At 35.2% G+C, this 139,662-nt stretch overlaps 12 protein-coding genes, 1 non-coding gene and 5 pseudogenes across 17 annotated transcripts; 15 read left to right on the top strand and 3 right to left on the bottom strand.

Annotated features, from left to right (window-relative positions):
• The first annotated feature begins 2,177 nt into the window (after positions 1-2,177).
• On the top strand, positions 2,178-3,740 carry LOC150028169 (uncharacterized). Its single transcript, XM_090301078.1, has one exon. The coding sequence runs from the start codon at positions 2,555-2,557 to the stop codon at positions 3,458-3,460; it is 906 nt and encodes a 301-aa protein (XP_090157204.1). The 5' UTR covers positions 2,178-2,554; the 3' UTR covers positions 3,461-3,740.
• A 1,446-nt stretch (positions 3,741-5,186) lies between these two features.
• Positions 5,187-6,432, top strand: LOC137838101 (uncharacterized). The gene has a single exon (XR_016520525.1). It is a non-coding gene; the product is annotated as an uncharacterized LOC137838101 (transcript).
• A 1,427-nt stretch (positions 6,433-7,859) lies between these two features.
• LOC150028168 (uncharacterized) lies at positions 7,860-8,326 on the top strand. The gene is made up of 2 exons (XM_090301074.1): positions 7,860-7,957; positions 8,005-8,326. Exons 1-2 carry the CDS (start codon positions 7,860-7,862, stop codon positions 8,324-8,326), a joined length of 420 nt encoding a protein of 139 aa, XP_090157200.1.
• Positions 8,327-35,576: 27,250 nt separating this feature from the next.
• On the top strand, positions 35,577-36,963 carry LOC150028167 (uncharacterized; annotated as a pseudogene).
• Positions 36,964-45,866: 8,903 nt separating this feature from the next.
• LOC150028166 (uncharacterized) lies at positions 45,867-47,131 on the bottom strand. Its single transcript, XM_090301907.1, has one exon. It carries the CDS (start codon positions 46,991-46,993, stop codon positions 46,061-46,063), a length of 933 nt encoding a protein of 310 aa, XP_090158033.1. The 5' UTR covers positions 46,994-47,131; the 3' UTR covers positions 45,867-46,060.
• Positions 47,132-48,178: 1,047 nt separating this feature from the next.
• Positions 48,179-50,348, bottom strand: LOC150028165 (uncharacterized). The gene has a single exon (XM_090301660.1). It carries the CDS (start codon positions 49,316-49,318, stop codon positions 48,410-48,412), a length of 909 nt encoding a protein of 302 aa, XP_090157786.1. The 5' UTR covers positions 49,319-50,348; the 3' UTR covers positions 48,179-48,409.
• A 9,733-nt stretch (positions 50,349-60,081) lies between these two features.
• LOC137838102 (uncharacterized) lies at positions 60,082-61,849 on the top strand. The gene is made up of 2 exons (XM_090301659.1): positions 60,082-60,229; positions 60,594-61,849. Exons 1-2 carry the CDS (start codon positions 60,215-60,217, stop codon positions 61,530-61,532), a joined length of 954 nt encoding a protein of 317 aa, XP_090157785.1. The 5' UTR covers positions 60,082-60,214; the 3' UTR covers positions 61,533-61,849.
• Positions 61,850-67,324: 5,475 nt separating this feature from the next.
• LOC150028164 (small nucleolar RNA R71) lies at positions 67,325-67,431 on the top strand (annotated as a pseudogene).
• A 15,340-nt stretch (positions 67,432-82,771) lies between these two features.
• On the top strand, positions 82,772-83,844 carry LOC150028163 (uncharacterized). Its single transcript, XM_090301894.1, has one exon. The coding sequence runs from the start codon at positions 82,827-82,829 to the stop codon at positions 83,739-83,741; it is 915 nt and encodes a 304-aa protein (XP_090158020.1). The 5' UTR covers positions 82,772-82,826; the 3' UTR covers positions 83,742-83,844.
• Positions 83,845-86,980: 3,136 nt separating this feature from the next.
• LOC150028162 (uncharacterized) lies at positions 86,981-88,882 on the top strand (annotated as a pseudogene). Its single transcript, XR_016520694.1, has 2 exons — positions 86,981-87,123; positions 87,839-88,882. The product of XR_016520694.1 is annotated as an uncharacterized LOC150028162 (transcript).
• Positions 88,883-89,763: 881 nt separating this feature from the next.
• On the top strand, positions 89,764-95,142 carry LOC150028161 (uncharacterized; annotated as a pseudogene).
• Positions 95,143-95,509: 367 nt separating this feature from the next.
• Positions 95,510-97,277, top strand: LOC150028160 (uncharacterized; annotated as a pseudogene). Its single transcript, XR_016520693.1, has 2 exons — positions 95,510-95,754; positions 96,112-97,277. The product of XR_016520693.1 is annotated as an uncharacterized LOC150028160 (transcript).
• A 1,814-nt stretch (positions 97,278-99,091) lies between these two features.
• LOC150028159 (uncharacterized) lies at positions 99,092-100,184 on the top strand. Its single transcript, XM_090301893.1, has one exon. The coding sequence runs from the start codon at positions 99,198-99,200 to the stop codon at positions 100,107-100,109; it is 912 nt and encodes a 303-aa protein (XP_090158019.1). The 5' UTR covers positions 99,092-99,197; the 3' UTR covers positions 100,110-100,184.
• Positions 100,185-101,524: 1,340 nt separating this feature from the next.
• Positions 101,525-102,914, top strand: LOC150028158 (uncharacterized). Its single transcript, XM_090301892.1, has one exon. It carries the CDS (start codon positions 101,722-101,724, stop codon positions 102,703-102,705), a length of 984 nt encoding a protein of 327 aa, XP_090158018.1. The 5' UTR covers positions 101,525-101,721; the 3' UTR covers positions 102,706-102,914.
• Positions 102,915-104,893: 1,979 nt separating this feature from the next.
• Positions 104,894-107,461, top strand: LOC137838106 (uncharacterized). Its single transcript, XM_068647336.2, has 2 exons — positions 104,894-104,976; positions 106,322-107,461. Exon 2 carries the CDS (start codon positions 106,324-106,326, stop codon positions 107,215-107,217), a length of 894 nt encoding a protein of 297 aa, XP_068503437.2. The 5' UTR covers positions 104,894-104,976; positions 106,322-106,323; the 3' UTR covers positions 107,218-107,461.
• A 2,244-nt stretch (positions 107,462-109,705) lies between these two features.
• On the top strand, positions 109,706-112,567 carry LOC137838105 (uncharacterized). Of its 2 annotated transcripts, none has more exons than XM_068647335.2 (2): positions 109,706-109,846; positions 111,414-112,567. In XM_068647335.2, exons 1-2 carry the CDS (start codon positions 109,750-109,752, stop codon positions 112,304-112,306), a joined length of 990 nt encoding a protein of 329 aa, XP_068503436.2. In that variant the 5' UTR covers positions 109,706-109,749; the 3' UTR covers positions 112,307-112,567. The 2 variants fall into 2 exon arrangements, with proteins under 2 accessions (XP_068503436.2, XP_090158017.1); XM_090301891.1 differs by having other exon boundaries at positions 109,757-109,846; positions 111,394-112,567.
• Positions 112,568-113,680: 1,113 nt separating this feature from the next.
• Positions 113,681-115,507, top strand: LOC137838104 (uncharacterized). The gene is made up of 2 exons (XM_068647334.2): positions 113,681-113,754; positions 114,107-115,507. Exon 2 carries the CDS (start codon positions 114,129-114,131, stop codon positions 115,062-115,064), a length of 936 nt encoding a protein of 311 aa, XP_068503435.1. The 5' UTR covers positions 113,681-113,754; positions 114,107-114,128; the 3' UTR covers positions 115,065-115,507.
• A 4,078-nt stretch (positions 115,508-119,585) lies between these two features.
• PAP2 (phytochrome-associated protein 2) lies at positions 119,586-122,934 on the bottom strand. 2 transcript variants are annotated; one of them, XR_016520692.1, is made up of 6 exons: positions 121,978-122,882; positions 121,077-121,300; positions 120,792-120,848; positions 120,574-120,715; positions 120,344-120,405; positions 119,586-119,921 (listed from the first exon to the last, which is right to left on the bottom strand). XR_016520692.1 is itself a non-coding variant. In XM_068647333.2 (5 exons), the coding sequence occupies exons 1-5, from the start codon at positions 122,433-122,435 to the stop codon at positions 119,884-119,886; spliced, it is 924 nt and encodes a 307-aa protein (XP_068503434.2). In that variant the 5' UTR covers positions 122,436-122,934; the 3' UTR covers positions 119,586-119,883. The 2 variants fall into 2 exon arrangements, 1 of the variants encoding a protein (XP_068503434.2); XM_068647333.2 differs by lacking the exon at positions 120,792-120,848 and having other exon boundaries at positions 121,978-122,934.
• Positions 122,935-139,662: the final 16,728 nt, after the last annotated feature.

Below are 139,662 nucleotides of genomic sequence, written 5' to 3'. Positions count from 1 at the left end.
ATGATTTTCAGAAAAAGGCGTTGACAAGACAATTTTGGAAGAAGAAAATAAACTTTTTGTTTAGCCAGTGGTTGTGTATATTATGCAGAACCCAATTGTAACCTACCACTGCTTGCACTTTCTGTTTCCTTTCTCAATAATAAATTTTGTTCTTGTGTCTATATCTTCTTTTCTTATGTGATTATCTTTTATCTCACATGTGGCTAAACATGACTATATACAAAGTATCCACTATTAATAAAGTTTTGTTTTGCCTCTTAAAAAAAAACAAATAGCATATGTTGCAATTTCAATATCGTTTGTTTGTAAGTTTTTTATTATATGTTTTTAAACAAACACCCCTACACAAGATATAGAAGAATACACACAAGGTGGAAGAATAAAATTTCAAACAAGTTGAAGAATCAAGAACCAAACGGTATAAAGGCAAGTGTAATTAGAATATATGAAGCTCTTACACACACATTAGTATTAATATTAGAGGTTTGGGAGGGAGCATAAAACGTAAATATATTAAAGAGTTAATATGGAAAGAGCAAGTTGGTCTTTTGTATGCATACATGAAACTAAATGTGAAAACATAGATGAAGAGGTATATGTATGCAGTAATGGGGAAGTAATGAAATAAAATGGATAGAAAATGGGACACATCAAAGGGCAGGGGGAATTATAGCTATGGGAGAATTATAACACGATTTATCCATTTTTATTAAAAGAATATTTATTTTAATAAATCTAAAATAAAATTGTACATTTACATAAAAAAAAACTAATCCACTTATAACCCAGTGTTTGCACTTTGCACTTTTTTTTTTCTCAATAATAAATTTTGGTTTTGTGTTTGTGTACTTTTTTTTAAGTGATGATTATCTTTATCTCACAAGTGACTAAACATTTTTTTTTATCAACAAATAGTGGGAGGTTCATGTATGCATAATAGGTTCTGATCTGTTTCTGCATAATTATGCAGCTCAGGCCCCTTTAAAAAGGCTGGATTCTGAAACTTTATGCAGCAAGCGTAGTACTCTTATGGAATCAGAGTTGTTTTAACTTTTTGAAAACCAAATATAGCTCTGTTGTGCTTTCTGTTCCTTCCTTTTGAGCAGTGTGATTGACTATGTTTGGGCAGAACAGATCTTTGTGGTCTGCATCAAAGCCTAGCAAAAGGAAAACGGATGCTGCAGAATTTTCATAAGGGTGATGTAGGCTGGAATCATGGTTTTGGGGTCTTTGTAAAGGCAGAGGTTATGCAGATTTGTGGTTAACTAGGAGGGCGCTGAGAAAGATGCTGGGAATGTTGATAGGTTGTGTAGAAGCGGTTTTATTAAGCCGAAAAGGGTTTTGGGTTACGAAGTTATTAACATGAAAAAGAAGGTTTAAAAGAAGGATGTTCTTGGAATGGGTATACCAAGTGATGAAAGAAACTAAGTTGCAATGTAGATCAGGCATTACAAGCTGGTTTTTTGCAGCAGCAAGCAGAACAAAGGTAAAAGCTTATGTAGAGCAGATTATTGTGCCTTATGTGGGGGAGGGCTTCCTTTGTTAGTTGAATCAAAGATGCATCCCCCAATGAAAATGAAAAGGGAAACATAATATGACATTGCAAACCTCTTTTGGGTGTTTTTGCAGTGTTGTTTAGTTCAATTAGTTTTTTTCATGCATACTTTAACCCTTTCTATGTTACATTTCTTCAGTAATTTAGGTCTGTTATCACAAGTGTGCCAAGCTCTATTTGCAAAGGTTTTTGTTCATTCCTAGTGGTATAAGGTTTTCATTGTAATACCCTTTGAGATAGTTATACCTTGGGTTTTTTTATAAAAGTTGAAATATCATTAGAATACTCTAATTTAAATTTATTAATTTTTTTGGTGCTGATAAAAAAATTTAGGAATTTGTTCTTAAACCAACGTCCCGATGCTTTAAACTGTTAAGAGAAATCAAACAAGCATATGAAACAGATAAAAAGAAACAATAAAGTTAAAGAATCTAACTAAGTAAAAATGAGCAACATAATGAGTGAAGAAGATAAAGATGAAAGTGCGATAGAAACACAGGATAGGGAATAGGATGCTGTGAAATTGAATTATTGTGCGGAAGAACAAAGCTTGCTTTGCATATAATTAAGGTGGAAAGATTCTGTACTATACACACTAAAGAGTTAATAAATATCCCCATTAACATCCCAACCAAGCATAGCAGAGAAAACCTACATCAGTACCCACATTCATTAACTGGGAACTCACTTCCCCATACTCTATCCCATACACTATCCCTACATATTTGCATACTATATCATCTCTTCAAGCAAGCTTCTCATTCTTTGACTGTGTTTAGAACCCTATGTATTCCATTTAATGTCTTTTTAAGAGTTGATTCTTGATCTTTTGTTGTATAAGGAAAGGTAGTATATCCTTTTTCACTTTGTATGACAGTTGGATCACCCTTCACCGATTTAATTTAATTGTTTCTTGCTGATAAAAAAAAAAACTATCATCTCTTCAAGCTCATCATCCCACAGGTATTCTCCATTCCATTCTTAATTTGTTGCCTTTAGATGGGAAACAGTATTCGCAGAGTTGGTCTTCTCAGTACTGTTGGGGTGGGTGGGGATCAACCTTTTTATTATCAACTGGGAAGAAAAGTTTCCATCTACTTGTCAGAAAGAAGAGTTTTGGAAACCTCCAACAAGAAGAGTGAGGAGTGGACCATGTTGTACACTGTAGATGTTTCAACTTGTGAACTCACTTTAACAAAAGAAGATGGTGGCAAGGGTTTACGCATAAAAATCCACAGCGTAATACGAGGCAAAACTGGAGATTTTGTACTATACTGTTTGGATTTGAATGTAACTGAATCAGATGGTCGGGTATATCCAGCCATGACGACCGATGTCATTGAAAAAAATCCACGATCATCAATGACTGAATATAGCAGGCACATTCATGCAGGAGGCAGCGTTACGGTGACATACTTTCATTTAGCCGGGACTGGAGACAGACGGAGTTTTACTGTTTTGGAACATAAGAAGAAGAACGAGAAAGAACAAGCTCATGCAGTGACTCTGGCACACTATTTTGTTTCCAGTGACTATATGAATGATTATTCTAGAAATAAAATAGATGTTGGTCTTTCTGTAGTGGTAAAGATTCGAGCAACCAATGGCAAGTTGGATGTAACGGTGGAGGGGCCTGAGCAACACCCTGCTATTGGATTACGTTACTTGTTTGAGGAAGCCATGAGAACCAAGATTTGGAAGCCTACTTTGTGCCCACACTGTGACAATATCCAGAAGCAACGCAGCATGATGACTTGGCAGTCTGACAGTGATGACAGCGAGAGTGTTCCTATGGCACGGCGTCATGGTGGCAGCCGGAATAATTTAAGAATGGTTGACAATGGTGGAAGGTTCAATGGCAATGGTAATGGTAATTACACTGAAAGTATACATTTGCATTTTTGAAAGTGATGGTGGTAACTGATGTACCAAATTTGGTTATTCTTAGTATGAAGTAACGTAATTGCATATATATATATATATATGTAGTGGCAGTATGGCAATGAATAAGCCACCATCATGTAAAGAAAATAAACCTAGAGGTGTTCTTGTTTTTGTTTTTCGTTTTAATTTTATTTACTTCGTAGTAATTTAAATTTATAGCTGTTTGTGTAATGAAGAACCAAAGATGTAATGTGGCTTTATTTCCTACTACAGTGCTTATGCTTTTATGTTCTCTTTCTCATAATAGATTTTCAGTCCATCATATTAAGTGAAAAGAGCATGTAAGCAAGCAAGTTATATCCCTCATTATGGCCTTGCAGTGTTCTAGACCGAGTATGATTGGAGGCTCTACGAATCTATGGCAGTGGAATGCAGTAACATGTGTTGAGTTATCTTTCAAAGCATATCACTAGAAGAAAATATTTCATGTTTTCTACTCAAAAGTTTAAGTGATTTCAGAATATGGTTCTAAAACTCTATCGTAAGTTATAATGTTCTTAAAGAAAATAATCACACCCCCCAGCAGATATAAAAGCTAGACATGAACAAGTGGAAAAATATCAAATCAAATAAGTGGAAAGAATAACAAATGATTTCAATTGCACTAGAGAGAAAAGTAGTTTGGAAAATATGAAATAGAACCAGATGCTGAGTCATTAAAATAACCTACCCAAGAATAATGCTTCCATTTCAGTCAAAGTTCAAAGATTATTTTTGTTTTTCTTTTATAGATAAAAATAATAAAATATTGTAAACGAATAAGTTTTTTAGGTTGCTGTAATCCCTTTATACAGTGAAAACTATTTACATAAGATATATATGACTTATTTTAAAATTAAGACATTTAGGAAATTGGATTTAAACCTCTATCTCAGAAGCAAACACGCATGCTAAATACCATTATATTAATATTGAAGGTGTTGCGTTCTCAACTTAAAATTGAGTTAAAATGAAAGTATTTTTTATAAGAAAGGAGATATATCTTAATATGGTGCAAGAAGTATCATACTTTCAAGTGCAAATAATATATGGCAAAATTAATGTTATTAAGCCATACAACACTGCATCATATGTAACAATACAAACCAGAAAAAACACCAAAACCAGCATCTGAAAATTCTTTCCTGCATAATTCAGCAGACCTACTGAATGCACAACCTTTCCTCTGCATATTTGCTCATTTTCATCCACCACGACCTCCTTTGGATCTTGTAGTTGTTCGTTCTCTACATAGTAGCATCCCAAGATTGTTCATTCATTGATTCATTGAAAGTAACAAGACCAGTCTCTGAGATGACTTAACGTGATTTGAGCACTAAACGCATACTTGGCCTTAATGGAACTGGACAGCAATACATTATTACTAGTATGAAAAAACAAAGATAGGAGAAGAAACCTCAACTAAAATTACTCATCGACACAAAGATAGTGAATACTAACAATAAAAAAAAGGTAATATGCATGCTAGATGAAATTATGTAGATGAATAAACAAGTGAAATAATAGATAAAAAAGGAGCACCAGAACAAATGAAGAAGACATTAAAAGTGTGATAGAAAAGGATAGAGAATTAGATGCTATGAAAATTAAATAATCTGCTGAAGAATAACGCTTCCTTTGCCGGTAATATGCAAGATTCTATGTCTTTTCATTGTGTTAATAAATCTCCCTTCCTATGAACATCTTGAGCATGCAGAGCTAAGAAAAGCTAGCATGTGGGTGCTGAATTCCTAACCACACAGCACCCTTCAACGTTCCATTCCAAGTCTCTAGGTACTATCACATCTTTACATTGGTGCTTGCTTGTGTGTATATATTGCCATGGGTAACATTCTACGCAGCGGTGGTCTTCTCAGCGATGGTGGGACTGGGTATGATCCTTACCATGTTCAGCTGGGAAAACATGCTGCCATTTCTTTGTCAGAAAAACAGGTTACCATGCAACAAAATGGAGGACTAATGGAGAAGTGGAACATCACATACGAAGTAGGAGTTTCAGTCTGTGCACTAGAACTAACAAGAAATCTCAACAGTTGTGGTGATGTCAACGGTTTGCTCTTACAGCTCTGCAGCGAGACACCCAAACGCAGTGGAGCTCCTTCAGAGTTCAATTTCTATTTAGACGTGAAAAAAGTATATGGAGACGATTTTCAGGTATATCCACGCTGGTTCCCCGTCTGTGGCGTTCATGCAACAACATCGTTCAATCAAAACAAGAAGACTAACAAATCGGGCAGTGTTACGGACATCGACATGTACTTGTATGGTGAGGGACACAAAGGGGGTCTTATTGTTCTCGAAAGGAAGAAAAAGAGTGGCCATCAACTACCTTATGAATTGACTCTGGCGCATTATCATGCTACTGGTTCAGGCATTAATGATTACAGTAAGATTAAACCGGATTTTGGTCTTTCTATGATCGCAAAGATTCGATCAATCGGTAACAAATTTGACCATAATGGTGGATGGTCCTGAGCAACACCCTTCTTCTGCATTACTGTACATGTTCGATGAAGTCAGTAGAAAGGGATACTGGTATCGTAAAATGTGCCCTCACTGCGCTAAATTTGGAGCCCTGTGGCAGTCTGAGAGTGAAGAGACTGATAATACTCCCAAAGGAATATCTAATGGTGGCAGCGGGAAAAATGCAAGAGTTATTTCCAATGGTGGTAAGTTTGGGGGTGATGGTAATGGTAATTTCTATGAGAAAAATACTTTTAATTATATTTATCAGCATCAACAGCCTGACAGCAACTATCTTGGTGGTGGAAGATCATGGGAGCTGTAGTTTCTGCACTCAATAATATACCAGCTTGTATCATTAATAACCTAACATGTACAAGGTGTGTTGAGGTATGTGTTGTGTAACCCACTAGAGTGCTGCTTGCTTGTACTTTTAATAATAAATTAAAAGAGGATCTCTATGCATTTTAGCACTTGTGTACAGATACTCCTAGCTCGTTGAATTATCCACAGCCAAGTACATATTAAAAAATCAAGAAATACTCTCATAAATTTTTTAACATTATTATCATAATTATTGTAAGGTAATACTAAGATTAAATTGGTAAATCGGATTCAATAATAAAAGCTCATGTTGATACTATACTATACATAAGAAAATTTTTGCACTACCATAATGAGATCTTCCCAACCCATCCAAAAAACACTTTATTTTAGTAAAAATAATCTATTAGTTATGGAGAGAATTAAACTTAATCCAACAAAAAAAGTTCAAACAACTGCCTCAATATACACGAGTTTATCAGTTAAATGGAAATTGACACAGACAATACGAACGCTTGTTTCTTGGAGATTTTCATAGCATGCTTTGCAAAATTTGGATATGATTTGGAAGAATCAATGGAAAATAATGGAATTAACAAGTGGAGTAGAACATTGATTTAACTGGTTCCTGGACACAACCAAGGAAAAGATACTAAAGGACATTGAGTTACTTGATATCCAAGACGCAAGGTGTGATCTGTCAATGGGGAAAGTTCAAAAGGATGGACCTCATTAGTCAACTGAGGATGACAAACAAAAAGTTAGATTCCTTGCTCAAGCAAAAGGCAAGAGTTAACTGGTTTAGGCATGAGTTAACTGGTTTAGGCATGGAGATTCAAACTCATAATACTACCACTCTATAATTAGATGGAGAAGACTAAGGAATGCAATCAAAGGAGTCGATGTGGGGGCCAATGGAGTGAAGATCCTGACGTAGTGCGAAGGGAAGTGAAAAATTTGTTTGAGGATAGATTTAAGGCGACGCAAGACCTTGGGGTTAGACTTGGCAATGTTGATTTCAAGTCTTTGTCCTCAGAGGACAGCTTAAGCCTGATATCCACTTTTTCTATGGATGAAGTAAGAAAGTGGTGTGGCAGTGTGATGGATCAAAAAGTCCTGGGCCAGATGGGTTCAATTTTCACTTCATCAAGACTAGTTGGGATTTTCTCAAACATGATGTTGTAACTGCTATGCAGGTGTTCCATGATTTGGGTGCTATACCTACAGGTTGTAATGCTTCATTTATTGCTCTCGTGCCTAAAGTGCGTGACCCATTACAACTTGACCAAAATAGGCCAATCTCTCTTGTGGGAGCTATCTACAAGATTATCGCGAAGGTTCTCTCATGCAGAATCAAGAAGGTTCTACCCTCAGTTATTGATGAAAATCAATCGGCGTTCCTAAAAGATAAAGGGTTGCTTGACAGTGTTCTGGTGGCCAATGAGGTGGTAGAAGAACTTAAAAGGGGTAAGATGAGCGAATTATGCTTCAAAGTTGATTATGAGAAGGCGTATGACTTGGTCAGATGAGATTTCTTATTTGATATTGTGCTAAGTCTGGGATTTTCGAGAAAATGGATTATGTGGATAAGAGGGTTCTTGGAATCTGCTCAGTCTCTGTCTTGGTTAACGGTAGCCCTATGGTGGAATTCAAACCCACGCGTAGATTGAGGTAGGGAGACCCTCTAGCTCCTTTCCTTTTCAATATTGTAGCTGAAGGTTTGGCGGGCTTGTGAGACAAGATCAAAAGAGCAACCTGCTTCAAGGTGTGAAGGTTGGAAGGCATAATGTAGAGGTGTGCATGCTACAATTTGCTGATGATACTCTATTTCTGTGTGAAGATGATTATGGTAATGTTATTGTTATAAAAGCTATCCTGAGGTGTTATGAGTTGGCTTCTGGGTTGAAAATAAAATTCCGCAAATCAAATATGGTAGACATCAATGTTGAAAGGAACTCCTTTGCCTTTTTCGCAATGACTTTTGAACTGCACTCAAATGACGATACCTTTTATGTATTTGGGGATGGAAGTAGGAGGTAATCCTAGAAAGAAACAATTATGGGAGCCCGTTATGAATAAAATTAGTAATAGACTCAGTTCTTGGAAGGGGAGATTTTTGTCTTTGGCAGGAAGAATTTGTCTACTAAAGTTGGTTTTCACTCCAGTGCCACTCTTCTACTTGTCCTTCTCTAAAGCCCCAGAATCGGTATGTAAAAACATCATTAGTATGCAAAGGAAATTTCTCTGGGGTTGGGGGAAGGATACTAAGCCCATTTCATGGGTGAGTTGGGAGAAAGCATGCCAACCTAAGGAAGAGGGAGGATTGAGAATTAAAGATATCAGAATACTCAATGTTGCTCTATTGGCCAAATGGAAATGGAGGTTCTTAATTGAAGATAGGGGGAGGTGGAGAGAGATATTAGTATCTAAATATGGAAAGGAATCAAGGAGTAACCAAATACCTTTGAAACATCAATCTTGATGGTGGAGAGACGTAATCAAAGTAAGTGGTGAGGAAGAAGGAACAGGTTGGGTCCAAGAAGCAGTAGGATGGAAAATGGGAGTTGGGGACAAAGCTAGTTTTTGGGAAGAAAACTGGGCAGGCAAATATAACCTTAAATCTGTGTTTCCACGATTGTAGTCCTTATCTCTAGATAAGGGGAAAAAGGTGGGAGAGGTAGGTGGGTGGTCAGAAGCAGTGCGACATTGGAGGTTAAGATGGAGGCATGATATGTTTGAGTGGGAACACAACCAAGAATAAGATCTACAGAGGCGCCTTCCTAGGATCATCTTGATTAGAGAGGCAAAGGACGTACAGGTATGGGAACATGATGTGTCAAATTCGTTCTTTGTAAAATCAGCTTATGAGTGTCTTGCTAGTCACACCCGGCGACAGAGACTGAATGCTTTAAGCAACTTTGGAAAATTAAAACACAACACAATGTAATGCTTACTGCTTGGAGGGTTCTATTGGACAAAATTCCAAAAAAGAATGTGCTTGTTCAGGAGATGAGTGTTATTAAGTTCATACACTTGTCTATGCGCTAAAATGCGGGAAAATCATCTCAACATCTGTTTGTTGAAAGTCTTATTGCTCAACAAGTCTGGTATCTTTGTTACAGGTGGATTGACATTTTGTTTGTCCAACATCAGCATGTAAAGTGTCACTTTCAGAATTTTCTTATTATAGATGAGTTCTAAACAAAACCTGATTTGGAAAGGCCTATGGGCAACTGTTGTGAGGAGTATCTCGGATCGAAGAACTCCACTGAGTTTGGGACAAAACGCGAATAATTTCAGTTCAAACGGATGAGTATTCACCCACGAAAAAAATCAAACAGTTTCGCACACAAACGAACCTTCCTTTCAGCCCTGGAAGTGATGAATAAAAAATTTATTGCCAATCTTGTCGGACGAATCTGGGGCTCAAATCTCAGCCAAAAATCAACAGACACAGTCACGAACGTCTGGTAAAAATTTCAGACCAAAATACCCAAGGAGTAAGGCGAAGCAAGTCCCAAACCGAGAGTAAACAAAACTGGTTTTCCGAAAACAAAACATTTTGGCTTTTCTTCACCCTATCTTCTTGATGTAATTTTTTTATGGACGTGCCTCCTTACCTGGGTGCAAACAACATATCAAAGTACTTGTGTGGATTTTTTCAGCGCAATACGGACCCATAATAAAATTGCAAAAAGTAGGGCCGAAATTTCACAAGTTTGGTAGAGGATAGCATTGGTTTGCACAAAATTTCTGAAAAATTCTCCCGAAATAGTTTTTTCCTGAAATTTCACGTATAAATCTGCACTGAATTGGGGACAAAACGCGAAAAATTTCAGCTCAAACGGATGAGTATTCACCCACGAAAAAAGGCAAACAGTTTCGCACACAAACGAACCTTCCTTTCAGCCCTGACAGTGATGAATAAAAACTTTATTGCCAATATTGTGGGACGAATCTAGAGCTCAAATGTCAGCCAAAAATCAACAGACACAGTGACGAACGTCTGGTAAAAATTTCAGACCAAAACACACAAGGAGTAAGGCGTAGCAAGTCCCAGACCGAGAGTAAACAAAACTGGTTTTCCGAAAAGAAACGTCCTGGCTTTTCTTCACCCTATCTTCTTTTTGTGATTTTTTTATGGACGTCCCTCCTTACCTGGGTGCAAACAACATATCAAAGTACTTGTGTGGATTTTATCAGTGCAATAAGGACCTTGAATAAAATTGCAGAAAGTAGGGTAAAAATTTTACAAGTTTTGGTAGAGGATAGCCTTGGTTTGCAAAAAATTTCTGAAAAATTCTCCCGAAATAGTTTTTTCCTGAAATACCACGTAAGAATCTCCACTGAATTTGGGACAAAACGCGACAAATTTCAGGTCAAACGGATGAGTATTCAGCCACGAAAAAAATCAAACAGTTTCGCACACAAACGAACCTTCCTTTCAGCCCTGACAGTGATGAAAAAAAAATTTATTGCCAACCTTGTGGGACGAATCTGGGGCAAAAATGTCAGCCAAAAATCAACAGACAAAGTGACGAACGTCTGGTAAAAATTTCAGAGCAAAATACCCAAGGAGTAAGGCGTAGCAAGTCCCAGACCGAGAGTGAACAAAACTGGTTTTCCGAAAACCAAACGTCCTGGCTTTTCTTCCCCTGTATCTTCTTTTTGTGATTTGTTTATGGACGTGCCTCCTTACCTGGGTGCAAACAACATATCGAAGTACTTGTGTGGATTTTTTCAGCGCAATACGGACCCAGAATAAAATTGCAGAAAGGAGGGCCGAAATTTCACAAGTTTTGGTAGTCTTGGTTTGCACAAAATTTCTGAAAAATTCTCCCGAAATAGTTTTTTCCTGAAATTCCACGCAAGAATCTCCACTGAATTTGGGACAAAATGCGACAAATTTCAGGTCAAACGGATGAGTATTCACCCACGAAAAAAATCAAACAGTTTCGCGCACAAACGAACCTTCCTTTCAGCTCTGGCAGTGATGAATAAAAAATTTATTGCCAATCATGTGGGACGAATCTGGGGCTCAAATCTCAGCCAAAAATCAACAGACACAGTGACGAACGTCTGGTAAAAATTTCAGACCAAAATACCCAAGGAGTAAGGCGTAGCAAGTCCCAGACCGAGAGTGAACAAAACTGGTTTTCCGAAAAAAAAATGTCCTGGCTTTTCTTCCCCCGTATCTTCTTTTTGTGATTTGTTTATGGACGTGCCTCCATACCTGGGTGCATACAACATATCAAAGTACTTGTGTGGATTTTTTCAGCGCAATACATACCCTAAATAAAATTGCAGAAAGTAGGGCCGAAATTTCACAAGTTTTGGTAAAGGATAACCTTGGTTTGTACAAAATTTCTGAAAAAATTATGCCGAAATAGTTTTTTCCTGAAATTCCACGTAAGAATCTCCACTGAATTTGGGACAAAACGCGACAACTTTCAGGTCAAACGGATGAGTATTCACTCACGAAAAAAATCAAACAGTTTCGCACACAAACGAACCTTCCTTTCAGCACTGGCAGTGATGAATAAAAAATTTATTGCCAATCATGTGGGACGAATCTGGGGCTCAAATCTCAGCCAAAAATCAACAGACACAGTGACGAACGTCAGGTAAAAATTTCAGACCAAAATACCCAAGGAGTAAGGCGTAGCAAGGCCCAGACCGAGAGTGAACAAAACTAGTTTTCCGAAAACAAAACGTCCTGGCTTTTCTTCCCCCGTATCTTCTTTTTGTGATTTGTTTATGGACGTGCCTCCATACCTGGGTGCATACAACATATCAAAGTACTTGTGTGGATTTTTTCAGCGCAATACGGACCCAGAATAAAATTGCAGAAAGGAGGGCCGAAATTTCACAAGTTTTGGTAGAGGATAGCCTTGGTTTGCACAAAATTTCTGAAAAATTCTCTCGAAATATTTTTTTCCTGAAATTCCACGTAAGAATCTCCACTGAATTTGGGACAAAACGCGACAAATTTCAGGTCAAACGGATGAGTATTTACCCACGAAAAAAATCAAACAGTTTCGCACACAAAGGAACCTTCCTTTCAGCCCTGGCAGTGATGAATAAAAAATTTATTGCCAATATTGTGGGACGAATCTGGGGCTCAAATCTCAGCCAAAAATCAACAGACACAGTGACGAACGTCTGGTAAAAATTTCAGACCAAAATACCCAAGGAGTAAGGCGTAGCAAGTCTCAGACCGAGAATGAACAAAACTGGTTTTCCGAAAACAAAACGTTCAGGCTTTTCTTCCCCGTATCTTCTTTTTGTGATTTGTTTATGGACGTGCCTCCTTACCTGGGTGAAAACAACATATCAAAGTACTTGTGTGGATTTTTTCAGCGCAATACGGACCCAGAATAAAATTGCAGAAAGTAGGGCCGAAATTTGACAAGTTTTGGTAGAGGATAGCCTTGGTTTGCACAAAATTTCTGAAAAATTCTCCCGAAATAGTTTTTTCCTGAAATTCCACGTAAGAATCTCCACTGAATTTGGGACAAAACACGACAAATTTCAGGTCAAACGGATGAGTATTCAGCCACGAAAAAAATCAAACAGTTTCGCACACAAACGAACCTTCCTTTCAGCTCTGACAGTGATGAATAAAAAATTTATTGCCAATCTTGTGGGACGAATCTAGGGCTCAAATCTCAGCCAAAACACAACAGACACAGTGACGAACGTCTGGTAAAAATTTCAGACCAAAATACCCAAGGAGTAAGGCGTAGCAAGTCCCAGACCGAGAGTGAACAAAACTGGTTTTCCGAAAACAAAACGTCCTGCTTTTCTTCCCCCGTATCTTCTTTTTGTGATTTGTTTATGTACATGCCTCTTTACCTGGATGCAAACAACATATCAAAGTACTTGTGTGGATTTTTTCAGCGCAATACGGACCCAGAATAAAATTGCAGAAAGTAGGGCCGAAATTTCACAAGTTTTGGTAGAGGATAGCCTTGGTTTGCAAAAAATTTCTGAAAAATTCTCCCGAAATAGTTTTTTCCTGAAATTCCACGTAAGAATCTCCACTGAATTTGGGACAAAACGCGACAAATTTCAGGTCAAACGGATGAGTATTTACCCACGAAAAAAATCAAACAGTTTCGCACACAAAGGAACCTTCCTTTCAGCCCTGGCAGTGATGAATAAAAAATTTATTGCCAATCTTGTGGGACGAATCTGGGGCTCAAATCTCAGCCAAAAATCAACAGACACAGTGACGAACGTCTGGTAAAAATTTCAGACCAAAATACCCAAGGAGTAAGGCGAAGCAAGTCCCAAACCGAGAGTAAACAAAACTGGTTTTCCGAAAACAAAACATTTTGGCTTTTCTTCACCCTATCTTCTTGATGTAATTTTTTTATGGACGTGCCTCCTTACCTGGGTGCAAACAACATATCAAAGTACTTGTGTGGATTTTTTCAGCGCAATACGGACCCATAATAAAATTGCAAAAAGTAGGGCCGAAATTTCACAAGTTTGGTAGAGGATAGCATTGGTTTGCACAAAATTTCTGAAAAATTCTCCCGAAATAGTTTTTTCCTGAAATTTCACGTATAAATCTGCACTGAATTGGGGACAAAACGCGAAAAATTTCAGCTCAAACGGATGAGTATTCACCCACGAAAAAAAGCAAACAGTTGCGCACACAAGCGAACCTTCCTTTCAGCCCTGGCAGTGATGAATAAAAAATTTATGGCCAATCTTGTGGGACGAATCTGGGGCTCAAATCTCATCCAAAAATCAACAGACACAGTGACGAACGTCTGGGAAAAATTTCAGGCCAAAATACCCAAGGAGTAAGGCGTAGCAAGTCCCAGACCGAGAGTGAACAAAACTGGTTTTCCGAAAACAAAACGTCCTGGCTTTTCTTCCCCCGTATCTTCTTTTTGTGATTTGTTTATGGACGTGCCTCCTTACCTGGGTGCAAACAACATATCAAAGTACTTGTGTGGATTTTTTCAGCGCAATACGGACCCAGAATAAAATTGCAGAAAGTGGGGCCGACATTTCACAAGTTTTGGTAGAGGATAGCCTTGGTTTGCACAAAATTTCTGAAAAATTATCCCGAAATAGTTTTTTCCTGAAATTCCACGTAAGAATCTACACTTAATTTGGGACAAAACGCGAAAAATTTCAGGTCAAACGGATGAGTATTCACCCACGAAAAAAATCAAACAGTTTCGCACACAAACGAACCTTCCTTTCAGCCCTGGCAGTGATGAATAAAAAATTTATTGCCAATCTTGTGGGACGAATCTGGGGCTCAAATCTCAGCCAAATATCAACAGACACAGTGACGAACGTCTGGTAAAAATTTCAGACCAAAATACCCAAGGAGTAAGGCGTAGCAAGTCCCAGACCGAGAGTGAACAAAACTGGTTTTCCGAAAACAAAACGTCCTGGCTTTTCTTCCCCCGTATCTTCTTTTTGTGATTTGTTTATGGACGTGCCTCCTTACCTGGGTGCAAACAACATATCAAAGTACTTGTGTGGATTTTTTTAGCTCAATACGGACCCAGAATAAAATTGCAGAAAGTAGGGCCGAAATTTCACAAGTTTTGGTAGCCTTGGTTTGCACAAAATTTCTGAAAAATTCTCCCGAAATAGTTTTTTCCTGAAATTCCACGTAAGAATCTCCACTGAATTTGGGACAAAACGCGACAAATTTCAGGTCAAACGGATGAATATTCACCCACGAAAAAAATCAACAGTTTCGCACACAAAGGAACCTTCCTTTCATCCCTGGCAGTGATGAATAAAAAATTTATTTTAAATCTTGTGGGACGAATCTGGGGCTCAAATCTAAGCCAAAAATCAACAGACACAGTGACGAACGTCTGGTAAAAATTTCAGACCAAAATACCCAAGGAGTAAGGCGTAGCAAGTCCCAGACCGAGAGTGAACAAAACTGGTTTTCCGAAAACAAAACGTTCTGGCTTTTCTTCCCCCGTATCTTCTTTTTGTGATTTGTTTATGGACGTGCCTCCTTACCTGGGTGCAAACAACATATCAAAGTACTTGCCTGGATTTTTCAGCGCAATACGGACCCAGAATAAAATTGCAAAAAGTAGGGCCGAAATTTCACAAGTTTTGGTAGGCTTGGTTTGCACAAAATTTCTGAAAAATTCTCCCGAAATAGTTTTTTCCTGAAATTCCACGTAAGAATATCCACTGGACTTGGGACAAAACGCGACAAATTTCAGGTCAAACGTATGAGTATTCACCCACGAAAAAAATCGAACAGTTTCGCACACAAACGAACCTTCCTTTCAGCTCTGGCAGTGATGAATAAAAAATTTATTGCCAATCATGTGGGACGAATCTGGGGCTCAAATCTCAGCCAAAAATCAACAGACACAGTGACGAACGTCTGGTAAAAATTTCAGACCAAAATACCCAAGGAGTAAGGCGTAGCAAGTCCCAGACCTGGAGTGAACAAAACTGGTTTTCCGAAAACAAAACGTCCTGGCTTTTCTTCCCCCGTATCTTCTTTTTGTGATTTGTTTATGTACATGCCTCTTTACCTGGATGCAAACAACATATCAAAGTACTTGTGTGGATTTTTTCAGCGCAATACGGACCCAGAATAAAATTGTAGAAAGTAGGGCCGAAATTTCACAAGTTTTGGTAGAGGATAGCCTTGGTTTGCAAAAAATTTCTGAAAAATTCTCCCGAAATAGTTTTTTTCCTGAAATTCCACGTAAGAATCTCCACTGAATTTGGGACAAAACGCGAAAAATTTAAGGTCAAAGGGATGAGTATTCACCTACGAAAAAAATCAAACAGTTTTGCACACAAACGAACTTTCCTTTCAGCTCTGGCAGTGATGAATAAAAAATTTATTGCCAATCTTGTGGGACGAATCTGGGGCTCAAATATCAGCCAACAATCAACCGACACAGTGACGATCTTCTGGTAAAATTTTCAGACAAAAATACCCAAGGAGTAATGATGAGAATCAAATAAAGGAGGCTTTTATTAATGGAGGAAGAGGACATCCACCTTCACATTTGAAGTTCTTCATTCTAGTCTTCTCAAAATTAAAAGAAGACATAAAATAAAAGATGAGGCCCAAGCCCAAAGCCCAAGCCCAAGCCCAAAGCCCAAGCCCAAGCCCAAGAAGGCCAAAGCCCAAAGAGCCCAAGTCCATCCCATGAGGGGCAAGGCCAAGCTTTGAAATACTCTTGTATAGTTTTAGGAGGTGTGCTTATTAAATAAAGGAGTGTGAAAATGTAAAATAAAGTCACATTGTCCATGTGACTTAGGAGAGTGGTGTAGGTGTAGTTTTTAGGAGGTGTCATAATAGAAAAAGGTCACACCTCCCATGTGACTTGTTTTTGGTGGGAATTTCAAATGAGTTTATTTGAAATTTCCCACCTATTTTTCAGCACCTTAGGCTATAAATAGAGGTGCTCTCTTTGTAAAAATTCAGATTGGAATTAATCTAAGAAAACTCTACTCAAATTTTGAGTGAACTTTGGAGAGCTTTGAGCCTTCTTCTCTAGTCTTATCTTGATGGATCATTGGAGTCCTCAAGTGGCGGCATCACTCTCATCTAGGAGCATTCCACACTTCTAGTGGCGAGATCATCCAACATTCTTCCATCTTCATGAGCACTCTCTTCTCCTTCCTTTCTTCTCTTTCTATTGTTTTTTGTTAGCTTGTGTTCTTGAGTTTTGGTTTGGTGTTCTTGCTGTTTTTTATGAGTTTTGGTTCAGCAGCTTTATATTTCAGTCCATTCATCTTGTTCCTTTGCTTTTCTTACTCTTTTGTTCGGTTCAATTTGACTAAAATTGGTTCATCCAAATGAGTTTGGGATTTGGTACTAGTTTTTGGTGAGTTCTTGTCTTAGAACAATGATCCAACTCTAAGAAAAGTGTCTCTATAATGTCCAACTCAAGGTGATTCCTAAGAAGGTCAAGAACCTTTCTCTATATGGCTATTGGAATCACATCATGTGGTATCATGAGTCTTAGGTTCTTCTTGTTTAATTGTTGAGTTGTGTGCACTTTAATTTCAAGAGCTCTTTAATTTCTTGCAATTTAAGTTTCTGTTTTAGAATTTTAATTGAGTATTCTTGCTGTTTTTCTTTTGCACCAAGTGCTTGTGAAAAGGTTTATGGCACTCATAATTCTTATGAGTATGGTTGCTCTTTTGGAATGGCATTATCCTTCCTAGAGTTTACCTTAAGCTTCCTTTCACTTGTTGTTAAAATTTGTGATGTGTCTTTTAATTTTGTAATCATGTCAAGTTTTGTCTTAGTCATGTTATTCCATATTTGTCATTACTTCTAGTAGTACTTTTATTGTTTTGATTGTTTCTTGCTTTGGTGTCATATAATTTTCTGAATTGATATTGATCCTTTGTGCATTTTCTTTTTAGAATTGAGTTCATACTTGTATTATAGACCTATACAAGTTCCAATACATCATTTTCTATTATGTCTTTGCTAGTTCATAATCCTGTTTTTTATTTCTATTAGGATTCCTCTGTTTCTGCAAAAAGTGCTTACTGTTTTTCCTTATTGCAATTGATTTACTTACTGTAAAATTCTGAAATTCTGGATTTGAGATATTCAAAGTGTTAGAAAAGAATAGAAAAAAGAATCATTCAAAAATACGAAGTACACAAAAAATGATAAATAAAATAAAAAAAGTGTACATTTCTGCCGAAAAAAATACGGTAATCTGGCAGCGATTTTGAAAAATTTATTTCTCTCAATTGGCTTACTGTTTTTAATTGATTCCAGTGCCATTATTGATTTAACATCTTGAAGTTTCTGTGGTTTAAATTTCATAATCCAGTTCGCTCTACATCATTCCAGTTAAATCAGTGAATATCAAGCACAGTTTGCCTTTTAAAAAAATTTTCCAGTAGCTAATTTTTTGTTTTCTTCATGTACTCTAGAACTTTTCCTTAAGTATTCTTTTGTGTGCCTACTTTTCTCATTGAGTTCTTTATTTTCTTGATTGTCTTTCATTCTTACTCTTTGAGTTTGTCTCACATATAGTTTTCCTTTTGCAATTACCTTTCTTTGCTTATACCTTTTCTTGTTTGTCTTTATTGTTTCATTGGTTTTGTGGTGGTTGCTTTTGAGATTGGTGTGCTTGCTTTGACATCTTTCATTTGAGGATTCCAAGGCCTCAAGATCAGATTGGTGCAAGGACATTATTTCTTTGAGAGTGACCTCTTTTTTCTGCCTCCATTCACTTCGGCAATTTCATTGCCAAGCTCACTGTTTTTGCTAATTTTGTTTCTTAACTTGTTTGCTGTTTTTGTGTGTTTGCTGTTTTTTATTTGCAAAATGGCTGGCTATTCAAGTGGTGCATCTTACAAACAGCATTCTCCTTCCAAAGCTTCAGTCCTTGGTGAAGAAGAACATAGAAGAAGGAGGCATCACCATCATTCTCATGAAGAGAGCTATAACCGTGACCAAAGATATCACCAAGTGTTCAACATTGCTTGTAAAAAAGTCCCTAGTTTTAATGGTGATAGTGATCCTAATGTGTATTTAGATTGGGAGACTAAGGTTGACCATTATTTTCATGTGTATAGGGTCCAAGATGACGATAAACTTAGGATAGTTTCTTCATCCTTTTTGGGCTATGCCAAAGAATGGTGGCATAAAATTGTAATGGACATTATATATCGCAAGAAACCTCCCGTGGTTTCTTGGAATGCTTTGAAAGAGTGTATGCGCGCGAGGTTTGTTCCTCCTTCTAGGAAGGAACACTTGTTGAAGTTCCAAAGGCTTCCTCAAGGACATAGGATGGTAGATGAATACTTTAAAGATTTTGAAACAACTTTGACTAAAATGAATATGCATGCTAATGAAGAGTCAAAGATTAAATGGTTTGTACGTGGTTTGAGAAGAGATATTAGAGACTTTGTAGAATTAAAAGAATATTCTTCTTTAAAGAGAGTGTTTCACAAAGCCATCAAGGTAGAATCATATCTTTTGAAAAAAACTTTCAAAAATACTCATGATGATGATTTGTACAACTCTTCTAGGAAGGATGCAAACAAAATTTCTACTCCAATTTCTCCTTCCACTTTTTCCAAACAAACCATGTTTCCAAAAAATGTTTCTACTACAAATCCTTCTACTCCTAAGTCACCTACCAAAACTTCAAATATCAAATGTTTTAAATGTTTAGGTTTTGGGCACATCGCTCTTCATTGTCCACAAAAGCAAATCTTAAAGATAAACAAGGTAAAACAAGACCTAACTCACCCACTTCCCACAAGTAAAAATGAAAAAGACAAAGAAGGCCAAGTTGACATGGGTCTTCTCCTTTAACCTCCAAGGTGTTTTTCTTCCTTATCTTTTTCATTACCCAAGGTTCCTATTTCAACACCATCTTGGTTAAAAAATGTTAGGGATGATTTTTTCATACCTCCTCTTTTTCCAAAACATCACATCATTCCCAAACAAATTTTTCCAACTTGGTTGATTTATAGAACCTCCTTTTCTGAAATCCCATTGTTTACAAATGCTAAGTCATGTTTACATTTTTCTTCCACTTTTAATTGTAAAACTAAACTGACTTTGTTATATGCAGGGATTCAGAATTCGTGGACGAATTCTCTCCAACTCGAGGAGTATGATGAGAATCAAATAAAGGAGGCTTTTATTAATGGAGGAAGAGGACATCCACCTTCACATTTGAAGTTCTTCCTTCTAGTCTTCTCAAAATTAAAAGAAGACATAAAATAAAAGATGAGGCCCAAGCCCAAAGCCCAAGCCCAAGCCCAAGAAGGCCAAAGCCCAAAGAGCCCAAGTCCATCCCATGAGGGGCAAGGCCAAGCTTTGAAATACTCTTGTATAGTTTTAGGAGGTGTGGTTATTAAATAAAGCAGTGTGAAAATGTAAAATAAAATCACATTGTCCATGTAACTTAGGAGAGTGGTGTAGGTGTAGTTTTTAGGAGGTGTCATAGTAGAAAAAGGTCACACCTCCCATGTGACTTGTTTTTTGTGGGAATTTCAAATGAGTTTATTTGAAATTTCCCACCTATTTTTCAGCACCTTAGGCTATAAATAGAGGTGCCCTCTTTGTAAAAATTCAGATTGGAATTAATATAAGAAAACTCTACTCAAATTTTGAGTGAACTTTGGAGAGCTTTGAGCCTTCTTCTCTAGTCTTATCTTGATGGATCATTGGAGTCCTCAAGTGGCGGCATCACTCTCATCTAGGAGCATTCCACACTTCTAGTGGCGAGATCATCCAACATTCTTCCATCTTCATGAGCACTCTCTTCTCCTTCCTTTCTTCTCTTTCTATTGTTTTTTGTTAGCTTGTGTTCTTGAGTTTTGGTTTGGTGTTCTTGCTGTTTTTTATGAGTTTTGGTTCAGCAGTTTTATATTTCAGTCCATTCATCTTGTTCCTTTGCTTTTCTTACTCTTTTGTTCGGTTCAATTTGACTAAAATTGGTTCATCCAAATGAGTTTGGGATTTGGTACTAGTTTTTGGTGAGTTCTTGTCTTAGAACAATGATCCAACTCTAAGAAAAGTGCCTCTATAATGTCCAACTCAAGGTGATTCCTAAGAAGGTCAAGAACCTTTCTCTATATGGCTATTGGAATCACATCAAGTAAGGCGTAGTATGTCCCAGACCGAGAGTGAACAAAACTGGTTTTCTGAAAACAAAACGTCCTGGCTTTTCTTCCCCCGTATCTTCTTTTTGTGATTAGTTTATGGACGTGCCTCCTTACCTGGGTGCAAACAACATATCAAAGTACTTGTGTGAATTTTTTCAGCGCAATACGGACCCAGAATAAAATTGCAGAAAGTAGGGCCGAAATTTCACAGGTTTTGGTAGAGGATAGCCTTAGTTTGCACAAAATTTCTGAAAAATTCTCCCGAAATAGTTTTTTCCTGAAATTCCACGTAAGAATCTCCACTGAATTTGGGACAAACCGCGACAAATTTAAGGTCAATCGGATGAGTATTCAACCACGAAAAAAATCAAACAGTTTCGCACACAAACGAACCTTCCTTTCAGCCCTGGCAGTTATGAATAAAAAATTTATTCCAATCTTGTGGGACGAATCTGGGGCTCAAATCTCAGCCAAAAATCAACAGACACAGTGACGAACGTCTGGTAAAAATTTCAGACCAAAATACCCACGGAGTAAACCGTAGCAAGTCCCAGACCGAGAGTGAAGAAAACTGGTTTTCCGAGAACAAAACGTCCTGGCTTTTCTTTCCCCGTACTTCTTTTTGTGATTTGTTTATGGACGTGCCTCCTTACCTGCGTGCAAACAACATATCAAAGTACTTGTGTGGATTTTTTCAGCGCAATACGGACCCAGAATAAAATTGCAGAAAGTAGGGCCGAAATTTCACAGGTTTTGGTAGAGGATAGCCTTGGTTTGCACAAAATTTCAGAAAAATTCAACCGAAATAGTTTTTTCCTTAAATTCCACGTAAGAATGTCCACTGAATTTGGGACAAAACGCGACAAATTTCAGGTCAAACGGATGAGTATTCACCCACGAAAAAAATCAAACAGTTTCGCACACAAACGAACCTTCCTTTCAGCCCTGGCAGTGATGAATAAAAAATTTATTGCCAATCTTGTGGGACGAATCTGGGGCTCAAATCTCAGCCAAAAATCAACAGACACAGTGACGAAAGTCTGGTAAAAATTTCAGACCAAAATACCAACGGAGTAAAGCGTAGCAAGTCCTAGACCGAGAGTGAAGAAAACTGGTTTTCCGAGAACAAAACGTCCTGGCTTTTCTTTCCCCGTACTTCTTTTTGTGATTTTTTTATGGACGTGCCTCCTTACCTGGGTGCAAACAACATATCAAAGTACTTGTGTGAATTTTTCAGCGCAATACGGACCCAGAATAAAATTGCAGAAAGTAGAGCCGAAATTTCACAAGTTTTGGTAGAGGATAGCCTTGGTTTGCACAAAATTTCTGAAAAATTCTCCCGAAATAGTTTTTTCCTGAAATTCCACGTATGAATCTCCACTAAATTTGGGACTAACCGCGACAAATTTAAGGTCAAACGGATGAGTATTCACACACGAAAAAAATCAAACAGTTTCGCACACAAACGAAGCTTCCTTTCAGCCCTGGCAGTTATGAATAAAAAATTTATTCCAATCTTGTGGGACGAATCAGGGGCTCAAATCTCAGCCAAATATCAACAGACACAGTGACGAACGTTTGGTAAAAATTTCAGACCAAAATACCCACGGAGTAAAGCGTAGCAAGTCCCAGACCGAGAGTGAAGAAAACTGGTTTTCCGAGAACAAAACGTCCTGGCTTTTCTTTCCCCGTACTTCTTTTTGTGATTTGTTTATGGACGTGCCTCCTTACCTGCGTGCAAACAACATATCAAAGTACTTGTGTGGATTTTTTCAGCGCAATACAGACCCAGAATAAAATTGCAGAAAGTAGGGCCGAAATTTCACAGGTTTTGGTAGAGGATAGCCTTGGTTTGCACAAAATTTCTGAAAAATTCAACCGAAATAGTTTTTTCCTGAAATTCCACGTATGAATGTCCACTGAATTTGGGACAAAACGCGACAAATTTCAGGTCAAATGGATGAGTATTCACCCACGAAAAAAAATCAAACAGTTTCGCACACAAACGAACCTTCCTTTCAGCCCTGGCAGTGATGAATAAAAAATTTATTGCCAATCTTTAGGGACGAATCTGGGGCTCAAATCTCAGCCAAAAATCAACAGACACAGTGACGAACGTCTGGTAAAAATTTCAGACCAAAATACCCAAGGAGTAAGGCGTAGCAAGTCCCAGACCGAGAGTGAACAAAACTGGTTTTCCGAGAACAAAACGTCCTGGCTTTTCTTCCCCCGTACTTCTTTTTTTGATTTGTTTATGGACGTGCCTCCTTACCTGGGTGCAAACAACATATCAAAGTACTTGTGTGGATTTTTTCAGCGCAATACGGACCCAGAATAAAATTGCAGAAAGTAGAGCCGAAATTTCACAGGTTTGGTAGAGGATAGCCTTGGTTTGCCCAAAATTTCTGAAAAATTATCCCGAAATAGTTTTTTCCTGAAATTCCACGTAAGAATGTCCACTGAATTTGGGACAAAACGCGACAAATTTCAGGTCAAACGGATGAGTATTCACCCACGAAAAAAATCAAACAGTTTCGCACACAAACGAACCTTCCTTTCAGCCCTGACAGTGATGAATAAAAAATTTATTGTCAATCTTTTGGGACGAATCTGGGGCTCAAATCTCAGCCAAAAATCAACAGACACAGTGACGAACGTCTGTTAAAAATTTCAGACCAAAATACCGAAGGAGTAAGGCGTAGCAAGTCCCAGACCGAGAGTGAACAAAACTGGTTTTCCGGGAACAAAACGTCCTGGCTTTTCTTCCCCCGTACTTCTTTTTTTGATTTGTTTATGGACGTGCCTCCTTACCTGGGTGCAAACAACATATCAAAGTACTTGTGTGGATTTTTTCAGCGCAATACGGACCCAGAATAAAATTGCAGAAAGTAAGGCCGAAATTTCACAGGTTTTGGTAGAGGATAGCCTTGCTTTGCCCAAAATTTCTGAAAAATTCTCCCGAAATAGTTTTTTCCTGAAATTCCACGTAAGAATGTCCACTGAATTTGGGACAAAACGCGACAAATTTCAGGTCAAACGGATGAGTATTCACCCACGAAAAAAATCAAACAGTTTCGCACACAAACGAACCTTCCTTTCAGCCCGGGCAGTGATGAATAAAAAATTTATTGCCAATCTTGTGGGACGAATCTGGGGCTCAAATCTCATCCAAAAATCAACAGACACAGTGCCGAACGTCTGTTAAAAATTTCAGACCAGAATACCCACGAAGAAAGGCGTAGCAATTCCCAGACCGAGAGTGAACAAAACTGGTTTTCCGAGAACAAAACGTCCTGGCTTTTCTTCCCCCGTACTTCTTTTTTTGATTTGTTTATGGACGTGCCTCCTTACCTGGGTGCAAACAACATATCAAAGTACTTGTGTGGATTTTTTCAGCGCAATACGGACCCAGAATAAAATTGCAGAAATTAGGGCCGAAATTTCACAGGTTTTGGTAGACGATAGTCTTGGTTTGCACAAAATTTCTGAAAAATTCTCCCGAAATAGTTTTTTTCCTGAAATTCCACGTAAGAATATCCACTGGACTTGGGACAAAACGCGACAAATTTCAGGTCAAACGTATGAGCATTCACCCACGAAAAAAATCAAACAGTTTCGCACACAAACGAACCTTCCTTTCAGCCCTGGCAGTGATGAATAAAAAATTTATTGCCAATCATGTGGGACGAATCTGGGGCTCAAATCTCAGCCAGAAATCAACAGACACAGTGACGAACGTCTGGTAAAAATTTCAGACCAAAATACCCCAGGAGTAAGGCGTAGCAAGTCCCAGACCGAGAGTGAACAAAACTGGTTTTCCGAAAACAAAACGTCCTGGCTTTTCTTCCCCCGTATCTTCTTTTTGTGATTTGTTTATGGACGTGCCTCCTTACCTGGGTGCAAACAACATATCAAAGTACTTGTGTGCATTTTTTCAGCGCAATACGGACCCATAATAATATTGCAGAAAGTAGGGCTGAAATTTCACAAGTTTTGGTAGAGGATAGCCTTGGTTTGCACAAAATTTTTGAAAAATTCTCCCGTAATAGTTTTTTCCTGAAATTCCACGTAAGAATGTCCACTGAATTTGGGACAAAACGCGAAAAATTTAAGGTCAAACGGATGAGTATTCACCCACGAAAAAAATCAAACAGTTTTGCACACAAACGAACCTTCCTTTCAGCCCTGGCAGTGATGAGTAAAAAATTTATTGCCAATCTTGTGGGACGAATCTGGGGCTCAAATCTCAGCCAAAAATCAACAGACACAGTGACGAACGTCTGGTAAAAATTTCAGACCAAAATACCCCAGGAGTAAGGCGTAGCATGTCCCAGACCGAGAGTGAACAAAACTGGTTATCCGAAAACAAAACGTCCTGGCTTTTCTTCCCCCGTATCTTCTTTTTGTGATTTGTTGATGGACGTGCCTCCTTACATGGGTGCAAATAACATATCAAAGTACTTGTGTGGATTTTTTCAGCGCAATACGGACTCAGAATCATATTGGAGAAAGTAGGGCCGAAATTTCACAAGTTTTGGTAGAGGATAGTCTTGGTTTGCACAAAATTTCTGAAAAATTCTCCCGAAATAGTTTTTTCCTGAAATTCCACGTAAGAATCTCCACTGAATTTGGGATAAAACGCGAAAAATTTAAGGTCAAACGGATGAGTATTCACCCACGAAAAAAATCAAACAGTTTTGCACACAAACGAACCTTCCTTTCAGCCCTGGCAGTGATGAGTAAAAAATTTATTGCCAATCTTGTGGGACGAATCTTGGGCTCAAATCTCAGCCAGAAATCAACAGACACAGTGACGAACGTCTGGTAAAATTTTCAGACCAAAATACCCAAGGAGTAAGGCGTAGCAATTCCCAGACCGAGAGTAAACAAAACAGGTTTTCCGAAAACCAAATGTCCTGGCTTTTCTTCCCCCGTATCTTCTTTTTGTGATTTGTTTATGGACGTGCCTCCTTACCTGGGTGCAAACAACATATAAAAGTACTTTTGTGGATTTTTTCAGCGCAATACGGACCCAGAATAAAATTGCAGAAAGTAGGGCCGAAATTTCACAAGTTTTGGTAGAGGATAGCCTTGGTTTGCAAAAAATTTCTGAAAAATTCTCCCGAAATAGTTTTTTCCTGAAATTCCACGTAAGAATGTCCACTGAATTTGGGACAAAACGCGAAAAATTTAAGGTCAAACGGATGAGTATTCACCCACGAAAAAAATCAAACAGTTTTGCACACAAACGAACCTTCCTTTCAGCCCTGGCAGTGATGAATAAAAAATTTATTGCCAATCTTGTGGGACGAATCAGGGGCTCAAATCTAAGCCAAAAATCAACAGACACAGTGACGAACGTCTGGTAAAAATTTCAGACCAAAATACCCAAGGAGTAAGGCGTAGCAAGTCCCAGACCGAGAGTGAACAAAACTGGTTTTCCGAAAACAAAACGTTCTGGCTTTTCTTCCACCGTATCTTCTTTTTGTGATTTGTTTATGGACGTGCCTCCTTACCTGGGTGCAAACAACATATCAAAGTACTTGTGTGGATTTTTTCAGCGCAATACGGACCCATAATAATATTGCAGAAAGTAGGACCGAAATTTCACAAGTTTTGGTAGAGGATAGCCTTGGTTTGCACAAAATTTCTGAAAAATTCTCCAGGAGTAGTTTTTTCCTGAAATTCCACGTAAGAATCTCCATTGAATTTGGGACAAAACGCGACAAATTTCAGGTCAAACGGATGAGTATTCACCCATGAAAAAAATCAAACAGTTTCGCACACAAACGAACCTTCCTTTCAGCCCTGACAGTGATGAATAAAAAATTTATTGCCAATCTTGTGCAATGAATCTGGGGCTCAAATCTCAGCCAAAAATCAACAGACACAGTAACGAACGTCTGGTAAAAATTTCAGACCAAAATACCCAAGGAGTAAGGCGTAGCAATTCCCAGACCGAGAGTGAACAAAACTGGTTTTTCAAAAACAAAACGTCATGGCTTTTCTTCCCCCGTATCTTCTTTTTGTGATTTGTTTATGGACGTGCCTCCTTGCCTGGGTGCACACAACATATCAAAGTACTTGTGTGGATTTTTTCAGCGCAATACAAACCCAGAATAAAATTGCAGAGAGTAGGACCGAAATTTCACAAGTTTTGGTAGAGGATAGCCTTGGTTTGCAAAAAATTTCTGAAAAATTCAACCGAAATAGTTTTTTCCTGAAATTCCACGTAAGAATCTCCACTGAATTTGGGACAAAACGCGACAAATTTCAGTTCAAACGGATGAGTATTCACCCACGAAAAAAATCAAAGAGTTTTGCACACAAACGAACCTTCCTTTCAGCTCTGGCAGTGATGAATAAAAAATTTATTGCCAATCTTGTGGGACGAATCTGGGGCTCAAATCTCAGCCAAAAATCAACATACATAGTGACAAACGTCTGGTAAAAATTTCAGACCAAAATACCAAAGGAGTAAGGCGTAGCAAGTCCCAGACCGACAGTGAACAAAACTGGTTTTCCGAAAACAAAACGTACTTGCTTTTCTTCCCCCGTATCTTCTTTTTGTGATTTGTTTATGGACATGTCTCCTTGCCTGGGAGCAAACAACATATCAAAGTACTTGTGTGCATTTTTTCAGCGCAATACAAACCCATAATTAAATTACAGAAAGTATGGCCGAAAATTCACAAGTTTTAGTAGAGGATAGCCTTGGTTTGCGCAAAATTTCTGAAAAATTCAACCGAAATAGTTTTTTCCTGAAATTCCACGTAAGAATCTCCACTGAATTTTGGACAAAACGCGATAAATTTCAGGTCAAACGGATGAGTATTCACCCACGAAAAAAGTCAAACAGTTTCGCACACAAACGAACCTTCATTTCAGCCCTGACAGTGATGAATAAAAAATTTATTGCCAATCATGTGGGACGAATCTGGGGCTCAAATCTCAGCCAAAAATCAACAGACACAGTGACGAACGTCTGGTAAAAATTTCAGACAAAAATACCCAAGGAGTAAGGCGTAGCATGTCCCAGACCCAGAGTGAACAAAACTGGTTATCCGAAAACAAAACGTCCTGGCTTTTCTTCCACCGTATCTTCTTTTTGTGATTTGTTTATGGACGTGCCTCCTTACATGGGTGCAAACAACATATCAAAGTACTTGTGTGGATTTTTTCAGCGCAATACGGACCCAGAATCATATTGGAGAAAGTAGGGCCGAAATTTCACAAGTTTTGGTAGAGGATAGCCTTGGTTTGCACAAAATTTCTGAAAAATTCTCCCGAAATAGTTTTTTCCTGAAATTCCACGTAACAATTTCCACTGAATTTGGGATAAAACGCGAAAAATTTAAGGTCAAACGGATGAGTATTAACCCACGAAAAAAATCAAACAGTTTTGCACACAAACGAACCTTCCTTTCAGCCCTGGCAGTGATGAATAAAAAATTTATTGCCAATCTTGTGGGACGAATCTGGGGCTCAAATCTCAGCCAGAAATCAACAGACACAGTGATGAACGTCTGGTAAAATTTTCAGACCAAAATACCCAAGGAGTAAGGCGTAGCAATTCCCAGACCGAGAGTAAACAAAACAGGTTTTCCGAAAACCAAATGTCCTGGCTTTTCTTCCCCCGTATCTTCTTTTTGTGATTTGTTTATGGACGTGCCTCCTTACCTGGGTGCAAACAACATATCAAAGTACTTGTGTGGATTTTTTCAGCGCAATACGGATCCAGAATAAAATTGCAGAAAGTAGGGCCACAATTTCACTAGTTTTGGTAGAGGGTTTGCACAAATTTTCTGAAAAATTATCCCAAAATAGTTTTTTCCTGAAATTCCACAAAGAATCTCCACTGAATTTGGGACAAAACGCGGCAAATTTCAGGTCAAGCAGATGAGTATTCACCCACGAAAAAAATCAAACAGTTTCGCGCACAAACGAACCTTCCTTTCAGTCCTGGCAATGATGAATAAAAAATTTATTGCCAATCTTTTGGGACGACTCCAGGCCTCAAATCTGAGCCAAAAATTGACAGACACAGTGAGGAACGTCTGGTAAAATTTTCAGTCCAAAATACGAAAGGAGTACGGCGTAGCAAGTCCCAGACCGAGAGTGAACAAAACTGGTTATCCGAAAACAAAATGTCCTGGCTTTTCTACCGCCGTATCTTCTTTTTGTAATTTTTTTATGGACGTACCTCTTTAACTGGGTGCAAAAAACATATCAAAGTACTTGTGTGGATTTTTTTAGCGCAATACGGACCCAGAATAAAATTGCAGAAAGTAGAGCCGATATTTCACAAGTTTTGTTGGAGGATAGCCTTGGTTTGCACAAAATTTCTGAAAAATTCTCCCGAAATAATTTTTTCCTTAAATTCCACGTAAGAATCTCCAGTGAATTTGGGACAAAATGCGACAAATTTCAGGTCAAATGGATGAGTATTCACCCACGAAAAAAATCAAACAGTTTGGCACACAGACGAACCTTCCATTCAGCCCTGGCACTTATGAATATAAATTTATTTCCGATTTTGTGGGACGAATATGGGGCTCAAATCTCATCCAAAAATCAACACACACAGTGACGAACGTCTAGTAAAAATTTCAGACCAAAATACCGAAGGAGTAAGGCGTAGCAAGTCCCACACCGAGAGTGAACAAAACTTGTTTTCCGAAAACAAAATGTCCTGGCTTTTCTACCCCCGTATCTTCTCTTTGTAATTTTTTTATGGACGTCCCTCCTTACCTGGGTGCAAACAACATATCAAAGTACTTGTGTGGATTTTTTCAGCGCAATACGGATCCAGAACAATATTGCAGAAAGTAGGGCCAAAATTTCACAAGTTTTGGTACAGGGTTTGCACAAAATTTTTGAAAAATTCTCCCAAAATAGCTTTTTCTTGAAATTCCACGTAAGAATCTCAACTGAATTTGTGACAAAACGCGACAAATTTCAGGTGAAACGAATGAGTATTCACCCACGAAAAAAATCAAACAGTTTGGCACCCAAACGAACCTTCCTTTCAGCCCTGGCACGGATGAATAAAAATTTATTTCCAATTTTCTGGGACGAATATGGGGCTCAAATCTCATCCAAAAATCAACAGATACAGTGACGAACGTTTGTTAAAAATTTCTGACCAAAATACCCAAGGAGTAAGGCGTAGCAAGTCCTAGAACGAGAGTGAACAAAACTTGTTTTCCGGAAACAAAATGTCCTTGCTTTTCTACCCTCGTATCTTCTTTTTGTAATTTTTTTATGGACGTCCCTCCTTACCTGGGTGCAAACAACATATCAAAGTACTTGTGTGGATTTTTTCAGCACAATACGGACCCAGAACAAAATTGCAGAATTTAGGGCCAAAATTTCACAAGTTTTGCTACAGGGTTTGCACAAAATTTCTGAAAAATTCTCCCAAAATAAATTTTTTCTTGAAATTCCACGTAAGAATCTCCACTGAATTTGGGACAAAACGCGACAAATTTCAGGTCAACCGGATGAGTATTCACCCACGAAAAAAAATCAAACAGTTTCGCACACAAACGAAACTTCCTTTCAGCTCTAGCAGTGATGAATAAAAAATTTATTGCCAATCTTGTGGTACAAATCTTGGGCTCAATTCTCAACCAAAAATCAACAGACACAGTGGCGAACGCCTGGTAAATATTTCAGACCAAAATACCCAAGGAGTAAGGCGTAGCAAGTCGCAGACCGAGAGTGAACAAAACTTGTTTTCCGAAAACAAAACGTCCTGGCTTTTCTTCCCCCGTATATTCTTTTTGTGATTTGTTTATGGACGTGCCCCCCTACCTGGGTGCAAACAACATATCAAAGTACTTGTGTGGATTTTTTCAGCGCAATACGGACCCAGAACAAAATTGCAGAAAGTATGGCCAAAATTTCACAAGTTTTAGTACAGGGTTTGCAAAAAATTTCTGAAAAATTCTCCCAAAATAGTTTTTTCCTGAAATTCCACGTAAAAATCTCCACTGAATTTGGGACAAAACGCGACAAATTTCAGGTCAAACGGATGAGTATTTACCCACAAAAAAAATCAAACAGTTTCGCACACAAACGAACCTTGCTTTCAGCCCTGCCAGTGATGAATAAAAAATTTATTGCCGATCTTGTGGGAGGAATCATGGGCTCTAATCTCAGCCAAAAATCAACAGACACAGTGACGAACGTCTGGTAAAAATTTCAGACCAAAATACCCAAGGAGTAAGGCGTAGTAAGTCCCAGACTGAGAGTGAACAAAATTGGTTTTTCGAACACAAAACGTCCTGGCTTTTCGTTCCCGTATCTTCTTTTTTTGATTTCTATATGGACGTGCCTTCTTACCTAGGTGCAAACAAAATATCAATGTACTTGTGTTAATTTTTTTAAGCGCAATACAGACCCAGAATAAAATTGCTAAAACTAGGGCCAAAATTTCACATGTTTTCATACGGGATATCCTTGGTTTGCACAAAATTTCTGAAAAATTCACCCGAAGTAGTTTGTTCCAGAAATTCCACTTAAGAATCTCCATTCAATTTCGGACAAAACACGACAAATTTCAGGTCAAACGGATAAGTATTCACCCACGATAAAAGTCAAACAGTTTCGCACACAAACGAATATTCCTTTCAGCCATGGCAGTGATGAATAAAAACATTATTGCCAATCTTGTGGCACGGATCTGGGGCTCAAACTCCAGACAAAAATCAACAGACACGGTGACGAACGGCTGGTAAAAATTTCAGACCAAAATACCTAAGGAGTAAGGCGTACCAAGTCCCAAACTGAGAGAGAACAAAATTGGTTTTCCGAAAACAAAACGTTCTGTCTTTTCGTCCCCGTATTTTCTTTTTGTGATTTGTTTATGGACGTCCCTCCTTACCTGGGTGCAAACAACATATCAAAGTACTTGTGTGCAATACGAAACCAAAATAAAATTGCAGAAAGTAGTGCCGAAATTTCACAAGTTTGTGTAGAGGATAGCCTTTGTTTGCACGAAATTTTTGGAAAATTCTCCCAAAATAGTTTTTTCCTAAAATTCCACGTAAGAATCTCCACTGAATTTGGAACAAAACGCGACAAATTTCAGTTCAAACGAATGAGTATTCACCCACAAAAAAATCAAACATTTTTGCACACAAACGAACCTTCATTTCACTCCTGACAATGATGAATAAAAAATTTATTGCCAATCTTGTGGGACGAATCTGGGGCTCAAATCTCAGCCAAATATCAACAGACACAGTGAAGAACGTCTGGTAAAATTTTCAGTCCAAAATACGAAAGGAGTAAGGCGTAGCAAGTCCCAGACCGAGAGTGAACAAAACTGGTTATCCGAAAACAAAACCGTCCAGGCTTTTCTTCCCCGTATCTTCTTTTTGTGATTTGTTTATGGACGTGCCCCCTTAACTGGTTGCAAACAACATATCAAAGTACTTGTGTGGATTTTTTCAGCGCAAAACGGACCCAGAATAAAATTGAAGAAAGTAGGGCCAAAATTTCACAAGTTTTGGTAGAGGATAGCCTTGGTTTGCAAAAAATTTCTGAAAAATTCTCCCGAAATAGTTTTTTCCTGAAATTCCACGTAAGAATCTCCACTGAATATGGGACAAAACGCGACAAATTTCAGGCCAAACGGATGAATTTCAGTTACGAAAAAATCAAACAGTTTCGCACACAAACGAACCTTCCTTTCAGCCTTGGCAGTGATGAATAAAAAATTTATTGCCAAACTTGTGGGACGAATCTGGGGCAAAAATCTCAACCAAAAATCAAAAGACACATTGACGAACGTCTGGTAAAACTTTCAGTCCAAAATACCGAAGGAGTAAGGTGTAGGAAGTCCTAGACCGAGAGTGAACAAAACTGGTTTTCCGAAAACAAAATTGTTGAAGCTGGAGGAAGCTTCTTCCCTACCAGGACTTGATGTGTGTTTGATGAATAAAATGGCTTGAGTGCTTTGAAGATTGTAATAGGTTTTTAGATTGATTTGTAATTAGGCTTATAAGTGTGTATGATTGCCTTTTGCTGTATAACCTATCCTAGATGCCTAACCAAGTCTAGATCAAGCACATGATGTGGTTAAATGGTTTTTGAAAAGCTTTTTAAAATGTTTTTAACAGTTTTAAAACAGTACACAAATAAATCTTTTTTATGGAGAAAGAATCTGTTTATTTCTTCTTTGTTAAAAAGCTTTTCTAAATTCTGTTAGGGCACCACAGGTAAAGTTTAGTTAGTTATTTCAGTTAAAGCTGAGCTGACCTGTTTGCTATATTTTAATCTGTTTTACTGAGAAAGAACAGGTTTATTCTTTGGTGAGTTGAAAGGTTTTTCACAAGTTAGTTAGGGCACCAAAGGTACAACTCAGACAGTTATTTCTGTTAGCTGAGTTGGCGGTTTTCACAAAATAAATCTGTTAAGTTCAAAAATGAATCTGTTGTTTTCATAACTGCTTTTCAACTGTTTTTTGAAAAGAAGTTAGAAACTGTTTTCTATATAAAGAAAAGTCTATCTCACATGAGAGTGTGCTGAGCAATTACGTTTTTGACAGAGATCAAACACTTTCCATGTGAGAAGAAGGATTGAAAGATTTTTGAAAGGTTTTCCAAAGAGTTTTTCAAGTATGCTTGTTCTAGGAAACCTTTGATCTTGGTGAAGGTGCTGGTGCAGTGCTGCAGCAAATTGAACTACTGGTTTTGAGTTCTTGCATCTTCTTTTCAGGTGTAATCTTTCCTTTATTCTGTTTTGTAAAGGTGTAAGTGTTAGTCACTCCTTGATAGGGTTTCCTGGAGTGCAAGGTGTGCTGAAATAGGGTTTTTCAGCATTGTGTGTGTTGTTCTTGTAGTGTTCAAGAACTGCTGTGTTTGTAAGTGATTGGTACTGTTTTTAGTGAATTCCACCTTGGGGTAAGGTGAGACTGGATGTAGCTCTGTATGAGTGAACCAGTATAAAAACTTGTGTGCCTTGTCTTCTCATCCCTGCACTCATTTCTGGTTTTTGCTTAATTCTGTCAAGAACTAAATCTGTTCTTTTGAAATTGAATCTGTTAATTCTGGGTTTAAGTGAAAACTGTTCTTCCTGATTTGTTAAAGTTCTCTGATCATAAACAAGGCTGCTGTATATAATGGTTTAAGTGATTTGTGAACAAACTGTCCATTCATTAAAACCTGAGAAAGGATCATTCCTCTTAAAACCTTGTGTTGAGTAATTTTGTTTGATTTCTAAGCATAGCTGTATCCTTCATCCTCACAATATTAAGCTGATCTGAGTTTGTTATAATTCTCTGTTGATCACAATTTTACATTGAACAAATTCAAATTGTGCCAAGACTGCTTTGAAGAATCAATCTGTTTCATGTAAAAACAATCTGTTCTTTTTGCCTCTGGAATACTGAAAAATTGTGTGTTCTTGCGAAAATTATATAAGCTCAATTCACCCCTCCCCCCTTGAACTTAGACACTAATAGACCCAACAAAAATGTCTTGGCTTTTCTTACTCGTATCTTCTTTTTGTGATTTGTTTATGGACGTGCCTCCTTACCTGGGTGCAAACAACATATCAAAGTACTTGTGTGGATTTTTTCAGCGCAATACGGACCCAAAATAAAATTGCAGAAAGTAGGGCCGGAATTTCACAAGTTTTGGTAAAGCATAGCCTTGGTTTGCACAAAATTTCTGAAAAATTCTCCCGAAATAGTTTTTTCCTGAAATTCCACGTAAGAATCTCCACTGAATTTGGGACAAAACGCTATAAATTTCAGGTCAAACGGATGAGCATTCACCCACGAAAAAAATGAAACAGTTTCGCACACAAACGAACCTTCCTTTCAGCCCTAGCAGTGATGCATAAAAAATTTATTGTCAATCTTGTAGGACGAATCCGGGGCTCAAATCTCAACCAAAAATTAACAGACACGGTAAGAACATGTGGTATAAATTTCAGACTAAAATACCCAAGGAGTAAGGCGTAGCAAGTCCCAGACCAAGAGTGAACGAAATTGGTGTTCCGAAAACAAAACGTCCTGGCTTTTCTTCCCCGTATCTTCTTTTTGTGATATGTTTATCGATGTGCCTCCTTATCTGGGTGCAAACAACATATCAAAGTACTTGTGTGAATTTTTTCAGCGCAATACGGACACAGAATAAAATTGCAGAAAGTAGGGCAATATTCCACGTAAGAATCTCCACTGAATTTGGGACAAAACGCGACAATTTTCAGGTCAAACGGATGAGTATTCACCCACAAAAAAATCAAACAGTTTCGCACACAAATGAGCCTTCCTTTCAGCCCTGACAGTGAGGAATAAAAAATTTATTGTCAATCTTGTGGGACAAATGTGGGATCAAATCTCAGCCAAAAATCAACAGACACAGTGACTAATGTCTGGTAAAAATTTCACACCAAAATACCCAAGGAGTAAGGCATAGTAAGTCTCAAACCGAGAGTGGACAAATTGATTTTCTGAAAACAAAACGTTCTGGCTTTTCTTACCCGTATCTTCTTTTTGTTATTTTTGTATGGACGTGCCTCCTTACCTGGTGCAAACAACATATAAAAGTACTTGGATAGAAACCCAAGATAGGGAATTGGATGCTGTGAAATTGAATTATTGTGCGGAAGAACAACGCTTGGTTTGCATATAAGGTGGAAAGATTCTATACTCTACACACTAAAGAGTTCATAAATATCTCCATTAACATCCCAACCAAAGCATAGCAGAAAAAACCTACCTCAGTACCCATATACATTAATTGGGTAATGAGTTCCCCATAGTGTATCCTATACACTAACCCTACATATTTGCATACCATCATCTCTCCAAGCTCATCATCCCACAGATATACTCCATTCCGTTCTTAATTTGTTGCCTTTAGATGGGAAACAGTATTCGCACAGTTGGTCTTCTCAATACTGTTGGGGTGGGGGAGGATCAACCTTTTTATTATCAGCTGGGAAGAAAAGTTTCCATTCACTTGTCAGAAAGAAGAGTTACGGAAATTCTCAATAAGAAGAGTGAGGAGTGGACCATGTCATACACTGTAGATGTTTCAACTTGTAAACTCACTTTAACGAAAGATGATGGTGGCAAGGATTTACTCATAAAAGTCCACAGCGTAATACCAGACATAACTGGAGAGTTTTACGAATACCCTTTTAAATTGGTTGTAAATGAATCAGATGCTCGGGTACAATCCATCGCATTGGTCCATTTGGTTGGACCCGGTCCATCATCAACGTCTGACTTTGGCACGCAGATTCATCCAGGAGGCAACGTTACCAAGACATGGTTTTTTTTGTTCGGCACTGGAGACGTAGGGAGTTTTATTGTTTTGGAAGAGAAGAGAAGAAGGGGGAAGAACAAGCTCATGCAGTGACTCTGGCACACTATTTTGCTTCCAGTGGCCGTATTAATGATTATTATAGAAATAAAACAGATGCTGGTCTTTCTGTAGTGGTAAAGATTGGAGCAACCAATGGCAATTTGGATGTAACGGTGGAGGGGCCTGAGCAACACCCTGCTTTTGGATTACGTTACTTGTTTCAGGAAACCATGAGAAGCAAGATTTGGAAGCGTACTTTATGCCCACACTGCGCCAATATCCAGAAGCAACGCAGCATGATGACTTCGCAGTCTGACAGTGATGACAGCGAGAGTGTTCCTGTGGCACGCCGTCATGGTGGCAGCCAGAATAATTTAAGAACTGTGGACAATTATGGAAGGTTCAATGGCAATGGTAATGGTAACTACACTGAAAATAAATATATGTTTTTCGGAAAGTTAAGGTGGTAACTGATGTACCAAAGTTTGTTATTGTACTCCTTTAGTATGAAGTAACGTACTTACATATATATAGGCACTGGCAGTATGACAATGAATAAGCCAACATCATGTAAGGAAAATAAACCTAGAGGTGTTCTTGTTTTTGTTTTTCGTTTTAATTTTATTTACTTCGCATATGGTTTTATGTTCTCTTTCTCAATAATAGATTTTCAGTCCATCATAGAGCATGTAAGCAAACAAGTTATATCCCTCATTATGGCCTTGCAGTGTTCTCGACCGAGTATGATTGGAGGCTCTACGAATCTGTGGCAGTGGAATGCACTAACATGTGTTGAGTTATCTTTTCAAAGCATATCATTAGAAGAATCAATGGAAAAAATGGAATTTTCTTTTTTATCATTAAAAATTAAATGAAATAAAAGGGGACATTTTAAGTGTTCCACTCTTATACAGGTGTCAAAAAACTACACCACCTACCTACAATAAAAAAACAACACAAAGCATCAGAAAACTTGTATAGGTATATGCTTCTTTGGCACACCCTCCACGTGGCAGATTTATGCACCAAAAAAAAAAATTAAAATAATAGAGGTATTTCAGGGATACCTCAACTCTTATACAAAAACTCAAACCACACACAACTCCTCTACTGCTTATCTGAACTATTAATAACAGACCTCTTGCACACTAGTGATTCGAGACACCAATCAAAATAAGAAAAACATGTTAGTTTAACATCTGCAGTTAACCATGACCAAACTTTCAACTGAACCATTGTGAAGATTTCACTATGATCAGTAACTCCATCCCTAAAAATCTTCTTGTTCATTTGTTTCCACAGTTCTCCAACAACTTCTACCCATACCCAATACCAAATGTTATTAACGACTTCGCTTTCCTTGATCAATCTGAACTGGACAAAGTGCTTTTCTGGATCATAATGAACGATCGAAGCCACCCCCACCTATTCAAAGCACTTCGCCACACCAGCTAAGCTACCCTGCACATACAAAAAAACATGTGACGCCGTTTCCTCTTCCTCCTCACACATACTACAGATATTGTTCTCCACTAAAATCCCTCTCTTCACCAAATTTGCTTTGCTTGCTATTTTATCCTCCAACACCCTCCAAAAAGTCAAGTGGGCTGATGGTTAAGCCTTTATCCTCCAAAACCCCTTATACATAGGTGCACCTTCCCCCTGCTTTTCGTCTTTTAAGATGTTGTAAGCTGATTTCACTGTATACTCTGTTGTATCACTATCCTTCCACACCCACCGATCCTCCTTTCCCTCATTGATACTCTTGCTTCCCATCAGCCTTCACATCTCTTGCTCTTAGTGTTTTTCCCAATCGAACAGGCTCCTCCTCCATCCTATCTTCCTTACCCACTGCGAGTTATTATCCCACTCCCCTCCTTGCTGCAACTTATCTCCCTTGCCATTACATATAGAGAAGAGTCTCGAAAACTTATCTTTTAAAGCCTCGCCACCCCACCATTTATCCTTCCACAACATAATTTCTCTCTCATTCCCAACCTCCCAAAAGAAATTATCCTCGAAACTTCCTTTCCATCCCTCCATCCTCCAAAGCTCCTTCAGATCTCTCCACCATAAGGATTATGACCTACTAATTCTTTAGTTCCTCAGGTTTCTCCATCCTCCGTACTTCGATTCCAACACCTCTTTCCACAACCCTCTTTCATTGCTGCCCAACCGCCATATCCACTTTCCTAAAAGAGCCACATTGAACTTTCTTAACTCTAACATTCCAAGCCCTCCTTTCTCCTTTGTTTCCTAAACCTTTTTCCACGAAACCCACGCCACTTTCCTACCTTCTGAACCCCACCCCCATAAGAAATTCCTTTGCAGTTTCTCCACCTCCTTGGCCACTGTTACAGGAATTTTATATAGAGACAAATAGAACAATGGTAAAGAAGATAACACTGATTTAATCAGACATAAATGGCCCACAGTGGAGATAAACTTGCATTTCCATCTCCTCAATCTTTTTCTCACACTCTCCACCACTCCTTCCTAGAGACTTCCCTTTCTATGGTTCCCCCTAATAATCATCCCCAAATACTTAAAAGGGGTTTTCATCATCTCACAATTCAAGATAGAGTTGCACAACTCTGCACCAAATACTGGTTGCAGCCCACTCCTCCTATTCGACTCTTCTTATGATTGACCTTTAGTCCTGATGTCAACTCAAAGCAATTAAGCATAACTTTGATCACAAACGTGTTTTATGGATTCGCTTGGCAAACGAACAGAGTATCGTCTGCATATTGCAACATATTCACCTTTACTTGCTTATCTCCAATAGTCAGACTCTGAAACATGTCCTTCTTCACCATTTTCTTACCACTCTAGCTAAACCCTCTGCCACAATCAAAAAAAGAAAAGGTGCTAGAGGATAATCCTGCCTCGACCCCTTCCTTGGTTTGAACTCCTCTGTACGGCTCCCATTCACCAGAACGGAGATCGTGAATACAAAAGACCAACTTGCTCTTTCCATATTAACTCTTTAATATATTTACTTTTTATGTTTCATGCTCCCTCCAAAACCCCTAATATTAATGTGCGATCTTCATATTCTAATTCCATTGCCTTTATACGGTTTGATTCTTGATTCTTCAACTTGTTTTGAATTTATATTCTTCCACCTTGTATTTATTCTTTTATATCTTGTGTAGGGGTGTTTGTTTAAAAACATATAATAAAAACTGGCGAAGGTGATGCAAATGTTGATGGAGAGAATGCTAAAGTGTTCCGAGCTTGTTGGTAACTTTGTCAAAAAGAAAGAATGAGATGTATAGAGAACCTTCCACCATTACCACTACCATTGAACCTTCCACCTATTCTTCCAACTGATAATGGAAAGGTTCATTCTGGTCAGCCCCAACAGTACCGAGAAGACCAACTCTGTGAATACTGTTTCAAATCTAAAGGCAACAAATTAAGAACACAAGAGAGTGTCTGTGGGATGATGAGTTTGGAGAGAGCATGGTATAGAAATATGTAGGGTTAGGTAGGTTTTCTCTGCTATGCTTGGTTGGGGTGTTAATGGGGACATTTATTAACTCTTTAGTGTGTTGAGTATAGAATCAATGAACTTCTTGCTAAACAAAGTAATTTTTCTCATTCTCATGGTAGTGACTCCTTTATTTATGAATATATTCCTCTTGGAAAAATAACAAAAATTCAAATTCAATAATTAAGTGCAAGTTAAAAAAAAACTAAGCTATTCTTTTTGAAGAGGCAAAACAAAACTTATAGTCATGTTTAGCCACATGTGAGATAAAGATAATCACATAAGGAAACATGTACAGACACAACAACAAAATTTATTATTGAGAAAGAAAACATAAAGTGGAAGCAGTTGTAGGTTACAAATTGGGTTCTGCATAATATACATAACAAGTGGCTAAACAAAAAGTTTATTTTCTTCTTCCAAGATTGTCTTGTCACCATTTTTTTCTGAAACTCATAACATTGTTTTCAAAAAAATTACCATTACCGTTTCCGTGGAACCTTCCACCATTGGAGACCCCTCTTGCATTTTTGGGGGTGGCACAAGGTAGTGGTATGGAAACACTGTCACTGTCTTCACTGTCAGATTGCCAAAACAATTTACCCCTCCGATTATGATCGCGATGAGAGCACATGGTAAGCTTCCAAATCCCAGTTCTATTTTCTTCCCCGTATCTTTTTTTTGTTATATTTTTATGGGCGTGCCTCCTCACCTGGGTGCAAACAACATATCAAAGTACTTGTTTGAATTTTTTTAATGCAATACGGACCCAGAATAAAATTGCAGAAAGTAGGGCCAAAATTTCACAAGTATTGGTAGAGGATAGCCTTGGTTTGCACAAAATTTCTTAAAAATTCTGCCGAAATAGTTTTGTCCTGAAATTCCACGTAAGAATCTCCACTGAATTTGGGACAACACGCGACAAATTTCAGGTCAAACGGATGAGTATTCACCCACGTGGAATCAAACAGTTTCGCACACAAACGAACCTTCCTTTCAGCCCTGGCAATGATGAATAAAAAATTTCTTTCCAATCTTGTGGGACTAATCTTGGGCTCAAATCTCAGCCAAAAATCAACAGACACAGTGTCGAACGTCTGGTAAAAATATCAGACCAAAATACCCAAGGAGTAAGGCGTAGCAAGTCCCAGACCGAGAGTGAACAAAACTGGTTTTCCGAAAACAAACGGGCCTGGCTTTTCTTCCCCGTATCTTCTTTTTGTGATTTGTTTATGGACGTGCCTCCTTACCTGGGTGCAAACAACATATCAAAGTAATTGTGTGAATTTTTTCAGCACAATACGGACCCAAAATAAAATTGCAGAATGTATGGCCAAAATTTTAGAAGATTTTGTAGAGGATAGCCTTGGTTTGCACAAAATTTCTAAAAATTTCTCCCGAAATAGTTTTTCCCTGAAATTCCACGTAAGAATCTCCAATGAATTTGGGACAATACACAACAAATTTCAGTTCAAACGTATGAGTATTCACCCACGAAAAAAATCAAACAGTTTCGCACACAATCGAACCTTCCTTGCAGCCCTGACAGTGATGAATAAAAAATTTATTATCAATTCTTGTGGGACGAATCTGGGGCTCAAATCTCAGCCAAAAATTAACAGGCACAGTGACGAACGTCTGGTGAAAGTTTCAGACCAAAATACCCAAAGAGTAATGCGTAGCATGTCCCAGACCGAGAGTGAATAAAACTGGTTTTCCGAAAACAAAATGTCCTGGCTTTTCTTCCCTGTATCTTTTTTTTGTTATTTTTTTATGGACGTTCCTCCTCACCTGGGTGCAAACAACATATCAAAGTACTTGTGTGAATTTTTTCAATGCAATACGGACCCAGAATAAAATTGCAGAAAGTAGGGCCAAAATTTCACAAGTATTGGTAGAGGATAGCCTTGGTTTGCACACAATTTCTTAAAAATTCTGCCGAAATAGTTTTGTCCTGAAATTCCACGTAACAATCTCCACTGAATTTGGGACAAAACGGGACAAATTTCAGGTCGAACGGATGAGTATTCACCCACGTGGAATCAAACAGTTTCGCACACAAACGAATCTTCCTTTCAGCCCTGGCAGTGATGAATAAAAAATTAATTTCCAATCTTGTGGGACTAATCTAGAGCTCAAATCTCAGCCAAATATCAACAGACACAGTGTCGAACGTCTGGTAAAAATATCAGACCAAAATACCTAAGGAGTAAGGCGTAGCAAGTCCCAGACCGAGAGTGAACAAAACTGGTTTTCCGAAAACAAACGGGCCTGGCTTTTCTTCCCCGTATCTTCTTTTTGTGATTTGTTTATGGACGTGCCTCCTTACCTGGGTGCAAACAACATATCAAAGTAATTGTGTGAATCTTTTCCGCGCAATACGGAGCCAAAATAAAATTGCAGAAAGTATGGCCAAAATTACAGAAGATTTTGTAGAGGATAGCCTTGGTTTGCACAAAATTTCTAAAAATTTCTCCCGAAATAGTTTTTCCCTGAAATTCCACGTAACAATCTCCAATGAATTTGGGACAATACACAACAAATTTCAGTTCAAACGTATGAGTATTCACCCACGAAAAAAATCAAACAGTTTCGCACACAATCGAACCTTCCTTGCAGCCCTGACAGTGATGAATTAAAAATTTATTGTCAATTCTTGTGGGACGAATCTGGGGCTCAAATCTCAGCCAAAAATCAACAGGCACAGTGACGAACGTCTGGTGAAAGTTTCAGACCAAAATACCCAAAGAGTAATGCGTAGCAAGTCCCAGACCGAGAGTGAATAAAACTGGTTTTCCGAAAACAAAATGTCCTGGCTTTTCTTCCCTGTATCTTTTTTTTGTTATTTTTTTATGGACTTTCCTCCTCACCTGGGTGCAAACAACATATCAAAGTACTTGTGTGAATTTTTTCAATGCAATACGGACCCAGAATAAAATTGCAGAAAGTAGGGCCAAAATTTCACAAGTATTGGTAGAGGATAGCCTTGGTTTGCACAAAATTTCTTAAAAATTCTGTCGAAATAGTTTTGTCCTGAAATTCCACGTAAGAATCTCCACTGAATTTGGGACAAAACGGGACAAATTTCAGGTCAAACGGATGAGTATTCACCCACGTGGAATCAAACAGTTTCGCACACAAACGAATCTTCATTTCAGCCCTGGCAGTGATGAATAAAAAATTTATTTCCAATCTTGTGGGACTAATCTGGGGCTCAAATCTCAGCCAAATATCAACAGACACAGTGTCGAACGTCTGGTAAAAATATCAGACCAAAATACCTAAGGAGTAAGGCGTAGCAAGTCCCAGACCGAGAGTGAACAAAACTGGTTTTCCGAAAACAAACGGGCCTGGATTTTCTTCCCCGTATCTTCTTTTTGTGATTTGTTTATGGACGTGCCTCCTTACCTGGGTGCAAACAACATATCAAAGTAATTGTGTGAATTTTTTCCGCGCAATACGGACCCAAAATAAAATTGCAGAAAGTATGGCCAAAATTTCAGAAGATTTTGTAGAGATAGCCTTGGTTTGCTCAAAATTTCTAAAAATTTCTCCCGAAATAGTTTTTCCCTGAAATTCCACGTAACAATCTCCAATGAATTTGGGACAATACACAACAAATTTCAGTTCAAACGTATGAGTATTCACCCACGAAAAAAATCAAACAGTTTCGCACACAATCGAACCTTCCTTGCAGCCCTGACAGTGATGAATAAAAAATTTATTGTCAATTCTTGTGGGACTAATCTGGGGCTCAAATCTCAGCCAAAAATCAACAGGCACAGTGACGAACGTCTGGTGAAAGTTTCAGACCAAAATACCCAAAGAGTAATGCGTAGCATGTCCTAGACCGAGAGTGAATAAAACTGGTTTTCCGAAAACAAAATGTCCTGGCTTTTCTTCCCTGTATCTTTTTTTTGTTATTTTTTTATGGACGTTCCTCCTCACCTGGGTGCAAACAACATATCAAAGTACTTGTGTGAATTTTTTCAATGCAATACGGACCCAGAATAAAATTGCAGAAAGTAGGGCCAAAATTTCACAAGTATTGGTAGAGGATAGCCTTGGTTTGCACAAAATTTCTTAAAAATTCTGTCGAAATAGTTTTGTCCTGAAATTCCACGTAAGAATCTCCACTGAATTTGGGACAAAACGGGACAAATTTCAGGTCAAACGGATGAGTATTCACCCACGTGGAATCAAACAGTTTCGCACACAAACGAATCTTCCTTTCAGCCCTGGCAGTGATGAATAAAAAATTTATTTCCAATCTTGTGGGACTAATCTGGGGATCAAATCTCAGCCAAATATCAACAGACACAGTGTCGAACGTCTGGTAAAAATATCAGACCAAAATACCTAAGGAGTAAGGTGTAGCAAGTCCCAGACCGAGAGTGAAGAAAACTGGTTTTCCGAAAACAAACGGGCCTGGCTTTTCTTCCCCGTATCTTCTTTTTGTGATTTGTTTATGGACGTGCCTCCTTACCTGGGTGCAAACAACATATCAAAGTAATTGTGTGAATTTTTTCCGCGCAATACGGACCCAAAATAAAATTGCAGAAAGTATGGCCAAAATTTCAGAAGATTTTGTAGAGGATAGCCTTGGTTTGCTCAAAATTTCTAAAAATTTCTCCCGAAATAGTTTTTCCCTGAAATTCCACGTAACAATCTCCAATGAATTTGGGACAATACACAACAAATTTCAGTTCAAACGTATGAGTATTCACCCACGAAAAAAATCAAACAGTTTCGCACACAATCGAACCTTCCTTGCAGCCCTGACAGTGATGAATAAAAAATTTATTGTCAATTCTTGTGGGACGAATCTGGGGCTCAAATCTCAGCCAAAAATCAACAGGCACAGTGACGAACGTCTGGTGAAAGTTTCAGACCAAAATACCCAAAGAGTAATGCGTAGCATGTCCCAGACCGAGAGTGAATAAAACTGGTTTTCCGAAAAAAAAATGTCCTGGCTTTTCTTCCCTGTATCTTTTTTTTGTTATTTTTTTATGGACGTTCCTCCTCACCTGGGTGCAAACAACATATCAAAGTACTTGTGTGAATTTTTTCAATGCAATACGGACCCAGAATAAAATTGCAGAAAGTAGGGCCAAAATTTCACAAGTATTGGTAGAGGATAGCCTTGGTTTGCACAAAATTTCTTAAAAATTCTGTCGAAATAGTTTTGTCCTGAAATTCCACGTAAGAATCTCCACTGAATTTGGGACAAAACGGGACAAATTTCAGGTCAAACGGATGAGTATTCACCCACGTGGAATTAAACAGTTTCGCACACAAACGAATCTTCCTTTCAGCCCTGGCAGTGATGAATAAAAAATTTATTTCCAATCTTGTGGGACTAATCTGGGGCTCAAATCTCAGCCAAATATCAACAGACACAGTAGCAAGTCCCAGACCGAGAGTGAATAAAACTGGTTTTCCGAAAACAAAATGTCCTGGCTTTTCTTCCCTGTATCTTCTTTTTGTGATTCGTTTATGGACGTTCCTCCTCACCTGGGTGCAAACAACATATCAAAGTACTTGTGGTAATTTTTTCAGCGCTAGACGAACCCAGAATAAAATTGCAAAAAGTAGAGCCAAAAATTGCAGAAGTCAATGGTGTTGAAGTTGGTAATCAATGGTGTGAAGAGTTGGAAGTAGTTCGTAGGGAAGCTAAGAGATTGTTCGAACAGAGATTTAAGGCTACCCACAATCTTGGTGTGAGTCTTGGCCTGGTGGAGTTTAGAGCCCTACCTGTGGAGGTCAGTTTAAGTATGGTCTTTACCTTCTTCGAGGAAGAAGTGAAAGACGATATTTGGTAATGTGGTGGTTCGAAGAGTCCAGATCCAGATGGTTTTAACTTTAACTTTATCAAGAACAGCTGATGCAGTTGTGGTGGCACAAAGAGGGACCAATGGTTTTTAAAGCATATCAGAAGGTCTCTTTTTTTATGTTGAGTTGTGTAATGCACGGATTATGGTTTGGCTTTGATGATTCTGAGGAAAATAGTTCCCTGCAAAGTGCACTTAAGATGGCACTTAAAATGGTTTGGTTTGGCTTTGTTTGAATTTTTATTCACTTAAAAATAAAGTGAATTTTTATTTTTTTTTTCTCAACAATAAATAAATATAAAGACACATAACAAAATCTTTCGTTCTTCATTACACTACACAAAAAGCTATGAATTACTGTGAAGTAATACACTTAAAACGAAAAAACAAAAACAAGAACACCTAGGTTATTTATTTTCTTATATGATGGTGGCTTATTCTGCCCCTACATATTCAAGCTCGTCACTTCATACTAAGAATATATAACAATTTGTTACATTAGTTACCACAATCTCCATCCAAAAAGAATAAATGTCTTTTCAGTCTTCTCAGTGTAATTACCATTACCATTGCCATTGAACTTTCCACCATTGTTAACAGTTCTTGAACTTTTCTGGCTGCCACCATGACGCCGTGCCACAGGAACACTCTCGCTGCTATCACTGTCAGACTGCCAAGTCGTTGTGCTACGTTGCTTCTGGATATTAGCACAGTGTGGGCACAAAGTAGGCTTCCAAATCTTGGTTTTCATGGCTTCCTGAAACAAGTAACGTAATCCAAGAGCAGGGTGTTGCTCAGGCCCCTCCACAGTTACATCCAAATTTCTTTTGATTGCTCGAATCTTTACCACTACAGAAAGACCAACATCTGTTTTATTTCCAGAACAATCATTAATACCACCACTGGTAGCAAAATAGTGCGCCAGAGTCACTGGAAATAACCCGTGATTCTTCCTTTCCACAAGAGTAAGACCTCCTGTGTCTCCACTTCCAAACAAATAAAAATCTGTGTCCGTAGATCTGCCTCCTTCATGAATCTGCCTACCTTTTTCTATCGCTACTGATGTACAACCTTCTCTGACGTGCCTTGCCACGTCGGTCCGTACCTGATCATCTGATTCAGCTGTTCGTACGAGCAATTCATAACCGTACTCTTGGAGTTTTCCATTTTTGTCTGGTGTTATGGTGGCGATTTCTATGAGTACTACACTCGTGGCACCTTCATCTTTACCACCCCTCTTTAATAAGAGTGTGCAAGTTGAATCATCTATGGTGTATAACATGGTCCACTCCTCACTCCAACTTCCGCTGTCTTCTACCTTAAACTGTCTTTCTGACAAGTTAATGGAAAGTTTTCCTTGCTTATAATTGAAAGATTCACCCTCCTTAGCCCCAAAAGTAGTGAGAATACCAACTATGCGAATACTGTTTCCCATCTAAAGGCAAGAAATTAAGAATGGAATGGAGTGGGATGATGAGTTTGAGAGATGATTACATACAAATATGTAGGGTTACTCTCATTACCCAGTTAATGGATGTGGGTAGTTATGTTTTCTCTTCCATGCTTGCTTGCGATGTTAATGGGGGATATTTATTAACGTGTAGAGTACAGAATATTTCCACTTTATCTGCAAAGAGCGTTATTCTTCAGCAGACTAATTCAATTTCACAGCATCTAATTCCTTATTATCACTAGTATTATAAGGGGTACTGAGAATACTTGTTATCAATTGAATATTTGTGTGTTGTTAGTGTAATAATAAAGAAGACGTACTTTGAAAGCTTTTCCCTGCACTGCGTTGCTCTGACCATCTTGATAAGTTTCCTGTGGCTGTCTAGTAACAAGTTATATGGCTTCCTTTTTGTCGTGTTTGTAAATTAGATGGCTTTGTTGAGAGACCCTATACAGTTTTGATGCTGATAACATAACAAGTTCACTGGTGTATCTGAGTTCCAAGAATGTAAGGAAATGTGATTTCTATAGCACTTTATTTTTGTCTGTTTCACTTCTATGTTGCTGTTCTGTTCTCTTACTTTATTCTTCTATATTTTACTACAAATCAATCTTTTATTCTCACATATCACCACATATCAATTATATAATCTAATTTTCTATCTTATGTCCAGTTTTATTCTTCGACATATTATTTCAATGACATGACACCATATTCTCTATCATATTTTCTACTCCACTTGTTCTACTCCAGCTGTTCTGGTCCACATGACACCATAGGTAGGCAATGTTTTGTTTATGGCAACTCAGTTTTTGCAGTTTTGGTTGATGTAAATGGTTTGTGGGGTGGTGGAAAAGGTAAGTGTATGGGTAGTTGAGGGTATTTTGTTACTTGATACGGGTTGAGACATTAATGTTTAAAATATTTTTTTTAATTCATTTAATCTTTGCTGATAAAAAACATTCCATCTTTTTCCATTGATTCTTCTAATGATATGCTTTGAAAGATAACTCAACACATGTTACTGCATTAAAATCATACTCAGTCTAGAACACTGCAAGGCAATAATGAGGGATATAACTTCTTGTTTACATGCTCTTTTCACTTAATATGATGGACTGAAAATCTATTATTGAGAAAGAGAACATAAAAGCATAAGCACTGTAGTAGAATATAAAGACACATAACATTTGATTCTTCATTACACAAACAGCTACAAATTACTGCGAAGTAAATAAAATTAAAACGAAAAAAAAAAACAAGAACACCTCTAGGTTTATTTTCTTTACATGATGGTGGCTTATTCATGCCATACGGCCACTACATATATATGCAATAACGTTACTTCCTACTAAAATACTAAGCAAATTTGGTACATCAGTTATACCACCATCACTATCAAAAAAACATAAATTTATTTTTATTTTCAGTGTAATTACCATTGTCATTGCCAATGAACCTTCCACCATTGTTAACAGTTCTTAAATTATTCTGGCTGCCACCATGACGGCGTGCCACAGGAACACTCTCACTGTCATCACTGTCAGACTGCCAAGTCATCATGCTGCGTTGCTTCTGGATATTGGCGCAATGTGGGCACAAAGTAGGCTTCCAAATCTTGGTTCTCATGGCTTCCTGAAACAAGTAACGTAATCCAAAAGCAGGGTGTTGCTCAGGCCCCTCCACCGTTACATCCAAATTGCCATTGGTTGCTCCAATCTTTACCACTACAGAAAGACCAACATCTGTTTTATTTCTAGAATAATCATTTATACGGCCACTGGAAGCAAAATAGTGTGCCAGAGTCACTGCATGAGCTCGTTCTTCCTCCTTCTTCTTCTTCTGTTCCAAAACGATAAAACTCCCTATGTCTCCAGTCCCGCACAAAATAAAGTGTGTCTCCGTAACGCTGCCTCCTGCCTGAATCTGCTTGCTATAGTCCAGAGTTGATGATGAACCGTCTCCATTGATATCGATCGACCAGTTGGATTGTACCCGAGCATCTGATTCAGTTACATCCAAATCAAAACGGTATACTGGAAAATCTCCTGTTATGCCTGGCATTACGCTGTGGATTTTTATGAGTAAACCCTTGCCATCTTCATCTTTCCTTAAAGTGAGTTTACAAGATGAAACATCTACACCGTATGACATGGTCCACTCCTCACTCCTCTTTTTCAGGATTGCCCTAACTCTTCTTTTTGACAAGTCAATGGAAACTTTTCTTCCCAGCTGATAGTGAAAAGGTTGATCCTCCCCCACCCCAACAGTATTCAGAAGACCAACTCTGCGAATACTGTTTCCCATCTAAAGCCAACAAATTAAGAACGGAAATGGAGTATCTGTGGGATGATGAGTTTGGAGAGATAAGGGTATAGAAATATTTAGGGTTAGTGCATGGGATAGAGTATGCAGAACTCACTTCCCAGTTAATGAATGTGGGTAGTGAGGTAGGTTTTCTCTGCTATGCTTGGTTGGGATGTTAATGGGGATATTTATGAACTCTTTAGTGTGTAGAGTATGGAATCTTTCCACCTTATATGCAAACCAAGCTTTGTTCTAACGCACACTAATTCAATTTCACAGCATCTAATTCCCTATCATGTGTTTCTATCGCACTTTCATGTTTATCTTCTTTATTCATTATGTTGCTTATTTTTACTTTGTTCGATTCTATAACTTTATTGTTTCTTTTTACACAGCAGCAGTGATGCGACTACAGAACAGACCGGTATTACAATCCTTGCACCCTTGCGGATAATATTAACCATGAGCATCCCACCTCCTTACCTCACAACATGCTATAAGTACAACATAACCAAAGAGACAGGAAAAAAGTGCACACAGGTTTGGCACGAGCTTGGCAAGCATAGATAATAATTAGCTGCATAAATTGACACGGCAGTAACTCAAAACATGGGAGGTTCTGAGCAAATGAAGATGGGGGATTCTGCAGAGAAACTGTTGCAGCACACAAACTAAAGGCAATGAGTTGCAAAAGCTGTAACCCGTAGAACATCTTCACAGAAAATCTGCACTGGGTTGCAAACATTCCAGAATTAATTCTGCAGCAGCTGCATTATTTCTGCATAATAACCAACCTTGCACCTGCAGCACCCTTGTTCATGGCTTCACATCCTACAAAACCGCTGCACCTGCATACAGAGAAAACCAACCATCTTCCCCTCCCCTTCTAACCATATGTGCCAGCATAGGCCTTCGGTTTAGAAACACCTCCTTGCAGCAGCTTCAAGCTCCTGGGTCACCTTCACTCTTTTCTTCCTCATTTAATCTAAGTTAAACTACTTTAATTAAAAATAATTTAAAAACTAATAATGAATCAGCATGAGAAATAATCATATTACTATTAAAAGATGAGGTACGAATTTAAATATGATTATCTTATAGTAATGATATCCTGAATGATCTCTTACAAAAAAACAAGCATTTTATACACTTTCTCATTTACAGTATCTAAATATTTTAAAATAAGATATTGATAACTTATTAAAGTATAATAATATGGTTAGAAACCAGTTTTCAAAACATCTATTTAAAGTGCAAGAAATTCACTAATAAATGAAAGAAGTGGAAAAATATCAAGAATCAAATAAGTGGAAAGAATAACAAATGAAATGTTTAAAGACAATGGCACTAAAGAGAAAAGTAGTTTGGAAAATATGAAATAGAACCAGATGCCGCCTCATTATAATACCCAACAATCATTCTTCCTTTCATTTTGAGTGAACAAATTATTATTTTTTTAATCAGAAAAAAATAATACATATTTTTTTTGTTTTTTTTTTCAACAAAGAATTAATAAAATTAAAAGAGGGATACTCTTTAGAGGTGTCACAACTCTTATACAAGAAACCGTTGATTCTAGACCTCCAGAGATCACATACAAGGTTCTCACCTGCAAAAAAGAATGCACTTACATTTCCTAAATAACTACTAAGAACAAAAGCACACTTCGAACAAAGTGCCAAAAAAACTAAACCACACCAAAAGAACAACCAGCAAGAAACAATGTGGTGGCATCAAAACTAGATGGAAGCAAATTTACAATTATCCCAGCCAAAGTCCAAGATTCCCCCAGCAATGCCTAATAACATTGTGACAGCTCCAGCACGCCAATCTTAAAAATGCTAAAAGAACATCCACTCTTCAAAATTTCAGCAAAGGAATTTGAATCTGCACACATAAATATCTGATCAAAAAAACATGTCCCTGCAGCTACGAGACAAACTCCTTCAAAGTTGTTCCTCCAAACACAAAATGTAGCTGCTACGGCCCTATATGATCATGGACCTGGTTTGAAGACAGCAACTTGAAGTACACAAGGTTCCAATTAGGTTTTTTTTTTATCAGCAAATAGCAATGAAATTAAATAAGACCACTTCAGGGGTGGTCCAACCCTTATACAACAAAACAGATTTTCTCAAAGAGCCTTTCCATCTACATATCAACCAAAAGACCTCCTACTCTCTTTCCCATCTCAATCAATAATAAAAGAAACCCAAGAAACAACCTTTTACATAAAAACTAAACAGAATACATACATACCAAGGGTTCAAGACACCAATCAGAGAATGAGAAATTAGCTGACGGTATCTTTGATGAGATCCATGACCAAACCTTAATCTGTGTTAGAGAGAAAATTTCAGTGTGATCAACCACTCCACCTTTAAATAAACAATTATTCCTGTGCCTCCATATCTCACTAACCAACGCAATCCACAGGTTTCCCATAATAAGATTAACTGAAATAGGTGCATCTAGAATCTTAAAATGTTCAAAATGAGACCCAGGATCCATACAATCCACTGATCTTATTCCTAACCAGTTATAACAGAGATTCCAAATTAGCCAAGCAACTCTGCATTCGCAAAACAAATGATTTGTTGTCTCCTCTGACCTCCTACACAAGCAACACAAATTACTCTCGATCTCAATTCCTCTTCTCTCTATATTAACCCTACAAGCAACCTTGTTTTCAATCACTCTCCAAGTTGTGACTTGAGCTGAGGGAAGCGCCTTAATTTTCCAGAAAAATTTATACCTTCTTAAGTCTTCCTCACTACCTTCTCCCCTTAAAAACCCATAAGCGGACTTAACTGAAAACTCAGTTGAATCGCTATCCTTCCAAACCCAACTATCCACTGTTTCTGTCTCTAGTGTCTTATTAGAGATCAACTCTAAAAGTTGACTTTCTTGCTCCTCTTCCCAAGCGAACAGACCCCTTCTCCACCTTAAGTTCCACTTCCACGTCCCGTTTTCCCACAATCCACAATCACATAAAACTGCCTCCTTATTAACAGATAAAGAATATAGCCTTGGAAAAGTGCTCTTCAATTCTTCTGAGACAATCCAATTGTCTGACCAAAACATAATCTCTCTCCCGTTTCCGACCTCCAAATTCAAACGATCTTCAAACTTCCCTCCCCAATCCTCAGACCTCCAGACCTTCCTTAAATCTCTCCACCACAAAGAGACCTTACTTTTATTATCTCGCTGCTCCTTCAAACCTCTCCATCCTCCATACTTAGATTCCAATACCTCCTTCCACAACCCCCTGCTTCTGTTTTCAGGCGCCATATCCATTTTCCCATCAGAGCCAAATTAAACTGTCTGACATTTATAATACCAAGCCCTCCTGCTTCCTTAGGTTTACAAACCTTATCCCATGCCGCCCAGGAAATCTTCCTTCCATCTGACCCCCATCCCCACAAAAAATTCCTCTGCAGACTCACAATCTTCTTTAAAACAATAGACGGAATCTTAAAAAGAGAAAGATAAAACAGTGGTATTGACGACAAGACTGACTTAATTAAACAAATCCTCCCCGCCATCGAGATAAATCTTCCTTTCCACCTGCCTAACCTTTTCTTTACCCTGTTAACCACCTCATCCCAGAACTCACCCCTCTTATGACATCCCCCTACAGGCATCCCCAAATATTTAAAAGGAATGCTCATTACCTCACAATTTAGAATTTTCGCAAAGTGAAGAATCTCCGTCTGCTCCACCCCAATCCCACCAAGTCTACTCTTGGAAAAATTCACCTTAAGACCAGATGCCAATTCAAAACAGTTCAACATAACCTTTAAATTAAAAACACTTTTGCTCTTTGCCTTACAAAAGAACAAAGTGTCATCAGCATACTGAAGCATATTTACTTTTACCGACTTATTTCCAATCTCCAAGCTCTCAATCAAGTCCTTCTCTACTGCAGTTCTAGATACCCCAGCTAACCCTTCGGCCGCAATAAGAAACAAGAATGGAGCTAATGGATCACCTTGTCTCAGCCCTTTCTTCGGAATAAACTCCTTAGTAGGACTCCCGTTTACGAGAATTGACATCGACGCTGATTCCAAGCAAGCTTTAATCCAGGAAATCCACTTTTCACAAAAACCAAGCTTTCCTAGCATATAGTATATAAAATCCCACCTCACAGAGTCATATGCTTTCTCATAATCCACCTTGAAAAACACACAACTTTTCTTCTTCCTTTTCAACTCTTCTAAGGTTTCATTGGCTACCAGAATACTATCCAATAACCCCCTTCCTTGAAGAAAGGCAGATTGCCTAACATCGATAACTTTACTGATCACTTTTTTCAACCTGATAGCCAAAATCTTCGAAACTGTTTTATACACACACCCTACCAATGAAATCGGTCTATAATCATTAAGCTGTTGCGGATTATCATTCTTAGGAATCAAACAGATGAAAGAAGCATTTGAACCCCTAGGCCACTTACCATTGACCATAAAATCATTTACTGCTGAGATAAAATCTTCCTTAAGACAATCCCAACAAAACTTAATGAAACTGAAATTAAAACCGTCAGGACCAGGGCTCTTCGAACCATCACAACTCCAAACAGCATTCTTAACTTCTTCTTCAGAGACAACTCCGACTAGAGACTCATTATCTCCTTTTGATAACGAGGAGAACTGAACATTGTCCAACCTAACCACTGGCTCGGGCTCCCCAACGAATCTAGCCTCGAAAAACTCCCTGACCTTATTCATTACCACCTCCTTCTCCTCACACCATTGACCGTTCACTTCTACCCCGTTAATCCCGTTTCTCATTCTCCTCCATTTCACCGATGAATGGAAAAACTTTGTATTTAAGTCACCTTGTTTCAACCAATTTTTCCTTGCTTTCTGTTGCACAATCGCTTCTTGTTTAAATAAGTTCTGACTTTGTTCAGCCAACAAAAGTCTCCTCTCCTCCCGCCCAAACTCATCTAAAAAACCTTCGTCATCTCTTGAGTCCAACTCTTGAATTTTCTTTTGTAATAAGATACCTTCTTGATTGACATTCCCAAAAACCTCTCTATTCCACTTCTTCAAATCAAGCTTTAACTTCTTCAATTTCTCCTTTAGTACAAACATCCCTCCTCCCAACACTTCATAATTCTGCCATTTGCTCCGAACAAAATCTAAAAATCTTCCATCTCTTTGCCACACATCTAGACTTCTGAAAGGTTTCGGCCCCCAATCTACCGATGTTGTTTGGAGCACTATGGCACAATGATCAGAAACTGATCTACTGAGTACTAAATGTTTACTGTTCGGCCATACATCCAACCATTCCCTTGAAACAAGAATCCTGTCAATTCTGCTCTTAATCGTACCATTCGGCTTGTACCAAGTAAACTTTCTTCCAACCATCGGGATATCCAACAATTCTGTACTTTCAATAAAACCATTGAACCCCTTGATTTCTCTACTATAATCTGATACTGAAACTGTGCTTTTTCTCTCCTCCTTCCTTCTAATTGAATTGAAATCCCCAACAACACACCACACCCTGTTTTGTTGTCTCTTCCTGATCTCACTAATCTCCTCCCATACCTCATTCCGTGCTTTCAACGAACCGGAGCTATACACATTCACTATCGTAAGTTGTACCCCATCTCCTGCTTTCCAAACTCCTTCAATAACCGAATAAGCTTTTCCATTAAAAAATCCCGTCATATCAAAACTGCTTCTTCTCCACATAGTAATAATTCCTCCTGCATTATTAACTGCCCCATTCTCTAACCATTCAATTTCGTTTGAACCCCACAAATAATAACATAGCTCCTTGCTAATCTCTGAGCACTTTGTCTCCTGTAGGCATACCATTCCAACCTCCTCTTTTCTAATCAAGTCTCTTAAGTATGTTCTTTTCGTGCTTCCACCAATCCCCCTTATATTCATACTAATTAGACTCATCATCTAAAACATTATTCTCCATCTGACAACATCTGTAGTCCCGACTCTCCAAGGTACTCAGTCTATTTAAAACTACCTCTTCTTCTTTTAACAACGTGAAACCCATCTCCTTACCAGATTTCCACGCCCTCTTGATTTCACCCTGTTCATCTTTTAATCTCAACATTTTTCTATATTTTCTAACATCTCTAACTGAGATAGAAATTTCTGACCTTAAACCCTTTAACGAATTTGACTTAGATAATCTTTCAACCAACGGTGACTTTCCATCTCTTAGAATCGATATATCGCCTACCCCTCCTCCGATATTGTCCAACAACCTCCCTACCGGACAACTAGCAGAAATTAACTCCATCCCACACATCTTATTCTTTGGTGTAATTTCCACCACAGCTCTATCATCAACATCCGTGACCATTGCGCCCCGTACTAGCCCCATCGTACTCATCTTTTCCGTAACTTTTGTTGTCTCGTCGTCTACCTCGCACACAACGATCCCTTCGACGTCCGCAATCATTGCACCCTGTACTGACCCCTCCATGCTCAACTCTTTCGTAACTTTTGTTGTCTCGTCGTCTGTCTCGCACTCGACGGTCTCTTTGCTTCCTTGATCAAACCTTCTCAACTCACCTTCTTCCTCATCAAGCTGTCCAGCCTCTTCGAACTCGCGACCACCGTTCACCTCCACGTCGCTGATTCCCTTCGTATCACCGCCCCGCTTTGAGCTCTCGCTGGCGCCACCCCCCGCGACGCACCATGGCGTTCCAGGCTCGCAAAAGCCAGTACCAGTGTACGTCGTCGCCGTCGCCTGCGTTTCTGGAGCGACCCGTGCTCCTTCACCACCGCCCATCACCGTTCCCACGTCGGTCGGCGCTCCAGACGCCGTGAATTTCTTCCCCGCGTCGCCCACCTTCGACTGTGATTGAGAAGGGATGCCGACGACTTTCTCCACTGCAGCTAGCTTCTCCGTCGACGTCTCCACCCTTTCTTCTCTCCCTACCTCTCCGTCGCACCCTCGAAAGTCATCGAGGATTCCGCCGCCGCCGCCTCCGCCTTCCACCATGTTCTCCACTCTTTCCATTCCAAACCCTAGTTGCATTGCCACGTCAGCAATTGGGTCTGAAATTGGGTCAGAAATTAGGGTTTCCCCTACCCAACTTTCTGCACTCAATTGGGCTTGAACCGGCCCACTGCAGATTAGGTCATCTGCCCATCCCCCAACAATATTCCCAACTGTAGCCGTTCCACTATTATTCTCTACTAATATATTATTTTGTGCCTCCCTTTTTTCCAAGTTGATAATCCCCTCTTTCCTTGGTTCCAACATACTATCATTGTGACTCTTTCCAACAGAAATAATTCCTCCATTAATGCATGTTCCGCCTTTTGAATTTTCTCCCTCTTCTGCCGGATACTGAACAGTCGTCTCCTCCCTTCTCCTCTCTCCTTGTCTACCATCATGATCTGAGTACTCAAACTCTGATAAAACTTCACCTATGCTGGAGTCGAATTGTGCTTCCGATTCATCCTCTGAAGCCACCCCCCACTTGTGAAATGGAAATCCAAGTGAAGAAACAGGGAAAATTTCTTCCTCGAAAAAAACCTGACATAACCTATCATTTATCTTCATTGATTTCGCCTGACTTACCTCCATGCCCAAAGGGATTCTAATACACAACCTTGCATATTCTAACACCTCCTTAGAAATTGTTCTTTCATCAACCTCTACGAGCTTGCCTAAAAGAGACCCAATGCGTTCAAAACATTGGTTGCTCCAAAGAGCCAACGGTATACCCCTGCATCGGAACCAAACTATCTTCTCAGAGACCGCAAAAGAGTCATCCCATGGAACAATTGACTCAAAAAATCCTTCAAACCATTCTTTGTTGTCTGCAATCAACCTCTTAATTTGTCCCTCTTCTTCACTTGATAGTAACACAAACATTCCTCCTAAGATTCTCACCCTTACTGAATTAAAACCTCCCAAAATAAAATTCTCTTTGATTTTTTGCACATCCGCTGCCCTTAACATTTTCCCAATGAAGCATCTCTCCAACCAAAATGACGTCTCCGCATTAACTCTAACATGTGGCAAAACAACATCTTCTTCCTTCTGAACGCGACCAGCTTTTCCACCCATAACTACTTGTGCATAAGAGCACTGTTGATTCTTCTGTTTCCAGACTTTTCGATGTAAAGTCGGACTCCGCGGAATGTGCAATAACTTCTCTCGCCTTCTGTATTTCGGTTTGTTTGCCTGAAGCTTCCATGTACCAATCCAAATGGAATCAAGCTGTTTTTCCAAAGCATACTCATCCTTAACTTCATGAAATTTGACAAAACCGAAACGTTTTTTCCTGGCATTTAACTTTCTAGAAATGAAGACGTCTACAACCCTTCCCCAATGTTGAAAAACTCTCCATAAATCTTTTTCTTGAAAATCATTTGGAAAATTAGTGAAAAAGAAAGAAGCTTCTGCCATCACCCTCAAACTTCTCCCACTCTCTCTCCGCTCTCTCTCCTTAAGCCTTGCAGTACATTGACTAAATACAAGGTTCCAACTAGGTGCAGCCCCATAAGAACCACACCTCTGTTACAACCCCATAACATCCTGCCGAATCCTGCTCCAAAATTGTTGACCCAGTTGTCCATCCTTTGCTACATAAACTTGGGTCTAAAAACCTTGAATGATAACATCTTCGGACCACCGCTTACTCTTCCATCTACCTTCTGAGATCTTTTCGCACTTCATTCACCCTTTATAGGATTAATGCGCTGCTCCCCGCCAACTGTACCTGCACCAGTAAAAAAAACAAAACAACATTTCCCACCTCTCAAACTGAACCAAGAAGAACATAAAAACCCATAACCTTGACCTTGAGTGAAATAGGCAATATTTATTACAACATCCAACCAATAATACAAAAAATCTTAAAGCTTGTACTGGTACCTGTAATATTTATGCAGCAGGTTATGAAAAATTAAAAAACACCTTTATTCACTTAATTAGTTACCATGTTAATACAGGTTACAGGTGATAGGATCCAATCGGAAAAGGAGAACATAACTCTCTTTTCTTTATGTTTCAACCATATCCATGATTGTACTTGTGTCATGGTAAAAATCTCCTCTGCGTCTATCTTTGCTTGGTTAAAGATAACTTTGTTTCTATGCTTCCATATACACCATACTATTAAGACCCATAGGCTTTTCCATAACATATTGACTTCCTTGTTAAAGCACATACAAGAGAATTGTTCAAAATGATTAATCATCTCATTGTGGTTCACAGAACAAATTCCCATCCAGCTGAAGCACATGTTCCAAACTTTACATGATTCCCTACATGAAAGGAGGGTGTGTGCAATTGTCTCCTCTTCCCTTCCACATAAAATGCATAAAGTATCTCCTAATGACACTCCTCTTTTGTGCAAATTCTGTTTTGTCACTAACCTATTCGAGAAAGCTCTCCACACATAGAACATGGTTGAGGGCATGACCTTTAAACTCCAAAGAGAACCAAACACTGATACCCCCAGGCCCATGGTTACCTAACTTATTATAAGTAGATTTTACCGAAAAAGTATATGATGGAGGATCGTTCCATAACCTTGAATCTTCTTTATCAGGTTGTAATGACACCTGTGCTAATATAGACATAAAATCCTCTATCATAGTTTTTTTCCATTCAAATCACTCTCTTCTCCAACTGAATTTCCACTCCCACCCATCTGAGTTCCAACTTCCAAAACAATCAATGGATTTGTCTTTAAGCTCAGAGTTATTATATATTCTTTCATATCTTACTTTGAGTTGTCCATTGGCTAGCCATTCATCTTCCCAAAATTTGACCTTCCCCCGATCCTACTTTCCAAAACATATTCTGATTGAACCAGTTGTCTCCTTTGTCTGAAATACTAACTTTGAATAAATCTATCCACCATCTAGATGTGAACCTATTTCTTTTCGGTACATAAGAGTTTGACAACCATGTCAAACCATACTTAGATTCTAATACCTCCTTCCAAAGTCCAACAAAGAATAATGAATAAATTATGATTCTAACCAGCAAAAAACAAACTTTCAATTGCGCCAAAGTAATGATAGATAAAAAAAAAGAGCACCAAACAAGTGAAGAAGACAATAAAAGTGTGATAGAAAAGGATAGAGAATTAGATGCTATGCAAATTAAATAATCTGCTGAAGAATAAGGCTTCCTTTGCCGGCCATATGCAAGATTCTATGCCTTTACATTGTGGACCAAAGAGTCTACACTCTCTGTTAATAAATCTCCCTTCCTATGAACATCCTCATCAGCATGCAGAATATAAGGTGTTAGAAAACCACTGCACCTAAAACTAATGGACCAAGCCCAGGATAAGAAAAAAACGATGCCGCTAAAAGACAAGTAGCCACTGCATCCACAACAGATTTGTGCTTTTGTGACCAAAAAATCTTCTTTGCCCATCTAGTGTTAGTGCTCTTTTACAATGAGAAAATGTTTTTTTTTATCTACTCATTATCGTTTATTTATGTGTTTTTGTATACAAGAAAAGAAAAATTGAAGTCATTAGGAAATTGGTTGTAACCCTCCATGTCAATTTCTTAAACCTGCTGTGAGAAATCAAACAAGCATATTAAAAAGACAAAAAGAAACAATAAAGTTAAAGAATCAAACAAAGTTAAAATGAACAACATAGGATAAAGATGGAAGTGCGATAGAAACACATGATAGGGAATTAGATGCTGTGAAATTGAATTATTGTGCGTTAGAACAAAGCTTGGTTTGCATATAAGGTGGAAACATTCTATACTCTACACACTGAAGAGTTAATAAATATCCCCATTAACATCCCAACCAAGCATAGCAGAGAAAACCTACCTACCTCGGTACCCACATATACTAACTGGAAACCGAGTAATAGGATTATTTTTTAAAGGCGGAGTTATAAATTATTTCAAGATTTTCTCTATGGTTCAATTGAAGGTTTGTTCTTGTATATCTATTAAATATTCTTCTGTTTTTTTCTGACTAGTGTATTGATCTTTTAGTTTGTCTTTATTATTATTAATTGTGCTGTGTTTGTTTTATGACAAGATAATTTTTTAGCATTTATGTGAAAGACGTTTTGAGGTTAAGTTATGATGATTTTTAACAGATTATCTTTGTCTAAGGTAAATGGGTTGGATCAAGTGATTCTATATTACTTGATTGGTGATAAAAAAAAAAACTGAGTTCTCCATACTCTGTCCCATACACTAACCCTACATATTTATATACCATCATCTCTCCAACTTCATCATCCCACAGATATACTCCTTTAATTCCATTCTTAATTTCTTGCCTTTAGATGGGAAACAGTATTCGCACAGTTGGTCTTCTCAATGCTCCTGGGGTGAGGCACGGAGTACCTTTTCATCATCAGTTGGGAAGAGATGGTTTCATTCACTTGTCAGAAAGAGAGCTTAAGATAACACGCGGTGAAAGTTGGAGTGAGAAGTGGACCATGTCATATACTTTAGGTCCTTCAACTTCTATACTAAGTTTTACGAGAAGTGGTAAAGGTAAAGGTGCCACGGGTTTATTCATAAAACTCTTAAGTGTAATACCAGAACAAAATGGAAAATTTTCACGGTATGGTTATGAGTTGGACGTAGAAACAGTTCCTAATTCAGATGCTCTGGTACGTACCCGCTCGTCGAACCACGTCGTAGCAAGTTGTTCACCAGCAACTTTTGAGCATGGCAAGCAGATTCATGAAGGAAGAATTACGGAGACAGATTTGTATTTGTTTGGAACAGAAGACATAAGAGGTCTTACTGTTTTGGAAAAGAGGAAGAATATGAATGAAGAAGAACCTCATGCAGTGACTCTCGCACACTATTTTGCTTACAGTGGCTGTATTGATCATATTTCTAGAAATAGAAGAGAAGTTGGTCTTTCTGTAATAGTAAAGATTGGAGCAACCAATGGCAATTTGGATATAACGGTCGAGGGCCCTGACGAACACAGTTCTGCTGGATTACGTTTCATGTTTAAAACAGTCATGAGAGTCAAGATTTGGAAGCCTAATTTATGCCTACACTGTGCCGTAATCAACAACGACAAAACCTGCGATGAGTTTCCCTTTAGTGGTAATGCTTTTTTTTCCCATCATATTGTTATGACCCCCAAACAATTGCAATCGCAGATTAATATTCGCAATCAATTGCAATCAATGGGAGATGAATTGCCACAATCAATTGCAATCAATTGGAGATTAATTCCCGCAATCAATTGCAATCAATGAGAGGTTAATTACCATTAATTGTATTTATTATTGTTGTCTCCTAGAACCACTATATACAGTGGCTTCCTTCAAGCAATGTAACACACTACAAACAAGCAACACATACAAGCAACACATACTTGCTTCCTCTCTCTTTCTGTTCTTGGGTGTAAGTGTTTAACCCATATAGAGAGGATTTGTTTTAGGGCTATTTATCTATTAGCCTGAGAGGAATTCATTGTACTTCCAGTATCATTATAGTGAAAGTTTTGGCTCTCTTGCCGGTGGTTTTTTACCTCTATTTAAAGGGGTTTTCCACCTAAAAATTCTGGTATCATTCTCACTTTACTTGTTACTTTAATTTCTCATAATCTTTGGTTGAAATTATCACGCTTCCGCACACGATATCCTACAGTTTATTTGATCAATGGTTCTGATAATTCATTTCCCATGGTTGGTTCTGATGTAAAGTTTATGATGGTGTCAAAATATCATCCATAGTCCTCCTTTTATGTGATTAGTGCGGGAGGTAATGAGGTATGCATGAGGATCATGACACCAAAAGTAATCTGAACAATATTTAGATTTTATGTAGAAACATATCTTAATAATTAGATGTCTTTTTTTTCACGAATTCTATATCAGAAACCCACCATCTGTTTTTACCCCATCCCTTCACATCTGCCCTTCTAAGAACAACTTTTTATACATATGTAGAATAGTTGAAAACTGTAACCATGGAGAGGGAGATAGAGAGAGAGTGGCACTATGTGAAGAAGAGAAGTTTTGGGTCAAGTGTTAATTTTTTTCTTTACAAATTTTCCTATGGAATAGGAAAGAAGGACATGTGGAGAGTGTTTTAAAGATGAGTGTTGATTTTTCTCAACAAGTATAATGAATCAACCGTAATATAGTACTATTTAAAGTACGAATGTCGAATCCACATAGAACAATTCTAATCAAGATGTTATGAAATAAAACTCATTAAGTATAGAAAACAACTTTGAACACTTTTTCATGACCAAGTTAACACTTTTACCAATAATAACTCAATGTTTAAGATGTGATTCAAAAAGAAACGAAACAAACTTATCAAATATTGATAAAAATATTTGGGATTGAATTGTGTCTATCTCTATCATCTATATTTTGAAATAATACAATATATAATACTCAAAACTAGTTATTCTTGATGCTTAATTTAAAGTCATTCACCTTGATTTCTCACTAATGAAATTCATAAGATGATTTCTCAAACTCTAATTCCTCATATATGTAACAAATCATCCAACTTTATGAACAGGATTATGATGCAATTAATAACCTGAAATTTATTCCTAGCATTACAAGTTATCAAGTATCTTCGTCTATTTCATATCCCTAAAAATACTTTCCACTTAAATTTAAGGGTCAAAATCAAGACTCTATTGATTGGATAGAATCAAGCAATAAGCATGAAACGAAAATACTAAGAACAAATAGAAAAGGAAATATTATATATATATATATATATCACAAGAATACATTTGATCATAGTAGATTACATTCAATCCCAAGTTTGAAAGCACTTAACTACTCATGATAGCTTCTTCCATCTTCATTCTTGATCTGGATTGCATAAGAAAAGCTTATCTGAGCAAATTCTTCTCCTAAGAAGAGAGTTTTCTTCTTCTTCTCTCACTAACTTCTCTCTAAAATCCTCTATTCTTTGCCCCTGTTTTTATTCTGTTCTAGAATTTATTTAATGAAATTTAGCTTAAGCGAACCAGTCTAGCTTAAGCTAGATCATTCAATGTTGTTTTAGCTTGGGCGAGCAATTCTAGCCTGAGCTTGATTAGAATTGCACCATTAATTTAATCTGGACTAAGCTAAATCTTCTAACTTGAGCAAGATGCTTCCTTTAAATTTTCCTTCTTTACTCGTTCTTGTGATCCAATTAAATCTTTGCTTTCTTTCTTTTAATGCTTCATATTCATTTGAAATTTACACAAAAATTGAGATTAAATTTCTTCATTTGTTTCATGGTTCAAAATACATAATTGGATTCAATAATTCTCTTATTAGGGTAATTTTCTGAATTAAGCAACAAATAAGTTCCAAAGTGTTCAATTTTCTCAATTATAAATACTACACATTGGCACTTATCAATTTTCCCCCAAACTAGAATCTTGCTTCCCCTCAAGCAAAGTAATTGAATCCTAAAAATTAAGAGTTCATTCCTCCCTAAAATCCTTAGAAATCAAATTTGTAGTTCGATATCAGGACAACTTCATGAAAAGAGCACAGGATAAATCAACAAAAATTTATGGTGTTTCCTATCAATTCAAACCAAGACAGTATAAGAATATATTCAATTTCCAAGGTAAACAATTGTTATTCTTTACTGAGAATCAAACTAAGGAATTTCTCTCTTAATTCCTCACTAGTAAGTGTTTCCCCTCTCATTTCACTGATTTCCAAGCTAAGTTAAGGTTGTCCTTCATTTCCAGTTGACTACAAACACTTTTACAAACATAAATCTTGATGTTTTTTTCAAGTTGTAATGAGGTTGGGTTTCAAAGAAAATTTGGTTTTTCTAGGATAACAAAATGCACACTTAACAAAAGAATAGCATATTTGCAATTCAATTTCTAATTGTGTTATCTATTATCCCTTCCATAAGATTCATCCACACGATTTCCCTTTTTATTCTTGTAATCCCCTTTTCTTTTCTTTTTTCTTTTTTTTTCTTTTTTTCCATTTTTTTAGAAAAGAGAATGAGAATGTGGATTATTTTGTAATCTCCCTTTTTTCTTTCTTTTTTTTCATTCTCAAGATCCCAGCAACCACAACAAACCCAATTCTTCTAATTATAGAAATTTGAATTGCAGTTATGCTTTCTTTTTGATAGCATACCAAAGGGTAAAACAATATATGTATATAAGAAGCTAGGGTGCAATAAAACAAATTTCAGCTCAAAAATTGTTATTTTTCTACATATTTCATTATATATTGCAAAGGTTAGTTGTTTGGCCCTGAGTTTTCTCACATCCATCTCTAATAAACATGCCTCAATCATCTCCATGTTTGTTTTTATGATGCAAATTGACTAGAAAGTTAGGCAACCTCAATTTAACTCTTTACCAGTGAAAGTCTCTCAAACTGTTTTAAGGAGGTTTCACACTCCTTTTATACATTACTATCCTTTCTCAATTTGAGTGATGGTTTCAACCACAATTTTTTCAAATTTAGTCCTTAATCAATCCATATTTTTTTTATTAATTTTTAATTTAACTTTTTATTTTTTTGAAAAATAAAATCAACAAAGGTAACAAAACAACATAAAACTAAAATGTGGATTGGGTTGCCTCCCAGTAAGCACTCTTTTAACGTCATATAATTTGACATCTGTTTATTTAAGGGTCATCTAAAAGGATTATCGTAGTGAGGTTTTCTTGTTCATTACCCAAGTAAGGTTTTACCCTTTGACCATTTACTATCCATCGTTCATGTGATTCTGAATCTTCTAATTCTATTGCTCCATAAGCCTTCACTTCTTTCACCACATAAGATCCTAACCATTTAGATTTTAACTTCCCAAGAAAGAGTCTTAATCTAGAATTAAATAGTAGCACATATTGACCAGGATGAAAATTTCTTTCCACGATCCTCTTGTCATGATATTTTTTTTGTGCGTTCTTTATAAAGTTTTGAAGAACCGTATGCATTTAACCCCATCTCTTCAAGTTCCTGGATTTGAAGTTTTCTCTTTTCCCCTGCTGCTTTGACATCTAAATTTAATGTTTTTAATGCCCAATATGCTTTATGTTCCAATTCCACCAGAAGATGACAAGCCTTCTCCTAAATAAGTTGAAATGGGGAAAGGCCAGTAGGCGTTTTAAACGTTGTTCTATATGCCCACAGAGCTTCATCAAGTTTGATTGACCAATCTTTCCTTAATGCAGTCACTGTTTTCTCTAATATTTTCTTGATTTCTCTGTTAGAAACTTCTGCTTGCCCATTCGTTTGTGGATAGTAGGTTGATGCTACTTTATGACTAACCCTATAATGCTCTAACACTTTCTTCAACTGGTATTACAAAAATGAGATCCACCGTCACTTATCAATACTCTTGGAGTGTCAAATGCTGTAAAAAATATTCCTTTTAAGAAATTTAATGACTGTCTTGGAATCTGCATGTTGTGCTGGAATTGCTTTCATCCATCTAGAAACATACTCAACTGCCACTAGTATATATTCATTTGAAAAATAAGATGGCAAAGGCCCTAGAAAATCAATGCTCCAACAATCAAAAACCTCAATTTCTTGAATATTTTGTAATGGCATCTCATGTCTTCTAGAAATGCTTCATGTCCTTTGGCACCTGTCACATCTTTGTACTAATGCATGTGTATCTTTAAACAACGAAGGGAAGAAAAAACCTGTTTGAAGAATTTTTGCAGCTGTCTTTTCCCCATTAAAATGTCCTTCATAAGCTGAATTATGGAATTGCCATATAATTTTCTTGGCTTCATATGAAGAAACACATCTTCTCAGCAAATTATTTGCACCAATTTTAAACAAATGAGGATCATCCCACACATAATGATTGGCATCCTTAAAAAAAATTCTTCTTTGATGCCAATCCAAATTCTTTGGGATTGTTCCAGTAGCTTTAAAATTGCCCATGTCTACAAACCATGGCCTCTCTTTGATTATCAGTAGCTTGTCATCTAGAAATTCAGCAAGAACTTCAAGCTCCAATGTGGTTACCTCATCATTTGCTAGTCTTGATAAATGATATGCTACATTGTTCTCACATCCTTTCTTATCTTTGATCTCCAAATCAAATTCTTGCAACAAAAGTATCCATCGTATAAGCCTTGACTTAGAATTTGCTTTATTCAATAAATATTTTATTGCAGCATGATCAGTGAAAACAATGACTTTAGAACCCATCAAATAAGATCGAAATTTCTCAAGTGCATACACTATAGCTAGTAATTCTTTTTCTGTTGTGGTGTAGTTACTTTGAGTTTCATTCAAAACTTTACTCGCATAGTGTATTACTTGAAAAATTCTTTCTTTTCTTTGTCCTAAAACTGCTCCTACTGCATAATATCTAGCATCACACATTATCTCAAATTTAAGTTTCCAATCAGGAACAGTTATGATAGGTGCATAAATGTGTTTTTCTTTCAAGATATTAAAAACAGCTAAACAATTATGATCAAATTTAAAAAGAATATCCTTATTGAGAAGGTTGCATAGGGGCTTTGAAATCTTGGATAAATCTTTAATAAATCTTCTGTAAAATCTAGCATGCCCTAGAAAACTTCTAATTCATTTGATGTTGACTGGTAACTTCTCAATGACTTCAATTTTTGCTTTATCTACCTCCAACTCTTTATGAGAAATTTTATGCCTAAGACAATTCCTTTAGTGACCATGAAATGAAATTTCAGAAGAAATATTTTGGTAAGCACATTGCTCATTAGAATGCACCTCCACACAGTTTGCACGTTAATTCTTGATTTTGAATTTGAATAACATCTAATTGTTGAGGCAATTTCGCCATTTGTGTGGTTAACTGCTCAATTTGCTGTGTCAAAATTTGATTTTGAGCCAATAGTGTATCTTCCCTCCATCCTTTCTTCTACGTACTTCGTCCATCATATTGGTCTTGAGAATCTGCTGATGCCAATGCATTAATAATTCTCGTTGCTTGTTCTGCATCAAGAGTCATCATTGTGCCACTAGTTGCGGCATCTAAGAGCATCTTCATATCAGATTTGAGACCATTAATGAATATGCTCAGTTGAGCAATGTCTTCAAACCCATGATTTGGGTATTTTCTCAATATCATCTTGAATCTTTCCCATGTCTCACAAAAAGACTCTTATGTTCCTTGTCTAAACATAGAGATTTCAGACTTAAGCAAGAGATTGGAAAAAATCTTTGCATATTTTTTTCCTCTACATCCTTCCAGCTAGTGAGTGAGGCTCTGATTTGGAAGTGATCTAAGTCAATCCTTAGTCTTTCTTGCCAATGAAAAAGGAAACAAGCGCATATAAACAATTTCAATATCAGCTGATTGAAAACCCATTGTCTCTACCAATTCATTAAATGTGTCCAAATGTGAATATGGATCATCATGTTTCCATTGATGTGAATTGATGGACACTGATGAGAGTAAGAAAATTGGGATCTATTTTCAATGTCTTGGTGGTAGTAGGTATGACCATACTAGAAAAAGACCTTGACCCCTTGATCGTGACATAATCTCCAAGTGTCCTCCTAGGATGTGTTGCTTCCTCTTCCGCCATGTTGCTTTCCTAAAATATTATTGGAAAAGAAAAGAATAGAGTGTGTATTTTTATTTATTTATTTTCAATTTTTTTTTAAAAATAAACAAAAATTTAAATTGCTAACTGAAATAAAATCAATAACTATCTAAACTACAAATTTAAACTTAAAAATAAAATAAAACGAAAACAAAATAGAATAAAACACTAGAAAGACGCTAAGAGAAATTATAACAAAATTATTTAGAAAATAAAAAATATAAAAAAAAATAAAAATTTACGTAATAAAAAACTAAAACTACTAATGATAAATAATTAAAACAAATAAATAAAAATTACGTAAACCTAAATAAAACTACGTAACTAAACCTAAAAAAGAATTAAAATAAAATATAATAAAATAAAATAAAAACAAAATCAAAATCACAAAGAAAAATCATAATAAATCTGAAAATAAATAAAAACAAATAAAATCAAAATAAGAATTAAAATAAATAAATTAAAATATGCAAATTAAAATAAAATAAAAACAAATATGTTTAAAACAAAATAAAAACAGTAACAAATATAAACACAAAATTAAAAAACAAATTAAAACAATTAAAATATTCACAATATTTAGGAAACTATACCCAACGAATCAAACTACTTGTTCTCCGGTAAGGCGTCAAAAACTTAATGACTTTCTACGATAAGTGTACCGCACTTGTCAAAAGTAATAAATGTTTCTAAGGACAGATATCCATCCCACAAGGAACAGTGAATTATCAAGTATAATAATCGCTAAATATATAACAGAACAATAAAAAGAGGGTTGAATTGAGTGTGTTGGTAATGATCAATAAGAAAACAAAATAAAGAATTAGTTGCTTCAAGTTGAAAAATTGGGATTAGGTTTCATCTCTCTCACTCTCATGTATTTTGATTAGCATGTCAATATTAAGTTCTTTGATTGAAATTTATGCCCCCATAGAAAATTCATTTATATTGATCTCTCGAACTCAAATTCTTAAGAATGTTCCCTAAATATCGATCTCTCACATATTTATAAAAACAACTTAGAAATCAAATTACAATGACGTTAATGACAATTAACATTTCAAGTCATGTTAAGTATTAATGTTTAGGTCTGAACCCTAAAATTACCCCTGAGTCAAATTTAAGATTCTCAATTTGTCACGAAAAATTAAAAGTAAAACAACAATACCAATAATCAATCAATAACTGAATATTAATATATATGATATCACTTCAATACATAAGAGTTAGAGCAAATTACTTTCAATTTCAAATGGTAGAATTAGCCATGCATACTTCTAGCTCATTTCATTCTCCCAATTGGGTTACAATTCACTCTATGGTGTTTTCCTCTCAATCTGTTTTTCTAGGGTTAGGTCGCTTCATGTGTCGCACTTATGGACTAACTGATAAAACATTAAAAAGACGCAATATAAATTATTCTCTTTTACTCCAAATCTTCAATCCTTCTCCCTGAAAAATCTGCAATTAACACCAAATTTGGGAATAAAAGACTCTTATTCAAATAAAACTCATACACAATGTAAAAATGTATAAACTCATAAATCCTCATAAGTATGTATATTTTAATATAAAATATTACTAAAATTAGACATTTATCAACCTTCCAAACCCACTGATCACAAAACCTAATGAATAGATCTTTCCTCCAACAAAAACAAGAGGCAAGTAAGTTCACCCTCTTTCCACTAGAATAGGGCATGCCTCCAATCCAACTTCCACGACCACTTGTCATTAATCCAAACACTAGAATGTGACACAAAAGCACTTTTATCCTTAGAAATTGAATAAAGCCTTAGAAACCTTAAACACAAAGCCTAAACAATAAACCCTAAACCAAAAGATATAGTACAAAGAAAAAAAAGAAAAATTAAAAAAAAAAGTATGGAATTTCAAATCTAAATTATTGTGCTGAAGATTAACGCTTCCCTTGATGTAACTGTGGGAAGAATCTGTGATCTATCTATTTATATTCTTTCCATGCGCACCCAGCAATCAACTGCACCACCAAATGCTTCGTCTTCCACCAACGAAACATAATAAGTTCCATGGAAGAACCTGAAGGGTCGTATTTTAATTTATTAATTCTTTATTGATAAAAAAATCAATAACACGCTATTATAATTCAAGAAGAAGAAAAAGTTAACTTTAATAAATATGGTTGAACTATCTTATAATTAAAATGTACCAAAATCAATTAATTTAAATTTTTTAATTAAAAAGGGCTTTGACTTCCTGTTTATCCACAACACATTATTAGTTTCAATTGGTGGTGTAGTTTTGGTAGTTGTGACGTGGTTTGCGCAGGTTCCTTCGGCAACTCCTATATGTAAGGCTAGACTGTGACTTGGAAAGTTTTGAGTGATTGTGCAGGTTGTCTTGGTAATTCCTATCTGGCAGGTTCAGACTGATGATTATGCTCTGTACTGCGGTAAAGGAAGTGTTTATGTTGTATGCGTATCGGTTTGGTGTTGTATCTTAATGGAGTTTGAACTGTGGCAAAAGGAGTTGAGATGTTTTCTGGTTATTTCTGGTTACTTCTGTGGAGTTTGGGAGGTTGCTTTGTGTACATCGTAGGGTATAACTAGCTTACGTTCTCTTCTAATAAGGGTCTGCTTGTCGTTGTTGTACTTGGGTCTTTGGTACAACTCAGTCTGTTACAAAGGTATGGCTTAGTTGTTGGATGGTGTGTCTTGTATTTTTTAGTTTGTCTCTTGGGTAAGGTCCTTCAGCTTGATGACATTGATCTTGTTTTGTTGTTGGATGCATGTCTTTATTTGTGGGTGTGACTGCTTTGGTGGGGTGAGACAACGGTTTCTCTCCAAACACCGCATCACTCTAGACCACAGAGCACTACTGACTTCCTGGTGATCACTCTAATGATGTTGTTTTTTCTGTTGGAGTCTGGGAGATTGTTGGTTTTATGCAGGATCATTTGCAAGTTTGGAGCAATTACAAGTTTGGTTGCTGGTTTTTTGTTTTTGCCTTCTATAAGGGAAATTTGGATCAGCTATTGGTCTGATATTGCTCAAATTTGGTTGCTGGTTTGGGCTTTGCTGTTAGGAATGTAGGAGTTATCTGAAGCATTTATCTGCTACATATTTGTATACGGATTGAGAGACCAATAAAATGATTTTCTTTAATTTAATTAATTTTTTTTGTTGATTAGAAAAAAATTCTAATGATGTTATTTTGTTGATTTTGGTTTGTATCTTTAAAGTTGAGTTTGGGACATTCTTAAAGTGTCCCAATTGATTTTTTCGGATAGAAAAAAAAAACTATATAATGATGCTATAACTATTTGGTAAGTGTACCAAATAATAAGTAGTAAAAAGGAAAGTCGAAGTATCATTTTCTAAGAGATTTGCATATATTTTGGGAATGTAAATTCTTACTTGTACTACAAACTTAAAGAAATTGATTCATACAAAATGAGAGACTTGTGATAAATCTAACGGTTAAACACTCTAAAATACCAAATTAACTTTTTATTAAGCTTACAGGGTGTTGGTAAATAAGATTGCTACTAAAACCAATTTGAAAAGGAGATGGATTTTAATCGAAAGTCTTTTGTGTAGTTTGTGTGGGGTGGAAGATGAATCTTGTCGTCATTTGTTTTTAGTGCAAAATAGGTTGGTTTGTTTGGATTTAGTGTTATACTTGGCTTGGTGTAGCGTCTGTGTATCACAATGACTCATCTTATCACTTTGTTTGAGAGTCATTTGTAAACCCAACTTTAAGTCTTTTTTAGTGGTCTTGATTGTTTTTGGTAGTACAACCTTTTTAATGTAATATTAAGGTAAGTTAATCTAATCTTATTTTCTCTAGGTAATCCATTAAGTGATTCATATATTTATTTTAAAAAAAGTAATTTATATTTATTTATTATGTTTTTTTTTAATAAAAAAATAAGTTAATCTAAATGTAAACTATATACAATTTTTTTATAATTTTTTTAATAATATATAATACATAAAATTATTATAAATTTTAATATCATAAAAATATTTTGAAAAGAAATATTAAAATTAGTTTAACCAACGCTAATAATATAAATATATTATTATAATTTTAAATATATTAAAAAAGACATTAGAGCAGCTAAGTCTACTTGAATAAAATTAAGTATATTTTAATATTAATTTAAATTAACGTCAATTAAATTAATATTAATTTATGTATAAATTTTTAGATTTTTTTAATCGACAACAAATTAATATATTAAAAAACACAAAATATTTAAGAAATACTTTAACCTTTATAGAAATGTAAAAAAATAACAATTAAAACAACAAAATGAGAGAGACAAAAAAAAAATCTACCACTAAATGACCCGTACAAACTCAAAACAAACTCATTACAGTCTCACTGCAACCATAACAAGGGACAAAAAAGAACAACAGCCCTTATCCACCAACCCAAACACCAATCCAACAGTCCACAAAAACCAACAACCATTAAAATAGAGATACCTATCACCCTAAACTAGGTCATGCCAATTAAATCGATTTCAAACACGATAAAGGAGCAAGACACCAGTCAGAAAAGGAGAAGCAAACAGAGGTATTTTAGAAGTTACCCATGACCAAGCCTTCCATTGAGCCAAAGTGAAGATTTCAGAATGATTCACCACGCCTCCTTTTAAAAAAACCTTGTTCCTATGACACCAAATCTCTCTAACCATCGAGATCCACACACTTCCCAACACAGAGTTAAACGGCTTTATAACGTTACAAAATTGCAAGAAGTGAGCGAAAGGATCAATGGAAGCGGCCGACGACACTCCTAACCACGCGGAACATTGACCCCAAACGAGCCAGGCAATTATACAGTCAAAGAGTAAATGACTAGTAGATTCCTCCTTCAACTTGCAAAAACAGCAAACTAAAACGTCAGTCGTCAGTCGTCACCCTTCGCCTTGCCAAGTTGACTTTAGTAGCAATCTTGTTTTCCAACACCCTCCATGCCAGAACCTGGGCCGCAGGCTGCCTTAATACTCCAGAAAAAGTTGTACAATTTTGACAAATCCCCTCACTATGTCCCCTTAAAACATTATAAGCCGATTTAACCGAGAATTCAGTAGGCATACCATCCCTCCAAACCCACGAGTCATCAATATCCGGATCAATACTCAAACCTTTAATTTCTTCAAAAAGTTGGCCTACCTGAGACTTCTCCCAATCAAATAAAGTTCTTCTCCACCCAAACTTCCAGTTCCACTCTCCTTCTTCCCAGATCCCACAACATTCCAACAACTTATCTTTATCCCTACAAAGAGAGTATAATCTCGGGAATTTGTTTTCCAACTCCAAATCGCCCACCCATTTATCTTCCCAAAACCTAATTTCCTTCCCATTACCGACTTTCCAATTGAAACGGTCGTCGAACTCTCTCCCTCATTCCTCCATCGACCAGATCGCCTTTAGCTCCCGCCACCAAAAGGACCCCATCGTTTTTGAACTTGGCCCTTTCAACTTTCTCCAACCCCCGTACTTGGATTCTACCACCTCCTTCCACAGATCACCTTTGGAAAAACCCAACCTCCAAATCCATTTCCCCAACAAAGCAATGTTGAAAAATTTAATATTAATAACCCCGAGACCACCATTTCCACGGGGTTCGCACACCTTCTCCCAAGAAGCCCACGCAATCTTTCGCCCACCTAACCTCCAACCCCACAGAAAATTCCTTTGAATTTTCACAATCTTCTTCATAACAACAGTAGGGATTTTAAACAAAGACATATAGAACAAGGGGATAGCAGAGAGAACAGATTTAATCAGACAAATCCTTCCTACCATCGAGATAAATCTAACTTTCCATCTTCCCAGTCTTTCCTTTATCTTCTCAACCACCCCATCCCAAAATGCTTCCTTATTGTGACATCCCCAACAGGCAACCCAAGATACTTGAAAGGATAATTCATCACTTCACAGTTAAGCATTTTTGCGAAACAACTGATCGTGAAAGTATCAACCCCCACACCTCCAATACTACTCTTCAGAAAGTTCACCTTTAGACCTGAAGCCAGCTCAAAGCAAGTCAGAATAGATTTTAAACAGAAAACACTTTTGGTTGTTGCTTTGCAGAAGAACAAGGTATCATCTGCATATTGAAGCATATTAACCTTAACCTTATTCCTCCCAACCTCCACACTCTCCACCCAGTCAAACAAGACAACATTTCTTACCACTCCTGCTAAACCTTCAGCTACAATAAGGAAAAGAAACGGAGCCAAAGGATCACCCTGTCTCAAACCCTTTGAAGGAACAAATTCCTTAGTCGGACTGTCGTTAACCAACACAAATACCGTTGCAGACTCCAGACAAGATTTAATCCAAGCAATCCATTGTTCACAAAAACCTAATCTTTCAAGCATATAACTGATGAAATCCCACCTTACCGAATCATAAGCCTTCTCATAATCCACTTTGAAAAATAAGCAGTTCTTCTTCCTCCTTTTTGCCTCCTCTAAGACTTCATTGGCCACCAACACACTATCCAAAATTCCCCTACCAGCAAGAAACGCAGATTGTCTCGAGTCAATGATTTTACTCATCACCTTTTTAAGCCTTAGAGATAGCAACTTCGATATGATCTTATATAGACATCCAACCAGATAAATAGGTCTAAAATCACATAAACTTTGTGGATTCTCCAGCTTAGGGACCAGACACACGAACGACGCATTTGTCCCCCTAGGCCATTTTTCGACTCTAGCAAAATCGTTTACGGCCAGCAGGATATCATCCCTAATAAACTCCCAACAAAACTTGATGAGCCCAAAGTTAAATCCATCTGGACCAGGACTTTTTCGAGCTTTCACAATCCCAAACAACCTCTTTGACTTCCTCTTCGGAGAAAGTACTGATCAACATCTCACATCTCATTATCAATAGCAGAGATAGAATTGAAAGGCACATTATCCAACCTGAGTTGAAGCCCATCAACACCTTCAAATCTGGCCTTGAAGAAGTCCCTGACCTTACCTTTCACCACCTCCTTATCTTCACTCCAAAGACCATCAACTACCAGTCCATTAATTCCGTTTCTTGCCCTCCTCCATTTAACAGTCGAATGAAAAAACTTTGAATTAAGGTCACCATTTTTTAACCACTTAAGGCGAGCTTTCTGATGAATAACTGTTTCTTATCTAAAAGCATTTTCATTTTGTTCTGCTAGCAAATACCTCCTCTCCACTCTGCCTTCCTCATCTAAGACACCAACATCATCTCAAGCATCAAAATCCTCAATTTTCTTTTTTAAAATCTCCCCTTTCAGATTAACATCTCCGAACACGTCTCTGTTCCATACTTTTAAATCGGATTTTAGCTTCTTCAATTTTTCTTTGAACACAAACAAACCCCTACCGTAAACTTCATAACTGAGCCATTTACTTCGAACAAACTCCCTGAACTTGTTGTCTTTTTGCCAGACATCCAGACTGCGAAAAGGTTTCGGACCCCAATCTAGACAGGAATCTTTAATTACCAAAGCACAGTGATCTGAAACTGATCTACTAAGTACGAACTGTTACTGTTCGGCCACTCCTCCATCCATTCCTTAGAGACAAGGACTCTATCAATTCTACTTTTAGCAGTACCATTCGGTTTATACCAAGTGAATTTTCGACCAACCATCGGAATGTCCATTAATTCAGCCTTTCCAATAAACTCATTAAAATCCCGCATTTCTCTATTATAATTCAAGCCCATAGCCAAACTTTTCCTCTCTTCCTTTGTTCTGATTGAGTTGAAGTCCCCTACTACACACCAGATCCTGTTTAACTGACACGCTCTCTGAGCATTAATCTCTTCCTAACTCGTTTTTTTTCCTTCAAAGAACCTGAGCTATAAACATTCACAATAATTACTCTTACTTCGTCACACTCCTGTGTAGCCCAAGAAACTCAAACAATATTACAAAGTGTTTCAATATTTATTTTTATTGGAAAAAATAAATAAATAATCATTTAAGAAATGATTCAATCGGTATAGATATATACCAATTCACTACTTTAAAGAAAGATCTAATAACCTTGCAAGAACCATCCAACACAAAATCAACAAAAACACTTAAACATAATACCACCAAACCTTCAAACACAACAAAAAACCTAACATAAACTTTAAATCGACATCAAACACGTTAACGGATTAAGATACCAATAAAAAAAACAAGATAAAAAAATAAGAAGTAATCTAATAAAAAAACTCTTTTTTTATAAAAAAAAATTAATTAATTAAAAAAAAATACTTGAGAAATATGTCAATCCGTTTACAAAACAATCTATTTTAGGTGGTAAGCCAAGAAGAACATATTCTCAAAACAACAACTTCTTTAAACTAAAACACCAACAAAAGCAAAACACAGATTGACCAATTCTTGCCATTCCCTCCAAAGCTGCAAAAACCTTTGCATCATAATGAGTCTTCCAAGTTTTCCAATAAAACAGAAAACACATTCCTCCTGCATCAGAACACAAAAGACAGGCTGTTGGAGTCTTAAAACTTCAATTTTAACAACCAAGGCATGCCTAGATCCAATATGACAACACCCTATACCCCCCATAGAGGAAGGGATACAAAAACTGCTACAGGGTACTGCTGAAAAGAGATATTAATATGCAAAACAGCCTATAACAGAAAGAAAAACCAGCAGCACAAGCAAATTACAAAGTCACAAGGAACAGTAGATGGCATCCTGAGAATGATGTAAGCCTGCTACAGCTATGAGAAAAAAGCACCAAAGACCAGGAAAAAGACGAACCAGCATCCATTGAAGAAAGCTCCAAAAACAGAACAGACTTGGCGTGAAAACCTGCTTAAAAGCATCAGAAAACACAGATTACATGCACTTCTAAATGCAAAGAATTGTACAGGAAGACGTCCAAAGCACATCCCCTGAATAGTGCACCAGAAAGTCCTGCATCTTGAGAGTGTGGACGACTATTTAAACCAAGAACCTGGACAGGGATTCAATACCAGCAGCCCCCCATAAGCCCAATTCCAGCATGTTACAACCCTACTAAGTTATTTATAGCTTTTAATATATTAATCCGGATTCAGATGCCAATCTGAGAACGAGTATATGAATGATTGTACCCTGTGTTTCAACCAAAACGAAGCTCTCAGTTGTGTTAAAAGAAAAATATCTTCTGCATCCGATTTCCCTTGCTTAAAGATGACTGAGTTCTTTGTTCCTGATAACCCTCACAACTACCATCCATATACCCTTCAAATACAAAACCTTTAATCTTGAGTTAAAGAAAATATCTCAGAATGATCATTCGTTCCGCCCTTAAAAATTGTAACTATTCCAAATCTCGCCAATGATTAGTAGGAGGTCTTGTTGGTTCATATGTAATTGGAAAGGTACTATGTGAACATCATCATTTTACTGTATAAGGATTCGACGTCACATTTAATTTCATTGCTATTTGCTGAAAAACAACCCAAACGCTTCCCAAGCGGCGTTTACATAGTACCTGGAACATTGTACAAGATAAAAGCCAGAATCAAAATTATCTACCCATATGTTAAAATAATAAAGTTAAAGAATCGAACAAAGTAAAATTGAGCAACATAATGAGTGAAGAAGATAAAGATGGAAGTGCGATAGAAACACATGATAGGGAATTAGATGCTGTGAAATTGAATTATTGAGCGTTAGAACAAAGCTTGGTTTGCATATAAGGTGGAAAGATTCTATACTCTACACACTAAAGAGTTAATAAATATCCCCATTAACATCCCAACCAAGCATAGCAGAGAAAACCTACCTCACTACCCACATTCATTAACTGGGAACTCACTTCCTCATACTCTATCCCATACACTAACCCTACATATTTCTATACCATCATCTCTCCAACTTCATCATCCCACAGATATACTCCTTTAATTCCATTCTTAATTTCTTGCCTTTAGATGGGAAACAGTATTCGCAAAGTTGGTCTTCTCAATGATGTTGGGGTGGGGGAGGATAAACCTTTTCATCATCAGTTGGGAAGAGATGGTTTCATTCACTTGTCAGAAAGAGAGATTAAGATAACACGCAGTGGAAGTTGGAGTGAGAAGTGGACCATGTCATATACTTTAGGTCCTTCAACTTCTATACTCAGTTGACGAGAAGTGGTAAAGATAAAGGTGCCACGGGTTTATTCATACAACTCTTAAGTGTAATACCAGAACAAAATGGAAAATTTTCACGGTATGGTTATGAGTTGGACGTAGAAACAGTTCCTAGATCAGATGCTCTGGTACGTACCCGCTCGTCGAACCACGTCGAAGCAAGTTGTTCACCAGCAGCTTTTGAGCATGGCAGGCAGATTCATGAAGGAAGAATTAAGGAGACAGATTTGTATTTGTTTGGAACAGAAGACATAAGAGGTCTTACTGTTTTGAAAAAGAGGAAGAATATGAATGAAGAAGAACCTCATGCAGTGACTCTCGCACACTATTTTGCTTACAGTAGCTTTGCTTACAGTAAATCAGGATTAGCATCCCTTCGTTCTGATTAGAATCGAGTTATCTATACCATCAGAGAGAGACTGTAGCAGACAGGATTAAGCATTGACCGCTAGACCAGACAAGTTCTTTGGTCATATTATCATTTTTATTATACTTATACATATTAATATAATTTATACATATTAATATAATTTCTATTAATAATAAAATAAATTATATTCATATTATTAATATTATATTTATATTATTCATATTATTAATATTTATTAATATTATAATTAATATTATTAATATTTATTAATATTATAATTAATATTATTATTAATATTATTATTAACATTATATTCATATTATTAATATTTATTAATATTATTCATATTATTAATATTATTCATATTATTAATATTTATTAATATTATAATTAATATTATTAATAATATTATTAATATTATTAGTACTAATATTCATATTATTAATATTATATTCATATTATCAATATTATATTCATATTATTAATATTAATTTTGATATAAATATATATTTTAGATATTATCAATATATATTTATATTTAACTTGAGTAATATTACTTTTATCCGGATATAGATAGATAGAGAGAAAAGGGAAGAAATTATATAATATTAATATAACTTTAATACTATAAATACATATATATTGATTAATATATTTTTTATTTAATCATTAATTTTTTTAAATCATGGTTAAATTTAAATTTACTTTCATATTATATATATATATATATTAATATAAAATTATTTGATATCTTATTTTTAAATATAGGTTATTATAGGTAGTTGTGATGTTTTTGTTAGATGGCTATATAGGTGTTTGTATCTTACACTTCTTTTCTGATTTGAGATTCTTGTATAAGGATTGAAATATCTTTAAAATGTTTCCTTTAATTTTTTTTATTCTTTGTCGATAAAAAATTTTTTATTTTCAAATATTTACTTACATAAATTAAAATTGATATAATGTATAATTTTTAAAATATTTTAAACTATAAATTATTTAATCACTTTGTCATTATGATTTATATATTAGTAGAAAAGGTTATTTAGTAATAACTTTTTACATAGATTTATGGAATAATTAATATAGTTTAAACTATAATGATATGCTAACTAGTAATCTGTATTAGAGATTTAATTAATAGTTAATGTAAAAGTCATCATTCTATGTTAAAAGATAATATTGTTTGTTGACAATATTCTTTACTATAACACACAAGTAAAACCAACTACCTATAATGAACTTAATTAAGTCAATATGATCGTAAAATAATAATTAATATGATAGTTGATTTTAATGTAATAGGTAATATGATGACTATGAGTATGACATATATTAAATGTGATTCATATTAATAGATAATATAATAAATTATGTTTAGATTCAAGTAGATTATAGATAAATTAAATGTGATTCATATGTTAGTATCGTTAATATTGTTAGTATTGTTAATATTGTTAGTATTGTTAATAATAATAAGTATAATAAAAATCATAATAAAACTAAAAAATTTGCTTGGTGTAGTGATTAAATTTTCTTTGGTTTGGTTACTGAAGGGTTGCTAAAAGAATCCGGCTGTTCACAAAAAGTTTCCGACTCCCGATGTATATTTGGTCGTGTTCTCGCTCAAGTTTTCCCACGTTCTTCACATCATAGAACCTCACAAACCCAAATCTTTTGCCTCACTGGTTAAGCCTTCGAGAGATAAAAACGTCTTGCACCCTTGTTTACCTTTGGAAGATTTTGAGCATATCTTTCTCTTCCAACGCTGGGGAAATTTGAAAAGAAAAATGTTGTGGAGTTGCCATAGTTACTAGGTTGGAGAGGTGGTTTCCTCCGCAAACTCTGACGACCCTGCCTCCCTTCCGCCCCCCGCTCTCTACTGCTTCCCGCTCCCTCCATTTCCTGCCTTACAAGGTGCTTCTAAACCCGTTCTTATTCAGCGACCTCTTCGTTTCCGTCGTCTCCGCGCTCGGCCTCGTCGGCGCGTTGTGCCGTGTCAACGTCGCCCTCTTCCTCCACCTTCTCGTCGCGCTCTTCGTCGTCTCGCCTGCTTCACTCTCGTTGCGCTCTTCGGGATATACAAAGTTGTGTCTCTGTCGCGCCGTTTTTCCGCCGCTTGTGCTCGCCGTTTCGCCGCCGCTGCCTGCGCTACTTATCGCCGCCGCTGCCCGCATTTATCCTTACAATAGGTAGCCTATTTACTAAGGTTTACTGAAAAAGCTGACAATAATCAATTAGGTTTTATTGAATCAACATCTTCTATTTGAAAAACCTTGAGCAGTTCACATAAATATGATGAGACGATAAATGCTCCCACTTTGAGTAGTTCATGGAAAAGTTTTCCCATTCATCTCTATTTTTAAAAAACAGAATTGAACATAAAAGAGGTAGAAGAAATGAGAAAAACTGATTTCTTGATATGTAATGTTTCAAGAGCACACTGGTTCGACTGATCTTTATGGTACTGTAAAAAAAACTATTAAATAATAATTAGATTGGCAGCAGGATCTGGGCATCATTATGGCATCACTATTTCTGTTTATGTAACCAATGCAATGGGAAGGGAGGGAGTTCTATATTCCTAGTAGTTAGCTTCTCTCTTTCAGCAGCTACCCTGCTATCAAAGTTTATGTTTCTGCTGTTTTTCTGCAGTATCAGTTTTTTGGGATTGGTTTTCCTCAGCTAGTTTAAGTTTTTTGAGTTAAATGGTGTGTCACTTAAACCTGTTTTATTTTGTTTATTGAATACTTAAACTAGGAATGAAGTATGTATAAGGTTGGAACACCACTTAAACAAACAAATCAAGATTAAGTGATACACCACTTAACTCACGAATCTTAAACTATTTAAACAGATCTATCCAAATAGAACTAACTGGTTTTGCAAAAACTAGCACACCAAAAACTTGATGACTATCTAATCACTGAAATTTTAATAATCTAAAAACTTGAAGTCTAACTAGCTACCTTCCCATTTCATCTAGAAAAAAAATACTTTCTCTTCTTTATTAACTAGAGTGTTTTTCTTTTTCTTTGATTTTTTTATTTCTATTTTATCTTGTTGAAGATGGAAAGAAGTTTTCTAAAATGTTTTTAAAAAATTAGTGGTATTAGCATCGACAAAACAGAGACAAATCAAATTATTAAATTGTTAATGTGTTTTATTTTAAATTTATTTGATTTAATATTAATTTAACGTAAGTTAAACTATTTTAATTAAAAATGAATGTAAACTTAAAAATGAATTTAAAAATTAAAAATGAAGTAGTATGAGAAATATTATCACTATTAAAAGATGAGGTACCAACCTAAATATCATTATCTTATAGTAATGATATGCCTTGCAGAAAAAAAAAAAGCATTTTCTAAAAGAAACCATTTACTCATTGTATATACTAGCACTTTGTGAATGTTTCCCATAGTGTAAATTTAATATATTGTTTGGACACAAAAATTACGAGATTGTGACAGACTCCCCTCCTATAATTTGGTTACAAATATTTTTACTTATTTTCTTCATGGTTGATGATATATTTTCACTTCTCACATTAAAAGAAAATCCATTGGCTTCTTTTCTCTTCTTATATACTGGTTGAAGGTCTCTTGGGAACGACTAGAGACCCTACCTTGAGCTGCATAATCTTGTCTGCAATGATTGAATACTCTAAAAGATTAATTACTTCCCATGCCAACCCACCATCTTCACATTCTCATTCTTTTGCTGTCAGCACACTTCATCATCATTATTTCCACCACTGCAACATCTCATTGTAAATATTAATGAACGTCTAATTGAAGAATATGAACACTTTGATGCCCCCCTTCTAAATTATTGTGGAAAGAATCTATGATCTATCTATTTATATTCTTTCCATGCGGACACAGCAATCAACTGCACCACCAAGTTCTTCGTCTTCACCTTCATCTCATGGAAGCCAACGAAACGTAACAAGTTCAATGGGGATGGCAACGCTAGTATAATTCAACCAAAACAAGTTCACTTTAATAAATATGGTTGAACTATCTTATAATTAATGTACCAAAATCAATTAATTTCAATTTTTTAATTAAAAAGCACTTTGACTTCCTGCTTACCCACAACACATTATTAGTTTCAATCGGTATCCAATTCAGTTATAGTTTGTCAAACTTCTATAGTATCTCTTTCGTGTTTTTCTTTGCAGAGATTCGTCTTATCTTTACCTTTCACTCTCAATTCATATTTTCTAAATTCTACACACTAAAATAATAGAAAATAAATCAAAATAAAAAATATGATAGAGAATTATATGCCACAGTGATTGTGATTGAATGAATCTGCGTAAGAATAACGCTTACTAGGGCAAGATTATAGTGTAATGTAATGTGTGCATTTCTCTCTCTCTCTCTATATATATATATAACATTGGAATATGAACATCCTTCCATTGAAGTCAGAACCCTTAAACTACTAATCCATTCCATTCTATTTCCTATAAAATAACAAGATGGGAAACAGTCTTGGTGTTGTTCTGGATAATTATATTGGAACTGCTCCATTTCCTTGCCATCTACAGCTGGGAGAAACCACTTCCATCGACTTGTACAGAGATTTGAGTGAGGAAGACGATGAGAGAGAGGTCCCTGAGATATTTAATATGATATACAAAGTAGATAAGGATATGTGTCTGGTATGCTTCATAAAAGCTAGCAATGCCGAAACGGTATTTTTTCTCATCCGTGACGTTGTATCTAAGCTGAATTGTGCGGAGTTTTATATGGTAATCACTGAGACTAAATATATTACGATATATCCTAGGAGTTGGTTGCCATCGTCCATTATATCGAGAAAGAAGAGTTTTGATGCATCGGGTGGTGTTGTGCATACAAGAGTTCACTCGTATGGGGAAGGAGGCATGAGGGGTCTTGTTGTTGTGGAGTCAAAGAAAAACCTAAGCGATGAAGTGGCCGAGGTGGTGACTCTGGCGCACTACTTTGTTAAGAGTAGCGGAACAAGTTCTGGCAGATCAACTGGAACAGATATTGGGCTTTCTGTGGTGGCAAAGTGTGGAGTATCCAATGGAAAATTTGACGTAACAGTGGAGGGCCCTGAGCAACATCCTGTCTCTGCATTACTTTACATGTTTGATGAAGTCAAAAGAACTGGGATTTGGAAACCTACCATGTGCCCTCATTGCCATAATAAACGGAGGGGTAAAGTGTTTTGGCAGTCTGATAGTGAAGACAGTGATAGTATTTCCATACCAGTACCTCGTGCCACCCCCAAAAATGCAAGAGGGGTCTCCAATGGTGGAAGGTTCAAGGGAAACGGTAATGGTAATATTTATGAAAACAATGTTATAATTGTCAGAAAAAAAACGGTAACAGTAATTCAGCTCATGACAAGACAATCTTGGAAATAAACTTTTTGTTTAGCCACTGATGGTGTATATTATGCAGATTGTAACCTTGCTTGCACTTTATGTTTTCTTTCTCAATAATAAATTTTGGTGTTGTGTCTCTGTATCTTGTTTACTTATGTGATTATCTTTATCTCACATGTGGCTAAACATGACTATATACAAAGTATCCACTATTAATAAAGTTTTGTTTTGCCTCTTCAAAAAAAAATAGCTTTTTTTTTTTTTTTAACTTGCACTTACACTACTAGAAAAATATGAAATAGAAACAAATTTTATTCACAAAAAATAATTAGTTGCTATAGTAACTAAACTTGATTGCTAATTAGATACAAACTGACTAAGAGGTGGTCAATTTATTGCCATATGCTAGTGATCTATGCAGCATAGAGGAGGTTTTTTGCTGCATAATTGCTAGCTTCAAATAAGGCTGCTGGTGGAGCATTTAGTTCAAGAGTTAAGCAGCATTGGAGTGAAAGGTGGGTGCTGCAGGAGCTGTTGGTGTGGGTTAGCAATTGAGAAGGATATATATTTGAATCACAGGTGCAGCTTCTAGAATGGGATGGAGTTTAATTATGCAGGAAAAGCTAATGTAATTCTGATGGCCTATTTTTTTTCTTATCGATAAAGAATAAAAATAAATTAAGAGGGATTCTTTAGGGTGTCTCAACCCTTATACAAGATCCAAGAGCCACATAAAAAACAAAAGAAGTCATGACAGAAAAGCCAAACCAGAGGAATGTAAATTGGTTACATTGAATGCTGCATAATTATGCAGAAAAAACTGCACTAAAACAGCACCCTAACTTCACCTCAACCAACCTCTTCTATGCCTGTTATAGGAGCTCAACATCCGTCAGCAAAACTACAAGACCAGCCCCTAACTGCGGCGTTTCTGCATATAATATGCAGTTAAAAAATGCCTTCTACAGCATAAATCAGGCCCCTTCCATAGCATTCCTCTTTGAAAAAGCTACAGCTTGTCAAATTCAACACCTACCAGCTCCCCTTTCAAAAACATCCAGCAAACCTCTTGTTCAGACCCTTGCATACCAGCACCTTGCAAACCATAATGAGCAGATCCACTCCAGGCCAAATCTGCGAAACCCTGCATCTTCCTGCATACCCATAAAACAGAAACCAGAATACAAATTCAGAGGAATATTGCCTCTGTTGAACAGGGTATTGGAGCTGCGACACCAGCACCAGGGTTGGTGTCTACCAAACTGCTTCCCCTTTTGAAGATGATAATGACCTCGAAAAAAATAGAGGAAAAAACACCCAAGGCAGCTAAAACTGCATCATAAATTCTGATGCTCCAGATTTGCACCCGATTTGCACATATAAAGCTCCTGATTAGCACCACTTTGATTCCTCACATGGCTACTCCAAATCTGCACCATTAATAAACAAGCACTCCAGCTGCTCGTCTAATGTATGCAAAGAAAGAGAGTTCAGCCTGCCCTGCACATTTGCTTCCTGCTTGATCATAAATTCCTCCAACATTCTTGGTATTTCAAATCAACATTCTGCTGCCCCAAAGCCAATGAAATTGGCATCCATACCCTTCTATTCCTCTGCTGACAGCAGGGTTGATGTTGTGTTGTAATCCGAGGGCTTTCTTCTGTGATTCCAGAGAATTGAGTGGATGAGGAAGCTGCCGCCAAAACTGTTGTGCACATGTGGCGCTAAAATCTGAAGTATGTGTGGATTATTCCTGCTTTCTTTGTCTGTCCACCTCAACATCAGAAATATATTTAAGCCTTGCACATAACCTACCAAATCATTTCATCAAAGATTAATGCCAAGGACACCTAAGTACACAAACCAGCAACATACGCTCCAGCACACAAAGAAGAATACTACTAGAACAATGGCCACGTTGTCCTCCACATAGAGGAACCCCAAGCCCAAAAGATGGTCCAAATAGCCGCAAGAATAGGCCAGCTGCCACACCTTATAAAACTGAAACAGCTGTCACACGTTAAGATTGGAGTATCCAATGGAAAATTTGACGTAACAGTGGAGGGCCCTGAGCAGCATCCTGTCTCTGCATTACTTTACGTGTTTGCTGAAGTCAGTAGAACTGGGATTTGGAAGCCTACCATGTGCCCTCATTGCCATCATAAACGAAGGGGTAAAATGTTTTGGCAGTCTGACAGTGAAGACAGTGATAGTGTTTCCATACCAGTACCTCGTGCCACCCCCAAAAATGCAAGAGGGGTCTCCAATGGTGGAAGGTTCCAGGGAAACGGTAATGGTAATATTTAGGAAAACAATGTTATGTTTATCAAAAAAAGATGGTAAGAGTTATTCAACTCAAGACAAGACAATATTGGAAGAAGAAAATAAACTTTTTGTTTAGCCACTGGTTGAGTATATTATGCAGAACCCAATTGTAACCTACCACTGCTTGCACTTTATGTTTTCTTTCTCAATAATAAATTTAGTTGTTGTGTTTGTATCTTGTTTCCTTATGTGATTATCTTTATCTCACATGTGGCTAAACAATGTAACAAAGCTGACACTGCTAAGATTAAGCAGGTTCAGCTAGGTTATAGGTGTTGGAAAATGGTTTAGTTAAGTGGGAAATTGAGGCATTTTTAATGCAGTAATAAATCCATTTAGGCACAACAGAGGCAGAGGCATGTTTAATAAAGAATAGAAGAATAAGCTGCTAGCAGAAGGTCAAGGAAGATGGTTGAAGAGGTGATTGTTTTGCAGAAGAGGAATGCTGAGAAAAGGTAAGGAATAGTGAAGCAGTGGTGGTGATAGGCAGTTACAGAGTTGGTTTTTTTTCTGTCAAATTTAGGAATTTTGAGAAGTAATTTGCTGTCTTGTAAAGTGTACTAAAAATCTTACATATGCCTTGCTTTGTTGTACATGATAAATAACACCAACAATATCAACAGAGAAACCTTCACTAACCTCAATCAAAAAATAATTCCATCAATTTCTTTAATTCCTAAATGCTCTGAAGTTTGTGAGCCTAGAATTGGATTATCATATTTCCTTGAATGCCTGGAAATTTATTGGTTTGTAAAATCAATTAACAGAAAATACTCAGCTTTTTTTATTGTTGATACGGATGATCATGACTCAAAGGAAAAAGAATCGAACAAAAGTAAAGTGCAAGAGCATGATGTGAATTATGTTCGAAAGATAGAGAAGAATGATAATATATTGGAACAAGAATTAGATGCCATCTAAATTATTGTGCTGAAGATTAACGCTTCCCTTGATGTTACTGTGGTAAGAATCTATGATCTATCTATTTATATTCTTTCCAAGCACACAGCAATGAACTGCACCACCAAATTCTTCGTCTTCACCTTCATCAGAATTATCCAAAAAATCTATTCAGGTGGTCCAGTTGCACCTGCAGGTATGGTTGGATTTATGTCTTGCTACAGATTCATCTTTCCAGTTTTGGTATGATTATTTGTTTGCTTTCTTACAGCATTTGTTCTTCTACATCTTTATCTGCATATACATTTTGTTTCCTTGATTAACTAATCCCAGAAAGAATTTTTTTAATCTCTGCTTTTTTTCTCTTTTTACCGGAAGATGGTTATCTATATGTGTTAATTTTGTAATGGTTATTTCTTTATTTTTATGCTGTGCCAACTTTATATTGGTTATTACCCTTACTTTTAGTCCATATTTCAAATGTTTTCTGATGAGATAAGACACGGTGATTTGATTCATCTGTTCCACATAAAAGGACTAGACGATCTTAGATCCACAACGCTAAAGGTGATAAGAACAAGTGTACCCTTAATCAACGTATTAGATGATATTTCCTGTCGTGTGTGCTCCGGTATATATTGAGAAAATCAACCCTATACTTTCTGTCCATGATCATGATTCTCTCTTAGTTGAGTAATTAAGGCTAATCAACTGAGATCCCTTGGAGTATGTAGATCCAAAAACGACCCATTTATTGTATTCCATCAGGCCAGGACCATGAACTTACAATTCCCTAGCTAGACAATCGCTTGTATCTGTTCTTTGTTCCTTTTTGGATTTCTCTATATATAAGTTGGAGAAACCCTATTATGGCTTCAATTTATTTGTTATTGTTGATAAAATATGTGCAGATACATCTAGAAAGTGTTTCATAGAAATGGCGAATACTCCTACTAGCGGACTTCGTCTTCTGGGAATTGGAAACTATTCTAACACTATCAAACTGGGCAACGCGGCTACCATTAGCGTGAAAACAGCAGTAAATGAAAATATCTATTCAAGGAACGAAACGTGGGAACTCTCCTACTTAGCAAACGGAATAACTTCTACACTTTTCATAGACAAAACCACCACCAAGAAAATATCAGATGAAGAGAAAATAAGCATCAGTATCAGCGATTATCTACCTGAAGGAAATCTGCACTATAGTTCTCATACAGAAGCTGGTTTTCCTCCGAGTATTGAATCATTTTTCATAACGGTGGAAAAAGATGAAGCTGGTCTTCTCAAATTATTTTCAAGTCATTATTGTGGGACGGATCTGCACTTTAGAAGCAGACGTAACAGAGAACGGAACACGACAGGAACAACCTGTGATGCATATGGGAGTGGAACTAGGATAGGTCTGCTCGTTATGGGGAGGAAGAAGAGAAGCAATGAAGAACGACCCTACATGTTAACCGTGGCGCATTATTACGTGAATATGTTAGTGGTGGTGGATATTCTGGTGCAGGTGATGGTGTAGATGTAGGTTTTTCAGTTGTGGTGAAGATTGGAGTGCATAATGGAGTATTAGGCTTTAGCGTAGATGGCCCTGTGGAACATCCTACTTATACATTACTTTACATGATTGAAGAAGTGAGTCGAACAGGGATGTGGAAGCTTTCTGCATGTCCTCATTGCAAGAATATTCAATGGTGGCAGCAGCAGCGTAGATGGCTATCTGAGAGTGAAGACAGCGACGCTACTCCTCCAACACCATCATCTCATGGAACCCAACGAAACGTAACAAATAAAGGAGAGTTCAATGGGGATGCCAACGGTGGTATAATTCAAGCAAAATATGTTAACTTCAATAAATATAGTCGAACTATCTTATAATGTACCAAAATCATTTTTCTGCATTTCTAGTACTGTTCTTTTTTATCATGGTGCAAGTAATTGCTTCTGATATACAATTGTGTGTGCCTCTCTTCACTAAAACCATCAATGTAATTAATGTTTTCACACCCTTTTCATGGAGATTAAGTTCAGTGTTTTTTTTTTTTTTTTTTGATCAGCAGATTAAGTTCAGTGTAAGGAAGAGAATGATAAAAATAAACCATAAAAGGGTGTACTAGTACAATAAAAGAAAGGTAAAAAGATGCATTTAAAGATAATAGACTGTAAAAAAAAATACTTTGAAAATAAATAAACATCTTAAAGAATCATGATATATTTAAAGTTAAAACCATTTGACTATTTCAATTTTTATATAACAATTATACAGTTATTGTTTTCTGCACAAATATATATTAAACTCATCTAGAAAATGGGTTTGAAAATGTCAGACAGGTTCTTAAAAAACAAACACCCGTTATGACCCACTGATAAAAGAATTGAAAATGTCACAGGTTCTTCTATTTCAACCATTTTGAAGTCCTTTTATATCACACAACAACACACTTACTTATTTAAATAAATCAATAAATTGAAAAACATGATATTAAAATGTGTTAAAAAAATAGACAATAAAGTTCATAAATAATAGTCGAGTAATAAAATATATAATTATTCTTATTAAAAAAAATACATTCCTTGCTACGTATTTATTACGAGGCATGTTTATCTATTAGCTGTAGCAATTATATAGTTATTGTTTTGTGCAGAAATATTGAAGTCATCTAGAAAATGGTTTTGGAACTGTGACAGGTTCATAAAAAACAAACACCCGTTGTGAGCCGCACTGAGAAAAGAATTGAATCAGTGGAAGAATGAAGAATCAAAGAGGTTGAAAATTGGAGAATATATAACAGTAAAAGGTAATGCATGATGGAGAATTAGATGCCACAGTGATTGTGATTGAATGAATGAATCTGCTTAAGAATAACGCTTACTAGGGCAAAGATTATATATACTGTAATGTAATGTGTGCATCTCTATATATATAAGATTGGCATGTGAACATCCTTCCATTGAAGTCTGAACCCTTAAACTACTAATCCATTCTATTCCTTCCATTCTATTTCCTATAAAATAACAAGATGGGAAACAGTCTTGGTGTTGTTCTCGATAACTATATTGGAATTGCTCCAGTTCCTTGCCATCTACAGCTGGGAGCAACCACTTCCATCGACTTGTCCAGAGATTTGAGTGAGAAAGACGATGCGGGAGTTGTCAAGGAGACAGTTAAGGTGGTATACACAGTAGATAAGGAAACTTGTCAGGTATCCTTCACAAGATGTGGTGTTGATCAACACAGCAATGCTGATAAGGTACAGTTTTTCGTCTATGACCGTTCATCTTCTGGCTTCAAAACGGGGTTTAATATGGAAATCACTGAGGCCAAATATATTAGGATCATCACCACACTTCAATAGCTGCTTGTTATCACTAGCTCTTCAGGAAAATCTTTGATCACCAAGTATGAATCAAAAAGCGGTTGAGATGCATAGACTTGCAGTTGCAAGAGTGAATCACCACTGATCCAAATTGATTGCACCAGTAGCTGAAATTCAGTGACATTCCTTTATAACTATGACTGCCCCAGCAAACACTGTGCCAAATACTTTTGCTTGGCAGCTTTGCTGTTTTCGAATCAGAGTTCGAACAACCTTCAACTAAATTAGTAGGTTATGGAACCTCAATATCCACGGGTTTCTTGGAGATTTTCATAGACTGCTTTGCAAAAGTTGGATATGATTTGGAAGAATCATGGAAAAAAATGGAATTAACAAGTGGAGTAGAAAATATGATAGAGAATTAGGTGCCATGTCATTGAAATAATATTGTACTACCGGATGGCTGAAAGCCCATCAGACAATTCTTTTTAATTTATTATTTTTTTTTTTTACTTTTGAAATGGTGTTATATAGGAAAATAAAAACAAAAAGGTGTTAGATAGGAAAATAAAAACAAAAAGACGTAGATGGGAAAATAAAAGTAAAAATAGTGTTATTTGAGGAAAATAGTAAAAAAATATATTTTAATTTGAATTGAGGGGTCCATTGCCACGGTGGAATAAATGAATTGTGGGTTTCCTCCTTTTGGATTTGTACTATGGGTTGTGAGCTTAGGGTTTCGTTTTTTGGTTTTTATGTAAGATATTTTTTTAGGGTTCTGTTTTGGTATTTGATGTTAGGGGGTAATTTAGGGTTTCATTTTGGTTTTAGATTTTGATATTAGGGGTCATTTTAGACGTCAATGTACAAAGTGACAAAATTTGGTGACCTTGTTAAATAAATGGTGATCCTTATTGAAGTTCGTGCACATATATAGTGAAACTATTTTTTAAAATTTCAATTTATTGTTGTTTGTATGTGTGGACAAAATTAGTTAATCTAGTACTTGAACTTATGTCTCTGTAAATGTAAAAAGTGTCAATGTAAAAAGTTTCAGTCTGTTGTGACCTTTGTAAGAGTATTTGGTGACCAAAGTGAAATTATTCCACACACACATTTATGTATGAGATCTGTGAGAGGGGTTTATGTTGAATTCTATGCTTGTTTATGTTTGTCAGATATGATCTTCTATTTTATGTGTTATTGTCTATGTAAGGAATTTTGAGGATTGCCTCTGAGTGGTTTTGTATAAGTGTTGAGATATAGCTGAAATACCTCAATTTAATTCGTTTTTTGTTGATAATTTTTTTAATTGAATAATATTTTATTGTAATATAAGCTATTTTATCTGGTTCTCTGCAGAAATATCTATATCACTGGTTCATAAAAGGTTAAAAATGACGACTATTTTAATTGTAAAGTGACGACTTTCTAGCCATTGTTGATAGTGTAGTCTTATGTCCCAAAGCAAATAAGACAGTTATTTAGCCGTCTTTTTGGATTCAAACAAAGAAGACGGATATGGTAAAAAACACCATTTTACACATCCTTATAAGATATATATATATATAGTATGTATTATTATTAATTTATATTATATTAGTTGTTAGGTTAGAATAGAAGTCTATGAAAAGGTAAGGGTAGTGGTGAACAGTGGCGGGAGTGGTAATAGCGGGATAACGGCATCGGCGACGACAATGTCAGGTTAACGGTAGCGGCGAAGAACCGAATGGAGGAACAGTGAAAACCCACAGAAGAACGTGCAAGGCAATGAAACAATAGGAATGGTGAAGAACCTTCACAGCAATGGGAGAAAAGAAACAAATAAGAGAAACAAAAAAAACAAAGGCGAAGAAGAAGTAGAGAACTCGAAAGAAACTTACACAATGACTCGAAGATGACAATGGCTCGAGAAGCACAAAGAAGAAGAGGAAAACGAAGTGCCAAAAGACAAGGCGATATGAATTAGGGTAATAAAAAAACTCTAAAAAGGGTGGTTATGAGGTAAAATTGTCTTCTTACAACAAAGTGCCTCGTGTAAGAAGGCGACTATAAGATAAAGTCGTCCTCTTAAACGAAACGCTTTGTTATAAGAAGACAGCTTTACCTTATAGCCGCCTTTTTAGAGTAATTTAATTTTAAAAATACCACCATGTTTTAAAGGACAATATCTGACCATAAAGCTCGATAAATGTAGTGTCAAAAATAGTCTTTTTACAAGAATATATATATATATATATATATATATATATATATATATATATATATATGAGATTGGTAGGGAGGAGTCACACCAAAAGTAATTGAACACTATTTGGATTTTACAACATGCAGAATTTGTATATTAATAATTAGATGTATTTTTTTTTTTTGGAAATTACGGTTAAAATATCCAAAAAAAAATAATCATATGAATGTCTAATCAAGAAAATTTTAATTAATATTTACTAAAAAATAATATTAACTTACATCGACAAAAAGTAATCTCAAGAATGTAAAAGAAATAATTTTTATTTATGTTCACCAAAAAAATCCTAACTTACATCCACTTAAAACATTTCTATCAATGTTAATCTTCAATTATTAGGAAAAAATTAACTTTGATTAACGTTACCTAAGAAATAATAACTCTAACTAAAATAAACTAAAATGTGAGTCGAAGCCAAACTAAAACCTATAGTATATATAAAGAAGCATTCTATCTGCTTCTGGTTTCTGCTGGGTCTTTTTTAGGTACCCAAAACGAAGCATTCTATCTGCTAAAAGTGCTGCAGCTGGGTTTCTTAGGTGGTATGTAGGAGCACCTCCAAGCTGCCCTTTATACTCTTTCTGTTATAGAAGTTGCTGCTGTCTTTGACAAGGGATTACAATAGCTTGGCAAACGGTTAACAAACCATGGTGTCTTGATTGGCCCTGCCGAGAGGCGTGATTTTTTCTGCATAATTAAGCAACAGTGATGTCATGTAGTGCAGGGTTCTTAGGTGCTGAACTAGGCATTCACCTGAATACTAAGAACTCGGACAAACAATGGTTCTGCTGTTGCCTTTGACAAGGGTCTATCAGGGCATACGGTTAAGCAACGGAATGAAGGCTGCCTACCAGCCATGTTGGTTTTTATGATCCAGCTGCAAGAATCTGGATTTCTGGCATACTGCATAATCATGCAGTCCTATTGCTGCACAATATATCGCATGGAACAAAGGGGATGTCTTAGTCATGTACAAGGGCCTACATACACTAAGCTCTCGAACAAGCAATGGAAGGGAGGAAGCTCTCTATCCCAAGTTCTTTCGTGTTTTTCTTTGCACAGATTCGTCTTATCTTTACCTTTCACTCTCAATTCATATTTTCTAAATTCTACACACTAAAATAATAGAAAATAAATCAAAATAAAAAATATGATAGAGAATTAGATGCCACAGTGATTGTGATTGAATGAATGTGCGTAAGAATAACGCTTACTAGGACAAAGATTATACTGTAATGTAATGTGTGCATATCTCTATATATATAACATTGGCATGTGAACATCCTTCCATTCAAGTCTGAACCCTTAAACTACTAATCCATTCTATTCCTTCCATTCTATTTCCTATAAAATAACAAGATGGGAAACAGTCTTAGTGTTGTTCTCGATAATTATATTGGAACTGCTCCAATTCCTTGCCATCTACAGCTCGGAAAAACCACTTCCATTGACTTGTCCAGAGATTTGACGTCAGAGAAAGACGATTCCGGAGTGGTCAATGAGACATTTAAGGTGTTATACAAAGTAGATAACAAAACTTGTGACATATGTTTAGTAAGACATAGCAATGCGGAAAAGGTAAAATTTGTCATCAGTGACATTGCATATTTGTGCACTTATGCAAAGTTTGATATGGTAATCACTGAGACCAATTATATCAGGATAGGTCGTTTCAGGTGGATGACAATTGACTCCAAGAAATCGACAAAGACAAACAAGAGTTTTGATGCATGGGGTGGTGTTGTGGATACAACAGTTCACTTGTATGGGAATGGAAGAAGACGGGGTCTTCTTGTTAAGGAGTCAAAGAAAAACACAAGGGAGGAAGAGACCGCGGTGGTGACTGTGGCACACTACTTTGTTACGAGTAGCGGAACAAGTTTTGACAGATCAAGTGGAACAGATATTGGGCTTTCTGTTGTGGCAAAGTGTGGAGTATCCAATGGAAAATTTGACATAACAGTGGAGGGCCCTCAGCAGCATCCTGTCATAAACGGAGGGGTAAAATGTTTTGGCAGTCTGACAGTGAAGACAGTGACAGTGTTTCTATACCAGTACCTCGTGCCACCCCCAAACCTGCAAGAGGAGTCTCCAATGGTGGAAGGTTCAAGGGAAACGGTAATGGTAATTTTATTGAAAACAATGTTATGATTTTCAGAAAAAAAAGGGTAACAGTAATTCAACTCAAGACGAGACCATCTTGGAAGAAGAAAATAAACTTTTTGTTTAGCCAGTGATTGTGTATATTTTGCAGAACCCAATTGTAACCTTGCTTGCACTTTATGTTTTCTTTCTCAATAATAAATTTTGTTGTTGTGTTTGTATCTTGTTTCCTTATGTGATTATCTTTATCTCACATGTGACTAAACACTGTAACAAAGCTGACACTGCTAAGATTAAGCAGGTTCAGCTAGGTTATAGGTGTTGGAAAATGGTTAAGTGGGCAATTGAGGCATTTCTTAATGCAGTAATAGAACCATTTAGGCACAACAGAGGCAGAGGCATGTTTAATAAAGAATAGAAGAATAAGCTGCTAGCAGAAGGTCAAGGAAGATTGTTGAAGAGGTGATTTTTTTGCAGAAGAGGAATGCTGAGAAAAGGTAAAGAATAGTGAAGCAGTGGTGGTAGGCAGTTACAGAGTTGGTTTTTTTCTGTCAAATTACGAATTTTGAGAAGTAATTTGTTGTGTTGTAAAGTGTACTAAAAATCTTACATATGGCTTGCTTTGTTGTACATGATAAATAACACCAACAATATCAACAGAGAAACCTTGACTAACCTCAATCAAAAAAATAATTCCATCAATTTCTTTACTTCCTAAATGCTCTGAAGTTTGTGAACCTAGAATAAATCTTGGTGTTTTGTACACTTGGATTATCAAATTTCCTTGAATGCCTGGAAATTTATTGGTTTGTAAAAACAATTAACAGCAAATACTCAGTTTTTTTATCGTTGATACGGATGATCTTGACTCAAAGGAAAGAATCGAACAAAAATAAAGTGCAAGAGCATGATGAGAATTATGTTCCAAAGATAGAGAAGAATGATAATATATTGGAACAAGAATTAGATGCCATCTAAATTATTGTGCTGAAGATTAACGCTTCCCTTGATGTTACTGTGGGAAGAATCTATGATCAATCTATTTATATTCTTTCCATGGGCACACAGCAATCAACTGCACCATCAAATTCTTCGTCTTCACCTTCATCGGAATTATCCAAAAAAATCTATTCAGGTGGTCAAGTTGCATGTGCAGGTATGGTTGGATTTATGTCTTGCTACAGATTCATCTTTCCAGTTTTGTGACAAGTTGTTTGCTTTTCTGCACTTTTATCTGCATAGATTTTATTTGCTAGATTAACTAATCCCAGAAAGTAATTTTTTAATCTGTGTTAATTTCGTAATGGCTATTTATTGTGTATACGGTGTTTTAACATATCACGATCCTTGCTTTAAGGGAAAAGATTTCAAATATTTTGTGATGAGACACTGAGACACGGTGATTTGATTCCTTAGTTAGACAATCGCTTGTATCTGTTCTTTGTTCCTTTTAGGATTTCTCTAACCCTATTATGCTTCAATTTATTTGTTATTTTTGATAAAATATGTGCAGATACATCTAGAAATTGTTTCATAGAAATGGGGAATACTCCTAGCGGACTTCGTCTTCTGGGAACTGGAAACTATTCTTACACTATTAAACTGGGCAAAGCGGCTACCATTAGCGTGAAAACAGGAAGGATAAATGAAGATACTTGTTCAAGGAAACAAACGTGGGAACTCTCCTACAACGTAAACAAAATGACTTCTACACTTTCCATAGACAAAACCACCAACAAAATATCAGATGAAGTGAAAAATAAGCATCACTATCCTATATTATAAAAAAATTTCCATAATAGTGCACAAAGATGAAGATGGTCTTCTCGAAGTATTTTTAATAGATGGTTCTGTTTACTACAAAAAAATGCATATAAAAAACAGACGTATCAGTGAAGGGATCTCGTCAGGAACATCCTTTTCTGCATATGGGTGTGGAACTAGGATAGGTCTGTTCATTATAGAGGACAAGAAGAAAATCAATGAAAAACAACCCTACATGTTAACCCTAGCGCATTATTACGTGAATAGTGGTAGTGGTGGAAATTTTGGTGGAAGTGGTGTAGATGTAGGTTTTTCAGTTGTGGTGAAGATTGGAGTGCATAATGGAGTATTAGATTTTAGCGTAGATGGCCCTGTGGAACACCCTTCTTCTGCATTAATTTACATGATTGAAGAAGTGACTCGAACAGGGACGTGGAAGCTTTCTGCATGTCCTCATTGCAAGAATATTCAATGGCAGCAGCGTAAATCTGGACTGGGTTGCAAACATTCCAGAATAAATTCTGCAGCAGCTGCATTATTTCTGCATAATGACCAACCTTGCACCTGCAGCACCCTTGTTCATGGCTTCACATCCTACAAAACCGCTGTGCACCTGCATACAGAGAAAACCAACCATCTTCCCCTTCCCTTCTAACCATATGTGCCAGCATAGGCCTTCTGTTTAGAAACACCTCTTTGCAGCAGCTTCAAGCTCCTGGGTCACCTTTACTCTTTTCTTCCTCATTTAATCTAAGTTAAACTACTTTAACTAAAAATAATTTCAAAACTAATAATGAATCAGCATGAGAAATAATCATATTACTGTTAAAAGATGAGGTGCGAATCTAAATATGATTATCTTATAGTAATGATATCCTGAATGATGTCTTACAAAAAAAAACAAGCATTTTATACACTTTCTCATCTACTGTATCTAAATATTTTAAAATAAGATATTGATAACTTATTAAAGTATAATAATATGGCTAGAATCAGTTTTCAAAACAGCTATTTAAAGTGCAAGTAATTCACTAATAAATAACAGAAGTGAAAAAATAGAGACTTGAACAAGTAGGAAAATATCAAGAATCAAATAAGTTGAAAGAATAACAAATGATCAATGTTTAAAGACAATGGCACTAGAGAGAAAAGTAGTTTGGAAAATATGAAATAGAACCAGATGCTGGATCATTGTAATACCCAACAATCGTTCTTCCTTTCAGTTAGAGTGAATAAATGACTATTTTTATAATCAGAAAAAATAATACATAAATTATGCTTCAACCTTTTACATAACTGAAACTAATTCGAACACTGTTTGCTGTAATTCTGTATTTATAAATTATTTTTATTGGTAAAAAAACATGAAATAATTAATTATTATTTGACCATACAACATTACATATATCATGAAAAAAACTCTGAAAACACACCAAAAAACCAGCAGCTGAAAATTCTTTCCTGCATAATTGCAGACCTACAAAATGCAGCAACCTTTCCTCTGCATATTTGTTCATTTTCATCCACCACGACACAACCTCCTTTCGATTTTAAGGTTGCTAGTACGAAAAAAACATAGATGGGAGAAGAAACCTCGGGGATCAACTAAGTTTTCAACTAAAATTACTCATCAACACAAACTGATTGACATTGCAGAAGCTTTTTGTGAACACATGAGGAAGTACAATCTTGGACTCAATTCACAGCAGATTCATGAATCAGCTGCTGTGAAGAAATTTCTGAGCATTAACAACTGTGATGCACAAAAGAAATTCACCACGGAAAAACATAGACGTTTTAGTATGTGAAATATTGAGGCCATGGTGCAATTTGAGGGATGTTGGGAAAGCAAAGTGCCGCAGCAGTTGCAGGACAATTAAAGCCGCATAATCGTTCACTAGCTAATGCATTTTTTATGCCTACATACTGCATTATTTCTGGAAAACTGCATGAGATACAAAAAAGTAATAGGATTGTTAAATTCAAGCTGGAAGGGACTTAGTAGAACTGAGTTACTTTGTAGGAAAACAGAATACTATTAACCTTCCTTTCCTCTGTTTATTAGGTAGGAAATCTGCAGTTTGTTCTCTGCTAATGTAGATTGAATTGGTTTAGTTTGTAGAAGGGTTGAGACATTTTAAGTATCTTGTTTAATTTTATTTATTTATTTCTGCACAAATATTAAACTCATCTAGAAAATGGTTTTGAAAATGTCACAGGTTCTTCTATTTTCAACCATTTTGAAGTCCTTTTTTATCACACTTACTTATTTAAATAAATCAATAAATTGAAAAACATGATATTAAATGTGTTAAAAAAATAGACAATTAAGTTCATAAATAATAGTCGAGTAATAAAATATATAATTATTCTTATTAAAAAAATACATTCCTTGCTACGTATTTATGAGGCATGTTTATCTATTAGCTGTATCAATTATATAGTCATTGTTTTGTGCAGAAATATTGAAGTCATCTAGAAAATGGTTTTGGAACTGTGACAGGTTCATAAAAAACAAACACCCGTTGTGAGCCGCACTGAGAAAAGAATTGAATTAGTGGAAGAATGAAGAATGAAAGAGGTTGAAGATTGGAGAATATATAACAGTAAAAGGTAATGCATGATAGAGAATTAGATGCCACAGTGATTGTGATTGATTGAATGTGCGTAAGAATAACGCTTACTAGGGCAAAGTGTAATGTGTGCATCTCTATATATATATATATAACATTAGCATGTGAACATCCTAACCAGGCTAACCAGAGAAGACCTACATTGAAGTCTGAACCCTTAAACTACTAATCCATTCCATTCTATTTCCTATAAAATAACAAGATGGGAAACAGTCTTGGTGTTGTTCTCGATAACTATATTGGAATTGCTCCAGTTCCTTGCCATCTACAGCTGGGAGCAACCACTTCCATCGACTTGTCCAGAGATTTGAGTGAGAAAGACGATGCGGGAGGGGTCGATGAGACATTTAAGGTGGTATACACAGTAGATAAGGAAACTTGTCTGGTATCCTTCACAAGATATGGTGTTGATCAACACAGCAATGTCGAAAAGGTACGGTTTGTCGTCTGTGACCGTTCTTCTCTCTTCATATCGGGGTTTAATATGGAAATCACTGAGGCCAAATATATTTGGATAGATCGTACCAAATTCTTGTTCTTACCGATCCCAAAAAAAGAACCCACTACATCGACAAAGACAAACAAGAGTTTTGATGCACGTGGTGGTGTTGTGGATACAAGAGTTGAGTTGTATAGGAATGGAACAAGTTGGGGTCTTGTTGTTGAGGAGTCAAAGAAAAACAGAAGGGAGGGAGAGGTCGAGGTGATGACTGTGGCACACTACTTTGTTAAGAGTAGCGAAACAAGTTTTGACAGATCAAGTGGAACAGATATTGGGCTTTCTGTGGTGGCAAAGATTGGAATATGCAATGAAAAATTTGACATAAGAGTGGAGGGCCCTGAGCAGCATCCTGTCTCTGCATTACTGTACATGTTTGATGAAGTCTATAAAACTGGGAGTTGGAAGCCTACCATGTGCCCTCATTGCGATCATAAACGGAGGGGTAAAGTGTTTTGGCAGTCTGACAGTGAAGACAGTGATAGTGTTTCCATACCAGTCCCTCGTGCCAGCACCAAAAATGCAAGAGGGGTCTCCAATGGTGGAAGGTTCAAGGGAAACGGTAATGGTAATTTTTATGAAAACAATGTTATGTTTATCAAAAAAAGATGGTAAGAGTTATTCAACTCAAGACATGTATACAATCTTAATGTTTTCTTTCTCAATAAAAAATTTTGTGTTCTCTCTGTATCTTGTTTACTTGTTTCATTATCTTTATCTCACATATGGCTAAACATGACTATATACAAAGTATCCACTATTAATAAAGTTTTGTTTTGCCTCTTCAAAAAACATAGCTTTGTTTTTTTTAACTTGCACTTGATTAATTATTGATTTTGAATTTTTGTTATTTTTCCAAGAGAAATATATTCATAAATAAAGGAGTCACTACCATGAGCATGAGAAAAATTACTTTGTTTAGCAAGAAGTTCATTGATTCTATACTCAACACACTAAAGAGTTAATAAATATCCCCATTAACACCCCAAGCAAGCACAGCAGAGAAAACCTACCTAAGCCACCATCATCTCTCCAAACTCATCATCAGTTGCCAATGGTAATGGTAATTACACTGAAAATAAATATATAGGTTCAATGGTAATGGTAATGGTGGAAGACTTTAGCATTGTCTCCATCAACATTTGCATCACCTTCGCAGTTTTTTTATATGTTTTTAAACAAACACCCCTACACAAGATATAGAAGAATAAACAGAAGGTGGAAGAATAAAAATTCAAACAAGTTGAAGAATCAATAATCAAACGGATAAAGGCAATGGAATTAGAATATGAAGCTCCCACACACATTTTCAATTATGTCTCCTTCTAGTGATGGAATGCACAATTTAAATGTTTTTGTTTTCTTTTATACAATTCTAGCACAACTTTGACAAAAAGAAGTAACAAAGAAATATACGATGATCTTTTTATAAAATAAATACTCGCGTAAATTTTTATTATAATCATAAAATTAAGTAGCAAATCTGTATGTTTAGAAATATTTAAATTATCACTGCAATAAAAGAAGCATTTATGATATGAATTCATCCATTGAGAAAAAAAAATCAGATTATTTTTAATTGAAAATTGTAAATTTAAAAATGACAAATTTCTTTATTCATAATTTTTCAATTAGGTATAATGGCAGTCGCTTCCATTTATAAAGTCAGAATTCTTGATCATAGTCACTCTACCTCATAACTCTACCTCATGAGTTGTTCTTCTATTTATAGTGTTCTTTTGTTGGATTCAAAACCTACTTGAACTTTTCTTTTTACATCTAATGTTTATTGGACACACCCCTATTAATTTGGATCTTGAGTCTCTTTCGTGAGTTATTCTCGTCCCTCCAAATCTCATTTACCACCACAATTCAGATATTACTCATTATAAGATTAACAACTAGTTACATTACATCAAGAAGACAACAAAAGTGTGATAGAAAATGGTAGAGAATTAGATTTCTTTTCTATCTGGATAGAGAATTAGATGCTATATATGCAAATTAAATAATCTGCCGAAGAATAACGCTTCCTTTGCCGGTCATATGCAAGATTCTATGCCTTTTCATTGTGGACCAAACAGTCTACCCTCTGTGTTAATAAATCTCCCTTCCTATGAACATGCAGAGCTAAGAAAAACTACCATTGTGCCTTCAACTTTCCATTCCAAGTCTCTAGGTACTATCACATCTTTTCATTGGTGCTTGCTTCTGTGTATATATTGCCATGGGTAACATTCTATGCAGAGGTGGTCTTCTCAGCGATGGTGCAACTGGGTATGATCCTTACCATGTTCATCTGGGAAAACATGCTGTCATTTTTTTGTCAGAAAAACAGGTTACCATGCAACAAAACGGAGGACTCTTGGAGAAGTGGAACATCACATACGAAGTAGGAGTTTCAGTCTGTGCACTAGAACTAACAAGACTCGTCAACACTTCTGCTGAGGTCAAGGGTTTAATCTTACAACTCCGAAGCGAAATACCCAAAAGTAATAGAACTCTTTCAGAGTTCGACTTCTATTTAGACGTGCAAAACATAAATGAAGACGATTTTCTGGTATATCCACGCTGGTTCGCCGTCTGTGGCGTTCACACAACAACATCGCTCAATCAAAACAAGAAGACAAACAAATCCGGCAGTGTTACGGACATCGACATGTACTTGTACGGTGAAGGACACAAAGGAGGTCTTATTGTTCTCGAAAGGAAGAAAAAGAATGGCCATCAACTACCTTATGAATTGACTCTTGCGCATTATCATGCTACTGGTTCAGGCATTAATGATTACCGTAAGATTAAACCAGATTTTGGCCTTTCAATAATCGCAAAGATTCGATCAATCGTTGGAAATTTGACCATAATGGTGGATGGTCCTGAGCAACACCCTTCTTCTGCATTATTGTACATGTTCGATGAAGTCAGTAGAAACGGATACTGGTATCGTGAAATGTGCCCTCACTGCGCTAAAAATCCAAAGAAGCAAAATGGAGCCCTGTGGCTGTCTGAGAGTGAAGACACTGATAATACTCCCAAAGGGCCATCTTTTGGTGGCGGCGGCAAAAATACAAGAGTGATTTCCAATGGTGGTAAGTTTGGGGGTGATGGTAATGGTAATTTCTATGAGAGAAATATTTTTAATCTGATTTATCAGCTTCAACACAGTGACAGCAACAAGCTTGGTGGAAGAAAATATATGCAGGAGATGTAGTTTCTGCACTCAATAATATAGCAGCTTCTATGATTAATAACCTAACACGTTCAAGGTGTGTTTGTGTGTAACCTACTAGAATGAATGCTGCTTCTTGTACTTTTAAGTTTATTTCTCTATATAATAAATTGTAAAAGAGGATCCTATGCATTTGGCATGTCTATATGTAACTTGTTTCAGTGAAATTAATCTGTTAGTTATGGAATGAATCAAACTTAGTCCAACAAAAGAAGTTCGAAGAACTGCTTCAAATACATTATTAGGTTATGGAACCTCAATATCCACGGGTTTCTTGGAGATTTTCATAGCTGCTTTGCAAAAGTTGGATATGATTTGAAAGAATCAATGGAAATAAAAATGGAATTATAACAAGTGGAGTAGAAAATATGATAGAGAATTAGGTGCCATGTGACTGAAATAATATGTCCAAGAATATATAACACTGGACCTATGATAGAGAATTACATTATAAAATTGATATATGGTGGTTTGGATGAATCTATGGTTCTGGTAAAGCAAGTAGAAGTCAAAAAGAGAAAATAAAGTGTTATAAAAATAGGATATGGTATAATTGAATTATTAATATGCTGACCAATAACGCTTCTTTTGCATAAATGCATGGTTTAGGATTTGTTCGGTTGTGATTTTATGGACAGTTGAGTTATGATTCTCTGGACAGCTTTTTTATGCTGATCAAATATTTTGATTGTTTGGATTATGGATTGGATTTAGATAGAATTGATTATCACCTTTTATTAACTTTATGTTAAGATATTGAGGTAGGTTTGTAAGGATATGAGAGTTTATTGAATGATATATCTTTTTGTTTTATTATAAGGTTTTGGAAGTGTTCTGAAAGATTATGTTTACACTAATAAACAATGTTATAGTGTTAAAAGCATATGCATATAATAATGTAGTGATTTTCGGTGAGTTTTTCCTGACAAGTGTTTTGAATCTCTTATTTATTTATATATATATATATATATATAAAGTTATCTAGATGACGAGATTGATTCTTTGATTTTCCTATTATTTTATATAAGGGTTGAATTATTTCTTAAATAAGTTTATTTAATTTATATTTTTATGATAAAAAAAATGGTAGCGATGATTTTATATATCGTTACTATTTAAAGTGCATGATCTTGTCTGCAATGATTGAATTCTAAAAGATGAATTACTTGCCATGCCAACCCACCATCTTCACATCGTCATTCCTTTGGTGTCAGCACACTTCATCATCATTGCCATCACTACAATTTCATTGACCCCGTCTCATTGTAAATATTAATGAACGTCAATTGAAGAATAAGAACAAAACCAAAAGCAGCATCCAAAGCATCTAAGAAGATAAACAATGGAAACAAGTGGCCAGGAAAAATTATAGGGTTATCATTCATTGGCTTAAGGGTTGAAACATTACTTTCTTATATCCATTTTATTTTTGGTTGATAAAAAATAATGAATAACGAACAACTTAAGAGTTTTAATTTAGAAAAAAGTGCTTGGTAATTGGGTGCAGAAGCCACAGTTCTGCTGTCTTTCTGGCCCTGCCGTTATAGGGTTGATGCAGAGCCTGCTGAAAGCACCAAGATTCAGCAGTTCTTAGTTTAAAAGGATGAAGTCTATCTTTGAATCATAACCTCATTCCAAAAGCTGCATTACTTTCATGTGTCCTTATTTGTGCACCTTACTTGAAGATTGTTGGCTGCCACCGTTGTATCTTATCCACCTGCTGCTACTCATAATCATGCAACCAGAACTTCCAAAAACTGTTGCAGCCTTCAACTAATCAACCCTTGAGCACCTTACTAGATTTCTCAACCTTAACCAAAATTTCCTACTTATTTCCTTTTAATATTTAATGATTTTCTAATACTATATATTTACTTAAAGTTTAGATATGATTCTATAGATACATTCTAACAAGATATGAGTTTTTCCAATGCTCCATATAATTCAATACATTAGATGTTCTTACTCAGTGGAAAGAATCAAACAAAAGTAAAGTGCAACACCATTATGAGAATTATGTTCCAAAGATAGTGAAGAGTAATAATATATTGGAACAAGAATCAGATGCCCCCATCTAAATTATTGTGCGGAAGATTAACGCTTCCCTTGATGTTACTGTGGGAAGAATCTATGATCTATCTATTTATATTCTTTCCATGCACACACCAATCAACTGCACCACCAAATTTTTCGTCTTCACCTTCATCGGAATTATCGAAAAAACCTATTCAGGTGGTCGAATTGCACGTGCAGGTATGGTGTTGGATTTATGTCTTGTTAGGTTGATCTTTCCAGTTTTGGGATGATTCTTTGTTTGCTTTTCTTACAGTCTTTTTTTTCTACATCTTTCTCTGCATATATTTTGTTTCCTACTTCACTCATGGATGTTGCATGGTCTATATTACTACTGACCAAACACAAATATACATAACTTTGTGTAATTTTACTCTTCATTTATGATATTTGCCTCGTGATTTTAACAATTTTCTTAATCAAATCTAATCAATAGCAGAGAGAGTGAATCTTCTGGATTAGGAATTTGTTTACATAGATAAGTATGTCAGTACTTTCATTTATATTGACAAAAACCAACAAACTATCATGTTGGAACACAGCCAATATCACGTCCAAAAACCCCTTTTCATGTAGTAAGAAGAGATTTATAAATATCTTATAAAAAAATTATTAAATAAAACTAATTTTAAAAATAAAAATTAACTAATTAATATATTAACTAAATTAAATATTAAAAAATAAAAAAGTTATTGAGTTTTAAATTAATTTTTATTATTAATAAATAATTTCTTAGTATCTAAGGTTTTGGTACAAATTTTAAAATTTGAATAATTATTAATTAAAACAAATTTGATATATTTTAGAAAATATTTATTATCAATAAAAATTAATATAGATACTAATAAATTTGAGACTGTAATTTTTATATAAGATTTTTTCATTTTAATGGAGTATATATGTTGCACTATCTAGTATGATTATCAAACAAAATTATCGGCTTAATATTTTTCTACAAAACATAGATTATAAAAAATGAAAGATTAGTATTTTCGTAGGAGTGTCTTAGAGGCATAGAAGCTTAAACCCTAAGCTTAACTACTCTTTTTTTTTTTGTCTTTGGATTAATAATATATAAGGATTAGAACAGCCATTTTATTTATTTATTATTTGTTAATAAAAATTAAAAAAATATTAGATGTGTCTTGGAGAGTTTTTAATGAGGTAAAAACAAGAAACTTGGTATCTTTAACATATGTTTGAAGAGAAGTGAATGTTATTGATAGACTAAACCCTAAATTATATAAATCCTAAAACCTAAAACATACCGTTTACACTCTAATGTAGAGGAATAATATGTGAATGTTAGATACAATGGCCAAACGGAACTTTTATCTTTTGTTATATGTAAAGGGTTGGATCACCGTCAACCGATTTAATTTAATAATTTATTGCCGATGAAAAAAAAACCGTTTACACTAATATGATGATTTAGGGTTGTTAAAGAAAAATTTATTTTATTGATATGGTAAGTAAGATATGGATTTATAATTATGTTTTGATAGATCTGGAAATTGGTGCATAGAAATGGGGAATAGTCCTAGCGGCCCTCGTTTTCTGGGGAATGGAAAGTATTGTTCTTACCATGTCAAAATCGACAATGCCGCTACCATTACCGTCACAAAAGACCAACAAAAGAGCGAACTCAAGTACGAGGTAGACGGAATGACTTGTACACTTTCCATATCCAGAAGTCTCGAAAGAATTTCAGGTGATGAGAACATATCTATCTCTCTCACAGATTCTTTCCTAAATATACCGAAATATTCAACCGTTGTTCCTTCTCAATCTGCATCGATTTACGTATCCGTAAAGAAAGAAAAAAAAAGCGACGGTTTTCTTTGCAGTCAATTCGGGATGTTTGATATTTTCTCTATGGAAGCGAATACCACACGAGAGGGTGTATCACGGAGGGGCGAAGTAGAAACGAAGTATTGGGCATATGGGTGTGGAACTAGGATGGGTCTTTTGGTTACTGAGAAGAAGAAGAAGAAAAGCGATGAAAAACAAGTGTACATGGCAACCGTAGCACATTATTACGTGAATAGTGGTAGTGGTAGAAATGATGGTGGAGATATAGGTTTTTCAGTTGTGGTGAAGATTGGAGTGCATAATGGGGAATTAGATTTTAGCGTAGATGGCCCTGTGGAACACCCTTCTTCTGCATTACTTTACATGATTGACGAAGTCATTCGAACAGGCACGTGGAAGCTTTCTTCATGTCCTCATTGCAAGAATATCCAATCGCAGCGTAGATGGCTATCTGAGACTGAAGACAGTGACACCACTCTTCCGCCACCACCACCACCACCACGTTATGGAGGCTCACAAAACGCAGCAAATATTGGACGGTTCAATGGGGATGGTATCGGTAGTATCATTCAAGCAACTAAAGTTAACTTTATTAAATGGTGGAAATGACTTTACACTGTACCAACTTCAATTTGTGCTGGTTAACAACTTTCTTCATCTGGTTTGATAATGCAAGCTGTTTCTGATAGCAGATATACAGTTTTCTGTGCTTTTTTCCTCCCTAAAACCATCAATGTAACAAGCACAATCCTATTTTCACACCCTTTTCTCGGAGATTGGGTTTAGTGTGAGCAAGAGAATGATTCAAATAAATCAGAAATATGTATAATAACTATATTGAATTGTGAACTAACTGGGATGTTAAGTTTATAATGATATCAAACATATGAGATCAGCTTTTATAAAAAAATATAATAAAAAAATAGAAATACATTTACAAATAGCCTAAATAGAATGTAATAAGAAAAAGAAAAGAAATACTTTGAAAATATGTTAAAAGAAAATTATATATTTATATCCAAAACCATTGGATAATTTTAGTTTTTTAATTAAAAAACACTTTGATGCTCTCTTTTCCACCCACAACACATTATTGTGTATTTTTTCTATTAATTGTTTTCATTAATTATCAATTGGTGCCCAATTAAGTCATGAATTTTCGTTGTTAAAAGGTGTTTGATGATAAGAATGAAAAAACAAATTGATAAAAGGTGTTTTAGTTATAAGAATGAAAAAACAAATCGATAAAAGGTGTTTTAGTTATAAGAATGAAAAAATAAATTGAACATTCTAACAAATTTTAAAACTAGTTGATACTTATTATTTTTGACAATTTTCTCTAGTATTTTCACAGTTTCAAAAAATACAAATTTGTATTTCAAATAATAAAATTTATAATGTAAAAATTTGTATTTTAATTATACAATCCATACATACATATTTGAGATTGTACAATCTTAAATATAATCCTAAATTCATTTTTTAATATGGTGTTAAAGACATTTAAAATATATTTTAACAAAAAAATTGTTAGACTTATCAAGTCAGAGTTATTGAACCACTCACACATTCCACATTTATTTCTAAATTTTTATCCCCTATTTTTATCTCTTCTAATCACTTTACACTTTTTGCTTGTCTAATGCTATCTTTCAGGATAAGAGGGGAAAGGACATCACTTTTCCTTTCCTTTGAAAGTTTGATTTATAGGGAAAGGAGATTACTTTTCCTTTGAAAGTTTGATTTTGTATATGGAGTTATTTACTAGAATTGATATCATTATTGAGGATAAACAATTTTTAATCTAATTCATCCATTTTTTTTCCTAATCTTAACATTTTCAACATTTAATATAAAGTTTTACTTAATTGAATAATGTTTTTTCCAAAATCTAACTTCACAATTATTATTTTTATTAACAAAAAATAAATTAAATTAAAAAAACACTTAATCATTGTAAAAAAAATACCTATCAAAATCAAATACATGCTTCCCACAAAAAGGATAAAAGAATTGAGTACAAAAATTAACAATAAAAAAATAACTACCAACATTCTACCAGTTTTTTTCTTCTTCTTATTTCTAATATCATGAAATACCTCGTTTGCAAATAATTAACACACTATCAAGAGGTTCTTCACGCTACATGTATAGATTATATTTCATCTATTATTTTTTAGTATTATATTTTTCATTTTCTATAACGAAGAATAAATTAAATTAAGGAAATTTTGTAGATGTTACAATCCTTATAAATACAAAATTGTTTTTAATACAGATTGAAACATTAAGTCCCATGTATCTTGTTTATCTGTGAAGCTGAAGTTACACATGCAGGAAATTTATTTTCATGTGTAAATGCTAAATAAATGAAGGTTGTATATGAGAGTTGTTACATTTTGAAATATTTTTTTCAATTAAATTTATTTTTTTCGATAAATATATATATATATATATATTACAAGTCATATATGGTTTCTGTTTTAAAGTAAGGAGAAGTAGCCATATGTATATATAATAAATTGAATTAAAAGATATATTTCAGGTACCCATATACAAAAACTTCAAAGCTACTCCTCCTTACTCTTAAAACAGAAACCATATATGGCTTGTGATATATATATATATATATATATATATATATATATATATATATTACAGCAGATAAAAACAAAACAGAACACTTTCCTAATTAAACTCTGCCAGCATTTCACCCATCTCAAGCCTCTATACAACACTGATTCTTTCTCATATAATGGCGTGATCCTACCTCACTGATGTAGCACTTTTGTTAGCTGTCATAACTGCTGCAAGACTTTCTTCTGCAGAGACACCTCTTTGTCAAAACAATTTCATTATATCTGCTAAAAGTTTAGATATGATTATTTAGATACATTCTACCAAGGATATGAGTTTTTCCAATGCTCAATATAATTCAATGTATTAAGGATGTTCTTTACTCAATCGAAAGAATCAAACAAAAGTAAAGTGCAAAATGAGAATTGTGTTCCAAAGATAGAGAAGAATTATAATATATTGGAACAAGAATTAGATGCCATGTGAATTATTGTGCGGAAGATTAACGCTTCCCTTGATGTTACTGTGGTAAGAATCTATGATCTATCTATTTATAATCTTTCCATGCACACAGCAATGAACTGCACCACCAAATTTTTCGTCTTCACCTTCATCGGAATTATCGAAAAAACCTATTCAGGTGGTCGAATTGCACGTGCAGGTATGGTTGGATTTATGTCTTGTTAGGTTGATCTTTCCAGTTTTGGGATGATTCTTTGTTTGCTGTTCTTACAGCCTTTGTTTTTCTACATCTTTATCTGCATCCATTTTGTTTCCTACTTCACTCATGGATCTTGCATGCTCTACATATTCTACTACTCACCAAACACAAATATACATAAATTTGTGTAATTTTACTCTTCATTTATGATATTTACCTCGTGAATTTTAACAATTTTCGTAATCAAATCTAATCAATAGCAGAGAGAGTGAATCTTCTGGATTAGGAATTTGTTTACATAGATAAGTAAGTCAGTACTTTCATTTATATTGACAAAAACCAACAAACTATCATGTTGTCCAAAACCCCCTTTAGTAAGAAGAGATTTATAAATATCTTATAAAAAAAATATTAAATAAAACTAATATTAAAAATAAAAATTAATTAATTAATATATTAACTAAATTAAATATTAAAAACTAAAAGAGTTATTGAATTTTAAATGAATTTCTATTATTAATAAATAATTTCTTAGGATCTAAAACACAAATTTTAAATTTTAAATGATTATTAATTAAAAATTTGATAACTAATTATATATTTTAAAAATTATTTATTATCAATAAAAATTAATTTAGATACTAATAAATTTGAGTCTGTAATTTTTATATAAGATTTTTTCATTTTAATGGAATATATATTTTGCACTATCTAGTATAATTATTAAACAAAATTAGGAACCCTATGCTTAATATTTTTCTACAAAATATAGATTATAAAAGCGATCTCCATGTGTAGTCGGTGGTCGCCGAAGTTATGCAAAGATCAACATGATCGCCGGTCGATGAAACGGCGATCTCCATGTGTGTGTGACGTGGTGAATGTAGGTGGCCTCGGTTCTGGGTGTTTTGGTAAAGCTGAATGATGCTACGAGGCAACCTGCTGGTCTTTTTTTGGGTATGGTTCTCTCACTTTATGGTTGTTATGATCCAACCATAAAGAAGAGTTTCTTTTGTGAATGAAATAGGAAGTCCCTTCTAGTCACCGTATATCGGTTGGGATACCCCTGAAGTATCCCTTTAATTTTATTTATTCATTGCTAATAAAAAAAAATTATAAAAAATGAAAGATTAGTATTGTCGTAGGAGTGTCTTAGAGGCATAGAAGCTTAAACCCTAAGCTTAACTACTCCTTTTTTTTGTCTTTGGATTAATAATATATAAGGATTAGAACATCCCTTTTATTTATTTATTATTTCTTAATAAAATTTAAAAAAAAATATTAGATGTGTCTTGGAGAGTTTTTAATGAGTTAAAAACAAGAAACTTGGTATCTTTAACATATGTTTGAAGAGAAGTGAATGTTATCATTTGATAATTCATCCTAAACCCTAAATTATAAATACTAAAACCTAAAATTATAAATCCTAAAACCTAAAACATACCGTTTACACTCTAATATGATGATTTAGTGTTGATGATGCTAAAGAAAATTTTCTTTTACTGATATGGTATGTAAGATATGGATTTATAATTATGTTTTGATAGATCTTGAAATTGGTGCATAGAAATGGGGAATAGTCCAAGCGGCCCTCGTTTTCTGGGGAATGGAAACTATTGTTCTTACCATATTCAACTCGACGATGCCGCTACCATTACCGTCACAAAACATCAACAAAAGAGCGAACTCAAGTACGAGGTAGACGGAATGACTTGTACACTTTTCATATCCAGAAGTCTCGAAAGAAATTCAGGTGATGAGAACATATCTATCTCTCTCACAGATTTTTACCTAAATATACAGAAATATACAACCCTTGTTAGTCCTCGATGTGCAACGATTTACGTATCCGTAAAGAAAGAAAGAAAAAGCGACGGTTTTCTTTGCATTCCATTGGAGGTGTTTGATATTTTCTCTACGGAAGGGAAAACCAAACAATATGGTGTATCACGGAGGGGCGAAGTAGAAACGGAGTATTGGGCATATGGGTGTGGAACTAGGATGGGTCTTTTGGTTACTGAGAAGAAGAAGAAGAAAAGCGATGAAGAACAAGTGTACGTGGCAACCGTAGCACATTATTACGTGAATAGTAGTAGTGGTAGAAATCGTGGTGGAGATATAGGTTTTTCAGTTGTGGTGAAGATCGGAGTGCATAATGGAGTATTAGATTTTAGCGTAGATGGCCCTGTGGAACACCCTTCTTCTGCATTACTTTACATGATTCAAGAAGTCATTCGAACAGGGACGTGGAAGCTTTCTGCATGTCCTCATTGCAAGAATATCCAATCGCAGAGTAGATGGTTATCTGAGAGTGAAGGCAACGACACCACTCTTCCACCACCACCACCACCGCGTTACGGAGGCTCACAAAATGCAGCAAATATGGGACGGTTCAATGGGGATGGTAATGGTAGTATCATTCAAGCAAATAAAATTAACTTCAATAAATGGTGGAAATGAGTTACAGTGTAGCAACTTCAATTTGTGCTTGTTAACAACTTTCTTCATCTGGTTTGATAATGCAAGCTGTTTCTGACAGCAGATATACAATTTTCTGTGCTTTTTTCTTCACTAAAACCATCAATGTAATAAGCACAATCGTATTTTCACACCCTTTTCGCGGAGATTGAGTTTAGTGTGACGAAGAGGAATGATTCAAATAAATCAGAAATATGTATAGTAATACAATAGAATATATTTTGAATATATCCATTTTAGATTGTGTAATCCAGATATAAAGATTTGTACATATGGTATAATTCATAATACAAATTTGTATTTCAAATTTTCGGGTTAAACTTGAAGAAGTGGAGTTTAAATCAATATCCCAGGAGGATAAGATTAACTTATATCGGATTTTTCAAAGAAATAAATAAGGGATGTAATATAGGAGTGTGATGGCTCAAAAAGTCCTCAATTCAAATTTAACTTCATAAAAAGTAGTTGGAAAGTACTAAGAGAGGATATTGTAAAAGCAGTGAGGTACTTTCAAGTCACGGGAAGTATTCCTAAAGGGTGTAACGCGTCATTCATTACTCTAATACCTAAGGTGCATGATCATTTAAAGCTGCATGATCATTTAAAGCTTGACCAGTATAGACCAATATCATTAGTTCGCATTATACAAGATTATTTTAAAAATGTTATCTTGTAAAATTAAGAAGGTTTTACCCTCAATTATTAATGAAAGTCAATCAATTTTTTTGAAAGGTAGAGAGATGTTAGATAGTGTTTTTCATAAATGTTTACTTTCATTCAATTAAAGATTTGGTCTTGAGTCGCTTCAAAAGTACCATCAGCTCGCTTTTCTTATTCTGATTGGTGTATTGATCATTTAGTTTGTATGAATAAAATTCATTATTGTTTTTGTGTTGGTTTTTTCCTTATGTGGTGGGTTGCTCGATCTTAGGTTGTTTTTCTTAGAAAGATTTTTTGAAAATTTTTTCTTATATAAGGGCTGAATCACCTCTAAAGTGGTTTACATTTATTTATTCTTTCTTTTATAATAAAAAAATTTATTATTAATTTAAATAATTATAATATTACTTAAGAATTGATTTTTAAATCTATTTTAACTTTATAAAACTAAAAACTTTGTAAATCTCACAAGTATAGAAGAAAAAAATGGCTGAAAGAATCGAACAAAAGTAAAGTGCAAGAGCATGATGTGAATTATGTTGGAAAGATAGAGAAGAATGATAATATATTGGAACAAGAATTAGATGCCATATAAATTATTGTGCGGAAGATTAACGCTTCCCTTGATGTTACCGTGGTAAGAATCTATGATCTATCTATTTATATTCTTTCCAAGCACACAGCAATGAACTGCACCACCAAATTTTTCGTCTTCACCTTCATCGGAATTATCGAAAAAACCTATTAAGGTGGTCGAATTGCACGTGCAGGTATGGTTGGATTTATGTCTTGTTAGGTTGATCTTTCCAGTTTTGGGATGATTCTTTGTTTGCTGGTCTTACAGCATTTGTTTTTCTACATCTTTATCTGCATACATTTTGTTTCCTACTTCACTCATGGATGTTGCATGGTCTACTACATATTCTACTACTCACCAAACACATATATATAAATACACATGGGAAATAGTTCTGACAACTTTTCATCTTCTAAAAGATGGAGATTATGTTGGTATCTTTAAGAAACCTGATATGTTTAAGAAACTTGGTATCTTTAAGAAACTTGGTATGTTGGAAGAGAAGTGAATGTTATTGATATGGATTTATAATTATGTTTTGATAGATCTGGAAATTGGTGCGTAGAAATGGGGAATAGTCCTAGCGGCCTTCGTCTTCTGGGGAATGGAAAGTATTGTTCTTACCATGTTAAACTCGACAATGCCGCTACCATTACCGTCACAAAACATGAAGAAATAACAAACGATGAAGAAAAGATACAAGACTGGGAGCTCAAGTACAAGGTAGACGGAATGAGTTGTACACTTTCCATATCCAGAACCACCGATAGAAATTCAGGTAGTGAGAGCATATCGATCTCTGTCAGCGATCTTTACCCAAATATAGGGCAACATTCAACACTTCTTCGTCCTCAATGTGCAACGCTTTACGTATTCGTAGGGAAAGAAAAGAAAAAGAATGCTTTTCTTCACAAACCATATGAGGTGATTGATACTATCTTCAGGGAAGCCAAAAAAAAACAATATGGTGAATCACGGTCACGGAGGGGCGAGGTAGAAACGTACTATTGGGCATATGGGTCTGGAACTAGGATGGGTCTTTTGGTTACTGAGAAGAAGAAAATAAGAATCAACAATGAAGAACAAACCTACATGGTAACCGTAGCACATTATTACGTGAATAGTGGTAGTGGTAGAAATTGTGGTGGAGATATAGGTTTTTCAGTTGTGGTGGAGATTGGAGAGCGTAATGGGGGATTAGATTTCAGCGTAGAAGGCCCCGTGGAACACCCTTCTTCTGCATTAGTTTTCATGATTGAAGAAGTGATTCGAACAGGGACGTGGAAGCTTTCTTCATGCCCTCATTGCAAGAATATCCAATGCCAGCGTAGATTGCGATCTGAGAGTGAAGACAGCGACGCTACTCCTCCAACACCATCATCTCATGGAACCCAACGAAACGTAACAAATAGAGGAGAGTTCAATGGGGATGGCAACGGTAATATAATTCATGCAGAAACTGTTAACATCATTAGGAATTTCTTTGGATTGCAAAGAAGATAAAAGAGAAAAGGTAGAGGAAACTATCTCATTTTTCAACATTGCCTAATTATGCAGAAAAGAAAAGGCACCAAACTATATCAGTAGAGAATGCAGCCAACATTGTTGCTACATCATATAATCATTTCTTCACTACTTCTGATGCATGCTCCAAACCAGCATTCAGCCATGGAAGTCTTCCAAATATGCAAAAATATAATTGCATGTGTAACTAACATGTACAGCATGAAAGAAGAGGATGTGTCCAATCCTTTAAGCTGGCCTATTTCACCATTTTTACACATAGGATTTTATTGAAGCACCTATATGAATAATAGGTAAAAATTGTGTTAGGATGCTGCACCGACTAAGCATTATTGAAGATCATAAGATTTTTCTGTTTTCATAATGTTCCAAACCCTACCTACTCATATTCCTTTTATATAAGATTTGGAGTTTAAGGTTTAGAGTTACATGTTTTAGTTATCAAAATGGTTTAATCCCTTTTTTCTTACAAATATCTGTCCACTTAATTAACCTATTCTTTATTTTTCTGTTAAATTTTTTTCATTAATTATTAATTGGTACCTACTTACGTTATGATTTTTGAAAACGGCCGGTGGAGTGAGGATAAGGATGAGGTTAAGGTTAAGGTCAGAGATTTCTTCGAAGCCAGGTTTGTTGGAAATGAAGAGTTGCCGGTTAGGATGGACAACGCTTGTTTTAATTCCATTTTCGTGGAGGATAATCAGATGTTGATTGGAGATTTTACTAAAAAGGAAATTAAGGAAGCGATGTGGAGTTGTGATAGCTCGAAGAGTCCTGGTCCAAACGGCTTTAATATGGATTTATAAAGTTTTGTTGGGATCTCATCAAAGCAGATATTATGGTTGCAGTAAAGGATTTCGAATCCTTCGGAAAATGGCCTCGGGGTTCAAATGCGTCATTCTTATGCTTGATCCCTAAATGTGAAAATCCTCTGCGGCTTAGGGAGTTTAGACCTATCTCATTGGTTGGATGTCTATACAAAATTATTTCGAAGGCTCTGTCGCAGCGTCTAAAAAAGGTGATTGGTAAAGTCATCGATGTTAGGAAGTCTGCTTTTCTTCAGGGGAGGGGTTTGTTGGATGGTGTGTTAGTCGCCAATGAAGTTCTGGATGAGATAAAGAGAAGGAAGAAAAGTTGTGTTTTCTTCAAAGCCGATTTTGAAAAGGCGTATGCCTCAGTGAGATGGGAGTTCATCTATTATATGTTAGAAAGACTCGGTTTTTGTGGTAAATGGATTCGTTGGATAAAAGGGTGTTTGGAGTCTGCTTCTGTGTCTGTGCTAGTGAATGGTAGTTCGTCTAAGGAGTTCTTCCCAAAAAAAGGACTTCGACAAGGTGACCCGTTAGCCCCTTTTTTGTTTTTTATTGCGGCGGAAGGCTTGGCAGGCGTGTCTAGAATGGCAACTGAGAGGAAGATGATAGATAGTCTGGAGATTGGCAGAGAGAAGGTGAAGGTTAACATGTTATAGTATGTTGATGATACTGTTTTCTTTTGTGAAGCTAATGTCAAAAGCATTTTCAATATTAAGGAGGCTCTGAATTGTTTTGAACTTGCATCTGGGCTTAAGGTGAATTTTATGAAGAGCAAGTTAGGAGGTGTGGGGGTAAAGCAAATATCGATTCAGCGTTTTGTGACAATTCTTAATTGCGAGGTGATGACAATTCCTTTAGTTTATTTGGGTTTGCCGATAGGAGGGTGTCATAAGAAAAAGGAGTTTTGGGCTGGGGTGATAGATAGAGTGAAAAGAAGACTGAGTAGTTGGAAAGGCAGGCTATTGTCTATGGCAGGGCGAATTTGCCTGATCAAGTCAGTTCTCTCTTTTATCCCTTTGTTTTACCTATCTCTTTTCAAAATGCCTGTTGGGGTGGCAAACGAGATAGTGAGTATTCAAAGGAATTTCATGTGGGGCTAGGGCTCTGATGGAAGAAAGGTAGTGTGGGCTTCTTGGAAAAAGGTGTGTGAAGCACGGGAGGATGGAGGGCTCGGCGTCATTGACTTAAGGATTTTCAACTCGGCTTTACTCGGTAAATGGATTTTGCGTCTGAGGTCGAATAAGGGTGGTTTGTGGAAGGAGGTAATTGATTCCAAGTACGGGGATTGGAGAAATTTGAGAGAGGGAAGGGGAGGAAGTTCAGATTCCCTATGGTGGAAAGATTTAAGGGAGGTGTGGAGCTTAGAAGGGTGGGGTCAGAATTTTGAAGATGTCGTGGCTTGGAAGGTGGGTAATGGGAAGGAAGTTATGTTCTGGGAAGACAATTGGGTGGGTAGGGGGCGTTGAAAAGTGTTTTCCCGAGGCTGTTTTCACTTAGTGTCTCAAAAGCTTCCACGGTGGCAGAGGTAGGGGCTTGGAACAACAATGTTTGGGTTTGGAAGTTTGGTTGGAGAAGGAATCTTTTTGAGTGGGAAAAGAATTTAGTGTGTCTACTGTCTCAGGAAGTTCAGGGTGTGAGCTTGAATTTGGAGAAGGAAGATAGCTGGGAGTGGAAGGAAGGGGAGGAGGTAGGCTATTCGGTTAAAACTGGATATCTCCGTCTAAGGGGGGGCTGAGTAGGGGAGAGAGAGGGGGAGTTTATGAAGTTCTGGAAGTGTAAGGTTGTACCTTCTGCACATGTTACGGCGTGGAGGGTGTTGGAAAATAAGTTGGCTACTAAGGCTAACTTGGAAAAACGTGGGATCACGGTGGTAAATTCTGTGTGTAGTCTTTGCGGGGTGGAGGAGGAATCTAACACTCATCTATTCTTTTAGTGTAGTTTTGCGTGGCGAGTGTGGAACCTTTGTTGGGCTTGGTTGGGCGTGCAAGGTGTGTTTCATAATGTTCCACTGCTTAATTTCTCTCAGTTTAGGTTGAGTAACGTGTCTGTTTCGGTAAATGAGATTTGGGGAGTGATTTGGATCGCGGTCGTCAACGAAATCTGGAAACATAGAAACAAAGTAATATTTAGAGGGGGTGTAATAGACGTATTGGAAGTATTCACGTTGGTGCAACTAAAGGCATGGGCTTGGGTTACTTCCAAGTCGCGGGATGCAATCTTTTCCTTCTCTGATTGGTGTGTTGATCATTTGGTCTGTATGGAGATGATGTTTTGATGCCTTGTTTGGGTATAAGAGTGAGGGTTGTAGGCGGTTCTTTTCGGATTTATTTAAGTATTTAGGAGTTGGCGGGGTGTGTGTTGTGCACAAGGTTAAAGGTCGTATGTTTCGTATAAGGGTTGGGTCACCCTTAAAGTGACTCACATTTATTCATTGTTTATTGCTGATAAAAAAAAACTTAGTTTATGATATTTCTTTGTGATAAGGTGTTTGATGATAAGAATAAAAAAAACAAATTGTTAAAAGGTGTTTCAATATAAGAATGAAAAATAAATGGTATTTTTGGAATGCATTATTTTCAATTCCGGATTTTCATTTCCAGAATAAATGGTATTTTTGAAATTTTTGAAATTGTGTTGGGCGCAGGAAGCAATTGCCAAATGTGGATTCCATACTTGGCTCTCAATCAATCTTACATAAGGCCCAAAATTCATCAATTTCACCTTCAGCAGCCAACCATGTGACCCAATCCAAAAACTAATGCAAGTCCACCAAATGAAATACTAAAGATATATTTTTAGTATAATAAAGCAACTAATCACAACACTTAGCACTATCATCAACACATGATATCTTACATGGATTAAGATAGGAACCACACTGTCACTTTGAATACGAAGTTACCTCTTAAGATGATTATCTCTATTTAGAGGTGTCTTAGGAACATGTTGTCCACAAAAGATAACCTTAAAATTAGGAATGTGTTGACTCAAGGTTGTGTTTTGTGTAATAAGGAAGAGGAATCAATGAATCAAATGCTTTTCAATAGTAAAAAGGTTCACATGCTACTGCCTTAACCATATCTTAGTGTTAAATAATACCCAGTATTTTTCTTAATTTAAAAATTATAATTTTCAATTGGTTTTGAGTGTTAATATTTGAAGATCATAAGGAAATACATATATTTTTTCTTTTTTCTTTTTTTATTTGTTGGTTGTTGTATTGAAGAGAAGCATGATATGAAATATAATGTGAGAATGTGAGAAAAAAAATACAAGTATAGGTAAGTATATAAACAAGCTCTGTGCCAATACACCAATGCACTCAAATGATGTCTTCATTATTAGTTTCAAGGAATGTTCCTGACATTCTTAAAGTACAAAAACAAAATATTCATTGGCTTTTGGCACGAGTTTTTAATTATAACACTCAAATTTGAGATATTATTTAAGCTACGAGTGTGTATTGAAAGTATCTATTACCATAATATTACATTTTAGAAAAAGTATTAAACTATTTCTTCTGAATCTTGAAATGCTGTCATTAATCTACATCTGCTTTATAACATTAACAAGAAAAACTTCTAAAGGAGCATTATCATGAATCACCCAAATCACTGTCTATCTTTTAATACATTCCTTTCAAATGTATTGAAGTTAAGGTGTTATTTTGTTTTTCATGCATGACTTGAAAGTTAAAATGCTCACCAATATTAAACATTAGAGACTTGAGTTACAAAATTTACTTACTAAGGCAGCTTCAGTCATATGAAGTCCACAGTGCAGTGATTGAAGAGAAGTGAGGGTAAACAAGCCTAAGAAATGTCTACAACAAAACATATATTGATCCCTTATGTAGGATTTTACATATTCAAGCAAGAGAAGCCTCAGCTTGTGCCCTGCACTTGCCTTTAGACTCTTGTATGATGTGTTTAAAGGTAATAATAATAATACTCCATCTCTTCTGTATCAGTACCATATTGCTTCTAGTTGCGACTTTTGCATTTTTCCATGGCTCTTGGTGCTGCAGGAATCAAACTTAGGTAGGTAAGTACACTGTAAATTTGGTTTGATGATTTATTTAAGAACAAAAGAAAATGCTGAAGTGTGAACTCTGATTCATATTGAAAGTATAAAACCTTCAAGGGATGATGGACATTTCCATCATTTTAAGAAAATATGGTAAGATGATAATGGAGTCAAAGTTTTGCAGCTAGAATGATTTACACATCAATACTCCTCACTCATTTTCATACCAAAAGAGTTATCTTCTGATTTGTGTAAACTCGCTTGCAATTCAGTGGCTTCACACACTTGTTGGCTCTTTTAAGTGTTGTGGATATCATTTTGTAGCATTATGCAATGGAGTTATATCATGAGTGATGAGTTTATCAATGCTACGACAAGATATAAAAGAAAGCACATAGATGTATGTGTCAGTCTCACCTAGTCCAATTGCTTCAGAACTCTTCATTATCCTCAGCCTCTTGCATGAGTCAGTGAACATCCTAAAAAGCAACAACAACAACATCATTTCTCTTATTCTCCTTTGTTGATTCTGATATTATTAAGATGATAAAATAAATGTCTTTGTAAAAAATCATAGTTTGACTCATTAACACCAAAATGGAAATGGAATCAGAATAATGCATAACAGAGACATAATATGCACTCACTCCCATGGAACATCACCAACTAGCATCCAATCACCATCCTTGTCTTCATAGGTGAGAACATATTCTGAACCATGAAGGAGATCCATCAATCTACTTTCACTCAGCTTATCTCGACCAGAAACTCCATGAGAACCACATTGACCTGCACTTGTCATTGGTGAAAACAGTATCAGAATCTGAAACATACAAAGCATTTTATTGGTAAAGAATTATTTGACCTATTCATAGCACTCCCGTAAATATTCCCCCAGCTCATGGAACCAACCAGCCTGAGCCTGTGACATTGGAAGACTTAGGATCCTGATTTAGTCATCCACATAGATCTAAAAGGGTGCCAGTTCTGATCATGATAAACTCTTTATACTTCTCTCATCAAAATCAAATCAAGAGAATGATTGGTATAACCAGAGAATATTGAAATTTCAAAGCTATGCTTAATTTTATAGTAAGAAGGTAACAACAACTTTGATTGTAAATTGCTAGTAAAGAAAAACAGAACTCACTGATTGTAAAACAAGTAAACATCTTTTCCAGGGCTGAAGACAGTTCCATGTAAGTTCCAAAGATTTTGAGATCCACTTTCCTCAAGTATGGAGCACCATCCATGCTAACTTTCACATAAAGGCATCCAGATTTGGCTTCTGCATCATCATCTTTCTTTGGAAGCTGAGTGGCCATTGAGTTCTTCCTGAAAGATCGGATTGGTGGCCATCCCACAACCTGTTCCCTGATTCAAGAAACAGAATAGCCCCAGTTGAGATAATCATCTATGCAGAGATCAGAGATCATAACTTCAAAACAAAAGGAACCCAATCACTAAGCTTTCTAAGGGAAATGCATAACAAATAAGAACACAGGGCAGAAAAAAACAATAAAGTTTCACCATGAAAATTGAACCATTGGTTATAGGACACTGAATAATCCCAGGAGTTCAGTAGAAAGTCATACAGAAAAGCAAACAATTGATAACCCAGATGAAGAAGAAAATTTACAGAACAACCAAAATAACCTAGATCATGATTAACATACAAGGAATACCCCCTAAATTACATAGAAAAGAGTTAACAGCTTCTATAACACTAGAGAGTAACATGATCACATAATTAGCAACAAGAAGAGTTAATGAACTCAAAAACCTCGCCTTGATAGACTTTATTCTCCCTTCTTCTCAATTTAAAATTCAACCAAATAATTTTTTTCAAAGTTAAAAAAAATAAATCATTTACTGTCTTTGAATTATCCCATTTTCTTCTTGATTCCAACATTTTCTAAATATGCACACACATAACTGAGAAAACCATAAACAGGACAGCACACAAAGTGAACAAATATTTTGACAAAGAAAACATATTGAATACAAGTATACATATATTATGTGATGATGCTAAAGGAAGATGGTGCTACTTTGCAGCAGGAGCAGATATCTGAGGTTTCTTCTCATTCAATGGTTTTGGAGGCAGAGGAACTTTATCTTTAACAACAGATGTTTGTTGGTTGGTAGACTCAGCCTTGCCAGCACTAGCACCAACACCCCTTGGTGAGAACAAGCCACAATCTTTTCCCAACCCCACCTCAGATCCACCATTCCCAGAGAGAAGCCACTTCCCAGAACCCCCATCAATGGTGTCTGAGAAACCCCTCTTGGCCCCAGACACCAAATTCTTCACCATGCCTAAAGGGTGCACATTCCTTTCTTCCACACCCCCATCTCTCTCAGGTGACTCGGAACCTGGTAAACCAAGCCTCAGCTCAGTAGCCTTGAGGTTCAAGCCACCACTAGTCCTCTGGGAAAACTTGTCAGAACCTTCCATTGCAGGAACCTCTGATAAGCCTACATAGCCTTGTTCCAGTGGCACAGACATCAAACTCCAGCTCACACAACTACTACAGTTTCAGTTATCCTCAAATATGGAAAAGAATCAATAGAGAGGGAGATGGAAACAGAAACTGAGACTGAATAATCAGAATTTAACAGTGGAAACAAAAGATTTTCTGAGGCTTTCTATATAAAAACTCTATGCATTCTGCTGTATAAACTGATAGTAATGGAGTTGTATGTGGTGTAACAAAAAAAGAAAAAGATAAAATTGGAGGACCAGGGAGAATGAGAGACTGTGATTGCATTTACTATACAAAAGAGAATATGGAACTGTGTATAGCTGTTTGCTTTATTCTTCAAAAAAAATTAAATTTTGCAAGAAAAAAAAAATCCTTTGAAGAATGTGCTTTTTCTGTTTTCTATAATTCGTGTGAATCTTTTTGTGGGAGACCACTCCGACAAAGCCCAGAAAGTCCCTGGCATACTTTACTCGTTTCATTATTCCTTTTGCAAATCAATTTCATTGTCACTCATGGTTTTACAAGAAATTATTCTGTTCATCATTCTTTAGTTTTGGATAATTTATTTAATTGTAGCAATTTATATCACTATCTTATCATACTCAAAAAAGAAGACTAACACACAATTAATATTTATAATCAAACAGTACTCGAATTTAAATAACTTAGAATTCAATTTTTAAATTTTCAATCACTCATCAAATAACATGGTTATTCTTAAAATAATATAAATAAACTATATAAAGAATGCTACTTTAGAAAATATTCTCACAAATATCTCTCCTTATTTTTCTATAGGTTCAAGTTCAGGCATAAAGAAAATTTCTTTAATGATAAAGATGAGTCAAATATAAATAAATTAATTAATTAATATTCAATTTGTGTTATTTCTATTATTTTAACATTGTCTTAAAAGTATCATATAAAAATAGAATAGAGTTTGTATAATGTCTAACAAGTAGAAGAGTTTTGCTGTAATTATTCAAAATTTATCATGATAGCATCTATTGTTACTTTTATCTAAAATAAATTTAAGTGTATTGTATTTATAAAATAAAATAAAAACATTTCATTGTATATAAGTGGGTGCAAATTTCATCTCTTGAGTCAGTGGGATTGAATTAGACTTAAAATTCACTTCTTAATATGGTATCAGAGTCATTTCGAGTCTATCCTAGCGATTGTTTGTTGAATTTATCAGGGCACCCACTATCGAGTGACCATCCATAATATGTTATCCCACCAACGAGTTGTCAGTCTCAGCGTGAGGGGTGTGTTAGAGATCTCACTTCCACTATAGATTAGGACATTTCATTGTACCTCATGAGCCGATTTTATGGGATTATGTTAGGCTTAAAATTCACTTTATTGTATTTATAAAATAAAATAAGTTCTAGAAATAAAGAAATTGTAAGAAATAAAAAGTAAAAGAATTAAAAGTTAGAGTAATTTATATTAAAAGAATGTTATGTTTTGTTGAATGTGGGCCAAAAGATTAGATGCAGTGGAGGCATCGTTTGGGCGAAAGACATCTGAGGCTTCAAAAAGGAAGGCAAGGAATGGCAGGAAAATGATGGGACGAACAGTGTCTTCCAAAAAGCCAAATTTTCAATGTGGCTCAAAAAATTATAAACCATAAAGAAAAATTAAATTTTATATAAAAAAAATGGTGGAGAAATTCTTGCTTTATACGTAACTTTGATTAATTTTTTATCTTATAAAAAAAGTATTGTATGCTTCACTACGTTTTTTTCATTTTAAATATTTATTATTTTAAAAATTAAGAAATCCTTATTATTTTTGTAGTAATATTCGCTTCTTGGTATCTTATAGTTGAATACGTACTTACTATAAATACATTCAAAATAATTTTAAAATGACAGTTTTGTAAAAAAAAATAGCTATTATTATAAAAACTTGTGTGATTCGTATAGTAAATGGAGGGGAGGCACGAGGTGACATAACACATAACTTTTAAGATATATTTGAAAATATTAATCAAATCTAAAGACTTTTAAAAATAATTTTTTAAAACAAAATAAAAATAACTTTGAAATAAAATAAGTATAAACCAAATTCTTTCTATTGCTTTGTACGAGGTCTTGATACAATATATAAATAACCATATGTATCAACACGTTTTCATTTGAATTGGTTTAAAATTTAAATACCCGTTTTAAAAAATAGTCTTCATTTAATTATATATACATATATATATATATATATATATATAATTTTATCTCATTTATTTATATTTGTTATATTTATATAATCATAGTAATATAAAATTAACTTTACCAACAACTAATGTCAACATGAACATTTTCTTAAAAAATCAAATTCTTTCTCATTTGTTCCACAACTTTTTAATATGTATATGTATATATAGATAAAGAATTTTATTTATAGAATAAAATTTAAAAACCAAACCAATAACTAAATATATTTGAATTTTAATGAAATGGGTATTATGTAAATTAGAAATTTAAAAGGATCTTTTTGGAGACAATAAACTAATAACCAATGATGAGAATGATGACAAATTGACAATGCAAAAGAAGAGAATTCCAAGTAGAACCCACATGGGTCCCACTTGTGAAAATTCTTAAGTTTCATAAATTATGATGGACACTCCACTAGATTCTACTTTCTTATTCAAAATGGCTTTTACTTATTATCAAGTTTTGTTGTGATTTTGTCTTCTCTTCTATTACTATCAAATTTTTATGGTGGGTTGTGTTTGCCAATTGCCATTGCACTTTTGCTATATAGTAGTTAAACCATCCTTTTAAATGGATAAGAAGAACTTACTCTCACTTTTTTTTATTATATGTTACTCCCTCCATTTCACTTTATTATGGATGGTATAATGATGATTAGGTTATATTTTGCATCTTAATTATTTAAAAATTTAATTATTAACATTTTTTTTAAGTTCCTATACCAAAAGTGATTTTTTTTTCTTTTTCTTGAACCTTTAAACTTCTCCAAACCTCTGTACTTTGACTCTAAGATCTCCTTTCAGAGGCCGCAGTTATCCGTATTCAAATGTCAAATCCATTTTTTTAAGAGAACAACATTTAATAGTCTTATATCTATAATACTAAGTTTTCCTATTTCTATTGATTCACAAACTTTTTTCCATGAGAGCCAAACAATTTTTTTACCCTCTGAACCTCAGTTCCATAAGAATTTTCTTTGTAATTTCACTATCTCTTTCATCACAATTTTCGACATTTTATGTAAAGACAAGTAGAATAGAGAGAGATGACAAAACTGATTTAATTAAACATAACTTATCTGTCATAAATATAAACTTACCACATTTCCATCTGTCTAATATATTTCTTATTTTGTCCAACACGCCTCCCATAATATACCTCTTCTTTGACACCCCAACCAACATTCCCAAATATTTAAATGGAATTTTCATCGCATTACAATTTAAAATTGCACAAAACATTGAATCATACTATTTTTAACACACACCCCTCCAATATTAGTCTTCTAAAAATTCACGTAGCATATTCACCTTAATCATCTTATCACCTATTTCCAAACTTTTTATATTGTAAGTGGAGTATTTTTATTTTATTTGTAAAGTAACAATGAACATACACAAAATGCAAAGTGGAAGAAAGAAAAGTAAAAAAATGAAGTTCCAAACAAGGACTTAAATGATGTATAAGTAGAAGATAGGGAAATGATTGTCATAATCGCAGGAGAGACTTTGGGTAAGGGATAGGAGACAGCATGAATCTTTAAAGCATCACTTCCTTGACCCCATCTACCATTATATTAAACAACCACTCCAATCCCAACCTCTTTCTTTTTTATACTTAGCCTTATATGGATTATCATAAAATATAGTAATGTATGAATAATACCCCACTCTCAACATCTCACACACACCATCACATATTTCAGTTTTTTCTACAAGATTCTCCTTACTCAAAAACCATTCTAGTCCCTGAAATTTGTGGTTGTTCATTGCTTTTGAGATATAAGAGGTATGAAAGAAGAGAAATAAAAATTCAAAATAATTTCTACTCATAAAAAATATGTGTGTGTGCAAATCGTCTAGTACGACCACATAAATCTAGAGATAAATCTAACCCTACAAAAGTAATGTGAAAGAGACATTGAGTTTATAGTAAAACTCCATAAAAGCTACTACTAGAACTACATGACCATTACCAACAGCCATCAAACCCTGTTGCAGAACTTGATGAAACCATGCATAACGTTCAAAAGGGAACAACTATATCAATTAAGATCTCTTCTGCTTTGGAAATTAATTGCTGTAGTAAGGACCATTCATCATAGTTATTATACTTGAGAAGTGATATATTAACAACTTGTATCACTTTACTACTCATCTATTTATCCAAAATTTCAGTTTTTTTTTTATGAAATTTTTTTTCATATCATAAATAATAGTGTATACTAAAAGTTTTCAATGTATTATTACTGATTATACCTAGAAACTTTGATATGTAGTGTGAGGCAATCATATCAATTATATAATATACTATAGAGTTTCAAAATTTAAGCATATGTTGGCACCATCATCACTTATGATTAATATTTTTGAACTGATATGCATAGAAACGTTTTGATTGATTCTATTCTGAAATTATCATTTCATGACTTGGTGTTCTTCCAATTTCATCATCATGTGGCGTAGGGAAAGAATGCAAAGTTACTACAAATTTTCAAAGCAATAATATTCGAAGAACAGCACTAACTGATGAGGAAGGTCTTGTTTGTGCTGAATGGAACTCCTATTCATGCACCTTTTTCTCTGAGGAGGGTCTTGTCATCCTTCATGTAAGGCAAGCCTTGAACCTTGTCATCTAGCTAGCACACTCTATGTAGTGGATACTGCAAAAAAGCCTGCAGGGTTTTAATGCATTCCAACTTGCATTTCAATTTCAACCATTTGAGTTTGAGGGGCCCCTTAGCATCAAAGATAAATTATTGACACTACTCATGCCTCTGCACTGCACCTCACTCCATGCACTATGATTTAACTTGGAACTTAAGGATCACCACAATTCTATATATTGTAGCATGCAGCTGAAATCTAAGGGATGCTTTTTTTCAGGTGCTGCTGCAACGTTACTGTATGGACCCATATATGATATCATATATATGTTTTTTTTTTCAGGAACAGTGATTATCATATGTATGTGTGACTGTGTCATTATGATTGTTAAGGAAAAGTGGAATATGGTTCTGTAATCAAAGTAACACATCTAGTTTTCTCTTGTGTGTGTATCATGGAATCGACAAGAATCCCTACCTTGTATTGTTTGGTTTTGTATAGAAAAGTTGTTAGATTTTCATTTTTTTATCACCAAGAAAAGATATATTAAATATGATCCACTTTAGGGTGGTTCAACCCTTTTACAGAACAAAGAAGACATATACTTTAAGAAAAAAAAAATTCTAACTGACTACCTTATCACAACTCGTTAAAAATCGACTTAAAATTCAAAGATATCAACGTCGTCTTATCAACAACTATTAATTTATTACATACATACTAGGAGTTCAAGATACCCATAAAAAATAAAAAACTCGCTGATGATACATTTGACGAGATTCAAAACAAAATCTTAACATATACTAAGGAGATTTCAAAATAGTTTACTATTATCATATATACTGACTTCAAATATTTTAATCTTAATAAAAAAAAGTCTACTATTACAAGACTCATAGTTATAAGTTTTGGCTCTTGCTTTCTAGAAATAAAACTTTCATTACAGTAAGAACTACTGCGACTTGTAGTATCTCATCTTATACAAAGAAACTGTAACCTGATATAATATTTAGAAAATCTAAACAAATACTCAGATCTTTCATCTCTTTTTCTTTTTATCATATCACATTATTAATCATATCAAATGCTTATCCTCCAACTCTTTCTTGGTGCAGTACAGGAATAAAGATATTCTAAAGTGACTTTTTTTTAGCAACATTGATGTTGTGGCAAAAGAATATATATTTCTATTGCAACAAAATTTGAGGTTGTGCTAGATTATATGCTAACAAAAGAGTGACTAAAAGAAGTGCTTGAATTTAGGTTGGATCATGTCCAATGGCAATCCCTTGTGGCCCCATCCTACCAAATAAATGAAGGCCAAGTTCAGCATTTACCTAATATCACACGTTTTTATGGAGTTAGTGAGTGGTTGGAGTCCCTTGTTTTGTTCTTTGACGTTATGTGGTCCTTAACTCTAAATCCCTGAGAAGGTGACAATTGCTTCTCTCCTTTGAACTTTCAACCTAAATTGTTTTATTTTTTTTTATCAACAATAAATAATATATACATGTTTTTTATCGACAATAAAAAATAAATTAATATGAACCACTTAAGGGGTGGTTCAACCCTTATACATATTCATGACACAACATTTTCACAAAACCCCTTCCAGCCTACCTAATCCTTATATCCTTAAAGTAAAAAACACCCTAATCAAAAGAGATAAACTTTGCATAATCTCACTTAATTGACAACATATAAACCATAGGATCAATACACCACTCAGAATAAGTAAAACAAGTAGAACCAGATTTAGATGTTATCCAAGACCAAACCTTTAATTGAGCCAAGGTGAACATTTTTTAATGGTCTATCACTCCACCTTGGAAAATATGCTTATTATATACATAAGAACCACTTGAGTGATGATCTAACTCTTATACCAGAAATCAAAACAATTAAACAACACAAAACCTTCCAAACTACTACAAACCAAATTCCACCAAACTAACACTGACACAAACAAGTTAAATCGAGAAAAGATAAACCAAAGGAGCAAGACACCAATCAGAATAAGAAAAGCAGACAGAATATCTTAATACCTTAACCTTTGCACAACTTGCATTCTTATTAAAACTTATGAAACAAGGTGTATAAGGATTTTGTTTAACTGATTTACTGAACTTATCAGACATAAAAATGCTAGGAATCCATAAATTATTCCTAATTTTCTTTGTGTTTAATATGGTCACAACTAGTTTTCTCATACAAATGCTAGGGATGGTTAGGGATCAAAGTAAGGAAATAGTCAAAAAGATGCACTGAAGTAAGACGTATGGTCAAGCTACTGTGTGTACCTTTTGTTTTTCTTACTGTTTTGTACTGTTATAGTGCAAAAAATAATCAGACTGTCTATTTTGTTCTTTGTTTTTTATACAAGAGTTAGAGTACCTTAATTCATATATTTTATTTTTGATAAAAATAATATAGAAATAGTTTATTAATTTTTATTCTGCAGAGAGAGAACAAAAAACACTAATGTTTATCTTTTGTTTAATGGATATGATTCTGCCTTAATATATATATATATATATATATATATATATATATTATATGTATTATTGAACTTTCTTATTTACTTTTACTTAATATAAATTTTTAATTCATATCGAAATCCTACTCAGGAGGTTAATAAAAAGGGTAAGAATTTTTTTTAATAGGGTAAAGGCAGTGTTACAAATAAAAAATATGCTGCAAATAGCAATAGCTTAAAAATATCTTCATTTGGAGCAACAACGTTAGAATCTTAATAATAAAAAATGTATAATTAATAGTCAAATTATAATTTCTTTTAGGCAAATGCTCCCTCCACCCAACACTTTTGAACCTGCACCCAACATAATTTCAAAAATTCTGAAAATACACTTTATTCTGGAAATGAAAATCCGGAATTGAAACTAATGCATTCCAGAAAAATAAATCTGGAAGAGATTTTTGTGTTCTGGATATAAAAATCTGGAAAAATATCAAAATCTCATTCTGGATAAAAAAATATGAAATTGAAAATAATACATTCTGAAAAAATTTATCTGTAAGAGATTATTGTGTTCCATAAAAAGAGGTCTAGAATGTAATTTTATATGTACCCCATTTTTTTAAAGGTATTTTCGTTTTTTCTTCTATGATTGGGTGCAGTGATATGGTGCAGGAAGCAATTGCCTTTCTTTTTACTTAAAAACATAATAGTTCAAATCATATAATTGAGTTATAATTTGTTCTGCAACAAAATTTCCAACTAAGGCCCAACCCAATGCTGCCAGTAAATAAAACCATTATCAAGTGTCTTGTGATCTACCAAATATTTTTTTTCCATGAGGATAATTTATATAAAAAATTATGATTTATGATACATTTTTTACATTTAAAACTCTTAAAAGAGAAATATTTTTTATATTTTAAAATTGTCAAACTAATGTATGCATGTAAATTGCTATTATAAGTTGGCTAAATCGTTTATATATCAAGAAAATAGTCATATTACTAATTAGGTTATTTATCGAGAGAAACATGTCTCCATAGATCTCGATTTTATGTTTAATAAAAGTGCTTACTTCAAAAATATTTTATATTATTAATTATTCTTCAAATATTATTCAGTTTATCTTACAGAATATATACTTTTGTCATTTATATTAGTTTACAATTTTTAAATACTAACTTTTCATGATTTCATATTAAATTATTGGTTAAAGTAGTATATAATATTAAGAATATAAATTAATTACCTCTGGTCGAACAACTATTGAAAGAAACGGATATTGTTAGAGACGATTATGGACCGAAACCTAAGCCACTTAACTTGGGCTTTTGAGAGAATATACCTGGGCTCATTAATATAAGGGTTTTTCTTTTTGTACCCAATCAAATTCAAACCTGCACTATGAAATGACAAAAATATTCTTTTTAGTTTTTAAATAGGGATAGGGAATGCAGATTTAAATGTATTCTGGATTTAGTTTTATAGTGTACCTGTGTGGATGTCGGAGCCTGAGTAATGTTGATCTACTCGATACACAATTCGATGTTGTGTTGATAGTCTCTGAATTCTTCAAAGCTCTTCCTCTCTTACGCGCGTGCTCCGTCGGTCGGAGGGGTACCTGCGATTGCACTCCGACGCTCAAGTTAGTGCTAGTGTTATCTCTGTTCTCTTAGGATATCAAAAACGTCCTTTTTCTCCCTTCCGAAGTCTTGTTTATAGGTTGACTTAGACCTCCATTAGTGTGAGCCAGATAACCAGTTCACCAAGACGTGTGTAGTGGTCCTCAGGTTGTGTGTAGTGGTTTCCTGATATCACGGAAATGTATTCGAAGTGCGTCTTTGACCCATTTAACGCCAATTATAACTGCTTCTTTGCCACATATTTATTGTATTATATTATTAATTCATGTCTTCGATCGTCCGGGGTTCAACCGGTACATCTAGAATAGAGTAGACTTTTCAGAACAACTTTTTGTGATAATCTTTATGAAACATATTTTGGACTTTGTTTATGAAATCACGTATTATTTGTATTTTGGATTTTTTTTTTAAATGAGATTTTGGTTTTTCAATTCTATTATGTAATTTTATTTCTTGAACACAAAACAAAGTATTGTGGATTTCCTTTTCCAATAATGTATTTCTCAATACCAGAATTCTAATTCTAGAATACACTGAAACATGCAAGGACAATTCTGAAATTTCAAAAATTGACAGGTGCAAGTTCGAATTGATTGAGTGCAGAAAGTAAAAACCTAATATCAAAACCTGAAGAATCCAAAATAGAGTTGGGCTTGATGAGATTTCATACCGTACAACTTTAGTTTACTTGTTACTAATATTTCATACATATCTCTTTTATAACAAAAATTAACTTTCAATTTTATTGATTTGCAAGACCCCATAAAACATACATTGATTTGTTAAGCTTATGCAAAAGGGTAAAATTATATATGATTTTAGTGTATAGTAGCTAGGGCAAGCATTTGCAATTTTCTTTTATCAATAATAAAAAATAAATAAAGAAGAATCACTTTAAGTGATACAATCCATGTACAAAATCGTTTCGAAATGAATAATTTTTTCTTTCAAAAGTTTGTTACTAACTTCTTACTAAAACAAATAAAGTCACACCAACATAAAAAAAAATCACTTACTTTTAATCGAATAATACAAATCAAGAGATTCAGATACCGATCAGAAAAGAAAAAACAAATAAAAAGGACTTTAGATGTTACTCATGACTAGAACTTTAGTTGAACCATGGAGAAAAGTAAATTTTAAATTTTGTTACTATTTCTTATTTAAGTACTTTTATCTTAAAAGCTATTTTGATAAGTAAAGGAAAAGTAATTAATTCAACTGAGCACAGTGTTAAGAAGATATAAAATGCTCACATGCATGTTGTTCCTTCAATTAATTATGACACCTTTTGTAAGCACAGTTTCTTTAATTTCATTAATCCCTAAATACACTCTTTTATAACTTTGTAGTTAGAACAATTTTTTTTCTTCCAAATGTGTTTTCCTTGTTCTATTAAATCACACTTTAATTTAATTCACAATATTAAAACTATTGTTGGTTTAATAGTAGTGATGAACTTTTGTTGATCTTTTTCTCTCCACATAATTACATAATAATAAAAATAAAAGTACATGAGAATCATAGTTTCAATAAAGAACCCTGGTGTAAATTTAAGACTTTTAAATTCGTTAAACAAAACTTTAACATCACCGACTAAACCTAACTTTATGTTTTCGTTGGATTTTTTAAGAAAAAATAAATTAAATATTTAAGTATATGAATTAGAAGTCTTATATTGAATGAAAATTAAAGTAGAAGGATTTTATCTTTTATATTCTCATCAAAATTTTGGGATAAAAATGAGTTTTGATATTTAATATAAATTTAATTAGGGTTAAATATTCTTTTCATTCCTGTATTATAACACGAAATTGATTTTCGTATCTAATTTAAACTTTAAATCATTGAGGTGTTTGTAATATGAAAATGATTGTAATAGATCATTTTATATGTGAAATTAGTTCAATTTGAGGTTACATTTCATGAACCCATTGGAAATATTTAAAGTGAGCATGAGTATATAGTCAAGACAATAACAAATTTTTTTAAAAAAGTAACAATCTTTGAAAATTACAATCATTTCACATACACAATTGTTCATTCTTATCATTTTCATACTACAAGTATCTAGATGGTCTAAATTTTGGATCAGGAAGGAAAACCAATTTTGTGTTATAATATAAAAACAAAAAACATATTTAACTCATTTATTTATAATTCATTGGAATAAATCATTTTAGTATTTTTTTTAAGATTCCAACGTAGATAAAGAGAAAACTCTCAAATCTCAATTATATTCCAGTATTATCTCATATTCATTTTTAAACCCTAAACCATAAATTTTACTATAAACACGAAAAATATTTCTTTCTAAGATGTGAAAGATTGTTCTTAATTTTTAAAATTCCTTATTTTTGAATTATTGTTAAAAAAATAAATAGATATTCACTTATAGAAGATTCCTCCATCTCCATATTAATTAAAAAAAAATATAAATATTAAGTAAATACTTTCTTTCGAGAATTGATTATTTATAAACTTTTTAACCTAATAAAACTATATAACAAAAGGTATACTCTATTGAAGAAAAAAAAAAACTTCACTACCAACTCTCAATTTTTAATTTGGTACTTTAGAAGAAGAACTAAACTTGGTTTTGATATATGAAATAATGAAGCATTAGTGATATTTTTTTATATAAGTAAGAAAAAATTGGTAACCGTTAGTGAGTAGAGTTGAAAATTATTAATAAGATGGTATAAGTAGGGTTAGAGTATAAAAAGGAATTTGAAAGGGAAGCACTTTTGAAGTCAAGAAAAGTCCTCAAGTGGCCGTGACAAACGTAATATTGTTGGAATAAGTCAAAACAAAAATCCGTGACACGAAGAAATGATTGATATTATGATTAGGGTGTGTTTGGTTAAGATAAATAATACCACACTCAATGCTGAATCTTCTTTTTCTATGTTAAAGTGGGGAGCATAAACAATTTCACGTTTTGTTACTTCCCAATTAAGATGTGTACGCACCAAGCAACTCACCACAATCCATTTGTAAACACTCTTATCATCACTTTACACTACAATTCAACATCCAACACTTTTCCAATCTTATCATCTTCATCTAGGAAATTTTTCTATCCATATTTTTTTTAATCTCACTCATTCTCAAACTAGGTTGCGGATTTTACATTAACTAAAGATAAAAACATTTTATAGTATATAAGTGGGTGTCAAACCTTATCTTGTGACCTGATTTTGTAAGGTTGAGTTAGACTTAAAGTTCACTTCTTAATATAATATTATATTCATTTAGAGTTTATCCTACGAGAGTAGTTGGACTTATCAAGTCGTCTGTTATTGGATCACCCATATACACAAGTTGGCAAGTCTCGACGTATTGAAGATCTCACATGAACTAGGGATAATGAGATTTCATAGTATATAAGTGGATGTAAACATCATCTTATTAACTAATTTATAAGATTAAATTAATTTTGAAGTTTATTTCTTAATAAATGGGTTATATCATGTCCATAATTGTTGTTTTTACATGGAAGAAGAAAAAAAAAACCAGTTGTAAACATATAATATAGAAAACTAGTTTGTAAAAATTTTGAAAATTGAGTTTTTACTACTAGAATATTACTTCATTTAAAATCTGGCAAATATCAACTAAAAATTATAAAATATATGTTAAGCAACAATCTTCAACATTTTTTTTTTTTTGAGACTACTTTTGGTAAAGCTATTCAATTTGATCAATTAGGTCAATACCCTATTGACTTTATCTTTTAATTAATTAATTAATTAATTAATTAATTAATTAATACACCTATTTAATTAAAAATGGCGTTAATAATTTCTGTTAAACAGAACACGGTTCAAGCGCTAGAAGCTAATTAAGATCAAATTTCCCATGTTATTTCATCAAACATGGAAGTAGAGAAAGGTTTCGAAAACTTGCAAGAAAATTTAATATCACATATATTTTATCATCAGTGATCTATATTTTTTTTTTTACATTTTTTTCATTTTCATAAATTTTAGGAACCCGTAGATATAATAGCGTGATAATTTTTTGATACTGATGAATTAATAAAACATTTGATAATTTAAAAATATAGAAAATATAAAAATGAAATAATAAAATAATAAAATTCTTAAAATAACAATAAATTAATGATAAAAATGTGTAATTAAACTGAATTTGTACATTCTTCAAAACTTTTAGATGAACCTTAACTGAATTAAAATTTAACTTTTTTTATCAGCCCGAAAATATTTTTACCTTAATTTTAAAAGATAACAAAATTAGTGTCTTTTTCAATGAGAGCTTTGCCAAACTTACCAACAAATAAATATATGTTGAACTATACTAAATAAATAAATAATATATATATATATATATATATATATATATATATATTGCTTGCATTATTATTCTAAATGCTAACACGTCTCATTTGCAGCTATATGTTGAACAGATACCTCTTCGTTCTCTCAACCAAATAAACTAATTTAGTGCATATTTTATTTAATATCAAATAAAAAAAATATAAACTTATAATGAGTTTAGATTATAGTTCGATAACTATGATTTGATTGAACAAATAAAAAAAAATCAGTAATATATATGTTTTCAAATCGTGTTTCTGATTAAAACTTATATACAGACATTCCCAACAACAATTTTGTTAAACATGTTACTCGAAAATAAATCTTAATTAATTCATTATCCATGTGTGTAAACTATAATCTTGGTTTGAGCTATCAACTTTTGTTTTTCAGATGGATCTTGATGGTAAATAATGAGAATAATAATAATAATAGTATTAATAATTAAAATATATAAATAAAATGGTAAGAAAATGTGGTGTGATATATGAGATAAGAATGACATAATAATGACATAGTATTATTATAAAAGAAAAGATAGTTTGATGAGTAAAAAATGAAAGAAGAATGTGAAATAATTAGAAAGTGGGTCCATTGTTGATTTTAGAGGGAGAGGGGTCGGTGAGGCTTTTTTGCTTTATAGAAAGGGAGGGAAAAGTGGGGCATGGTGGGGCCCACTACTCTAGTAATAGGAAGAAGATAGAGAAAGAGAGAGAAAGAGAGAGAGAGAGAGAGAGAAACATTTGAATGAAATCAGTGTCAGAAATGAAAAGCTCAAATGGAAAAGAGTTGTGTTTGTATACAACTCTTTTAAGGACTATAGTCCCCTCTTTAGGGACCACAAACCCTCCCATGCTTTCTCATAATCACTTCTTTTTTCACTCCCAAACCTCTCTAAGTAAAACTACCAATAGTGTGGATGAGAGAAGATCAAATAAAATAGCTACTTAGGTTTGGTGCAAGAGCATAGAATAGGATAGATATATTTGTTTTAATTTAATTTAATTTTTTTATACTTTTGTTTATCATTTTCATTTTTTTATATTTAACCAAATATTTATTGAAAATCTTCCGTTGAGTATATATAATAATATACCATTACAAACTTCACCTTATGAACCAATTTTATAAGGTTTAGTGTAAATATTATCTTGTGAATCGATTTTATAAGGTTGAGTGCAAACATTATCTTGTGAGCCAATTTTATAAGATTGAGCTGTACCGGTCAGTACCGGACGAGTCGGTCTCATGTTTGGTGACCAACCGACCGAATTAAATAACACCTCAAATTACAATGAATAGCAAGGATACATAACCAACACTATAAATAAAACTCTCTACGGAGGTGTAAGGTATGTTTTTACCAATTATCAATATACACTCTTTACACAGAGTATTTACTTGATCGTTAGAGTATCTTTTTCATGTCACTCTCCGACCGAGCATCAACAATTAAAAGACGTGACTTAAAAAGAGGGGTGAGGTGGCAATCAACACGTCAGCAATTATACGTTCAGTTTCAGGTACTATCTAAGCCCCTCTTTGTCCATACCGATACATGAACTAAATTTAAAGTCTACTTTTTATATTAGAATAATTTATAGTCTATTTTAGCAAGACTTTATCATCTAAAATTCAGTTCTTCTAATAATATTATAAAATAATTTAGAATCTATTGTATTAAGTATATTATAAAATAATATAAGAATCCATCCTTCCACACATGGATGAAAATTTTTCTAGTAAACTTTACTTCGAGAATCATCTTTATTTACAGATATTCTTTTGTATATGTATCCATTGAACCTGGATGAAATTGCCATCTCTACTGAAAATCTAAGATTTTGGTTTATGCAATGATGCACAGGGTAAAGTGGCTTTGGGTGTGAGTGAAAGTTGAGGAAATTGTGTGCATGCTAACTTGTAAGAATCAACAAGATTATTATATATTTTGTGTGTGAAAAAATGTAAGTGAAATTGCGAGTGAAGAATTATCGTGTGCCTGTTACAGACTTAATAATTCAACATATTAATTTTAAAATTGAAAATTAAATAAAAGTCACATACAATTAAGAATTAAAAGATTAAAATTAGGTTAAAAGAAAATTAGACACTAAAATAACAGATAATTAAAAAAATAAAGAACTAAATCACAGATTTTGTAAAATATAGGATCAAAATTATAACTAAACCTGTATATTTAATCAGATTGCTAAATTTAAATATTCACTTAAAAATATAGAAAGGGAGACAAGAAAAAGGGAAATATCTAAGTGAATAATAAACAAAACCTAACAATCGTTTTCAGTGGGAAAATTTGATTTTCACGTCTTTGTTTATATATAATTCCTACATTCTTCACATATGATATCATCATATTTGGTAGAATATAATATCTGTTAATTTTGTCTTCTTATATATAATTTGGAAACTAATACAACTTTTTCTTTTTTTATTGCAAGCCCAGAGGCCGGAAAGTATATATAATTTTTTAATGTGATTAAAATAATTGAAAGGGGCTCATTTTCTCACTTTCTAGCCTCACATCAAACTTTTTAATATTAAAATTATTTTTTAAGTGAAATTGTTTGTTAAGTGGTTAGATCACTTTGAGAATTCATTTATTGACATGATCCTTCTTTGAAATTTCATGCAATCATTCCACATTACTGGTTCAAGTGAATGTACAAATCCTTGTATAATTTCACTTTTTTATGAGAATATTTAGATTGATGTTTTGTTTTGATATTTGTAGTCGATCGAGTGTATATTGGTTTATGGAGAAAATGTTCAGGCCGATTGAGAACATTTAGGTTGATATTTTTGTATTGATATTATGATTGATGTAAATTTAGGTTGATGTGGAGAACATTCAGGTCCATGTTGAAAATATCTAGGTTGATGTTTGATTTTTGCATCTTGGTTGATGCAAGTCTTCGAGCATGTTGGTCCACACTGGTTGAGAACATCTCAGTTGATGCTTGATTCGAATATTGATACCTGACTCTAAGATTTCTGAAAATATAAATTTCATTGGGCTTCCCTTCATTTTTTTCCTTGCAACATAGGGCATCCATCAAATAAGATCATCTCGATTAAAGACTCTCGATTTTACCTTTGCATTGTACCTTCTCAGCCTCCTCCTTTGCAATTTGTCTCTTTTTGTCCCCTAATTTTCTCTTTGTACCGCTTTGATGTCCGCTTAACTTCTCGGCCTCTTTCTTGTCCAAGACCATCTTAGCTCGAGCATTGTTTCTAAACCCACACAACTCTTGTAACTGCATGAATTTTGCAACCCTCCTTTATAGCTTGTCTAGGTTAGTGGCTGACTTCGGTAACAAGTCGTGGCCTTAAGGTCGTTACCATGTGTTGTAAGGCCACATCGAAACTCGAGATTTAAATATTTAAAAGTATCTTTCAAGAACCTTTTTATGCCCAGTAGTGTATGGATCCTAAGACTTATTTAAAGATAATTAAAAAGTAAGTACTTTATTGGGTGGTTTTTATGGAAGGAAATTCCTAAAAATACGAGAAATATGTGTGCTTTTTTTGTTTTGCTTTTAATTTGTATCTATCGTCTTACATTAATTATATAAAATTGTTATTTGATAATACTTCTTGTTTCCCAATATATATACTCAATTTGGCGATATCATGGAGTAGCGATGATGTATACTTGGAGTACATTTTGGAAACATATTTGACCCCAATGTTTATATTGGTTAGTGAAACTTAATTATGCAAATTGATGTTAATGAAATTGTAGCCTAGCAAATTGGTATAGGTGGGGAATGATTGGCACATAAAATAAAACAAAAACCATATCTGGATAAGACTGATTGAAGCCTTGAAATGCGTGCACGCATACCCAACAAACAATAATAATAGCTTCGTCAAAAGCTCATGTTCATGTTCATGTTGCAAAACTATCATTTTCCTAAACAACCTGTGACAATTTCT

Source organism: Phaseolus vulgaris, chromosome 4, assembly GCF_051622355.1.
Source record: "Phaseolus vulgaris cultivar YP4 chromosome 4, ASM5162235v1, whole genome shotgun sequence".
Classification (NCBI taxonomy): Eukaryota; Viridiplantae; Streptophyta; class Magnoliopsida; order Fabales; family Fabaceae; genus Phaseolus; species Phaseolus vulgaris.
Note: the sequence above shows the minus strand (reverse complement) of the source record. Positions and strands in the feature narration are given on the sequence as shown.

Excerpts from the sequence above, each read along its gene's own strand:
- LOC150028169 (XM_090301078.1), top strand. The coding sequence starts at position 2,555 with ATGGGAAACAGTATTCGCAGAGTTGGTCTTCTCAGTACTGTTGGGGTG.
- LOC150028168 (XM_090301074.1), top strand. The coding sequence starts at position 7,860 with ATGGATTATGTGGATAAGAGGGTTCTTGGAATCTGCTCAGTCTCTGTC. Across the intron at positions 7,958-8,004 it reads AAACCCACGCGTAGATTGAG|GTTTGGCGGGCTTGTGAGAC; the intron begins GTAGGGAGACCC and ends TTGTAGCTGAAG.
- LOC150028166 (XM_090301907.1), bottom strand. The coding sequence starts at position 46,993 with ATGGGAAACAGTATTCGCATAGTTGGTATTCTCACTACTTTTGGGGCT.
- LOC150028165 (XM_090301660.1), bottom strand. The coding sequence starts at position 49,318 with ATGGGAAACAGTATTCGCAGAGTTGGTCTTCTGAATACTGTTGGGGTG.
- LOC150028163 (XM_090301894.1), top strand. The coding sequence starts at position 82,827 with ATGGGAAACAGTCTTGGTGTTGTTCTGGATAATTATATTGGAACTGCT.
- LOC150028159 (XM_090301893.1), top strand. The coding sequence starts at position 99,198 with ATGGGAAACAGTCTTGGTGTTGTTCTCGATAACTATATTGGAATTGCT.
- LOC150028158 (XM_090301892.1), top strand. The coding sequence starts at position 101,722 with ATGGGTAACATTCTATGCAGAGGTGGTCTTCTCAGCGATGGTGCAACT.
- LOC137838106 (XM_068647336.2), top strand. The coding sequence starts at position 106,324 with ATGGGGAATAGTCCTAGCGGCCCTCGTTTTCTGGGGAATGGAAAGTAT.
- LOC137838105 (XM_068647335.2), top strand. The coding sequence starts at position 109,750 with ATGCACACAGCAATGAACTGCACCACCAAATTTTTCGTCTTCACCTTC. Across the intron at positions 109,847-111,413 it reads TGGTCGAATTGCACGTGCAG|AAATGGGGAATAGTCCAAGC; the intron begins GTATGGTTGGAT and ends ATTGGTGCATAG.
- LOC137838104 (XM_068647334.2), top strand. The coding sequence starts at position 114,129 with ATGGGGAATAGTCCTAGCGGCCTTCGTCTTCTGGGGAATGGAAAGTAT.
- PAP2 (XM_068647333.2), bottom strand. The coding sequence starts at position 122,435 with ATGTCTGTGCCACTGGAACAAGGCTATGTAGGCTTATCAGAGGTTCCT. Across the intron at positions 121,301-121,977 it reads ATATCTGCTCCTGCTGCAAA|GGAACAGGTTGTGGGATGGC; the intron begins GTAGCACCATCT and ends TTCTTGAATCAG. Across the intron at positions 120,406-120,573 it reads GTTGGTGATGTTCCATGGGA|GATGTTCACTGACTCATGCA; the intron begins GTGAGTGCATAT and ends GTTGCTTTTTAG.